At 34.1% G+C, this 144,179-nt stretch overlaps 2 protein-coding genes across 4 annotated transcripts; one reads left to right on the forward strand and one right to left on the reverse strand.

Moving 5' to 3' along the window:
- Positions 1–16,669: 16,669 nt before the first annotated feature.
- Positions 16,670–35,953, forward strand: frj (membrane bound O-acyltransferase domain containing farjavit). The gene is made up of 6 exons (XM_073968155.1): positions 16,670–17,086; positions 18,289–18,415; positions 18,483–18,642; positions 21,414–21,565; positions 21,713–22,089; positions 35,257–35,953. Exons 1-6 carry the CDS (start codon positions 16,875–16,877, stop codon positions 35,654–35,656), a joined length of 1,428 nt encoding a protein of 475 aa, XP_073824256.1. The 5' UTR covers positions 16,670–16,874; the 3' UTR covers positions 35,657–35,953.
- Positions 35,954–42,755: 6,802 nt separating this feature from the next.
- Positions 42,756–101,796, reverse strand: Rchy1 (Ring finger and CHY zinc finger domain containing 1). Of its 3 annotated transcripts, none has more exons than XM_073968153.1 (7): positions 100,848–101,796; positions 71,970–73,100; positions 48,052–48,213; positions 46,185–46,343; positions 45,839–46,117; positions 43,493–43,592; positions 42,756–43,418 (listed from the first exon to the last, which is right to left on the reverse strand). In XM_073968153.1, exons 2-7 carry the CDS (start codon positions 72,852–72,854, stop codon positions 43,399–43,401), a joined length of 1,605 nt encoding a protein of 534 aa, XP_073824254.1. In that variant the 5' UTR covers positions 72,855–73,100; positions 100,848–101,796; the 3' UTR covers positions 42,756–43,398. The 3 variants fall into 3 exon arrangements, with proteins under 3 accessions (XP_073824254.1, XP_073824255.1, XP_073824253.1); XM_073968154.1 differs by having other exon boundaries at positions 100,866–101,699; XM_073968152.1 differs by lacking the exon at positions 42,756–43,418 and having other exon boundaries at positions 43,446–43,592.
- Between the last annotated feature and the right edge of the window lie 42,383 nt (positions 101,797–144,179).

The following is a 144,179-nucleotide window of genomic DNA, read 5'->3' on the forward strand; positions in this document are numbered from 1 at the left end:
TGTCTTGTTTACTTTTCGTATGCTATTGAAATGTTGTTGAAAAATTAAATTTTGTTTTTCAAAATAGTCAGGCTTAATCCTATAGTCGTTGTTTTAATATTTTATTAAAACAACTTAAATTTATTAGTGGGAAAAAATTGGCAATATTTACCAAAGGGTAAGGCAGGGAAGACTATATATTCAAATCTCGCCTCAGATCTTCATCAGTTCCCTTGTTTCCTGTTTTTTAACAAGAAACTTTTTATACCCAAGTGTCAATTGGTAGCTCAAATACATAGATACGTGCTCATTGAAACACTCTGATTGGAAAAAACACATACATAACTAATTTGTTGGTATTGCATACTACAGCAATAAACAACATTTCGACGGTGCCCGGTCTCAGGATTAAGCCTCACTACTTTGAAAAACAAAATAGAAGTCGTCATTCCAAATAAAAAATGCCAACCCTGCGAAAAATTAAATTTTTAAAATTCGGTTCTTTATGTTTGCGTGATCTTGAGGTGGAGTTAGAAGAGATTTGTTCCATCCCAAGTTGACGAAATCATTTTGGGGAATAATATTGCATATTACATAATAGTTAATAGTTAAACATAGAGCAGCACTTTTAATTAATGCAAAACAAAAGTTAATCATGGGAATTAAATTGCCCGAAGTCATAAAGACTTTCTGCAGTATACTTCCATGCCTCTGTTCGGTATCATGAGTTCCGACTCCGCTGAACTTTATGGAATTGCGTATATCTTCCATTTATACATCTGGGGCTGATTCTTGTTCTATGAAAATTTGAAATGAAAAATATTTCCTTTATAATTTTTTTCATTTGACAGTTTTTTTCCTTTATAAAAGTTTTCATTTCACATTTTCATATAAACAGAATTGAGCCCCTTACTTGATTATGAAATTGTTGGCTGGTGCCAAAAGTAGTCCCAATTGACATTAGGCGAGTTTACTTGTGGCAATTGTCAGTTTGTTGGTGAGACAGGGTGTTGTGAGGCAAAGGGTTACCATATGCCTCACCTCTCCTCCATCAAACTGACAATTGCCGCAAGTAAACTCGCCTAATGTAAATTGGGACTTAGTTGGCGACATTCCCAAGCCATTGTTTGTGATCGGTCCGAAATAGGTGTTGCTGTTTGATTTTTGATCATCATCCAATTATTTACCACCGGTTTGATGCTGTTGCTTTGAATGAATTGTTGCAAGCCCAGATTTTGAAGGTGCCGTTATTGCCTTGTTCCACTTGATGGCCACCCGTAACGAGTTTCGTGCTTTGGATGAAGTCTTCTACTTGCATCTTTTTTCCGTTAAATTCAAATGTAACTTGGTAACTTCTCGATATTTGTGCTAATGTTGGTGGTGGCGGCACAGCTCGTTTCTACCCCACTCTAACCCCTATAGCCACCTGAAATTGTTGGTCACATCTAAACCGATCCAATCCACGCCATTCCCTTTAAGCTTGTAGAAAATTTTATGAAATCTTTTTATTCGTATAAACAAAAATGTTATAGAAACAATCGCGTAAATTTCGGTTATTGCTTCTACATCTTTTCTATGGTTGTCAAAATTTTCGATAATATCGATATAAAAAACTATTCGTCGATATTGGCTTAAAAAACAAAGTACCGATAATATCGATATTCCCATCGATGGTTTGCCAGCTCTAATTTAATGTCAAAAAGCCTCCATCATATGGTAGAACCTAAAGAATACTAATTATTATTGTTTAAAAATAAAAAATATATATATTGAACAGCTTCACCTAAAATTCACATGTCCTTTGAATGAAAAAGTGGAATTAATTATATCGTGATTTTTAATGCATTACACAGGTAACCCTGATCTCAAAAACAATTGTTTGCTGAAAACCTGGCTAAGCAGTTGAAACTTTGTTGCTTATTCTCTTTTCTGATATGTGTTGATCATAGCTCTGTTCCTTTACGCGCAAGAATCTTCAAGTTTTACCACTTTTTACTCGAAAAGCGTTCCTTTACTTCAGGCACCATACAATTCTTATGGGAACACTTTACAACTTTTACTACTTTTGCCGGTTTTACCATTTTCAAAAGTAGAGGAACAGGCTACATGTGTGCTGCAAAATATGAGTATGCGTGTCCGATGCTTTTTTATTAAAGCGACAATATCAAATAGCATCAGCATCGCTAGCAATATTTTTGTGAAATTTGTTGCTACATGTTGCCGTTGTTCATTGTTGCTAAACATATTTCGAAGAAATTTTAGCAGGCAAAGCTGCAAATATTCGGTGCTTTTGCTAATATGGCGTTAGCATTTTAAACTCTGGTTTTTTTCTGAATGATATATATTTTCCTCAAAAAAATATATATCGAAAATAGAAATAAGAATATAAAATGACGTATGGAATTTGAGACTAAAGGCCCCCACTCATTTATCAGTCTGTGCCGTCAGTCCGATGAACCCTTTCTGTATGTGTGACTGACAAGTGTGTAGCACGAACCATCAGTCAAGTCTAAAAATCTTAAATTTGTCCTCCAAAAATGAATGAATTCTACGTTTTTTGTGTTCCAACACCAACATTATTTTCTGTTTTTCAAAATTATTTATTGACAATTTGAAAATAAACACAATTCACCCAGACTGATGGGGGTTCATTTTGAAATCAAAACTATTTTGATTTTCATCAGTCTTGGAAAACTCACACATACATTCTCAAAATTTCGAAAATTTACACATACTACCATAAATGCTGGCAGTCAGACTGACTAATGAGTGGGGGCCTTAACATTACAGCCCAGTTCAATCAGCTGGGTATTTCTCTTACCTTATATTAGGTGTGTTCGTTTACTCAATAATTTGTACAAATTTGTACAAGTCCAGTAACTTCTTGTAAACGACTAAGGTCTTTCACATTGTACTGGAGAGTAAACGAACAACATCCAGTAACAATTTGTACAAATTTTGAGTAAACGAACACACATATTGTTCTACCATGCCTGTGTTTCCAATGCAAACGAAAATTGGCTGCGTGTTTGCGCGAAGCCGAGCCAAGAGAGAACCGGATACCCAGGGCGGCCGTATAAAATGTAAAAAAGTGATGCCATCACCAGGGATGATTTCCACCAAGACAGTAGTCAAACAGAGACAAGGCAGTAGTCAAACAATACACCCCTGATAGTATCATAGGGTTTAGCAAGGCAAATTTATATAAGGTATATGCATGAATTACAACAACTAACATATTTACAAAAACAACATTAGCTCTGTTCCTTTACGTGCAAGAATCTTCAAGTTTTACAACTTTTTACTCGAAAAGCGTTCCTTTACTTCAGACACCATACAATTCATATGGAAGCAGATTACAACTTTTGCTACTTTTGCCGGTTTTACCACTTTCAAAAGTAAAGGAACAGACCAATTGTTGTTATTGAAAATTAATTGTCATGGATGATGAAGCAAAATCAAGTGCGGTGGCATAAAATGTAGAGCAGAGGAAGTAAACTCAGTCACGATTAAATTTAATGGAGAATTTGTATAATTTGTGCTAATGTAATAAAGTTTATTATTTGTCCAAAACAAGAATATTTGTTTTGGACAAATAATAAATACATTTTATTTATTTTGGGATATTTTGCAATTTAAATTCATTCCAAAACACTGCATCAAATGCCGTGATTTGGATCGAAAATGGACTGCATCCTAGCTGTGTGCTGTGGAAGCAAACTTGAGTGCACTCTAACTGCGCGCTCTTGTGACAGCAGGAAGTTACAAGAAATTTCACTATAATTTTTTTTGATTTAGAGCTGTTGTTGGAATATTCCAAAATTATCTATACAAATATTATACTGAAAATTGTAACATTCATTTTCACATCGAAAAGTTAAACGTTGAAGACATTCCCAATTAAAATAGATAAATAAACAGAAATCGAATAGAAATGTTGAAAATTGTTATCCTTTTTTAACGGGGAATATTGAAGGAAACGCAGTAATTTCATGTAATAAGGATTTTTCAAAACGGGAAATATCGAAGGACACGCAGGAATATTGTGTAATAAGGATTTTATATTGGCTGCCGATTCCTTACAGAATCGTCGAATCCAAGATCTACTACATCTGATAATCGCGGAAAATACAATTTTGGGTGAGTTAAACATCCCTGAACACGCAAGAAGTGGCGAAAGAAAAAAACGCTAAAAAGCGATACTTGAGGTTCATCATCTGCCCATCCATCATAACGTAGAATTTGTTATTTTTTGTTATTAGTTGGCTCTGAAAAACTTTACGTACATACAACAGAGAATTTGTTTGGATATTGTTTGGCTCTGATTCTCTCTTTTTCTATCTCTCTACGTATCGTACGTTTTGTTGGAACGCCTGAGATGTGAAACACTTTTGTGAACATAAAGCGCGAGAAGCGTAGTGGGGTAGAGTTGTGGAACTATATGGAACTATCTCGTTCACTTCGCAGTTCCAATGGCCCACCTTTTTTCTTTGAACAAACTGCGTATACTTACTATAACACGTTATATTTAATGATGTTACTCATACGCTTTGGAACTAGTACCAGGAACTAGGAACTAGATGACCCAACTCTATAGTGGGGAGACAGAGACTTGTGTTTTAACAACATTAAATAATTCAATTAATATGCATATATAACAAAAATGTAACTAATTAAATTCATGGAGAAATATTTACTTAGCGTAAAAATGGTAATATTTCGGAGTTTAAATTTAGGTTTTTTTTTGTTTATGGGTGCTATTCAAAAGCGTGGGACTATGTTAACGACAGCTGATTCATATACCGCAGCTGATCGCCAGTATCACCAACTAAGGGCCATTATCAATGAATGGCAACTTCATTGTTGCCATAAATAAAAGAATGACAGACTGTCAACAGTGAAACTATTTTCGTTATTTCATTTTGTTAAATATTAGCAAATTATATTTGCAAATATCAAACAATATATAATTCGGTCGAAAAATGTATCTATGAACTCCAAAATACCAAAAATCAGGGTACCGTTATATGAGAGTTCTATCATAAAGTGGACCTATACCCACAATATTTTGTGTGCAAGTTTATTGACCACTAGGAACCCTAAATGCAAAATTGTAGCAACTTCGTTCCGAAAATGTATTTAAAAACCCTAAAATACCTGAAATCGGGCGGTACCCTTATATGGGGGCTACATCAAAACGTGGACCTATATAAACAATTTTCAGTAAGGAGATAGTTTACTCGTAGAAAACGTCATATTTAAATTTTTAGCTAGATCGATTGATTATTGTAGGTAAAATCCTCAAAACATGTAAGACCGGGTTGTAACGTTATAAAGGCCCTATTTTCCGGCGTCGCACTTGGTCGCAATTTCTCTATTGAAAAATTGATAGTTCGAGAGTTCCTCTATATTTGAGTACCATTACAACAGTGGAACCCCGTGGAACTTTTTAGTTATATCCTATTAAAAAAAAAAATTATTAAAAATATACACGTAAAAATGTTCAAAACAAATCAGGTTATTATACAGAACAGGAACGCAAATACATTTACTTCTAAGTTCACAGTTTAATATGTCAAGTTTCGTATTATCGGATAGCAAAAAGAACCATTGAAAAAATCCAAAAACTCGTGATAATATGGCCCTCACAAAATCGACGAATATCCTTGCGATTTTAGTATTTGTTTTAACGAAAATAAGATCATGTTATAGGTACCGTTACTTCAATTATAACGGTACAACCAACGAAATTTTTGTTTTTCTCTCTTAGCTAGCATGTTTTCTATCGCTGCATATACAATTTTTGGGAATTTTCGACAATTTGTTTTTTGCATTTTTGGCACAAAATATGGAATTTGGACACACTGTGAGCTGTTTGCCAAACAACAACAACTTGTTGGCTATTTTGTGTTGCCTCGAGGATGATAGTTTGCCATACAACAACAACGAACGTTATGCGTTGTCCCGTTTTGTTTCTCGATGTGGGTGCCCTCTCCACATCTACTCGAATAACGGCAAAAACCTTTTTTGGCGCCGATCGAGAGCTCCGAGTCAATTTCGGGAAGGTTGTCACAGAGATGAAGGACGAAGCTGTCGTAAAGTACGGGTTCCAGAAGTTAGAGTGGCACTTCATCCCCGCCGCAGCGCCTCACATGGGTGGACTCTGGGAGGCGGGGGTGAAAAGTTGTAAAACCCACGTAGAAAATATGTCGGTCAAGTACGCCACACGTTCGAAGAGTTTGCCACTATTCTTGCCAGCAACGAAAGTTGTCTCAATTCGCGGCCCCTTAGTCCCTTGTCTCACAACGTCGATGATCTCGGTGCGCTGACTCCGGGGCCCAGAATAGCCGTACAAAGTTCTCAATCCAGCCAAAGTTTTCCCATAAATCGCACTGCAAAGTTGTCTCGATAGCTGTCACCCCCTAACTGCTTACATATTCTTTATTGCAGATGGCCTATAACGAGGAGTACCTATGCCCCTTCTGTCACGCCCGCCACGGCTTGAGAAAGTGCCGTACATTCCTCCAAATGGTGCCGACCCAAAAGGCCCCATGCGTAACGGTCCAGAAGTTTGTGTTAACTGCCTGGGCATGTCCCACGAAGCTGCAGATTGTCCATTGCGTGAAGGGTGCAGAAAATGCCAACTGCACCATCACACTATGCTCTCGACAAGGACCGTCATGCCTGGCTCAAGATGACGGCGGAGATGCTAATCCATATTCTAGGCATCATTGATACCCCGACCAAGGTGCGTGCGTATATTAACCCCTTAAAACTCGGAGCACCATCCGGTACGGCGGCCTCTGGCCTGAGTATCGCCCGGAGTTCGGGGCCTCTGCCCGGGTAGTCAAGTCGTCGGTCCACAACCGGGTACTCACTTCACGGCCACCTTAAAGACATATCGGATAGAGCCAGGTACAATGCCTCGTCGTCCGCAGGATTCGCACTGCCTTAAGGTATTGTACCCGAATGCGGCCAACCCGAACCTATTCCGACGTGGGCCTATAAATATCATCTTAGGCAACGATGCCGCGGGAGGAATCTTCATGAGATTGCCGGTCTTCCGGCCTGATCTGCCGCACGCCCAGAAGACCATCTTCAGAGGGACGTTTTTCGGGGAGGTGCCCCTCAACCGCACTTAAATCAGCACATCAATATGTCTAACCCAGTTGGCCCGAAGATCCTAGTGTTATCGATGTTTTTTGGCCTCAACTTAACTTTGTCGCACAACATAGGCTGGAACGCGGGACGTTAAACCATACTGAATGAATTACCAGTATTTGATTTCTAGTTTGTCCTAAGCAATTAATAATCTTTTTTCCTTTTATATTACCTCTTATTTCTAACAATATGTGCATGTAAGTTTTTTAAGTCGGGAGAAAAGAAGTGGAGAAAAAAAAAACACTAAAAAGCGACACTTGCGGTTCATCTTCTGCCCATCCATCATAACATAGAATTTGTTATTTTTTGTTATTAGTTGGCTCTGAATATCTTTACCTACAAACAACAAATTTGTTTGGATATTGGTTGGCTCTGATTCCATCTTGTTGGAACGAACGCCTGAGAGGTGAACCACTTTTGTGAACATAGAGTGCGAGAGGCGTAGTGGGGATACAGAAAGAGAGAGAATTCAACCACCTGGAATAGGAGTTTGGCATTCCTTTTTGTTTTTAATTTTTTTTTTCTTGAATTCATTCGATGTTAACGTTTGCCAAAGCCAACATTTATAAAAAAATGGAAGTGTTTGAAAGAAAAATTAAAACAATATTGTAAAAGCTTTAATATTTGTTTCCTCAACAACTTTTGTCACCCACACTAGAATTGTTTCCTTTGAAAAACAGTATTAAAAAAGTGAATAAATAATTCGTTGAGAATACAGATTGTGATCGCTGTTTTTTGATTGATTGTGGGGAAGGCGCTGTTTGCCAAACAACAACAACTTGTTGGCTTTTTTGTGTTGCCTTTGAGGGCGAAAGTTTGCCAAACAACAACAACTTGTGGGCTCTTCTGTGCTGCCTCAAGGGCTAAAGTGCGTGATCTTGGTGGAGATTTGTGCAAGCTAACCAGGCTGACCAGCATGGTAGAACAAATATAAGGTAAAGTTAATACTACAACAAATACAACTCGAACAACAACCACAAAGGAATTTGTTTTTGTTTGTAACGTTACTGCCAGTTGTATTTGTAAACACAACAAGGAAATGTCTATAAATTATTGGAATTTAAAAAACTAATAATTTTTCACATTTGGTTGAATATTTTGGAAACATGAATGGAAATTCGTTACATTTTCAATTTTTATGTTTCCACATCATTCCACTAAATGCATAAATTCTCGCAGAAAGTAGAATTCTTGCAGAAAAGTTTGAGGTCGCTGGAAATTCATAGAATAAGGAGAAGCTGTTTCAATGTTTTGTTTTAGAAATCAAAGAAGCACATGTTTATTAGGGCATTATTTTTTTAAATTTTTACAAAATACCTCACATATTAACAAACGTTGTATCGCCTCTACAAGCGGGGATTTACTGCGCAGCTTGTCGTTCGAACTTGGAGGAGGTTACTTATCTTCGATATGAAGAAGTCTTTGTGGGAAATGGTTTTTTCGGACTGATATTTTTTTTCTCAAAAAATATATGTCCCTAATGTACATCGAAATAGAAATAAATGTATAAAATGTCATATGAAATTTGACACTAGCGTTACAACCCAGATCAGTCAGCTGTGTATTGCTGCTACCTTTTCTTATTCTACCATGGCTGACCAGGAAGGAAGATTCGTGGTGGCCAGTCTTCGTCTAGTTGGGTGAGTAGCTCAAACAACCCCTGACCCTAAAATTTTGAATTTTTGTCCTGAAAGCATCAACTAATCTAAAAAGGAAAAATCAGTTTTGAAATTAAATACACATAGCCCAGAAAGTCTGCGTTCACCTTACTACTTTTCAAAAACGATGCTAAAACTTTAATAAATAGGTAAATGAGATCAGTTTTTCTTTCATAAATATGTTATTGGCACTCTTTACTACCAGAATAAAAAGAAAAATTCCTGAAAACATATTATTATTACGAAGATAACGGTAAAAAAGTGTTACAACTGCTAAATTAGAGCCCCAAAAAGTCTGCGTTCACTTTGTATGATGCAATAATACCGTTAATTTTTTTGCAGTTTTATCCCATTTTTAATCAATATTGTCACAACTGGTCATTCTGTGAGGTCGTTTACACACTTAACTTAAAAAAGTAAAATATTTCAAGATTGGAAAACAAGGACAAAGAAATTGGCATCGATAAAAGGAAAATTCTAGCTAAATAATGGAAAAAGCTATCGAAATATTGGCGAAACTGTAGGTAGAACATATTAGTCTATACATAGAGTGATAATTAACTATAAAAAAATCGGAATTTTGAAGTCAATGCCCTGATCTGGACGGTCAAAGCTCGGTTTTGGACTGTCAAAAATATTATCAGAACGGGAGGAGCGTAACATAACTAATATAGTTAAAACAAACAGTCCGATAATTACCTCAAAAATTGTTGAAAATGGCATCCAAAAAAAGTATTTGTGCACAAACCGCCAGAAAAATACTGCATAAAGCTGGTTATCATGGTATAGTCGCACGGCGAAAGCCGTACATATCACTAGTGAACAGGCAGAAGCATATTGGATTTGCTAATGAATACATAAACAAGCCTTCAAGTATTCCGGAATCAAGTCATATTTTCGGCCGAAAGCATGTTCTATATGTTTGCAATGAAAGGACTTCAAGCTGTTTGGAGAAAGCTCGAACAGCGCTTGAAAAAACAAAATCTTGTTTTACACTGTAAAAACTGGCGAGGGTGCTGTTTTGGTTTAGGGTGTGTAGCAGCTTCTGGAGTGGGCCAACTTGTATTTATTTAATCGACAATGGACAAGCATGGTTACCTAAACATCATGAAGCGCAATTTGAACCAAAATGCAGAAGAACTTTGAAATTTTGGTTGCAACAACATAACGTTTCAAAGCATACTGCTGAGACTGTAAGGTTTTGGCTCCTATATAATGCCCAGATCTGGGTTTTGACGTAAAAAATCTGGTTTGTTTATAGTTAATTATCACTCTATGTATGGACTAATATGTTCTACCTACAGTTTTGCCAATATTTCGATAGCTTTTTCCATAATTTATCTAGAATTTTCCTTTTATCGATGCCAATTTCTTTGCCCTTGTTTTCCATTCTTGAAATAACTTACTTTTTTAAGTTAAGTATGCAAGCGACCTTACAGAATGACCAGTTGTGACAATATTGATTAAAAATGGGAGAAAACTTCAAAAAAAAAAAATCAAAAAAACTAACGGTATTATTGCAACATACAAAGTGAACGCAGACTTTTTGGGGCTTTAATTTAGCAGTTGTAACACTTTTCTACCATTATCTTCGCAATAATAATACATTTTCTGGAATTTTTCTTTTTATTCTGGTACTAAAGAGTGCCAATAACATATTTATGAAAGAAAAACTGATCTCATTTACCTATTTATTAAAGTTTTAGCATCATTTTTGAAAAGTAGTAAGGTGAACGCAGACTTTCTGGGCTATGTGTAGGTCCAATTATATTATCTGAAAATTTAGGTTTAGATTACAACCTTTTTGAACTGAATTTGTAAAATTTTTAACTAACCAGCCGCATCCATAGAAAGTAATCATTAATTAGAAATATTCAATCTAAGGATTGAGTAAAATCCCAGTCCTTAAGGAGGAGCTCCTTTGGAACCACCTTTATATAAATATGAACTAACCCCAATTGCCAGTTAAAGCAATCGCAACTTTATAACGCAAATCTGTTTGGGCCAAGGAATTCTAGTTTTTTGTTTCTATTTTTACATATTTGTTTTAATCATATTTAGTTAGTTTTGTGCTACACATAGTATTAGTTTAGTGTTACACATCCATATCAAGCTAAGCACACGTAATCTTAGGTCTGATGACATCGCCGGAGTTAACTGGTGGCGTTTGCATTAGTTCATGAATCTTCAATCATTAAAACATCCTTACACTACATCAGTATCGCAATATATAACATTAATTTGTTCTTTTGTCTTACAATCTACTTATTTATGCCGTTAATAATACATTTAATTAGATCTTATTTAATGCGAATCCATATTAATATAATATATAATGAATTCATAAGTTCAGTCAAGTATTATTTGGGAAAAGTAAAGTTCTGTAAGTAAGAGGATATTAAGGCCTGGGTACATAAGCTGCCTCGCCTGCTTGCCTTGCTTACTTCTGATAAAAGAATAAAAAGAAAAAGGCAACCTAGATCGAAACTTGCTCGGCCTTCTTTATTCTTTTATTTCTGTTATGTCAGAAATGAAGCAGGAAAGCATGGCAAACATGCAAGGTAGCTTATGTACCTAGGCCTTTAAGGCCTGCGTACATAAGCTGCTTTGCCTGATTGCCTTGCTTACCTGCTTCATTTCTGACGTAATAAAAATAATAGAATAAAGACGAAATTTCGAACTGGGTTGCCATCAGTTGGAAATTGGGTCGGCCTTCTTTGTTCTTTTATTTTTTTATTGAAGCAGCAAAGCAAGGCAATCAGGCAAAGAAGCTTATGTACGCAGGCCTTTAGGGCTGAAAATAAAATCAGCATGGAAGGGTGGGTATGCTGAGGCAGTAAAATACCATCTAAAACTGTCCCCCATATTAATATCATCATCCTTTATTTCCACTTCTTCATTCTATTTACCCTTTTCGTCTATTTTTCCATTTATATTCTATTTTCACAAAGAGCTAATTTACTTTAACTTTTGCGTATACGAAATCGTGTCTACATCCAAAGGGAAAGAACTGCCCCAAGACTGAGCACGGCCAGGACAAGGAGGTAGCCACTCCTGGAGGAAGTAGGGCCCGCGGAGTGGTTCGTTACACTCTCTTGTAAAATTCATAAGTGAATTCATAGAAAAATATGTACTCCAACGGCACTTGTACTGATTAAACTGCATCCACTGAAGCAAACTTTTTGCTGGGATGATAAATTAATGTCGGAATATTGTGGGAAAATTGCAGAAAAAGAGGGAAAATGGTAGGATAGCGTCTTTGACGGCAGTATTTATGTAAAGGAATTAAAGAAAAACGCCATTACTATTAAGTGGTGTGCTTCAAGGGGCAGTTAATTTTCGTCCCAAAATTTTTTTGAAATAAAAAAGACAAAGAAATTTCAAGTAATAAAGTCGTGTTTTACACGTGTACGATTTCTCGTATGATATATCGTCCCCTCTTTGCTCATATTCGTATATTTTACACGCAGGGATACATTTTTGTATCATGGTACTTTTTGTTAAAAAGTGTCTAATGTAAAAAAAAAATAATTTCATGATTTTCATGAGGAGGATTTAATTTTTGTATGGCAAATCTGGTCAGATTAAGTAAATAAATCCTCATCATGGCACAATAATACAGGTACAGCGTCAAAAACAGCTGGTTATCACACTAGTTGTCAAAATTCATTATTGTGAATAAAAACACATACAAAATGTAAACAAGTAATTCCCAATAATACATTATTGTGACCAAATTTGACGTTTGGTATGATTTGATGTAGCACCTTCTTATTTTACCTTGATTCTCATGAAGTGGGTTAACCCGACAAAAAGCTGTAGTGTAACCGTGCTATAACGTTATGTTAGACCCCCAGCCCCATCTACCGATTAATAGTAGCAAAGGAAATGTACCATCTTGTTATGTTATATGGCTTTGTCATTGCAAAGACATAGCAAAGACATAAAATATAACAAGATGGGACATTTCCATTGCTACTATACATCGGCAGATGGCGCTGGAGGTGTAACATAATGTTATGTTCCAATATGGTGACATGAATTTATGTTATACTTGTTTTTGTTGCCGTCGTGGTCTGTTAGTAGTCTGTTATACACAAACACCATCTATGGTTTAATGGTAAAATTGAACTGCATTATGCACTATGTCCAATCTTTACAGTTCTATGTCTTTGGACATAGAACTGTAAAGATTGGACATAGTGCATAATGCAGTTCAATTTTAGAGGAAGTTTGTGTATAACAGACAACTAACAAAACATGACGGCAACAAAAACAAGTATAACATAATTTTATGTCACCATATTGGAACATAACATTATGTTAGACCTCCAGCGCCATCTGCCGATTTATAGTAGCAATGTAAATGTCCCATCTTGTTATATTTTATGTCTTTGGTCATTGTTATTATACTTCGCTAGGTAGCGTTGCAATTTGACATAACGTTACGTGAAATCATTTACATTTGACGAGTTTTTAAGTTCTCAATTCCTTTGAATATCTGTCAATAAATTGCTTGTTTGCTCAAACCATGCTATTTGGATGCCAGTGTACGTAATCTTTCGTGAAATTATGCGTCCCTAGATCGAGTTTCATAGTAGAGTTATATCAAGAAGTTGCTGTAGTGGGGAACTCGTTCTAAGAACGCCTTATTTCATGAAATTATTTCATTGAAATCGCTCTAATGTGGACCGTGACATATAGTAAGGTTACACTACAGTTTTTTTGCCGGGTTAACCCACTTCGAGGGGATTTTTTTGATGTTTGCCATATGAAACTGACATTTGAAATCCAAACCCACTGGGTGTGAAAATTTTGTGGTAACACGTTTGTTGCTTTATTACTCATATATGTATCATGGTAGAACAAATATAAGGTAAAGTTAATACTACAACAAATACAACTCAACAACAACCACATTGAAATTTGTTTTTGTTTGTAAACCTTAGTGTCAACGTACATGTAAACAAAACAAGGAAATGTCTATAAATTATTGGAATTTAAAAAACTAATAATTTTTCACATTTGATTGAATATTTTGAAAAACATGAATGAAAACTCGTTAGATTTTCAATTTGAATGTTTCCATATCATTCCACTAAATGCATAATTTCTCGCAGAAAGTAGAATACTTGCGAACTTGTTTCGGGTCGCTGGTAATTCATTGAAAAAAGAGAAGCTGTTTCAATCGTTTGCACATGTTTATTATGGCTTTATTCTTTTCAAGTTTAACAAAATACCACACATATTAACAAATATTGTACCGCCTCTAAGAGCGGTGTTTTAGTGTGCGGCATGTCGTTCGGACCTGGAGGAGGTTACATGTCAATGATATGAAGGAGTCTTTATGGGAAATAGTTTTTTTTTCTGATGAATAAATTTGTTCTTCAAAAATATATATCCCTAATATACATCGAACATAGAAATAAATACATAAAATGCCGTATGGAATTTGACACTAACACTACAACCCAGTTCAGTCAGCTGGGTATTGCTGCTACCTTTTCTTGTTCTACCATGTATATGTATGTACAAATTTCAAATTAACCATTTTGCCTTGGTTTCTCTATAACGAATTTTCTCTATGACGTAGCATGGTAGAACAATAAAAGGTAACAGCAATACACAGCTGACTTAACCGGGTTGTAACGTTAGTGTCAAATTCCATACGACATTTTATATATTTATTTCTATTTCGATGTACATTAGGAATACATATTTTTTGAGGAAAAAATATATCATTCCGAAAAAAACAATTTCCCAGAAAGACTTTTTCATATCAATGATATGTAACCTCCTTCAAGTTCGAACGACGAGTCGCACAATAAAGCATCGCTTATAGAGGTGGTGCAACGTTTGTTAATATGTGAGGTAGTTTGTTAAATTTGAAAAAATAAAGCCCTAATAAACATGTGCTTCTTTGATTTCAAAAACAAAATATTGAATCAGCTTTTCCTTTTTCAAAGAATTTCCAGCGACCCCAAACATTTTTGCAAGAATTCTACTTTATGCATTTAGTGGAATGATGTGGAAACATGCAAATTGAAAATGTAACGAATTTTCATTCATGTTTTCCAAAATATTCAATCAAATGTGAAAAATTATTAGTTTTTTAAATTCAAATAATTTATAGACATTTCCTTATTTTGTTTACATAAAGTTTTGACACTAACATTACAAACAAAAACAAATTTCTATGTGGTTGTTGTTGAGTTGTATTTGTTGTATTATTTACTTTACCTTATATTTGTTCTACCATGATAACGTAGTCTGTGTTTAGACACACAAATTTCTTGGGAAAGTAAATTGAGTTTTTGGGAGAGAGCGGAGAGGAAAGAGCTACTCAATACTCTTCCCTACACCCCATTGCCTAAAAACTGAATTTACTTTCCCGAAAAATTTGTGTGTCTAAACACCGACGTAGTAATCCTTACTGCTAAACCTAAATAACGACGGGACGTACACAAATATTTCACCAACCTACCAAAACAATGCTCTCTGAGCGTCCGTATTACCTAAATACGTTGAGTCCCAAATCACATTTAAAACACAAAATCCGCGACCGAAACTTATATAAATGTTTTCATTCGTAAAACAAATAATTTTCCTTTGCAATGAATTGTATTTCATGTTTTGTTGGGCTTTTGTTCTTAAAATACAAAACACACACACATACAAACAATAACGTTCTGTCAAAGTAAAACTTTTTCAACTTACAAAAAGTATACGCTCGACGTATTTCGGTTGTTCTCATAAGAATACATGTGTTCTACTTTTTTCACCACACACGCCCTGGGTATACGTCCGTGTATATGTATGGGCCTTACTGCTAAACCTAAAGCGGTGTTTACAATAGCCATCAATGTCATATGACCTGAAATTTTCCATCGTTATACAGTCGCTAATGTGTGGAATATTGAGGATTTTCCTTATGTCATTTACTTTTTGCGTCCACACCAGCAAAAATGCAGTGAAATTACGTCTCCACATTGTCTGTGTGTTCAGATATGGAATGTTTTTATTTCGGGTCATATGACATTGATGGCTAGTGTAAACACCCCTTAAATAACGACGGGACACAAATATTTCAACTTTCTACCACAACAACGTTCCACCTGTATTATTGTTAGAGTTGTACAATCTAGTTCATTTGAAAGATTTAGTTCAATAGCTCAGTTCTTTTAGCTGAACTAGTTCAGTAATCTAGTTCATAGTTCCATCATTCGCATCAGAATGATGAAAACACATACATACACCGAATAGGAACAAACATTAGAATAGTATAATTAAACTATAAAAATATTAAATTAAGATATTTGTATTCCCTTCATAAAGAAAGATTTAGTTTGCATTGAGTTTAGAAAAAAACGTCCTATGGAAAAAATTGTAATCAGAATTTCATTTAAATGGCTGGCAAAAATGTCTTTTGCTGTGTGTGTAGAAATTATCACCGCGAAAAAAGCTTTGTGTATGTACGTTTCTATTTATTTTTCCTTTTTTCTATCCAAAACAAGGCACATTGAAGGTAATGGATTCGATATATTGGGATATGTTATGTCAAAAATGTTCTTTATGTAGAAATTACTTCTATTACAGTGGTGGTTGACACTTCACATAGATCCAAAACATAAACAAAACTCATTACATTACGAAGGCACCAATTATTAGCACACAAGACGGCGTCACTTTATTCATATGTGAATGACATGCTGAACTAGATTGTGAATCGTTCGTTCGTTGATCGTTCTTCGTGGATCATTCGGTCGGCGCTCAGTTAGCTATTGAATTATATCTACTGATCTAGTTCATATGCTCTTTTCAATGAATCGTTCAATTGAACTAGTTCGTTCATGAACTATACAACTCTAATTATTGTGCCATGCATTTTCCGATCTATAGATTCATTTTGCTATTTTGTCGATTTACCTGTCCCTATGTATTTTTCTGCATCTCGCATCTTCATTTCAAAAAATTGCACTTGACTTTGTTGGTAATAACAAATTATGAATTAATTAGTCTAAGCCGACCGACCGGTATTTGTTTTCTCCAAAACCGAGGAATATAACATTAAGCAAAATGAATATCGACGACGTTATTTATGTAATATGCCTTCTAGCCTGTATAGGAGCAGGAAATTATGTTCGGAAAATCCGTGGTAATACGCAAAAGAAGTACATTAGTACGGCATTGGGAATTTTGATGGTATTTATTGTATCGGGATGGAATTCTTTTCACTGCTTTGTATCAGCTATATTAGGCGCAGCAGCTGTAATCTACGTGCATCCGAGGTTAGTATATGAACGAAGGGCAAAGTTCGAAAATGAACATGTATGTAAATAAAGGGTTATCTATTTTGGGGTTTCAAAATATTTTTCATGGAATTTATTTTTACAGTGTTTTATTTAACTTGCTTTGGTTTATTATAAAGTTTGAACGTTGACATTATGTGTGAAACACTACATTTAAATGACCTCCACGCGAACTGTTGCAACCATTGATTCTTTTGAGGTAACTTGACGAATGTTGGCTTTTAAGTGCTCAAGAGTTGAAGGTATATCGGTATATCTACATAAACACGGTCTTTTGCGTAGCCCCATAAAACAAAGTCTACTGTTATCAAATCGCATGATCTCGGTGGCCAGTTGATATCGCCACGACGAGAAATTACGCGGCCAGGAAATGTCCCTTGCAATAAATGGTCTGTTCCTTTACTTTTGAAAATGGTAAAACTGGCAAAAGTAGCAAAAGTTGTAATCTACTTCCATATGAATTGTATGGTGTCTGAAGTAAAGGAACGCTTTTCGAGTAAAAAGTTGCAAAACTTGAAGAATCTTGCACGTAAAGGAACAGAGCTAAAGCCATCTTAGCTCGAGTTGTGTAGCATGTGGCACCATCTTGTTAAAACCACATATTCTCTAAGTCACATTCTTCAATATCAGGCAAAAAAGTCGGTTATATTGACTTTTTCTGGATGTAATGCCATCTCTTCAATTACTTGAGAATTCTCAGAACCTCAAATACAGCAATTGTTGTTTTGTTTGTGAGAAATGTGCTTCATCGCTGAAGAAAATTTGTTCAAAAATCACGTAAAATCAATCAAAACAAAATCACAATTTTTGTAGTAGTTTTTGATCATTTTTATGCGTTATGTGATAGTTAAGCGATCCATTTTCTTTAATGTCAGACTTTCAACTGAAAATAAAAAAAAAAATGGTTTAACAACTTAGTTTCACAGAGGTCGAATTCCAGTCCCATACTTTTGAAAGCACGAAATGGATAACTCTTTATTGTAGTAGGTTTTGGTCATTATCATGCGTTGTGTGATACTTAAGCGATCCATTTTCTTTAATGTCCGACTTTGAACTGAAAAGAAAAAAAAATTGGTTTAACAACATAGTTTAACAGATGTCGAATTCCAGTCCCATACTTTTGAAACCACGAAACCTTTATAAACTAATTGTCAAGATTTTCATTTATTGTCTTAAATTAGCAAATGTCATTTAGCTGCATTCACTGTGATGTTCGGATATTTGGCATTTTTCCGCTTGGCTAGTAAGTTTGGTCTTCCGGATCCACCTGGACACATAAATATGATTCAAATGATTATGACCTTAAAGGTATGTAATCACCACCATTGTATGTAAATTTTCATATGTAAGTTCCCGTTTATTAATTGTATTGCAGATTGCCGGAATAGGTTTCGAAAAAACCGGCTCTTGGAAAAAACTTAAAGAACGGGAAAAGAACGAAGATGTAGAAATATCCGAATATGATTCTGATATACAGTCTGTCAATATGATGGAGATTTTCCATTACTCATTTAATTATATTGGTATTTTAACTGGTAAGTACTATTACAATTATGTACAGTTACTCTACAACATTCTTGGCTATTTTGGAATTGATTTCTCTGCTGTATTGCATTATGCACGCACGGGTTATTTGGCCACAGTTTTTAATATTTATTTTCACACCCTACCGTCCGATTTTTTTTATTAATTTTTTTATTAAGTGGCCCAAATCAAAATGTAGATAAGTTTAACACTAGGACCCGAACATTAAAGAAGCGATCAATTATTCAATCATATAGTTTTGTGGGCTTAATAAGGGCATACAAATCTTCTATTTAAACAAAGGATTTTTTAAAATATTTTCGACCAATTTATGGCCAGAAAAAGACACATTTTCTTTTAAAATCGACTTGACGGTTCGTTCATACGTAATTTTTACAAAAATTAAATTTTTAAATTCCCAGTTTGAAGACAAGATTATTTTGTACTTAATAAGACCACACAAATATAAAAGCTATGTTTTTTACACGCAAGAATCCGAGTTACGACTTTTTACCCGTAGAGCGTTCCCTTCAGATAGTGTACAATTCATATGAGATCAGTTCACAACTTTTGCTACTTTTACCATTTTTAAAAGTAGCGTGACAGGCCAATATTGTACACGACCCCTTTATTTTCGAGCTGGAAGAGGTATTTATCCCAAAACTATCCAACAAATGTCAACACAAAATGCCGAGATTAGCTCAATATGTGCATTTTCTGATAAAAAAAAGTCCGACAAAAAGGATTCGTAGTTTTCATGACAAAAAAAAAAAAAAAAAAAAAAAAATCATGAAAAATTATGTTTTTGGACTGCAGAACTGCGGGAAAACATTTCATCTATTTGGCAAATAAATTTATTTAGAGAGGTGTCAAACTTTGGTTGGAGTAAGTGAATGTAAATAGATAGAACGTAATACTTAGTCAAGAGATAAGCAGTCAAATAAAATGATTAGTGAAAGACTTATCAATGTTGATAAAACTATTTCTATTTTAAACGAATATTGGTTATCACTGTCTAGAATTTAAGAAAATTAATTTGATTAGACCCTTTAGTAATAATGCCAAAGTTTTTATGATAAATTGGATGGACGAATTATTAACTACGATTTTAAACAAACAAATAGAAAATAAAAACCTGGTTCAACTCATTAAGTTGCGGTTTAAGTTTTGAGCAACTTTTGGTATATGTTTCCCCTATGTGCGGCGATCGGTTGTCGTTAGTACGTGCCTTCTGACCGATCTTTATTTCCATAGCTGAATTTTAACTAAATCGCTGTACAGATGGCATTTATTGTAAAATGGATAAACACATTTTAACAGTTCACTGTTGTGACTAAAAAACGAATCCTACAAAATTTTGTGAAAATCGGATCAGATTAAGTTGTTTTTGTTTTTGGGAAAATTAATTAGAATATTGGTGTAGCTCAGTTAATTTGTTATTGAATTTGGCAGAGGTTCTCTTAATATTTTGGTTAATAGGACTCATCGTGGAACAGTATTTAGGGAGCAAGTTGAATGTAGTGGCTGGATTCGGAACTTTTTCCACAGAAAGTTTTCAAAATATTAATTATTGTGGAAAATAGCCGTCCTTCGGACGCGATTTAAAACTTTCTCCTAGGGCCAGATGCTAAACAGGGCAGGGCTAAGGCGATCATAATTTTTTTCAACATTATTTTTTGTCGAAAATCATATGGGTTTTCGGAACTTCCGAAGTCTATATCATGGGAAATGCAGATTTCCCGCACATGATATATATATATATATATATATATATATATATATATATATATATATATATATATATATATTGGCGAAATATGATTTCAGCCACTACATTCATCTTATAGCGTATTTAGGATACTGGCCTTGCACACAGAAGTTTGGTGCAAACAATTTCTAGTCCGGATTTTATGAACGTACAGACCCAATCGAGGAAATCCCTATTTGGGCTTTTTGTTGTTAGATTTTATGGCCTCTTCTAAACATAGCTAAATATTGACTTTCAAGAGAAAATCGAGGCAATATCTTGAAAACAATTCGAATCTTGTTTGAACCTCTGAAAGAAATAATCACCTAGAAAAACTATATTTATTGCTTCAAAATGCAAAATATATCTAAAATTCCGTTACTTTGTATACTTCGCACAATATATCCAAACTGTTAACTTTTCTTTGAATAAATATCCGCTGGAATGTAGCTCACAACACTACAGAACATTCCATTCTTGTAAAATGACTCTATCACGCTATTTCTAGCACATTTTTCAAAGGAAATTTCATAAATATGTATATAAAAAAGCATTGAAATTCCAATCATGGAAATAAACAAGTATTCTGAACATTATTCAAGAGGTTACTTGGTTCAACTCCCAATAGTTTAGCTGCTACTGACCATAATTCCAGAAAATAATGTAAACTTTCCTATATTTTATCGATTTTAGATGCAGTTTTTCCTAATGCTTCAATATTGCTGAAAACGCGAAATAAAATTCTTATTAGTTTCTGAGATAAAGCCCCGATAAGTGGAAAAAGGGTAATTTTAGCCAGTTTCTTAGATGAGGCTATAAAATCCAAACCAGAGCAACAACACGGAACCTAATTAGGGTTTTTGTAGTCTCAGTATGTACTTTCAGAAAATGCCCATAAGATGTTGTTTGCATTTTCAGTGTTGCACAGTGTTATGCAAGGAAAAGAAAATGTTGACTACAAGATGTTTATATTCCTTTTTGAATTTTCTACAATTTATTTTTTTTATCTTTTTTATTTACATTTTAACATTTTAGGTCCATACTACCGTTATCGAACTTATCGTGATTATTTCGAAACTTCATACTCCGATTATGCACCGACTATAAAGACCACCTTGGATCGTTTAAAATGTGCTGGTCTCTATTGCAGTCTGTATTTATTGGGCAATTATTTTTGGCCATTGGAGGTAATTTTCTGAATATAGAAGTGTAGCATTATCCAATACAGGTCGGATGGGAAACCATTACATTCAAATTACAATAATGCATTTCCTCCGACATATATTGGAACATGAGTAACGCCAATAAAGCACTAACATATAAATAAATTTCAGTATGCCTTAACCGATGAATTTTATAATCAACGCTCGTATTTTTATCGCCTAATGTATGTTTGGCCAACATTTATAATATTCCGTATGCGCATATATACCGGCTTAACATTGAGTGAATGTGTTTGTACAATGGCTGGATTCGGCGCTTATCCTGTTGAAGCGGATGTAGTTAATGGCGGTGGTCCACGTAAACCATATAAACATTTGACACCCGATACCTATAAAGGTGATTACACATTTACCGCTATAGTCAATACCAATGTAATGGACGTAGAGAAGTGTCCAACATTCCGTGAAACAATGAAGCATTGGAATATTTGCGTGCAGTATTGGCTGGCTGTAAATATTTATAAATTGTTCCCAAGCAAAAAGTATAGGTAAGTTTCATTAATATGATATAAATACTGTGAGCGAACTTTGCAGGGTGCACAGGTTTTTATTGAATTCCAATTTTATTTCATTTCCCACATAAATCATATTATACGCAAGAAACGCATATTTCCGTCATACAGAAAAGAGTTATAAATATTTAAACATTGACCCTATAATGTACCACATTTGGAATAAAGAACAATAGCGGTTGTATTGTAGATCTAGTACATCTTGTAAATTTTATAGATATACAACTGTTTACAATACCACAAAAACAATATACATGAAAGTCGGTGGCAAATGGATCTGGCGAGGTTAATTGGCATAAACCAAAACTATATATAGTCTTCCCTGTCCCTCCGCCCGTAGCTAATAAAATTAATTTCCACTGTAAAACAAATTGTTATTCAAATGTTTGAATACATTTGGTGTAAAACTCTGCAGTCCAACAACTCTACATAAATATATTTTTTAATCCTGTGCTCTAAGGATAAGTGTTACATTCCACAGTCTATTAGATGACTAGTCTTAATTTTAAAGTCCCGTAATTTTGATCACTTACCTTATCGGGTCCGAAACATACACAAAAAATAATTGAAAATAATTACTAGTTATTAGACTTGTGTCGTTCATGAACGAACCGGTTCAAAGGAACGATTCCGTGAAAAGAACGAACGGATCCGTATCCATCACATTCTTTTATATCGTTCATACAAAGATTTAAGATTTAATTTATTTGGCCTTTCATTTACAAACGTTTATAATTAGATAGAGTTGATATGATATTATGTAAAACTAATGATTTTAATTAGTTTTACAAACAAACTCACGCAATCAGCTTACAAATTTGCACACACAAAACAATCAATGATTCAGTTAGCTACAATCGTTCAGTAAACCAATGGCTCATTTGGTTCATCTCGTTCTTTTAGCTCTGGTTCTTTTTTCTTCTTTCGTTCATATTCAAAACAGTCACCACCACCATTTTTTGCACACAGCCAAACTCACACAAGCTGCGTCAGCGCTAGCATCACAAATTTGCACACACACAAAGTGGCTCATATCGTTTCGTTTGAACGAAAAAGATCCAACGAACGAAGTGAACGACCTGGATCGTTTTGGTGAACGGAATGAAAAAGATCGATCCGCTCAATGAACGAGATTGCCCAACACTACTAGTTATACATGCTGGGTGGTATTATGCCAAAATATCCTTCTGGTGTGTATGTTCCTGGTGCGATTTTGACATGTTATATGTCCGGTTAGTTCTTGAATCTAATACCATTTTTTTTTCAAAAATTTCTGTAAAAAATTTCATATTTTACAGTTACTAGGTTTATTTTGGACTCCGTTTCACTCACAATTTAAAATAATCAAATCCATTTCGATCATAATTTTATTTTTTTCTTAAACGTCTTGCTTTCGGCATACTTGTCGTACTTACTAAATTTGCCTGTCTTCGTACTCGATAATTTGTAATAATATGCCTGTCTGCGTACTCGATAATTTGTAATAATTATTACTAATGTTTCTAAAATTGAGTTGTTCAATGGAAAAGTTGCTGAAAAAAGTGTTTCAGAAACATTTAGTAAGTACGAAGACAAGCCTAATTATTACTAATGTTTCTGATTTTGACAGTTATATAAAGGAAAAGTTGCTGAAAAAAGTGTTTCAGTAACATTTAGTAAGTACGAAGACAAGCCTAATGTTGCTGAAAAACTTTTTTCAGCAACTTCTTTATACAACTGTCAAAATTCGAAACATTTGTAAGCATTATTAGAAATTAGCTGTGGGTTTTTACGCGATAAATTGTAATAATTATTACTAATGTTGCATATTATCGAGTACACGGACAGGCATATTAGGTTTGTCCTCGTACTTACTAATGTTGCTGAAACACATTTTCATAACTTTTTCTTTATACAACTGTCAGAAACATTTGTAATAATTATTTGGTGTGTCTTTTTACTTACTAAATGTTGCCAAAACACTTTTTTCAGCAACTTTTCCTTTAAACAACTGTCAAAATTCGAAACATTTGTAATAATTATTACAAATTATCGAGTACGCAGACAGGCATATTAGGTTCGTCCTCGTACTTACTAAATGATGTCAGTTTTAAAAACAATAGTAATAATTATTACAAATTATCGAGTACACGGACAGGCATACTATTAACATTTTTAATCCACTTAGCGCCGAGAATTTTTTTTTCGAGAAAACTTAAAATTTTGATTTTTTGGTTATTTAATTCGACCTTTATTTTGATTATTTTAAATTTAGTAAATAAATCGAGCTCGAGGTCTTGGATGTTTGTTGTTTTTATTTATTCATTATTTTATTCGATATTTCGTCTTTCTTCGAAAGACATCATCAGGATCTGTAGAAAAACATTTACATTTTATTGTTTGCATATATTATGCCATTTAGATATGACACCATTAGCCGGATTTAGCGCATTATCAGGTTTTATTTGCTAAATCCAGCCAAAATCTACCAGATTTCCCATACAAAAATAAATCCTCCTATTGAGTGGATTTGTTTTAAATCTGGCATAAATCCTCGTATACAACTCTGTTTTTTGCAACATGTTGCTAGAAAATACAAAAAGTTGCAAGCTGGCACAAGAAACAAGGTAGATGCATCGGTGAATTGCTACACTAAAAATAATTTAAAATGTAAAAATTTGTAAACAAGGCGGAAAAATTAAATTTGTTTTGATGTACAAAGTTGATTTTAATCAACCAAGATTACGATGTCTAAACGATAAAATAATTCGTTTATTTATTTTAGGTGGGCAAACTGCGATAAAATAATTCTTTATTTGCTCTTTAGTTAGCATTAGTAGCATACTGTGCTAACATTTTCAGTATTAAACAATAAATTTGTAATTTGACGTATGTTTTTGAGACGAATTCAATTTACAAAAAATTCTTTTGACGTTTCACATTCGTTCAGATGGGCTGATGCATCTACCTTGGTAATTGTGCTATGAACAAAAATCAGCTGACTGCCATTTAAATCCTCCAAAATGTATATCTAAATGCAATGAGATTTGTACTGGATTTATTAAATCCAGTCGAGGATTTATGGCTAGTCTAAATGAGCTATATGATCATATTGTTGTTGTTACACTTACAAATAGTGATTAAAACTATTACAACAATAACAATAATTTCGCCAAGCACAAACGTCGACCTGTTGCTGCTGCCATCTGTTTCGTCACTGCATTAATTTCTTCTTATTGTATTCTATTTATTTTTCTAATTAGATGTCTGTAGCTGTGCGCCAAATTCTCCGTATCTGTTTTGTAGTTTATTCTTTGTGATGTTGGAGTATTCATAATGTGTAGAGTTTCCAACATAAGCCTCTTTTGGTAATTGTTTTCGCACTGCAGCACTCTCACTCTCTCCAGTTCTGGATGGTGTTGTTCAGTGGCACAGTGGGTTGAAAGTGCGGTTTTGGTTATTGTGGTAGATGATCTATTTTTGATATCAGATTTGTGTCCTGATAATCGCGTTTTTAGTTTGTTTTTTGTAGTCCCGATATAATATTTTTTACAATTTTCTTTTTCATTGCCATTGCATTTAATTTTGTATATTATATTTGATTTGTCCATTATATCTACTTTTGATTTTAAACGTGTGAATAATTTTTGCAAGGTGTTAGAAGTTTTTGGTGATATTGCATAGTTTATGTCTTCATAACATTTGGAGTTAGTGAAGCGTTCGGAAATGCCGGGAATATATGTCACCGATTTATAACATTTATTTTGTTTTTCTGTATTTTTTGGTTTTTTGTTGTGGTGTTGTTTGATTAAAATATTTATAGTATTTGGAGGGAAGCTATTTTGTTTCAATATTGATTTAATTTTCTTTATGTTTTCTGTGTGAAATTCTTTGTCGCTAATATTTAGAACTCGATTAATAAAGTTTGATGCGGTGTTCATTATTATTGTTTTTGGGTGTTTTGAGTGGAAATTAACTAGTCTCCCAGAAGCCGTGGGTTTCTGGTACCAGTTCGTCAGTATTTTATTGTTTTTTCTTGTGATTAATACATCCAAGTATGGAAGTCGGCCGTTATTTTCGTTCTCTAATGTAAATTTTATGCGGTGATCGTAGCTATTGAATGTTGTCAGTAAGTTGTTTATTGCACTTGATTTAATTATCCCAAAAAGGTCGTCAACGTATTTTGTCAGGAACTTAGGTCTAATATCACAGTTTTCAATGCATCGATCCAATAGCTCTTCCATCACAATATCGGCTACTATCGGAGATGCTGAAGATCCCATGGGCAGACCTTTCTTCTGTTCGTAAAAGTTATTCTTATATCTAAAATAACGATTATCACAGATGCAAAATTTTATTATTTTTATAAATAAGCTCTTTGAGATTTGACGACCTTTTTGGGATAATTAAATCAAGTGCAATAAACAACTTACTGACAACATTCAATAGCTACTATCACCGCATAAAATTTACATTAGAGAACGAAAATAACGGCCGACTTCCATACTTGGATGTATTAATCACAAGAAAAAACAATAAAATACTGACGAACTGGTACCAGAAACCCACGGCTTCTGGGAGACTAGTTAATTTCCACTCAAAACACCCAAAAACAATAATAATGAACACCGCATCAAACTTTATTAATCGAGTTCTAAATATTAGCGACAAAGAATTTCACACAGAAAACATAAAGAAAATTAAATCAATATTGAAACAAAATAGCTTCCCTCCAAATACTATAAATATTTTAATCAAACAACACCACAACAAAAAACCAAAAAATACAGAAAAACAAAATAAATGTTATAAATCGGTGACATATATTCCCGGCATTTCCGAACGCTTCACTAACTCCAAATGTTATGAAGACATAAACTATGCAATATCACCAAAAACTTCTAACACCTTGCAAAAATTATTCACACGTTTAAAATCAAAAGTAGATATAATGGACAAATCAAATATAATATACAAAATTAAATGCAATGGCAATGAAAAAGAAAATTGTAAAAAATATTATATCGGGACTACAAAAAACAAACTAAAAACGCGATTATCAGGACACAAATCTGATATCAAAAATAGATCATCTACCACAATAACCAAAACCGCACTTTCAACCCACTGTGCCACTGAACAACACCATCCAGAACTGGAGAGAGTGAGAGTGCTGCAGTGCGAAAACAATTACCAAAAGAGGCTTATGTTGGAAACTCTACACATTATGAATACTCCAACATCACAAAGAATAAACTACAAAACAGATACGGAGAATTTGGCGCACAGCTACAGACATCTAATTAGAAAAATAAATAGAATACAATAAGAAGAAATTAATGCAGTGACGAAACAGATGGCAGCAGCAACAGGTCGACGTTTGTGCTTGGCGAAATTATTGTTATTGTTGTAATAGTTTTAATCACTATTTGTAAGTGTAACAACAACAATATGATCATATATGCAAACAATAAAATGTAAATGTTTTTCTACAGATCCTGATGATGTCTTTCGAAGAAAGACGAAATATCGAATAAAATAATGAATAAATAAAAACAGAAAACTTAAAATTGTTTATGAAAAATATATTTTTGAGACTTTTTAAGCATTTTTTAAAAAATAATTTTTTTCTCTAAAACGTATAGTTTTCCTGCAATCGGGCCTTCTTTTGAAAGTGCCAAAAACTTTGGAGGGTAATATTGGTGTATCCTTACATGCCAATCCCTTGGTTTTTGATTGAGAAAATACTCTTACTTTATTCCTAACAAATCCCTGACTTTATATGATTCTAACATTTATGATTAAATTTGTATCGCATATTTAAATTTTTCATCAAAAGTCGAAAATCACAAAAAGTCGATTTTTTGAATAGCTTGGATTTTAGGCCAATTGCGTGGAATGCGTAGGTCAAATGAAGCGTTATAAGCGTGAAATGACAGATAACAGGAAATACTTTAAACAAATGCAAAAAACCCCACAAAAATATTCGAAACAACCAGAGTTTTATGTCAATTTTTACAACCAATTTTTGTGGCGTTTAAACGACCAGTGGCTTTATCTGGGTTAAGTAGGTAAATGTAGGTTGATTTTAAGTAAATGAGCGATATGATTGTAAATAACTTCTAAATTGCGTATAAAAGGTTGAACTCTGTTATGTTTGGTTTACATCCGGCATCGTTTTGTGATTTCGCGCGAAATCATGCAAAATTTACCATGATTTCGCACACAAAAACGAAATCATCTCACTTCGTGATTTCAGCGAAATTAACATCGAAATCACAGTACTTATGATATACAAACCTGTTTTTGTCTAAAAAAGTTGCAACTCTTTTCACGTATCACAATAAACAAGGTAGATGTGCGAATTGCTGCAACAAAAAAATTTTTAATATCAATATTTTGTAAACAAAGTGAAAAAATTGAATTAGTTTGTTACAATATTAATATTTAGATGAGTTCCTGTACTTTTTTCATGGTAAAATTACCAAAAAAGCAAAATGTCAAAAAAATACTGTACTATACAAATTTGTTCAAATAGCGTAGAAACGAAAAATGACAGAAATTGCAATTGCAGAAATAGCTGAAATGTAAAATCAACGTATCTGGCAATTAGATTCCACCAAACAACCTGCTAGTTTCTTCTCGGCAAAATTTGTATAGCAGAAAATGTTATTCTGCTCCATTTTTGTTTAAAGAGAAGTGCGATTTTAGTACAAGAAAGCATTTCTAGCACAAAACAAGAAAATATTGTGCAAGTCGTACTATTTTGCAAGTTCTGGAACACAACTTTTTCAATCAGAATTTCTAATTATGATTCTTCAACGATAAAACAAAAAATTATATGTACATTTGTTAGTATTATACACAGTAATTATGACATATCGCTCATTTACTCAAAGAGTGACACATCTCAAAAAAATCAAGTTTCGAGAAAAACGCGTTTTAAGTTGTCGATAAAAATTTGACATCCCAACATAAAAAATATTACACAAGAAATAAAATAACTAATTGGACCATCTTTTGTAAAGAGCTAGCCAGATATCAGTGCTAAATTTCTGTGCAAGATCAAACATGATTTGAAGCGCTTAAGTGCATCATAACCTCAAAAAATTTTTTTGATGATTTATGCCAAACTCCTAGCAAATAAGCTGTAACTCGTTGAGTTTTAGAGATATCAACTTGAAAATTTGACACAATATAAAGTAGAAGTCGTAGAAATAGAATAGAAATTGCTAACTCAAAAATCCCATTTTTTGAATTATGCCACTCTTTGATTAAATGAGTGATATGTTGATATACACAATTTTACGATTATTTTTAAAATAAAGCAGTACATTTGTAACGACAAATTATATTTGCAAAAACATGTTTTGAAAATTCATGTTCCATCAGCTGCCCACATATATGCATCTACCATTATTATTGGATATGTTTGAAACCAACAAAAATAAGTGTAAACAACGGGGTGTATTTCAGGATTTCGTAAAATCCAGTGGATTTCGGATCATAAGTGCAAACCAGCTATTACATATAACATCATGTTGTTTAATGAAATCATAAAATTTTTATTAATTTCTCGTTGGAGTTGAACTGGATGGTCGAAGATTTTTGCAAGTGAACTAGTGACTAAGATAATATATAAAGGAATAACATAATTATATTAACTTTCAACGCCACTATTTTTAATAGTTTAATGGACAGATAAAGGAGATAAGAATTCGTTCTCTACCCGTTCAGTGCTATGCATGGTGCATAAAATCGGCCGAAAATATATATGGGAGCTATATCCAAATCTGAACCGATTTCAATATAGTTTGGCAAATTTATTTCTAGACCAAATTCCGTTACTTATTCCAAATTTGGAGACTGTATCTGTAACCGGTCGTTAGATATCGGCATACAAAATATACATTTATTGGAGGCACCTCCGATCCTGAGGCTATATCTCCAGATCGACGCTGAATTTAAAAAATTCATATAGCCTATTTTACTTTCAGGAAGATCGGTTCAGCGGTTTTCGAGACCATAAATTACAAACAAACAAACGTACAAACATTTATATATATAACATTTTATATATAGATATAACATTATTTCATATATCCTAAAAAATTAAAAGTGGTTTGTGCTGGACCTTTTCCAATATTTATGTGAAATAAAAGTTCTTTTAGTCATTAATAGGCAAAAGGTCATTCATTCGTGCGACAGGAAATAATTTTTTGAGATTTTTGTTTCATTTCATAGTCAGCCCAATCATGAACGTATTCGTATTTCGACTTAAATTGATGTCGTTTCTTAACCAATCTCTAGTCCCTTGATTTGAGTGTTGGCAATATCTATCACTGGCATGACTTGTAATATTTTCTGTAGTTTTCACATTCTTTTCTTTATATGGCTGGGGAGCCAACATGTATTTTGAGATCATTTTTATTCTGTATTCAATGAATATGAATTTATTATTATATAAGTATCAGGCGTATTTTACCTTTGTAATATATTATTGGCCACCTAGGCTTCTTTATTACTGAATAAATAAATGAATATTCTTGCTGAATACCACTCTCGCGGAATAGATTTTTCTCGAGAGATCACTCCTCCTATCATGAATAATGTGAGAAAAATAATCATTGAATCTGGCAGCACTGAAGGGTCTTTTTCATGCCTTGTGTGCCCTAATTGTTGTGAAAACCAAAGATGTAAATACATTAAGATTGGAAAACTCAATTGTTGACATTTGTCAATAGATGGAGTTAAGCTCTGTTACGATATCATAACAACATTCTGTTAAGTAGTTAACAATTTCAGGCGTTTTTAAACGCTTAATTCATATTCAATGAACTGAAAACTGCTATTGAATACAAACCTGAGTCCAACTTTTTGCTTTCCTACAATTTGTATAAGTCGAATTGCGCTTTAATGGAGTTTTTAACATTAGGGGTGACTTTTTACTTACTAAATGTTGCTGAAACATTTTTGTCAGCAACTTTTCCTTTATACAACTGTCAAAATCTGCAACATTAGTAATAATTATTACAAATTATCACGTAAAAAGACACAGCTATTAACATAACCCTGTTATTAATAAAATGTTTATATACTTTGTTTCATAAACATATTTGCATTATGCGTATTTTCCAGTCTTTACAATTCTATGTCTTTGGTGAAAACAAAGAGAAAATGTTAAGTGTTTGTGTTTTTAGACAAAATCAACAAATTTAATAGAATAAATTACATTTTTATATATCAAAGACATTCAGAAGATGTTACTAATTATGAAAAACATCAGATGTTATTGGAAATTTCTAGGAAGACAGTGCAATTGACTCCATTGTGCTGTGGAACTGCCACTATCATAAATGTGTTAGAAACGAGTGTTTTTAATTGAATAATGGCAAAAATTGAAAAAAATTTGAATTCTGAAATAAAAATAATTGAAAATATGCTTTTATCCAGTGTTTTTTTTTTTTTTTTTTTTTTTTTTTTGTTTAATAAATGTTGTGCAACAATTTTGTATGTTTAAAATTCTCTCATCCCCCCGTCGATCGGTACAAAAAAGTGGGGAGTGACTGAGTTTGCAAAGTGATGTTATTTTGTAAAATTTGTTATTTTGTAAATTTGTTCAGTTTTGCAAGGGAGATTTTTTTGGAGGAAAACACATGTTTGAGAGCGTTCATGATACCTACTTTTTCTCCACCGGAATTTTTTCCGTGCGGATTTTTTGTTTGTGATAGCAAAGAAGGGAAAAGAGAGAAATTCCGCACGGAATTTTCATTCATGATTGGGCTGAGTATATTTTCAAAAAGAAAAGAAAAAAAAAAAACAAAGTGGTTTGTGAGGAACCTTTTTTATAATAAAATGGAATGAATGTTATTTTAGGCATTAGTAGGCAAAAGTTCATTCATTCTCACTACAGGAAATCATTTTTGAGAAAAAATGTCAAAAAGTCATAACACTAATACATATCCTTTCAATTTGCATGGCTTCCATGACAGACGCTTTTAGCGCAGCTTTTGGAAGTTAAGTGTTTGGCTTTGAACGCTAACACCTCGTGATAACATGGTATTAGTTTTTCTGTATTTATTTATTAATTATTAATATTATTATATTATGGATATTTAAGAAAGTAGTCGTATTATGTGCATTAATCACAAAAACATACGATTGTATACAAGTAAATGACTAAAAATTGACTTTTCATGTGAATGCTAAGCATTCACGTCCGCGAACGTGTTAAAATCATCTTCGCCCGCACAGGCAAAATTTCAAATAAAAAACCAACAGAACCCGGCTGGGATTTGAGCCCATGTCCTCCAAAAATGACTTTTCTTCTTCACTTGCAAAAAATCGTTGATCATACAACTAACTACAACGAGGCAATTTATAATAATTAACATTAAAATGATCTTCGCCCTAACAGGCAAAATTTCAAATAAAATCTATTATTTTTATCATGGTAGAACAAATATAAGGTAAAGTAAATACTACAACAAATACAACTCGAACAACAACCACAAAGGAATTTGTTTTTTTTTTTTTTTTTGTAACGTTACTGCCAGTTGTATTTGTAAACAAAACAAGGAAATGTCTATAAATTATTGGAATTTAAAAAACTATTAATTTTTCACATTTGGTTGAATATTTTGGAAAACAAGATTGAAAATTCGTTACATTTTCAATTTTTATGTTTCCACATCATTCCACTAAATGCATAAATTCTCGCAGAAAGTAGAATTCTTGCAGAAAAGTTTGGGGTCGCTGGAAATTCATAGAAAAAAGAGAAGCTGTTTCAATGTTTTGTTTTAGAAATCAAAGAAGCACATGTTTATTAGGGCTTTATTTTTTAAAATTTTAACAAAATACCTCACATATTAACAAACGTTGTATCGCCCCTACAAGCGGGGATTTACTGCGCGGCTTATCGTTCGAACTTGGAGGAGGTTACATATCATTGATATGAAGAATTCTTTCTGGGACACTAACGTTACAACCCAGTTCAGTCAGCTGTGTATTGCTGCTACCTTTTCTTATTCTACCATGGTTTTTATTGTTAAAAGTATGTGGTACAACTGGCCGATCGTTAACAGCTATTGAAATATATAATCAAAATTAAAAAAATATATACCTAAATATATATTTCGTTTCACCTCGTAATCGGCTTTATATGTATCATAAAAATAGTTTTTTTCGCAGATTTATTTGCTTGGTGTATAAAATCTGGAAATTGTAACGATAACACTGGTCAACACGACATTTGTTTCATCCGAATTTTTTTGTGTTTCTAACTGAAAACGACGAGTTATTTTCGCGGTTTTTCTCTATTAGCTTAAATTCGTTTTTTACGATTTTACGTGGAATTTTGTTATTCTCGAATATAAATAAATATTTCTTGTGTGTTTTTCGACACTAATATATCAAGGAGATGTTGTACGCTCGATAAAAAAGTTTCTGCAATAATTATATAATTTTTTGTCATTTTTGTACATAGCATAATGAAATAAGTATAAATGCCGCAAAAAAATGTTCAAAATCATGTAAAAATTTTAGAATTTTCCTATTTGAATTTTTTAAAAATATGCAAATTCCTAGAGATGGGAAATGGGTAAATATCCAAATGGTAAATACCCATTAAAATGGGTAAATTGGGTACAAATGGGTAAATACGCAGGTGTTTTCCCAATATATGGGTAGGGTATAAACTACAGAAACTAAAATCATACAATAGATGCAAAAACGCAGTGTTTTAGCAAAATTTTAGCTAACTATAAATAAAATTACCTTTTTTGGATACGGGGCAAGTTAAAATATGGCCAATTTTGGTCCATATTTTGGTATGTTAGGTTAGGTTAAAGGATGCGCAGCTGTCATGTTGACAGCCACTTCACTCGGAGACCTTGTGGTCCATTGTGTTCATCCTATTGAAGTACTGAGAGGAAGATAATGTTATATAATATAGAATAATAGATGTTATAGAGAAGATAGATAACGTGGACAGAAGGAGAAAGATGTGTACAGGGTTTTAAGAGAGATATTTGAGATGTATGTTAATTGTTCTCGCTGGAGCCATTTTAGACCTTTGGCGAGATGAAGCAGACTTGTTGGCTCGGTGTGGCAGAAGGTTGACAGGGACTGGATCGTGTGTTCACCCATGGTTCGCAGTCTCCACTAACAAATTTGTTGTTTTAAAATAATAAAACAACCACAATGGGATTAAGGCATATTTTGGTAAATCTTTCATATATTATGCAGCATAATTTTGATTTGATCAGATGGATTAGCCCACGATTTCAGTGGATAATCTTGAGATTTAAGTCCTCCTCGACCAAGCTATAATTTTTGCATTCATTGTTAAATTTTTCGGACAAGCAACTCCAACGGCCGATTTGACATATAAAAAGTCTTTCTGATTTTCAGAAAAATAAAGTTTTGATTTCAAAATAAAATTTTATTTACCCAAATAAACACACAATAAAGAAATTTATCGGGTATTTACCGATATTTTAGGTAAATACCGTGTAGAATCCCATCTATAAAAATTCCGATGTATACTTATGTTTGTGGTAATGGTGTCACTGGTAAATATCTCGTTAGAAGTCTTCATGACAATTTTTAGGTTATTATTTATATTTGTATACTGGACTATATAGTAGACACCCTAAGCATACCATACCGGTATGCATTTTGAAGATCCTACGATTTCCCCTGATGACGTAATTACTGCTTAAAGTGCCCTAAATACGCAATTTTTACAAAGTTGCGTTGTATGTCTTCTGTCTTTTTTGATATATAATCGCCCTATTTATTGCAAAATCTTTTTTATCGAGCGTACAATATCTTGATATATTTGTTTCGAAAAAGCCACAAAAAATATTTATTAGTAACCGAGAATAACGAAATTATACGTAAAAACCGCAAAAAACGATTTTAAGCTATATATCAAAAACAAGAGCTGGTGGTGAAAAACCGCGTTCAGATTCGAAAATAACTCGCCGTTTTTTGTTAGAAACACAAAAAGTTCGCATACAACATCCAACTTTTTTAATTTTGTTGAGCAGTGTTATTGGTTGCAACATGTCCTTAAATATTTTATGATACTTATTCACATACAATATAATAACTTGTGCCATTATTTATCTCACATTTCTATTTCTTTTTATCTTCTTCCAGGACTGTTGTCACATTATTGGTTTCAGCGTATTGGCATGGTTTCCGCCCGGGTCACTATTTCTGCCTGATGGGAGCTCCGTTCTATGTTCACAATGAAGATATGTGGGATAAATTGATCCGCAAGGAAGCAACGGGTACTAAACGCAAAATCCTTGATGTTCTCTTCTGGTTCTTCAAATTCTTCTGTGGAAGTTATTTGGGTACTGCCTTCCTTCTTGTTACGTTCGAAAAGATATGGAGATTCTACAGCTCGGTTTATCACACCTGTTATGTTGCCTGGATAATATTTTTGGTTGTGGGTACTATTTGGACTAAACAAAGGAAAGCCCAGGAGAAACGTAAAAAACGCCTGGAGGAAAATAAAACTGAAAGAACGGAACAAGATAAAAAATCACAGTAAAAAAGATTTTGAAAATAAGGGGAAATACTCTATTGGTTTTTCGATTGTAACATAGTTTTGAAACTATGTATATATTTTTTACATTATATTTAAAACATACGACAAGTCCAAAGCACACACACATTATTGTTCGACACTGTAGTTAGATTTGTTTTTTTGATATTATAAAGTGCTTCACATATGTACATAGTATTAAGTAAAAAAAGTATAAAACGGGTTCAAATTTTCAGTTTAAATACAATAATGTTTGCACAAGTTTACACCAAAATGTAATAAATCTTTTTTATTTCGTTGTAATTTATTTTGTTTATATTAGTCGTTGCATAAAACTATGCCAAATGTGTTAGGATTAAATACTTTTGGAAATAATATGGGTAGTAATTCGAATGAATTTTGTTTCGAATCTTAGAAAAACTGGCTTTTAGCGAACTTTTTCATTATTTGAACCAATGTTGTTATCTAAAACATATTTCGAATGTTGAATCTTTAACTTAACTCATACAACAACAAACATTGATGAGGCAGCAAATTGAATTCAATGAAAAAACCAAAGAGTTGTGCCGTTGGCAGTCCACTATTTTTTGGAATGAGTATTTGTTAAATGCCGTCGTTTAAAGATATGGCGATCGGTCCCTTTTAATAAAAAGAGCGTTTCGTAAATATAAATATCACCTTATTTGGGATTATGGTAATACCTCGGCCCCTTAAAGGATTTGCGGTGGGGGTAAGGCATGAAATGAGCTGAATTCACCATTAACTAACTTAGTACAAACAATTCTTGTATAAAAGTTTGCTTTAATTAGCGGTATAATTGATATTACTTCTAGGTCCATTTTTAGAAAAGTGGGATTTCGTTCCGCAACCTAAGGGGGGGAATGTATACATTAACTCGGTTAGCTACTGTTATATAAGGTCTATAAAATAACGTGACCAATTTGGACTGGTTCCAGGGCGGAACCGTTTTATGCGGGCTATTCGAAAACGTGAAGCTATGTATGTCCAAAACTTATGGGAACTTCCATAGTTGGTGGAGAAGTTATTTCTTGACTACTGAACCCTAAATATAATGTAGATAAAATCTTCAGACCACTAAAAACCCTCAATGTCTAATTACAGCTAATTCGGTGTGAAAAATGTAGCTAAAAACGTCAAAATACCTTAAATCGGGTGGTACCGTTCCGAAACATGCTCAATCTTTGGTGGAGTAGTTTTTTGGCCACTTCAAACCCCAAAATGCTAAAATGGTAGCTAAAAAGTTCAAAATACCTTAAATCGGGCGGTGCCGTTATATGGTGGACCGATATAGCACATCTTCGAATTTGACCTGCCTTCTGACAAAAGACGAATTTTCCCTTCTTTCAGCGTCTTATCTCATCTTTTCGAATGGGGATTCATAGATTGACTCAGAACTATTTTAAAGCGTTACAAAACGGAAATACAAACTTAATACTATGGTGGAGGGTATGCAATTTTAATTAAATACATATGTATTTTGTACTGAGTCAACGCCCAGAAACAATAACGTATTAACAAGCTTTTTGAACATAAGTAAAAAAAGTTGAAAAGACTAATGAAAGGCAAATTTAAATGTAAGAAATGAGAATGTTTCCTGAGTTCATAAATTATTTTATTATTTCATTTACTCATACAATGCCATATAAAAAGTCAATATGGCCAATATATTATAACAACAAAAGAGTCTTAACAAACAATGCAATACAGCAAACCTAAATGAAATATACCAATGCTCTACTGAAAGTCAACAATCAAAACTGATCCCCAAACAAATGTCCCAGACCACTGCTGTTCATTAAAAATAAACAAGTGAATAAGAATGAGAAGGAGGGGTAGTGTGAATCAAATCAGACTCTATCAAAATTACTCACTCTCCATAAACAAAGCTAAAATGGGGTCTGGAGTTATGCATATTTATAGGGTAGATTCATTGGAAATATTTTTTAGTCGAGGCCCAGGTTTCGGAAATATAAACAAACATTAAAAAAAAAATAATTTGTTATGCACCCTATACACTGTAGACATGCAGGAGTATGAGTAATTGAAGCAGGATGGAAATCAAAATAGGCTAAAACGTTAGTTGTTTTGTAAATGTCTTAAGCATCCCATTCCATATCGCAGTGATACAAAATTAATCCGAAGTATAGCACCCCCAAACCTCACTGTTGCGCACTTGAAATGCAGAATACACACAAAATTAGAATTAGGTAGAAAACTGCTGATGCATAAGGTAGATTTTGTAACGGTGTATATTTTAAATACTTTTACAATGCACGAGCAATATCTGAAACAACGCAGTTTTATGACGTTTCTAATCATTTATTTATTTTGAACTCGTTGGAATGTTGATTTTGAAAACGAAACATCAATCCAATGAATTTTGTTGGTGTTCCAAACATTAACAAACAATTTTTGAAAATAACAAACAATTCCTCTGTAGATGCTAACTTTACAGGAAGTTCTGTTCAATTGGGCGATAGTTCATGCATACTTATGTACCTCTGTATTACCAGAACGCCAAAATGTTCATCAGCTCTGAGCTGGACCTCGAGAAACAAAACACAAGGCGTGTTGCAGGATTGGAAACGATATTCCATTTTCCAACGGTCACACCCTCAATCGAAGGCAACATGTTTTAACCAACATTGCAGCATAGACTTTCTGAAATTAATTCACCCAATCTGTATCATCATCACCATCTTGGAGTTAATGTTCATGGGGCTTTCAATCCTTTAATATCCTTTCATGTATTCGCCACTGCTTAAGTTTTAGCAAAAAAGTTCACTGCAAAATAGGTTTAGATGAGATCCCTTTTTTAATCGCGCATCAAATGGTGGTTATGCTGATTAAACAGCAATTCAGTCCAAATAGGTAGTTCATTTTATAAAAACAACTAGCAGACCGCGTGCTGGCCCTTCGTATTGAGTTTAAATGACAACTTTTTATGGGCTTTATGCTTTACAATCCAAAATTAGGTATTTTATACCTCATTTTTTCGGTTCCATTGCCAAACCGAGTTATTCATTGAGGATTTTAAATTTATCAACAGATTTTGTTGTTGTTGTTGTAACAGTGTTTTTGTTATGTTTATTTGTTCGTTCCTCTGTTCAATCTAGCTCTGGGTCTATCTCCAGTTCCAGAAAAGTGGCTCCTTCGATGGGATGTAGCCACAGATCCACTGGAGTTAGATGGGTAGGTTTGGCGGGGCAGTTAAAAAGGTGTTGTGTGTCGTGCGGGCCCATGCCGCATACTGGGCATATGTCTTGCACGGCGCGATCGATTTCCGCCCAATACGAATTTAGGCGACTGCAATATCCCGAGCGTAGTTGAGCCAGAACTACTCTGGTTTGTCGTGGCAGCTGACGCTCCTCAGCTGCGATAGATGGAGGATGTAGTCCGAGTACTTTATTCACACTATAATTGCTTAAGGCCTTTGAAACTGCGTCCGTGTGAATGCTATTCAATCCTGCTTGATATGCTTGTTGATCTAGGGGTTCTCTCCTGTATCGTTGGACCTCTCCCTCTAGAGCATGGATATCCTTCCTGATCTCCCTGAATGGGCCGGGCCTACCCACAAGATGGTGATTGGGATGGCTCACACGATAACATCCAAGCAGGTACTGCAACGAAAGCATCTCATTGTGTTGCTTTACAGGAAGAATTTTTGCCTCCTCATGTAGATGGTCCACTGAAGATTTGAGGAGGCACCCTGTCGCTGTTCTCAGGGCGGCATTCTGGCAAGTTTGAGTCTTTTTCCAGTTCGAATCACACAATCTCGGGGACCAGACTGGAGCCGCATAGCTTACCACAAACCGACCTATCGCGTTATACGTGGCCAACAAGGTTTCTTTATCTGCACGCCAAGTGCTGCCGGCCAGGGACTTGAGGTCCTTGTTCCTACTTTTCAGTTTGTCGCAGATAGCTGTGGCGTGTGCGTACGACGTGAATGTAGTGTCGAATGTGACCCATAAAATTTTAGGGCAGTTTGTGGTCGGAATTCTGCTACCGTGGACCACGACATTCAACTCACGTCCAAACTGCGCTGTCCATGTGGTGAACAGAGTGGCTGTAGATTTTGTGGGGGAAATCTGCATATTCCTCGAATGGAAAAAGGTGGTAAGATCGGTTAAATAGTTGTTCAGTCTCTCACAGATGTCATCAGGATAGGTACCCGACGCCAGGATCGTGCAATCATCCGCATACGTCACGATCTCAATGCAGTCTGGAGGGGGTGGAATACAGGAGAGGTAGAGGTTAAACAGTTCCGGAGATATCACCACACCTTGGGGAACTCTCTGTTTCACTCTACGGGGTTTGGACTTCTTATTCCTGAATTCCACGTACGACTGGCGTCCACACATATAGTTGACTATCCAACGTTTCAAGCTTGGCCGGAGGGTTGTCTGCTCAATGTCCTCAAACAGCGTGGAGTGCCTGACTGTATCAAAGGCTTTTGATAAGTCAAGCGCCACCATCACTGTTCTATCGCACGGCCGTCTCTGGTTGAGTCCTTTACAGATATATGTGTTAATGGCGTGCAGCGCTGTTGTGCTGGGGCAGTTACGGAATCCATGTTGATGATCGGCAACTTGATAGCTATTTCTGATAATGGGGAGGAGCAAGGCCTCAACTGTCTTTACTACTGGCGACAAAAGCGAAATCGGTCTGTACGATTCACTTTTGCTGGCATCCTTGCCTGGCTTCCGTAGTGGGACCACCCTGCCCATTTTCCAGACTTCGGGAACAACGAGGGTGGCTAGCGACAAGTTGAAGACTTTGGTGAGATACTCGACTCCCGGCTCATCCAGCTGCTTCAACATTACCATGGAGATTCCATCAGGGCCCAACGCTTTGGATGATTTAGCGTTCCTGATGGCATTGGCAACATCATCCATTGTAAATACGTAATACTCTTCTCTTCGCCCTGCCACTCTCGGGATGCTCGACAAACTGTCGATTGAAATTACTTGCGCACCTCTTCGGGTCAGTCAACGTAACGTCGCCAAACGTGACTGAGGTCCTATCTTCCCTTCTTTCAGGGTTCGAGAGTGACTTAACCGTTGCCCACAATTCACCTATACCGGCTCCAATGTTGCAGCTCTTCAGATGATTTAACCATTTGTTCCGCTTATGCTCGCCGACCAGCCTGTTAACTTCCAGTGTCAGCTCCCTGACTCTGGGGTCATTGGGGTTGATATGACGAAGCTCATCACGCTTATTTGCTAATCCCGTCGCCTCTGCTGGGAAATTTAGTCTTACTTCGGGTATTCGACCAGCAGGGATATGGCGAGCGGCTGCAGCAGTGATGATGTCCCGGAACGTCCTTTCCGCTACCCGAACATCAGAAGGATTGGGCAATTCTCTGAAGCGGTGATTTGTGAACTCTCTGAAACTCGGCCAATCAGCTTTTTTATGATTGACGAACGTGCGGCGTTCAGAGGTGATGAAGTCGGGTGGTCTACTAATGGAGACAATTATGTGTACATGTGTGTACAGATTTTGTGTGTAAGCTTTCTTTTTCTCTTACAGACTTTGTTGAACTTTTTCGCCCATTGATGCTGTTTAGGATTTATTATCGTCCTTTATCCTATCGTATCTTTATCTTAAAAAGATCTTATTATAAATGTTGAAAAAATGGTTAAGTCGAATATTCCCGCTTATTGAGACCTATATGTTTTTAGTTTTTCGTGGCTGATGGACCTTTGAGCCTCACCATTTAGGGAAATTTGAAAATATATCGTTTTTCTTAATATGGGAGATACCGTGCCACCTCCGAAATTCATGCCTAGATGTAAAATGAAATTTGGTTTGTAAGTTTTCGAGATATAATTTATCAACAAATATATAGCATTTTGGGTCACGGGACATTCCTGAATATTAGGTTCAGTAGTTTTTGAAAAATAATGTATTGAAAAGAGTGGACGTGGTCATCCGTTTTCAAGATATAACATATTTAAAACAGTGGGCGGGGTCCGATATTTTGGCTCCAAATACATATGTACCTAGGGTCGGAGACACAACCCCATTGTCACCCAAAATGAATGCTGAAACGGATATAATCAGAAGTTTAGCATATATAGCGTTTAAAAGAAATATGTGGGGAAGGTACCTTCACCTTCGAAACTCATTAACACGGCAAACAATGAGCTTCAAATGTCATGGAAATCGGTTCAGTAGCTTTGGGGATATAACACATTTAAAAAAGTGGGCGTGTTCGAGTCCTTCGGCTCCAAAGAAGTTCCTAGATTAATTCGTACATTTTCAAACCGATACATTCGTTATTATTGCAAATGCAGCGTTTTTTATATTCAACATAATATGCAACCTATTTTAACAGGGAGCCATCCGTGTACAATTTTCAGAATCGGTTCAGTAGTTTTGTAGATACAACATATTTAAAAAAGTGGGCGTGGCCAATTTTTCTTTCTTTCCATATTCTAATCGGTCCAGCCGTTCTCAGCTGATGCAATTACCAACGCAAGACGTTTTAAAAAATATGGTATAGGGAAAGTTCCCCGCCCCTCTGAAATTCAACAAAATATATGTATATTCCCTGACAATTTCAGGAAAATCGGTTCAGTAGTTTTTGTAGAAATTGAAAAAAGTGGGCGTCGTAAAATTTTCTTTCCTAACTTCAGTTGGGTTATGACGAACATTTCAAAACAAAAAAATATGTATATATGTACATATATCCAAATCGGTCAGCCGTTCTCAACTGATGCAATTAGCAACAAACTTCATTTGATTTTTATTTATCAAGATATTATTTTCTTTTATTAGAAGCAACCATGAAAAGCGGTGACCGTCCCAGTTTCTGCAACTGAAATTTGCTAGCTTCAGTTGAAAGTTGCCGATCGGCAATTCAATTTTGGCAACTCGTTACGCAACTGAACCATCAATCGTTGCATAATCGATCAAATAATTTTTTTAACCATATCTCTGATTTTTCTGGCGATCATAAGAATAATACATAATCTAAGAAAATTCCAATTTGATTTGTCTCTTTTTCGTTTTTTTATTTAATGGAAGTCTTCCAGATAATTGGTTCACATTTTAGTCCCATTGCAATTAATATTTTGGTATGTTTATTTTCACTTAAAAATAAATATTTATTGAGGAAATTAAATACTTTTTAAATTATAAATACTTTGTGAGTTAGAAATTTAGATTGAACAAAATATTATTATAGAGAGAACATTTATAAATTGAAATGCAATTACACTACACTTATTTTAATATTCGCTATAGTAATACAATAAATTTAACAAATTATATTATGTAAGATAAATTCATAAAATTGTATGTCATTAAATACTTTTTGTTGGTCTTTTTGCTGTGTTATTTTTTGAACACATCAATTTTACCTTTCGATAAAAAGTAAAAAAAAAAAATATTCGATGCCAGCTCGAATTAAGAGTTTATAATTCAAATTAAATGCAAATGTAGAAGAAAAAAAGGAAATACTTTAAAGTAAGATAATAATTAAATTCTATACCAAATAATAGAAATAAAATAATAAGAAAAGAAATAATTCCATTACAAAATGACAAGCCTTATAAAGATATCTGCACGAATACCACCTAACTTTGTTGCTGTTAGGCACTCCATTGCAATCTATCAAAAAAGTGCATTGAACTGTCGTAAAATGTTCTTATAATAAATTGGCAGCAAGCAGTACATTAAACGCATATTTCAAGCATTTAAATGAGAAGGCTTTTTATCCAGTGTCATGCTGATGTAGGTTCATCTAAAAAAGAGAACAAGTAAAATTTGTTTAATCTTGGATGTAAGTTAAAAAAATAAATAAATTGTTACCGTTACCTGTCACCAAAGACATGCGTCTCTTGACATTCTGTGTTGTATTATATGCCCCACAATGTACACACTTTAAACCAATGTAATGAAATTTTGTCTTCGAAGTCTATAAAGAAAGAATAAAACATAAATTACGTACAATAAATGTTTAGTATTTACATTTATACAGTTAAATGTGTGTTTTATTTTATTTCATATAATTAGGAAAGTTATATATATGTAGATGCCTAGCTATTAATATAGTAGACTAGATTCTTAAATTTGAACTAATGTAGCAATAAACACGTGAGAAAAGGCTATAGTCGGTTACGGGGCCGACTATGTGATACCCTACACCACTACCTCTTTGCATTATCTTTTCACTCGAAAACATTTCTTTTAGGGAGATACGAAAGTTTTCACCTATTACCAACATCACCATCATCAATATGCTTCTATCCATATCTGCGAGAAAATTTCGTGATGATCCGATCAAAATTCCGACCTGTAGTGTGATTGCAGAAAAAGTGAAAAAAAAATGGATGTATTACCGACAATTGCGATATCTCTATTATTTGACCACCTACGCCAACCTACTTTGCATACTTTTAAAGATGGGATTTTCTACTTTCTAAGTCAGGCTTTTCTTTTAGATGGTCCCCAACCAAAGGTGTGATATCCGTCATTATTATTAAAATCGCAAAAATGAAAAGTTGGGTTTTATTTGCGACTATTGTGACATCTTCGTTGTTTGATCACCTACGAAACCTACTTTACATCATTAGAAAGGTGATATTTTCTACTTTCATTTGGTATACCCCACACAGAAGCCGAGATATTCGCTTTGGAACCGTTAGTCAAAAAAAAAAACTGAAAATATACTGAAATATTTTGCTGAAAAGCAGCATCAACACACAGCAAAAAATGAAGGAAATCAAAAATCCGTTTTAGCAAAAGGGCCCGATTTTACTAAGAATTCCCAATGTTACTGTTTAAGTGATGTTCACATACAAAGTTGAATTTTTTTGCCTTTTCCTCAAACAGTGTCATAACTTAAAAAATTATGTGTTAAAATTTCTTGTCAATATATTGAAAATTCAAGGAGTTGCAGATGTTTTATTTCAAGTTTTTCAGTCCGTAAGTCTGTTCAAATCAAGATACAGCTCGCAATACTTAAGATATAGCTTTATAATTTGGTACATAAGTTTCCATTACTCCTAGGATGTTTGGTATTGAAAAAGGGTTATATCGGTACCCGTTTTGATATAGCTCCCATAGACCGGTACTTTCCGAGTTTCGGTATTTTGGCGATTTTAGCCAGATTATCTTAAAAAAATTTGATATTTATCCTTCCTTGGGGTTACAAAACCTTCCCCTAGATATTTGTCAGTATATATCCACATATCGATATAGCCCCCACAGAACGGCATCTTCTGATTTTCGGAATTGTTACGGTTCTAGCCAGATAATCGTATCAAACTGGCTGAACTTTGGTCTGTAGTCTTCTTTGGGCATACAAAACTTTCCCCCAGAAGTTTGTTAGTTTGGTCCAAGTGTTCATATAACCCTCAAAGAACGGCACAACCCGATTTTCGGTATTTTGAACGTTTTAGTTTCTTTATCGCACCGAAATGGCTGAAATTTAGTATTTAGTTTTTGATATATATAGAAATGGTTAAAATTCCGTATATAGTCTTCTTTGGGAATATACAACATTCCTGTTGAAAATTTGTCGATAAGGCCACCTTTTGATACAGCCCCAGATTTGCTATATTTTGAAAAAATTAGCCACGTTTTTTTATAGCCCCCATAGAAAGTACCTCCCGTCTTTCGGTAATATGAAGGTTTTATTTAGCCACTGAAATGGCTGAAATTTCATGTTTAATTTTTGATAGCGGGTTCTCAGATTGTAAGGTAAACGATACTTTCATAGAATATAGAAAACTAAGTATTCCATTTTACTTCAATATGCTCGTGGTGGAGGATATAAAAAGTTCGGTCCGGCCGAACTTAAAGCCCTTGTTACTTGTTTTTTAATGTGAATGAAACTTGATATTGATGAGTGTTAAATATACTTCGAATATGCGATCTTCAGAAAAAACTGCCTGAATTATAAATATGTTGTGAAAACTGCTATGCTATGTTTCTCAATTAAACGGGTTGGAGAAATGAGTAATCGAAACTCTTGAGAGAGTAAAAAAAATTAAAAATCTTTTTCGAGGAATTATGATTGTTTTTTAGATTGAAATGTTCATCAATATTTAATATTAATTGCTTAATTAATTAATGCTTTGAGTTTTGCATTCATTTCAGAAGCTTCTTGTGTTAATTAAAAAAAAAAACATCAACATATTTCACAGTAATATTACTTACCTTATGGCAATCATTGCAGAATATATGAATTTTTTGGTTTTCATATTTTTTCGGTATTGGCATCAATTCAGCCTGAGCATCTAAATATTCCCATAATGCTGTCATGTCAATTAGTGACGTCTGGCACGTGGGACATGTATAATGACCCGAAGCCAGCAATTGATCGAAGCACAATTTATGCAATAAATGACCACAATCGGGAATATGACAAGGAATACGTGAGGTATGTATGTCTCCCAGACAAACGGGGCAATGCGATCGTGAAATATTTTCCACACACTGAAACATAAAAATTAACCATAATAGTTGTATAATAAATTATTGGCATAGAATTTTATATACATACCCTATGACCTGCAATTTTCAATTGTATTGGTAAACACATATCACACACCTCGCAGTGAAAGAAGTTATCTCTGCCTCCAATTCGACAAATACCACACTGCCTGCAGTGGTATTGTCGTTTATCCGAATCATCAAATAAGTTACAAATCAGACATGTATACTAAAAATAATAATGAAAGTATTTTATTATAATTCGTTTAAAATAAATATAACAAAAATTAATACACTTAATACAGGTTTTTGCGGATGTTCAATATTGTTTTACAAATAAACTGACAATTGTTATTTTGTTGTTACACTGCGAAATTATAAATATAAGGAAATCGTAAAAAGGTTTCATTTAAAACAAAAATTGAATATAAAAACGTATGCAAATATCCTTCTTCTGCTAAAAGCGCAATTCCGATACGCAATGTCATGTAAGTTGTTACTCTTTGGCTAAAAGTCGTAACTACTTATTATTAAATTTTTAGTGACTAAAAATAACTATTATAACTGATTTTTGGTAAACGAATTTGGTTTCGAATCGTCTTGAAGAATCAGGCCATAAATGAAAGTTAATTTGGAAAATATGCTGAAGCGGCTTAAGAAGATCAGCTTAGTCAGTGAAAAGAACGTACACCAAGACCTCGTTTTGCGTCGTTGATACGTTCCGAAAAAACACGACTCAAAGTGAAACGACGCAAAGCGAATTAAGATTTTCTATGGAAAGCCATGTAAAGTTCGGAGATAGGTTCCAGGGTAAAAAACACTATTTTTCTTGTTGGAGAAATTACTTGAACAACTAGGAACGCTAAGTGCAAAATTATAGCTATTTTGGCCAAAAATGTAGTTAAAACCATCAAAATACATGAAATCGGACTGTACCAAAACGTGGGCCTATATTAATTATTATTGGCAAAGAAGTTACTGGGAACACTAAATGGTAAATTATAGCCAACTCGGTCTGAAAATGTAGCTAAAAAGGTCAAAATATCTGAAATAGGGAGGTACCGTTATATGAGGGCTATACTGAAACGTTGACCGATGTAGGCCATCTTCGAACTTGATCTAAGTTCAGACCAAATACACATATGTAAACTATTTCAGCCCTCTATCTCAGCTCATTCGGAAGATAGCGTTATTACAACAAACTGACGGACGGACATACCTACATCAACTTAGAATTTTACGCTGATCTAGAATGTATGTACTTTATAGGGTCGTAAATGATTATTTCAATGCGTTTCAAATGGAAAAACAAACACACTACACACACTGGTGGAGGGTATAACAAAATTAGGCACTCAAACTCAAAACAACGCAACATCGAAAATCGAACGATGCATAGTGAAAATTAGTATTAACGACGCAACTTCGAAAACAACTCAAATCGAGGTCTTGGTGTATATGATCTAACAGATTGACCTATTATTCTCTAAAAATAGTTATTTAAATTAATTCGCCTTTGGTCCCCATACAAATTCCTATGGGAATAAAGATGGGGCAGGAAGCACGGGTTGACGTTAACCGATCGTAATAAATTTTTGTAGAAATCGTTTTTTAGCCACAACAATGAACTGGTAAAGTTTTTTCGTCGATTGACCTATAAATAAGGCCTTTAGAGAGTTTTCGTGAAAATTCACCTTTGGTCCCATACAAATTACTATGGAAATTACTATGGTTAACCGATCGCGATAAAATTTAATATATACGGTTTTTGGATGAAATCGAAAAAATAGGGGGTAGGCCTAAAATAACCGTTTTTTGGTCCGACCTAGTATACATATAATATAGGATTAAGTTTCAACACGAGAAAAAAACTCATGTAAAAGTACATATTATTTTATGTAGTATTTATTATAGCAATTGAAACATGCTGAACTTACTTTTCCAAATCGTATTCCACAATTTTGACATCGATCTTGAACCTTTTGTCGTGTATTGCATTCCGTGCATATCAGTTCTGTGAGGGTTTTTCGATCGAAATGATGAGATTCATTTTCATCGTGACAAAAGCGACATTTGTAGAATTTATTGCAACATGGAGTCTGGAAGTAAAAAATGGGAATATTAGATTTTAAAGAAAAAAAAGACTTTAGTGAAGGGGATATTAGGGAAAAATTTACCATCAACAAACTCTAGCCTAGCGATTGTCTAAATCAGCCAAAGAGATGACAAAAAACATGCAATGCCTTTACTTTGAACATAATTATTATGAAGAACATTAGATGCAAATGACTTCGTACTCTGCCTAGTTATTAGGGTGGGGCGATGTGAATACCATTTTGGGTCCTTCGCGTTTCTGATTCCTGGGATTGTACTAAGCAATAAAGGCCACTGCCTCAAAGAGCGTTCCAATGCTTTTGCGATGTACTAGAGAGTTCTTAATTATTGTCTTGGCTACAATTCTTGTCTTAGTTTTGGAGCGAAATGATTTGGCTGTTATATGCAAAAATATCCAAAAAATTGGATAAAATTCAAAATCAGGAGGCACAATTTTCACCGTAGACATATGGTCTGGGGATTTTTTTTTGCTCAGTACAATCCCAGAAATCAGAAATGCCAAGGTCCCAATAAGGTGTTTTTTCTTCCATACAAATCGCCCCGGCCTACTAGTTATACTATATTTTTTGTTCATTTCTTTCCATTTTTTCAACAAATTATTTTGTTTAAATATATATGTGCATATGTATATGAGTTCAAGCTATAATAGTAATACGTATATACAATTTCATAATACACCCTGCCAGCAAAAACTATCGCGGAAGTGACTTAGGCGTGTCGCCCAGGGCGATGAAAACAGTCGCGGCGATAGTCGCAGAAGTCACCCTGAAGTGACCTCCGTTGTGAAGAAATTAACCACGCCGGCGTGTTGTCTTGGAAGTCACTCCAGCGACACTTCTAGAAGAACAATTTCCGCGATAGTTTTAGAAATTAAAAAAAAAAAATCTATTTATTTTTATTTAAATTTTTTTATTTAATTTTTTTATTTTTATTTATTTTTTTATATTTTTACTTATTTTTTATTTTCCTTCTCTTTTAGAGAAATTATTCTTTGCAATTTCTGCCTACATTATTTTGTCATTTTAAAAATGTGATGTTTTGTTGCCTGACTTGGGAAGCGAACCCGGGCCTTCAGAGTGCAAAGCGAGTATGCTTACCACTGCACCACCGCCTCATATAATCATCAGATAGAAAATGTTCTATATTTGTTCAAATGTGTTGAATCATGAAATAAATGTAAACAATCGCCTTGGAAGTCACTCAGAAGTCACTCCGAAGTGTCGGCATACGCGATAAAACGTAATCACAATAAGACTATAGAAGTTGTTTGTGTAATTCACCAACGATCTTCCTTGGCGTGCTTTCGGAGTGACCTCTTAGGCGAGGGAGTGCAAAACTCACTTCCAATTGCTGGCAGGGCATATACATATTACCTTAATTTGTTGTTGAGTTCAGTAGAATTTGTTTTCTTTGCTGACTGACATATTTGTACCATATTTGACATATTTGTACCAATTATATTATCTACTAATATATTGGGAATACAGAACAATGTTTGCCAATGCAATGTATAAATATTAAACTCGGTTCACCGTGCCCATACCGATTAATAGGAGAAGTAACAATGGAAGAGTTTAATTTGATATAGCCGTAATGGTTTATATTGACATGAGTGATTAAATAATTGTATGCATTTTTTAATATTCAGGCATAGAAATACAACCCCTAAATAAATAGCTAATAATAAATTAATAAAGTCGTTGTTTTCTACAAAAAGGGAAACACGTTTCCATGTTAGAAACGTCTTGTATTTCAAAGACGTTGACCCAAATGGTGATTTGAATAGATACTATTTGATTACTGTACAGGACGTATTATGTATGTACATTGAAATTAATTTTTAGTGAACTTGTGCTTACTTAGTCCAAAACTCAACATGTTGTTCGTTTGAAGGGCTTTGAACACCAAAAAAGTGTCAAAGAATTCGACTTTAAAATTTTATAACAAAATCATACAGGTAATTATATATAAAAGTAACGTTTACTGATATAGTTCTTAATTATATGGCCAGTAGTGCGATTCTCTAACTCATTTTTTGAGTTATGTCCAATTTACATTAGCAACTTTTTCGTCATTTGGAGCTGTTTCGTCATTTATTTGCTAAAACAGGCAACAACAACAGGCACCGACAAAAATCGGTAACATTAAAACGCAAAATTATGAATGAAAATTTCAAATAAAAGTTGACAACACTGTTGCTATTGGTAGAACTTAACGACTGCTTTTTACTGGTCGCTAACTTACCCAATAATATCGTTAATTGCTGAAATTATATGCATATTAATTTTACCGATTTTTGTCGGTAAATCAAAAAATGAGTTAGAGAATCGCACTACAGGTCGATTTAGAACTACAAAAGAGTAGCATCTTTCTATGAGAGCTGTATGAAGTCGTGGACCTATACTGATAATTCTCTTCCACAATATTTTATACCACTATGGAAAACTAAATACCAAACCATAACCTTCAAAATACCGAAAATCGGGAGGTACCGTTCTATGGGGACTATAAGAAGACGTGGACCTATGCCGAAAAATTTCAGGCGAAAAGTTTTATACCCTCAACAAAGACTAAATACCAAATTTCAGTCATTTCGGTGTGACAATAAGCCTCAAACATTCAAAATGCAGAAATTCGAGAGGAACCGTTCTATGGGGGCTATATGAGACGTTTTATACACCCAACAAAAGACTAAATACCACAAACAAACATACGTACACACAAACTGCCCCCAAAAATCAAGTGGTCACATTTGACCCTACGCTCAAGTCGTGCGCCCATGCCACAGTTATCAGCGACAAACATAAAGCAGGAACAATGTTCTCAAGTTCCTAGATGGTGCAGGTAAGGAAACCTTGTTGACCACATATAACACGATAGGTCGGTCTGTGGTGAGCTATGCGGCTCCACTTTGGTCCCTGAGATTATGTGGTATGCATTGGAAAAAGATTCAAACCTGTCAGAATGTCGCCCTGAGAACTGCAACAGGGTACCTCATGTCTTTAGTGGACCACCTACATGAGGAGACAAAGATTTTTCCAGCACAGCAACACAATGAGATGCTTTCGTTGCAGTACTTGTTTGGGTGTTACCGTGAGAGCCACCCAAATCACCCAATCAGGAAGGATATCCACGCTCTAGAGGAAGAGGTCCAACGTTACAGGAGATAACCCCTAGATCAACAGGCATATCAGCCAGGTTTAAATAGCATTCACACGGACTCAGTTGCAAAGGCCATGAGCAGATATAGTGTGAATGAAATCCTCGGAGTATATCCCCATCTATCGCAGCTGAGGAGCGCCGCTGCCATGACAAAGCAGAGTAGTTTTGACTCAAATACGCTCGGGATATTGCAGTCGCCTAAATTCTTATAGGGCAAAGATCGATCGCACTGTGCAAAACATCTGCCCAGCATGCGGCATGGCCCCCCACGATACACTGCACTTTTTCAACTGCCCTGCCAAACCGACTCATCTAACTCCAGTGGATCTGTAATTACATCCCGTCGAAGCAGCCACTTTCCTGAAACTGGAGATGGACCTAGAACCAGATTGAGCAGAAGAACGAACACACAAACATACAATAATAAACACAGTTACAACAACTAATTACAAAATTTCAGCCGTTTCGGTGGGGTATTGAGGGCACAACCTTCAAAATACCGAAAATCGGGAGGTTCGCTCTGTGGGGCCTATTTGAAATGGTGGAGGGTATAAAAACTGAATTTGACCATGTTTGGGCACACCATGTTATGAGGTAGTGAAACCGTTATACATGGTTTTCTGTGTTTGCGATGTTGCCTTTTCCTATTATTCGTTTCAAGAAAATCGCTAGTGTGACCAAGGACTTAGGAATAAAGTTTGAGATATTCTACTTGAGGTACAACTCTTTTAAGCAACACTAAATACTTCAATTCAGGATGATTCCTTATGTGGGAACCACGCGAATTCTTAGACCTAGGACTGCCATATTTGTGTTAGACTATTTTAGGGTCTCTGATTTTAGTTCGATATATTAACTAGAAGTATTTTAGTCACAACTTCCCATGTACAGTGGTTGCCAATACATTTGCAATTAAAACTTAGTTTAAGTTTGAAGATGGTCCATATCGGTCCACTCCCTCGGCTGCCTCCCCCACAAAAGTTCAAAAATTTTCTGTAAAATGGTGTGAACGATAACTCTCGAAGGGAGCAATTGATTTGGTCCAAACTTTGCTCATCGTATTATTCCTTACAGGTATAGACCGGGTTAGAATATGGACTATATCGATCCACTCCTTCGGGTACCTCCCACACCAAATTCGGATAAAGTGAAGTTTAAAAGCTCCTATCTGATCGTGTTGAATTTTTTACAGTAGGTTGTCCTTGCGGCTCCCTTTACGACGGTACAATTTTTTTCCATATTTCCTGAGATATTGACCTAAAAGCTCCAAGAAACCCGAACGGTCCCAAGTAAAATGAAAAATCCACATGATAACTCTGGCAGGGAGTTTCTGATTGGTGCAGACTTTGCACATCGTATTACTTCATTCACTCATGTATCAGGTTGGAATATCCCGTCCTTAGAGTACCTCCCACACAAAATTTGGGAAAAGTGCCGTACGACCCGCCGCTCCCCGAAGAAGTACGTATGACTGATATCAGTTTCGAAATTGTATTAACTTTTAATCTTCCCAAAACAAATTGTTGATTGTTTGAAACAAACAAAATAAAGACTCCTTTTATAATTTATTACAATCATATTATCAGGTTTGTTTTTGGTTAGAAAAATTAACCATACGAATCAGAGCAAAATGAAATCCCCGCTTAAAAAATCAATTTAAACAACCAATAAAATTAAACAATATAACCGGTAAGTGGACAGCAATTCATTTATAACGGCCATAAGGTGTGTGTGTGCTATGTTCCGATCGGTATACAGGTTGTATGTAGCAAATGAACTTCTCAAGTCAACTCTGTTTCTGCTTTGCTAATTAACTCCCGCAACTGCTCGTGGTTTACTGACGTAGTTGCAATTTTGTTTTCAAGATCAGATTCGTGTGTGAATATGATTTTCATGTGGGGGATTATTATAACTGTTAATTGGGAATTTGTAAATTAATTACACTGTGATACAAAAGTAGACAAAAAAAATTTTGCATGGGTTCTGATGCATATATTCGGTTTTGTGGGAGCCCATGGAAGAGGAAAATACCTTTGGTTTCTTTGGTTCACTTCGGTTTTTGATTTTATAACAGTAAATGTAGTGAAAAACGGGTTTTCATGGATTTTCAACTTTAAACGGGCATAACTTATTTTTTCCACAACGGATTTCTGCAGCTTATTTTTTCCTTGAAAGGGAAGAATAATGTCTTTCGAACAAGCCATCGATTTTTAAAATCGGTTACCAAAGAAAAATTTAAATTTAGTTAGCTTTCCAAAATGCGAAAAAACCAATAAAATCGGTTGAAAAATAGATGAGTTATGCCATACTTTGTGTTTTAACTTTTTCTTTTTATACCCTCCACCATATATTAAGTTTGTCATTCCGTTTGTAACTACTCGAAATAATCATTGTAGACCCGACAAACTATATATATTCTTGATCAGCGAGCAATTCTACATCGATATAGCCATGTCCGTCCGTCTGTCTGTCCGTCTGTGGAAATCACTCTAGCGTCCGAACGAATTGAAGTAGGTGGATGAAATTTGGTATATTATGTTTGTCATTCCGTTTGTAACTACTCGAAATAATCATTGTAGACCCCACAAACTATATATATTCTTGATCAGCGTGCAATTCTACACCGATATAGCCATGTCCGTCCGTCAGTCTGTCTGTTCGTCTGTGGAAATCACTCTAGCGTCCGAACGGATTGAAGTAGGTGGATGAAATTTTGGTAAAATCTATTATATGTACGTAGGACTTTTGGTATTGAAAGCAGGCTTTGTAGGTCCACGTTTTCGTATAGCCCCCATACAAAGTGACGCGTCGTCGTTTTAAGGAGTTTTTAAGATATTTGCCCCATTTGACCACCGAATCTGTTGTATTTTGGTATTATGTGTTTTCAGAGGCTAAAAAATATTTCTACCAAAGTTTGTTTATATAGGTCCACGTTTTGGTATAGCCCCCATATAACACCCCGTATATAGTACGCGTCACTTTACGATATTTTGAATGTATTAGTCTCATTTGACCACAGAATCGGTTGTAACTTTGTATTTTGTGTTTCCAGAGGCTAAAAAACATTTTTACCATAAAATGTTTACATAGGTCCACGTTTTGATATAGCCCCCCCATAGGACGATATCTCCCAATTTTCGGAATTCACTTCAATACAGTTCGTGGTGGAGGGTATACAAAGTTCGGCCCGGCCGATCTGAACGCTTTTCTTACTTGTTTTGTATACTTTCGTTTATAAAAGATGGCTTGTTCGAAAGGTATTATTCTCCCCTTTCAAGAAAAGAAATGTAGAAATCCGTTGCGGAAAACATAAGTTATGTCCGTTTAAAGTTGAAAATCCAAGAAAACCCGTTTTCACTACATTTGCCGTTATAAAATCAAAAAACGAAGTGACCCAAAGAACCCAAAGGTAATTTCCTCTTCCATGGGCTCCCACAAAACCGAATTTATGCATCAGAACCCCTGCAAATTTTTCGTGTGGTACAGTGTTATGGTAGATACTGTAATTTAATATAGGAAAATTTACCCAGCTATATGTAGGTATATGAGTATATTAATTAAATACAGTCAATCAATTTTAAACCGAATGTAATTTGGTGAGATCCAATGATTTTAGTAATAGACTTACAAATATTTAGAAATTTGTTAAAAAATAATAATAATAATAATATTTGTATTAACTCATACATACATAGACCTACATTTGAAATTATTGTGCAAACAAGGAGATTTCAAGCAAACGAGAAAAATATTTGTCGCCATAACAACTTTTAAACAATTAGGTGTGTCATTGTACATCCTAAAAGTTAAATTTTTATGGACTTTATTAAGTTGTTTTCTTCTCCTATAAAGTACTATAAATTTAAGATACGGCCTTTCAATATGCAACCATCGATATGCATGTTGCTATGTTATGTACGAGTAAGTAAGCCGTAGAAAAGGCCGATTGACTCTTTTTTAGGTTTTTTCATTACAAGATGTCTTCCTTTTTGGTTTCATTAAATAAAAAAATCATCTTATAATCCTATTGTATATTAATCATAATTAATATTTGACGAGCATAGCTGGTTGATTGATTGTTTTTGTCATAATTAAACATGTCAATGCATTCAAATTTATTTTATTGCTGTAGCAATGAATTGAAGCATCTTTAGTGCAAATGTGTTCTTCTTTGACACAGCGGTGCCGAAGTTTTTCGGCAATTTACACACATACGACCCGAATGCATAGAAAGAGCGTACGAAAAAGAGATAATGTTTTGATTTGTTTTTGTTTTGTAGCATGCGTGCATAAAAACACACTAACACACAGTCATAAGTTGCCAATAGTTTGAATACATTCACATTTTGGGCTGTTCTCTTTTTGGTCACGTCTGCTTTAGTGTTAACATCTTGTTGATCAATACAACTACTGAAACGTGTTTATTCAACTTTACTCAAAATTTATGTACATTTATACAGTGACTGTCACTGAAAATGATGAAACATGAAATATAAAATGTAATCGTTGATAACTTCGAAGCGAGTAGAGATTTTTTAACAATTCAAAGAACAACTTTGTAGTTGCGTTTAAGATGGCATAGAAAAATATTTCATTTACAGTATCATTATACTACAATTTTACCGGAAAACAAAAAATGAGAATTTTTAAATTGAGCATTGAAAATGATGCACCACAATAATCGATTAATAATTTCGAAAATGTTGATTTTTATGCCATTTTAGTGATCAGAACGGTCGAATAATTGGTTCCCTATCGTTTTCAGTAGTTTTGTCATTGATTTCGACAGAATGAATGATGTGCCTGACGCAATTTTCGCATGATTGTAATTAATGCCCCTTGGTAAATGTCTAGATTTTGAATTTATTTTCCAACAAATGACTATGAAAAATTATTAACGGTTACGTCTAGAACAGGGTCGCCCATCTTTATACTGAGGTCGCCCACTGAGTTGTTTTGCATTTACTATTCTCTCCCATTCACAGTGTACTTGCGCAAACGCGCATGATAAAGATCAGTTGGTTGTTGTTTATTCACCTATACATAAATCCTTGCTTTAGTTTGATGTAATTCTCTTGGGCGACGCTGGTCTAGAGTAAGTACAAACAATTTAATGATATATGGAAAGAGTCCTGTTTTAGCCAGACTTGCCCCATATTAGTATAGTCTTTAACGGCATTGCCCTGATAGAGGAAAAAATCAGGGCATAGAACGAAAGTTTTTGCACTTTGCTTTGAAAATAGTTTTTAGAAACATTGTTAACAATGTCTTGACCATGTTTGCCTTTATAAAAACAAAAATTTCAACATCCTTTGTTGTCATTCAAGCCCAAACAATAATACTCTTTACGAATCGTTTTGTTACCGACAGTTTATTTAAACGCAGGTGTGTGTTGGCTCCTTCCACAAGTAAAATATCGATTTTCCGCCAGATATACTGATTTTCACGCTACCTAAGAATTTTACCCCACGCAATGCCCGCAAAAATACGTCCGTCACAGCTTGAAAAAAACCCAGTAGGAAAAAAAATTAGAGTGACTCTACAAAACTCGTCGAAGGGAGTAGTAAGTTTGGGCTTGAATGGCAACAATGGGTGTTGACATTTTTGTTCTTATAAAAGCAAACATGATCATGACATTATTAACAATGTTTCTAAAAACTTTTTTGTTTTTCAAAATAGTCAGGCTTAATCCCATAGTCGTTGTTTCAATATTTAATTAAAACAACTTTAATTATTAGTGGGAAAAAAATTGGCGATGTTTACCAAGGGATAAGGCAGGGAAGACTATAGTTTCAGATCTCGCCACAGATCTTCATCAGTTACCTTGTTTCTTGCTTTTCAACAAGAAACTTTTTAAACCCAAGTGTCAATTGCTCGCTCAAATAGATACGTGTGCAAAGAACACTCTGATCGAGAATTTCTTTGGCACTACCTAAACTCGAGCAACTTCACTTGCAAACAAAACCAAATCTTTCCCACTGCTATGCGTTCGTTGATTCTCAACGAAAAAACACATAACTAATTTGTTGGTATTGCAAACTACAGCAATAAACAAAATTTCGACTGTGTGCGGTCTCACAGTTAGGAGGGTTGGCTTTTTTTATTTGGGATGACGACTTCTATTTTGTTATTCAAAATAGTCAGGCTTAATCCCATAGTCGTTGTTTTAATATTTTATTTCTAAAAACTATTTTCAAAGAAATGTGCAAAAACTTTTGTTCTATGCCCTGATTTTTTCCTCTATCAGGAGAATGCCTGTTAAGACTAGCCTAATATGGAACTAAAACCTTTTGTTCGTGTATTTTGAGGGATCACTGTTAATATGGCGATTATTTACAGATATTTAAATTGTTAACCCTTGCTATGGGAAAATATATATGTACTGACAAATGAACATTCAATAAAGTTTTTATAATTGCTAATTTATAACGCCACATTTGTCATCTTTCGTACAATTGTATAAATAGTTTACTACTTTGTAAATATACAAGCATACATCGATAAGTACACATTTCTGTTTGAAATATATGTATGTACATACAAACATATCGCTCATTTACTCAAAGAATGGTATAACTCAAAAAATGTGTGTTTCTGAGTTAGTGTTTTCTATTTTTACTACGACTTCTGCTCTATCTTGTGCCACATTTTCATGTTGATGTCTCGAAAACTTAACTCGTTAAATTTACTAGGAGTTTCAACAAATGTTTTTAGAGTTTATGAAGTACTAAAACACTTCAAATAATTCTTGATCTTGCAAATTCAGTAGTCACACGTACAAAATTTTCGGTAAAGTAAATTGAGTTTTTAGGAGAGAGTGGAGAGGAAACAGGTCCTCTATACTCTTTCCTAACCCCTATTGCTAACAAAAACTCAATTTACTTTACGGCAAACTTTGTTCGTGTGACTACTGACATAGAAATTAAGCACTGACATTTGACTAGCTTTTTGCAAAAAATGATCCATGTAGTTATTTTATGTTTTGTGTAATACTGCTTTTAAGTTGGGAAGTCAAATTTCAATCGGCAACTTAAACCGCGTTTTAACCGCGAAACTATTTTTTTTAGATGTGACACTCTTTGAGTAAATGAGCGATATGTACTTCTAATATGATAAACATTCAAAGTGTCAATTATTGAAATTAACCGGTTTCGCGCATATATTTGTGTACACAATGACGAAAAAAGCTGATCAAAATACAATTAAAATATATCCAGCTATTCCATAGATCCAGGCAGCTATCCAACATTAAGTATAATTTAATGTGATCCACTCGTGTATATGAAGTATGTGTTTGCTGAGACAGACGACGGGCGCACGTTTTTCATAATGCCGATCAACAATATGTGCGATAATGGTCATTCAAAACAATAATTACACATAAATACCCCCTTCCCCAGAAAAATAGCCATTGTCATTCATCTGTGCATATATTGGTACTTTTATAGTAAGTGATAGATGAATACTTATATGGGCGGACAGACATATTAATAGCTATGCTTTATCACTTCAGAATAAGAAAAAACAACATGACAGACATATATGTACACATATATAAATAGCTGCAATAATACAAACAAATTTAGAAAATAATTTTCTCAATAAGAAATAATTAAAAAGTATTTAACAGTAATTGTTATTAAACAATCCCCCCTTTTGTTTAATTACGTTTTTTTGGGCAAAATATTTATTGTCGTTATGTCGTAAAATGAAATTCCTGATTTCTTTGGCATAAAAAAATCCAGATGCGGGTCACGAATATTCTTATCATTCTTTTGAGTGTTTACAAATTTCTCACAACTAACACGATAAGACCTTGATAGATATGACGACATTCCAACATCTGTCCTTAATTGATTATGCCCCAAGTAATAAATGTATACTGCATATATGTACCTACTTTAATTAGTAGACGCATTTGTTTAATTAGATGCATTTTGTGTCAATAATCAATAGATATTGAACTATTGTTTTCAAATTAGCAGTACAAATGACAATATTTATGAAGTGCAGTCGACATACTATATTAACGATATCATTTGTATTGAAAGAAATGTAAAGAGGTTTGTAATAGGTACTCAAGCATATGTACGAGTACATGCATGTAAATATATTAATAATTAACATTGCAAGCACTATTATACAATTGACTTATGTTAACCTTAAGGCACCTCGAAGATGTACACTTTGAGTTTTTGGGAAAACGACTCAACTTCACAGCAGGGATCAATTTTGCGATGTTTCAAATTCGAGGATAAAATAGAGAGACACTCCTTACGGCTACTTTACACGATATGTTTTTTACATACATATGTAGTTGTCACTTTTGGTACACAAATGGTCTGTTCCTTTACTTTTGAAAGTGGTAAAACCGGCAAAAGTAGCAAAAGTTGTAATCTGTTTCCATATGAATTGTATGGTGTCTGAAGTAAAGGAACGCTTTTCGAGTAAAAAGTAGTAAAACTTGAAGATTCTTGCACGTAAAGGAACAGAGTTAAAATATACACACAAAGTGACAAAATATATGTAAAAACATATCGTATAATGTAGTCCTTAGTTTATAAAGGCATATAAAATTTAAATATATTATGAGTGATTCTATTTACATAATGTCTGTCTATTTTTTACAAAAAACTATTTTACTCCAATGATATTGAAATATTTTATTCTAATTGTTCATTTTCAATGAACTTGAAATTCTAACAATATATTTGAGGGTATTATACACATTAAATCGTTTAGCAAATAGGCAAGCGTATGCTAATAAATGTCAAGGAAATTTATACCAACTTAACAGGTTTACTACCTAAATTTCCTTGAAGATAAACGATGTAAACTTAAAAAGATAATAGGTTTCACCATTGTAATTTTACAACTGACCTTGCGCATTGAAGTATATGTATGTGTACGTATGTATAATCGTATGTATGTATATAATAGATATTGATATTAACACTTCATATTTTCAATATTCAAATTCTTCAATTTGTTAATTATTGTCCACCATCAATTACTAATTATGGCATCACGACATCCTGCCACACTTATTAAAAAAATATTTCATTATACACTTTTTTGAAGATGTTAATTTATAACCCAAACAACTGATAGTGACAGTAACTGATTTAGTGATTAAGACCATTCCCTATTCGTTATTATGGAAGCGGTTAAAATAAAGCGTATTTACTGATTAAGTAAAAAAATTAGTTTGTTCTTGTTATTTAATGAGAGCAACAATGAAACAGTAACTATTTTATACAATTTTATAAGCAACATAAATAAAAATATTATCAAAATAACAACAAAAATATTAACACAAAACTGCTACTTTGCATACATATGGACATGGACGTAAGAAAAACGGTAGATATGCATATTTTTCGAAAAAAGGCGAGAATTGAACAAAAAACATTTGTTTCCATGTATAAGTATCTGTGGGTCAATGTAAATGGACTATACCATGTCTACGACTGCACTTCCCGCCCAAAAACGCGCACATCTACTCTGTGTCTAAGGAGGGGATCACAGTATAAGATTACTTCATACACATAACAATCATGAAATACCTGAAATCGGGCGGTACGTTATATGGGGGCTATGAGAAAAGGTGGACCTATGTCCATAATTTCTGGTGGAGAAGTTTCTTGTCAAATTATAGCTAATTCGGTCTGAAAATGTGGCTAAAACGTCAATATAGCTGAAATCGGGCGGTAGCGCTTTATGGGGGCTGTACCAAACCGTAGACCTATGACCTTCTTTTTTGTGGAGAAGTTTCTTGATCACTAAGAACCCTAAATGCCAAATTGTAGCTAATGCGGCCAAAACGTGTAGATAAAAATGTCATAATACTGGAAATCGGGCGGTACCGTTATATTGGGGCTATAAGAAAACGTGGACCTATGTCCATAATTTTTGCTGGAGAAGTTTCTTGGTCACTGGGAACCCTAAACGTCAAATTATAGCTAATTTGGTCTGAAAATGTGGCTAAAAACGCCAAAATATCTAAAATCGGGCAGTACCGTTATATGGGGCTATACCAAAACGTTCACCGATATAGCCCATCTTCGAACTTGATCTAAGTTCAGACCAAAAACACATGTGTACAAAATTTCAGCCTTGTAGCTCGACTCGTTCGGAAGATCGCTAAATCGACTTAGAATTTTACGCTGATCAAGAATATATATACTTTATGGGGTCGCAAATGATTATTTCGATGAGTTACAAACGGAATGACAAACTTAATATACCCTCCATGTTATGGTGAAGGGAAGCAAACGAAACTGTCATACAAAAACACGCATTAAACAATGCAGTTTTATTTTTTGTTTATAACATAAACATACTATGGTGGAGGGTATAAAAATATATGGGTTTTCAACGATTTTTTACTTAAATTCTAATCTTAGGTAATGACATAAAAGTGTACCTCCCTGCATGCTTTGCTTCCTTGAATTTAAACATTTCATAAGTTTTGGGCATCAATTAAGGTTATAGCGAAATAATGCTAAAGAGAGATTTAAGGGTTAACAAGTAAGAAAAGCGTTAAGTTCGGTCGGGCCGAACTTTTTATACCCTCCACCACAAATTTCAGCCATTTCGGTGGATTAATGTGGCCACAACCTTCAAAGTACCGAAATTCGGAAGGTACCGTTCTATGGGGGCTATATGATGGCGTGGACCTATACCTACAAATTTCTGGGGGAAAGTTGTATACGCCTAAAGAAGACTAAATACCAAATTTCAGCCATATCGTTGTGATAATGAGGCTAAAACGTTCAAAATATGGAAAATCGGGAGATATTGTATTATGGGGGCTATATCAACACGTGGACCTATATAAACATTTTATGGTAGAAATATTTCTTAGCCTCTGGAAACACAAAATACAAAGTTACAACCGATTCTTTGGTCAAATGGGTCTAATACATTCAAAATATATTAAAATGACGCGTACTTTATAAGGGGTCTTATGTGGGGACTATACCAAAACGTGGACCTATATAACCCAACTTTGGTAGGAATATTTTCTGGTCTCTGAAGACACAAAATACCAAATTACAACCAATTCTGTGGTCAAATGGGTCTAATACATTCAAAATATATTAAAATGACGCGTACTTTATATGGGACCCTATATGGGGGCTATACCAAAACGTGGACCTATATAACCCAACTTTGGTAGGAATATTTTTTGGCCTCTGGAGACACAAAGTACCAAATTACAACCAATTCGGTGGTAAAATGGGCCAAATATCTTAAAAATTCCTTAAAACGACGACGCGTCACGCGTCATTTTGTATGGGGGCTATACGAAAGCGTGGACCTACATAGCCCGCTTTCAATACCAAAAGTCCTACGTAAATATAACATATTTTCCCAAAATTTCATCAACCTACGTCAATCCGTTCGGACGCTAGAGTGATTTCCACAGACGGACAGACGGACAGACGGACAGACAGACAGACAGACGGACAGACGGACGGACATGGCTATATCGATGTAGAATTGCACGCTGATCAAGAATATATATACTTTGTGGGGTCTACAATGATTATTTCGAGTAGTTACAAACGTAGTGACAAACTTAATATACCCCCATCCTATGGTGGAGGGTATAAAAAATTGCTAATAATAACAGGGGCTAATTGTATTACATAATGAAGTGGTTTACGATTTGCTGCTTGTGGAATTTTCAATGGACATACTCATTACATAATTGGAGCAGTCCTGTTTATTGAGCTGTTTGTTACTATGCTCAATCACGTCAACGATATTAAAATCTATTGTCTGATCGCGTAGTACCACTCTGGTACACAATTTTATTTTTGAAAATACCTTTACTATTGGGTTCAACATTGCTGAATATGGCATTCAAAATTTCAACTTACTCGGGGTTAATTCTATCATTATGTGTATTCGTTTACTTATTAAGGTATTGCATCAAAATTATCCTAAAAAAACTTTCAAAAATAAAAATGTGTGCCAAAGTGGTACTACGCGATCGGACAATAGATCGTAATACGGTTGACGTGATTGGGCATAGTATCGAACGGCTCAATCAACACGACTACTCCATTTATATAAGGAGCATTATCATTGAGAATTCCCCAAGCAGCAAATCGTGAACCACTTCATTAGGTACTACAATTAGCCCCTCTTATTACACTGTGAACCGAAATCTTGAGGCAGAGATAATTCCTTTTGGTGATGAAAGCTCTTGTTAAGTATATTAATAATCGTGAAGGACAGATTCGAGTTATGGCGTGATTAAGTTTTTGGCGAAGACCTTAAAACAACTGTTAAGAAAGATATAACGTTAATTTCAGATGCCTTACATGGTCTTCAGCAGAAATTTAATCAGGCCATAACTCGGAACTTCGACTCACGGCTGATCTGTCCTTCGGGATTCTTAATATATTCAAAAAGGGTTTTCATTCCCATAAGGAATTATCTCTGCCCCAGATGTTCGCCTTCATTTTGTGTCACAGTGTTATTAGGAATTTTTTAAAAATAAATTCTCTCTTTAGGATTATTTCGCTATAACTTTAAAAATTATGAAATGTTTAAGTTCAAGGAAGTAAAACGTGCAGGGAGGTACACTTTTATGTCATTACTTAAGATTAGAATTTAAGTAGAAAAGTCGGTGAAAACGCCTATAATTTTTTATTTCTTTCTCTTTTCAATATATTGAGGCTTTTTTCTTTTAATAAAAATAAAGGTTTCATTCAATTTGGAAAAGGTTTCATTTCATCTGGAAAAGGTTTCACTTCCGTTGAAAAAGGTTTCAATGTTTTGGAAAAGGTTTCATTTGATTTGGAAAAAGTTTCATTCAATTTGGAAAAGGTTTCATTTAATTTGGAAATGCTATATATTAGCAATTTTTTAAACCTTAATTCTCTCTTTAGCATTATTTCGCTATAACATTAATTAATCATTACGTAAGATTAGAATTTAAGTAAAAAATTGTTGAAAACCCATATAATTTTTATATCTTTCTCTTTTCAAAATATTCTGGCTTTTTTCTTTCAATAAAAATAAAGGTTTCATTCAATTTGGAAAAAGTTTCATTTGATTTGGAAAAGGTTTCATTTGAATTGGAAAAGGTTTCATTTAATTTGGAAAAAGTTTCATTTAATTTGGAAAAGGTTTCATTCAATTTGGAAAAGGTTTCATTCAATTTGGAAAAGGTTTCATTTACCCCCTGTTTTTGTAAAAGTTTTTATTCTTCTCACACGAACTGTCAAACTTTGTAGATCGATTTACTCGCCTCAGCGCAAATGTAGAGCTCTGATTTTTAAAAGAGGATTTCTTAACAATATATGGAACGCGTCTACAAAAAATTAGGTTCGTATGTCATCTGGGGCCTAAGCTATATATGTCTAAATTATTACGAATATAGACGAACGAACAAAAAATAGTTACAAAAACTGGGGGTTAATTTGGAAATGCTATATAATAAAAATGATTTAAAAATAAAAAAAAACATATTTCTAATTTATTTAGGTACAACCTAAATTATTTGTTGAAAATAGCAGTGATTTTATTTTATTTTATTTTATTTTATTTTATTTTATTTTATTTTATTTTATTTTATTTTATTTTATTTTATTTTATTTTATTTTTTGAAATTTTGCCTGTTAGGGCGAAGATCATTTTTTTTTAATGATTTTATTAATTTTCTCGTTTAGAGTTAAGCTTAATGATCTGAAATTATTTGCAAGTGAAAAAGGAAAGCCATGGACTCGAACCCACATAGTCACCAAATTACGTTACCTGGTTTCATTGGTGGTAAAGCAAATCTTCGGACGTATCGACTATGTAATGGCTTCTCTGTCCTAGAACTTATCGTTTTTCAAATGCAAATGTGTTTTTATACATTAACGGATATTTGGCCGTTGAAATGTATTTTCTTCACAACAACCGCTTTTTGCGATGCCTTTGAAGTTATGAGTTTTGGCTTTGAACGCTAACACGCCGTGACAACATTTTTTTGATATGTTTTCAAGGACGTGGGTTCAAATCCCAGCCGGGCTCAGCCTATTTTTTATTTTTTGAAATTTTGCCTGTTAGGGCGAAGATCATTTTTTTTAATGATTTTATTAATTTTCTCGTTTAGAGTTAAGCTTAATGATCTGAAATTATTTGCAAGTGAAAAAGGAAAGCCATGGACTCGAACCCACATAGTCACCAAATTACGTTACCTGGTTTCATTGGTGGTAAAGCAAATCTTCGGACGTATCGACTATGTAATGGCTTCTCTGTCCTAGAACTTATCGTTTTTCAAATGCAAATGTGTTTTTATACATTAACGGATATTTGGCCGTTGAAATGTATTTTCTTCACAACAACCGCTTTTTGCGATGCCTTTGAAGTTATGAGTTTTGGCTTTGAACGCTAACACGCCGTGACAACATTTTTTTGATATGTTTTCAAGGACGTGGGTTCAAATCCCAGCCGGGCTCAGCCTATTTTTTATTTTTTGAAATTTTGCCTGTTTATTTTATTTTATTTTATAAGCGTTACGTTATAATTAAAAAATTATAGTGCAATTTTGGAAATGTTTTGGTGTCCGTTTACTTCAAATCTAGTAACTCATTTTTAACACAGTTGCAGTTGGCCAGTCGAACTGAAACTATGCACACTTTTTTATTTATAAAGTATGAAATTTTCCATTCTACATTTTCTAAAATTAACCCATTATTTTTCAGGTGCTAATTATGCTGAATGAAGCTTGTTTACGTTATTTTGTAATGAGTTATTATTGGCTCACTTGAAATTCATATTTTTGCTGTTTTTTTCTGTTTACATTGCTTCTAGGCTGTGGAAATTTTCGATATTAATGCATTTGCAATTTTCCATTCTACATTTTCAAAACTTAACCCATTATTTTTCAGCTTCTAGTTATGCTGAATGAAGCTTGTTTACATTATTTTGTAATGTTTTATTGGCTCAGTTGAAATTCAAATTTTTGCTGGATTTTTTCTGTTTACATTGCTTCTAGGCTGTGGAAATTTTCGATATTAATGCATTCGTATTGCGTTGTGTATTCATAAAAGTATTTTTATTATTTAATTCTTGTTATTTTCTATTCGTTACTGTAATTACAAAAATAAATTGTTTTTGCCCAAGGTGTGAGAGAATGTTTGGAATTTGTTTAGCACTTAATTTGTGCAAAAAAAAAGTTTATAAATATTTTTTATTAGCAAAAAACACTTGTTAGAGCTATTACAAATTACTAACGAATCAATTAGAAACGCATTAAGAATTTTTTTAAGGCAACACCAAGACATGATAATTTCCTGAAAACAGAAACAACACGTTTTAAAAATATTTAAAAAGTCGAGTTTTTTTGTAATAATATTTTAATATTAAAATGAGTGAATACATTCTAACTTTATTACAAAGACACAACAAGTTTGACAAAGTCTTAGGTCTTCTGATTTGGGTTAAAAAATTGGTAAAATTTCTTTTGTTTTCGTAATAACTTCAAAAGAAAGAAATTAAATTGTTGTAAAATAAACAATGAGTGAAGTTGTTAAAAACTGAATAGGGCCCCTGTACAGAAGTATGTACAGGGGGCCTATAGAGTTGTAATCGAAGAAATGCCAATGAGGAATATTGTCATGATAAAAACGTATCTTTGTTCAATTCGGAGAACAAAATTGCCGCACAGAAATCGGTTTCTACAGATCTATTGTAATTTTTTCTTATAAAAAATTGGATTTTAAATAAACGTGATTTGTTAAAAAAGTGGGCTTGGACTTATGAAAATGGCTTGGAATTGAAGATTTAAATGAGAAACAAATAATTAACAAAAAACATATGGATATGTCTTTTTAACAGGATAATAAAATACGTACATAACAAAACTTGAATGCATTCGTTGGGAGAATATCTATCACCGTACAGAAAAAATTAAAGAGCGTGCATTCCTTTATGTTTGCTCATGGGTTACATGATGGTGGTAAGCACGTCCGCCGTCAAATCCCCTTCACGGTAATGCTTGCTTACATTTCCTGAGTATTTCAGCCATGAAAAACTTCTCTACAAGTGGTGTCGTAAGACAAGCCGTTCGGCTTCGGCGATAAAAAGTATAATTGAGCCGATATGTATAAGATATAGGAATGCCTGTAGATCGCGACATAGAACAGCAAAATAAACAAGTAAAGTTCTTCAAGATCGGCGGGCCGAACTTTTTACACCCTATCGGCGTATCGGCGTGCACTCATTCTTAAGATATAGGGATGACGGTAGATCGCGACTTACAACAGAAAAATAAACAAGTTAAAAATCGTTAAGTTCGTCCTGCCGAACTTTTTTACCCTCCAACATAAAATATTCCGAATTAAACTAAAATAATTAATTTCCTTTTCTGTCAACAATTTTAGGTGGAGAAGTTTTTCGACCACGTATACCGCTAAGCCTAAATTAGGTCAGAAAATGTATCTAAACATACATCAAAGTGTGTTGACAATTTTTAGTGGAGAAGTTTTGTAAAATGTCAAATTACAGATATTTCGGTTAAAAATTATAGCTAAAATCCTCAAAATGCCGAATCGAGAGGTACCGTTATATGGGCGTTATACCAAAATATGAACACATGTTGACAAATTTTAGTGGAGAACTTTTTTGAACACTAGGTCACGACATATTTAGCTAAACCCCTGAAAATGCCGAAAATCGGGATATGGGTACGATGACCAACCGTACTCTATTATAGAGTACAGTACTCTATTTTTAGCGTCCGTACTCTATTTTGTTAACGTACTCTATTTTCATTAGACGTACTCTATGACCTCTATTTTCGAATGGTTTTACGAATACATGTGAATGCATACATACGTAATACAATGAAATCAAGCAGACATTTTTCTGATTTTTCTGTTGATTTTAAAACTTTGGACGGTAAGTTTTTAATAAAAGAAGCATTTAAAGCACCAAAAAAGCAATTGTTCATGATTTTTACAAAAATTCTACGAAACTTTCTAGAAAGATGTTTTTTCATCTGAAAGGTCACACCTTGAACTACCTTCGGATTTTTTTCTGTTGCATAGTTTTCTGACAAATGCCCGCACACGAAACACTGTTTTTACTGATGCAGTTTGCGGTCCTAGTGGGTATAGTTGCAATGGAGCAAAAGCCGAAAAATAGGATTAAAATTTGGATTAAGTTTGTCCAGGCCTCTTTCATTTTATTTTGCATTTTAAACTGGGTTACAATAAAGCTATGGACTTGGGATTCCAGATAGCTTCATGAAATTGTCTTACCTTTCCAACGAAAGAAACAGGAAGTCAAAAAATTGGATATTTCTCTACATTATTTGAAAAATCAATACCCTTTTATGAAATTTGTCGCATTTCACCCTACCATGTCTTCAAAATTGCACATAAAAAGATCGCAAAAGTAGGAGATGGGTTTCAGTGAAGGTACCACAACCTAAAAAAAGTCCTTGCAAATAGGACAAATAAAACCCATTGCAAAAATAAAACCCATTACAAAGCCTTTATGCTCTTTTTCTGGGGTGGAATGGTTCAAATATAGGATTCTCCATATGAATTAGAAGAAAATCCTTGGGATATATGCCTTCATTTACCTATTGATATTGTCGTTACTGCACTGCAATAAGCTGTAAAGTTATAAAATATACACTATTCGTTCTGAATAATACCCCAACATAAAATATAGTGCATCAAAATTATATATAAATAGGATTCTCGAGCATAGAGACAAGAAAAATACGAACTTTTACTTTATAGGCATATGTCAGTTTTTACTGACTTGATAAAATTAATTAAATTTTGTGTTTTCGGCATGTTTTTTGACAAATAAGGATTATTTAGGTAAGATTAGGACCCTTTAAACATATTCTACAACTTTTTATACGAAAATGTTAATTAAGTTTACTAAAAAATATAAATAATTATATGGGTCTGTCCAGACTCATGTGTTACGAATGTGACAAACAATAAAGGTGCCCAACGAAGCGTTAACCATTTGCTAAAAGAACCATTTCTACAGAGTTCGTATGTTCTAGATAGTTTTTTTATTGAGATTTGAGGTACATTTTTGTAGTTGGTTGTTTAATTCAATTTTGATCGGTTTGGTATCTAAGGACCAAAATCCGAGAAAAAATTATGAAGTAAATTAGACCTTAACGATTTTGACCTTGAAGATGAGGTTGAATGGTTTTTATGTGCTCACAGCTTTTATTCATTAAAACGAGAGCAGTTTAGAAGATATGAGCCTGACAAAATGATCCCTTTGTCATCAAGGCCTCAAGATTTTTGGGGCCAATACCGGGAAAGTCGAAGTGACCGGGAAAACGCCGGGACACATGTCCTTTTATTTATCGTCTTCTATCACGCTGCGGTGTCAGAATATGGTTATTTTTTTTTTCGTGTCGCACAGCGTAATCAAACAGAGTAGGTTCTTATCTTTGAATACGTGTTCTTACTTTTGAACACGTGTTCTTACTTTTGAACACTCATATCCCATACAATTATTGTCCGATCGACTTGGAATTTATGGCAACATATTCCATTCCACCTGTGCTTTAAAACGAGCCAATACAAAATTCGATTTTTTAAACTTGCAATTAGTTGAACTTTTTGTTAAAGTATTACAAAATTCTTTTCGGCCTGTAACTTTTCATCAATATGTATATTGGGGTTAAAACTTTTCTGCATTTTTTGCAAATATCAAAAATACCACCACATAGCCGTATAGAAAAATATATTTTCCCCTACCGTTAAAAATGTTTCCGCGCCGATTGCACATAAATTTTTCATTGAGGTTTTTCTTACATATTTTCCATTATAATAGTATATCGTTATTAAATAAGCTATTTATTATTGAAATTTAATATAATATTCAACATCGGAAAATTCTACATACGTCCAATACATAAATTTCGGCAAATCGCGATATTTTAAGCGTTTATCTCTATTATATATTTGAGTTTGGTGATAAGTGACAGACTGACTGACTGACTCATCATCAACGCCCAGCTAAAACGGCTAAAGCTAGGAGGTTGAAATTTTACCAGTAGGTCACTGTTGGTGCAAATGTGCGAGATAAGGCCGGGATTTGCAAAATTCGTCCTGGAACCACAAAAAATAACAGTAACAAAAATCCTTATTATTCACTGTTATTAGTTACTTATGTACTTATTTGGCAACACATTTGTCAAATTAAATGCTATAATTTCTGAATACCGTAAAATATCACAAACAATTTAAAATTTTGTAGTTTACTTCTAGGCGCATTTATTTTACCGTAAACCAATAAATAGGTCTGTCTGGTTACTCAAAAGTTTGCAACAATTTGTACCAATTGTTACTGAAAGTTGTCTGTTAACTCTCTGTTATTCATTGAGAACTTGCAAGTTTTTGCTGGAGAAATTTCTTCTAGCAAGAACTTGTAAGTAACCAGACACACATTATATTGGAATGACAATGAGGGTTGTTATTTTCCATTGCAACAGATGTCGCAGTTGGTGATAATGGTATAAACTTCATTCTGATTTAGAATGATTACGTCTCTTTAATAATTTTGTTTTCACCTAACAGGTGTCGCACAAAAGATTTTCTTTCTTTAAAATCCAGTTAGACAAAAAATGATTACAAACGATGAATTTGTAAAAATTTTGATTTTCAATTTCAAATTAAAACAAAAATTCTTTCAATAATGTTTGGTTTGTTGAACATATGAGATGCTGTTGAAGACAAAATTAGGGTATTAAATTCAGAAATCGATCAGAAATAACAAAAATAATTTCTATTAAAAAATAGTTTTAATGTTGAGATTTTCTTTATAATTGTGTCACTTCCGCTAACGAAGTAGCGGACATGCTAGTTTTAACATAAATAAAGCATATGTATACAAAATAATGTTTCTTCAAAAATCTAAAATCAATTTTTTTCTTTATAAAAATGTTATAGCGCTAATGTACACGTACTCTACTTTCATCCAAAAATATTGGTCACCGTAGATATGGGGGATATACCAAAACATGGACCTATGATGCAAATTTTTGTTGTAGAAGTTTTGTGACTACTCAAATGTCAAATATAGATAAAATCCCCAAAATACGAAAAATCGGGAGGTACAGTTATATGAGCGCTATACCAAACCATGGGTCTATGTTGAAAAATTTTGATGGAGAATTTTTGTGACCACTTGCAATCTCAAATTAAAGGTACTACGGTCAAAAGACCAAGCCAAAGTCCTCAAAATAACGAAAATCGGAAGGTACCGTTATGTGTGGGCTATAGAAGTTTCGTGACTGCAGGGAATCTTATATGTCAAATTACGGCTCGTTCAGTCAAATAATGCAGCTAAAACCATCAAAATACCGAAAATCGGGAGGTATCCTAACCTAAATGTTTTTGTTGGAGAAGTTTCGTGCCTGCAAGGAAACTCAAACCCCCAAACTTGCGGCAATTGTCAGTGAGAGATGTTAAGGGGTTTTCATATGGCTCACCTATCTTTCCCCATCAAACAGACAATGGCAAGGCAATGGCCTAATATAATTTGGAACTTATTTAAATTATTTTAAACAAATTAACAATTAACTTACCACAAACATGCAAGAACGTTTATAATGGGCACAGCCCGAACGTTCTGTTGGTAATGATGATGTAGATGAGGTTGTTGATGATTGTGCAGACGTAACTTTGGTTTCTGTTGTTGTAGACTCGCTGGTTTGGATTGAACTATTATTATTCGCCGATATAATGTGATTCGAATGTTGTTGGTTTGTATTCATTGAATGTTGTTGTTGTGTTAAAGTGTGATTCGTAATGATTGTAACATCGCTTTTCAAAGGATTCTGAATGTCCATAATATTACATGCAGGCGTTGAGAGGGCTTTACGTAAAATTGGTTTGTACTCATCTAAATCATTCATACTGTAGTCCATTTTATGGGACGTATTTTCGAGCAGCGATAAATGTTGTTGATTCATGATTAAAGCTTGAGGCAAAGCGGTGTGACGCCTTCTATTAAGTGGAGATTGAGCCATTGAATATTCTAGCGCATCCATGGCTATGGACAGTGGGGTATTGGAGGTGTTGAGATGACTGTTGCTAGTTGCCTTATTCATAATAGGACAGTAATTCGAGTTTTTTGTTGCTATATTCGAATTTATGGTATTTAAATTGATTTGATTGAAGTCTTCGATTTCATGTTGAACAGCCTCCATGTCGTCTTCTACGACCACCAATTGTGACGATTGTACAATCGATGATAATGAAGAACAGCTTGATGATGATAATGATGTCGATGACGTCGAACTAGTAATAAGGTGAAGTGAGGAAGGTCTATCAGATGTCGAACAGTGACAATTGTTATGATGTTTTCTTTTTAAATGTGTTGAGTAATTTTCATTTGGAGAATATTCTCGTTGGCATGGCAGATGAACTCGGATGTTGGTGGTTTGATTTTGTGTTGCAGGTGTATCCATATTTTAAATTATTTTTTGAAGTTATTTTTGTTATTTTATTTATTTGTTTCAGTCTCTGGTTTTATGAGCCACTTGCATCAGTTTTAATGTTTATGTGTGTGTTCGGCATTCATAATTGCAAATATTTATTGCACGTCTCCTGGATTGTTGACATTGGTTATTTGTATTTACTTAATTGTCACCTGAATTAAATATTCGGCATTAACTTCGACACAACTCCAATGATACTTTGGGCGTCAATGAAATCTGTTTAAGAAAAGAAAGATATTAAATGTGATTGCTCAATGTTTGCGGAACACTTAAAATATAACACAATTTTTGTGGTTTTTAGGTTGCCGTGTCTCTTAGCACTTCAACGTCACGATCAGGTTTTTATTTTGATTATATGTATTATACGTTGGAGAGCGTTCTTTTAGTAAGCGTTGCCATGTGTGAAATGATGAAAATAAAATATGTATAAATATGAACATTAACACAAACTGAACATTTCTTTCACTTTGAGCCCTATATTTCTCCCACAATCTAATTCAAGAAATGCAATTAAAATTAGGCCTAATACTCATTACATACTTCATTTTCATACTTAAATTTAGGATTAATATTCTTAAAATGTAAATTATATATAAAACCACAGGGAAAACATTAATAATAAATTCTCCTAATAAGTAATAAAATATTCATATGCTTATTACGAATTTTAAGGCAATGAGTAATAATTTATTACAATAAAAATGTTTGTGTTAACAATATTTACATATGCCTGAGAATGTCATTAAACAAATTGTTAAACTGTTGAAGACTAAGGGAAAAATATTTTAAACAGTTAAAAACAATATATGATTAAGAGACATACAAAAATAGCCCGAACCCAGTAAAAAATCACAATATCAAATAATGTAATAATGTGGAAATTTTTGTTAGCCCGAACAACTTATAAACCAACCTACCAGCCTATTATTTTATGAAATTTAAAATGAGAGGTAGCGTTTCAAAAGATGTGACATTGCTTATCTATCAACAAGTTGTTAGACTTGTGATTTGATTATAAGAGTGTAGGAAAGACGTATACTCCTCCCTAGCTATAATGGTGATAAATAACTTAAAAAAAAAAACTATATGGTCTATTTAAAAAAAATTGAGTTGAATCTGTATCAACACACTCCACATTTTTATTATACCCTTTCTATGTAACATGTAAAAGGAATCGAGATAGACCCATAGTTCATTTTAGGGATATAAATAGCATCACTTTCGGAGTCGATTTATGCATGTCCGTCCGTCTGTCCATGTATTTTTGTGATCAAATCACAGGTCGCATTTATTGTCCGGTTCAAATAAGAATTGGGTAATATCATTTGGTTCAGATTTTGACATAGTTCCCACATATATTTTTGGTCAATTTAGCGCATTTAATGCATCAATCACGCTACGTTCATATATCCAATTTTGTTGAAATTTGAAATGAGTGATGGAATTGGGTTTAGAAAAAAGTTTGCCGATTTCATGTATTTGGTGCACCTAACACGCTATGAGTGTCCAATTTTGATGAAATTTGAAATGTGTGACAAAGTTCGATCTAAAAAAAAGTTTGAAAATTATATCGATTTGGATATAGCTCAAATATGTATTTGGATATAGCTCAAATATATATTTTCGACCGGTAGTTTTAGGTATTTTGTGCACCAACCTCGCTATGTATGTCAAATTTTGAAGGAAAAACTGTATTGACAAATTTTAAAAAATTAAGAAAAAATAGTAATCATTGAAATCCCACTACCAAATAGGTCTTAAAATTTGTGTAATTAATCGTAGTTTAATACAAAAAAAAAATTACAGGAAAATCGAAGAGTACAATCATTGATAAAAATTGATTTTAAATTTTAAATCGCAAAAATTCAATCCAAGCCCACTTTGCATTTTTTTATATTTTTTATTAGACAGCTGATAAAACGACAAAATATACAAAAAAGATTTTTTCTATTTGGATCAATATTAAAGAAGTTATGAATATTTCTTTGCACATAGTTTCTACAGAACTTGACATTTTCAAGGCGCGATGTCTCTGGAAAAAGCTGAAAAAATACTAAAATGTTTTGTCGATGATCAGCATCACCACAGCAAAAAATAAAGGAGATCAAAATCCTCATCTTGAAAAGTGTCCGATTTCACTCAGAAATCCCCATATATCTTAAAAAGTACTTAATTTTTTCAAAAATATTTTCGCCTGCATCGCTTTTCGTTTTTCAGAAAGTATTTGAATATTTTTACAAAAACTTTTTATTTTCTTAAATTGTGAAAATATTTTTGTAAAAAATCGCGCTATTTTTTCAAAAATATTTTCGTTTTTCAGAAATTATTTGAATATTTGTACAAACACTTTTTATCTTCTTAAATTATGAACATATTTTTGTAAAAAATCGCGCGATTTTTTTTTCAAAAATATTTTTGACTTTTTATCTCCTTAAATAGTGAAAATATTTTTGAATACTTTTATAAAAAATTTTTATTTTCTTAAATTGTGAAAGTATTTTTTTATTTTTACAAAAACTTTTTATCTTCTTAAATTGTGAAAATATTTTTGTAAAAAATCGCGCGATTTTTTCAAAAATATTTTCGCCTGCATTGCTTTTCGTTTTTCAGAAAGTATTTGAATATCTTTTACAAAAACTTTTTATCTTCTTAAATTGTGAAAATATTTTTGTAAAAAATCGCGCGATTTTTTCAAGAATATTTTCGACTGCGGCGCTTTTTGTTTTTCAGAATGTATTTGAATATTTTTATAAAAACTTTTTATCTTCTAAAATTGTGAAAATATATTTGTAAAAAATCGCGCTTTTCATTTTTCAGAAAGTATTTCAATATTTTTGCAAAAACTTTTTATCTTCTTAAATTATGAAAATATTTTTGTAACAAATCGCACGATTTTTTTTCAGAAAGTATTTGCGAATTTTAACAAAAACGTTTTTCGTTTAAAATAGGTTTAAAAGCAAATTTTGAATATAGTTCGATTTGAGATGGCTACTACTTATTTTGTACTTAATTTTCTTAAAAATTTTAAATCAATTATAAATTATTTTGTGAAATGAAAAATGCATATGAACTTAAAGTTAATTTTTAATTTTTTTCTTATACATTTGAAATAAAAATTGTTTTAAAAAAATCAATTAAATTTTTAAAAACGGACATAACTCCCATTGGGACTTATATATATAAGCCCCCATACAACGATACCTCCCGATTTTCGGTATTTTGAAGGTTGAGGCTGTGGTTATACATTTCTCTATTTTATTGACTTGTCTGAAAAAATTTTAAACAAAAAAATTTTAAATACAAACATTTTTGTAGTATTATTGAAATATTTGTTGCATAATTTTGCATATGTCATATGTTTGGATTGCAATTTAATCAGAAGCCAAAAATATGCCCAGTCCCAAAATTTGACATGAATCGGACCAAAAATAGGGGTTGCATAAAATTTCGCTTTCTATTCATCAGTTAGTTCCATATTTACTTGTATCCGGGCATTCTGATTCCAATACAGATTTTGTATGCACCTTATTTCTTTTTTTCAATACCAATGTCTCTCAGAATATTCATTAATTTGTCGTGCTGGACGTTGTCAAAAGCCTTTTCAATAGTCAATAAAACATATGAAAACGCCCTTCTGCACATCTCTGAACAAGTACTTGAATGCAGGGAAGGGCTTCACGTGTACCTATACCCTCTTTGAAACCGAATTGAGAGTTTTCCATAGCAGCTTCACATTTGGCATATATCCGCTTATGGATAATTTTAAGAAACAATTTTAGAATGTGGCACATCAAGCTGATAAGACTTTAGTCACAACACATTTTTGCATTTGATTCCTTAGGTATTGCAATAAATGTAGAAATTAGGCAATCATATGGATATTGGCCTGTATTATATATGTGATTAAATAATTCCACTATCAATTGTCTCTAATAGATGGAAACCACTATTAGTTTCAGTATTTCTGAGGGAATTTCGTCCGCCCTGTTGCTTTCTTGTATTTTAGAGACATGAGAGCTTGTTCCACCTCATATCTGGTAATTGGGGTTCCGGTGCCGTCAGCATTAACGTCGGTTATATTTTCTGGTCGATTTTAATTTGTGAATATTTGTCCAATATATCTTTTCCATAATCTATTTCAGTTGCTTCGAAGATCGGCTGATTATTTTCACCTACGAGAATTGCTGGAGTTTTTTTCCTGTAAATTTCTGCAGCTTCTTTCAACTTTTTTTGTAGGTTGAAGTTGTCATGCATGTACTGAAAATGTTCAATTTTTCGTCATTTTTGATGAAGCAATGCATTTTTGCAGCCCGTGTCGCAGAGCGGATTTCCTCATTAATTTCTCAATATTTTTCGTAGTTTAGGTTTTTATACTTGCTTCGTTCTTCTCGAAGTTTTATGATTTCATCAGTCATCCATTCCTCCTGATTTGTTCTTGTATTTTTTCCTAGGGTGTTTTTTGCTACAGTTTAAATTGTCCCTTTGACTTTATGCCCTATATTCTACATATCGTTCACATGAATATCTTCAAGTTTATGGTTTAGTTGGTGCTTGATTTCATTTTTTGTTGTTGCATTGTTGAGCTTCTCTGTGTTCAATTTACGGGATTTTTCCTTTTTTCTGATCACTGCCAATTTTATTCGGACATTCATCATAAAAAGGTTGTGATCTGAGGGTACGTCCGCTCCTGGATAGGTTGATCATGTTATCCATTATCCATTTCTATGTGTAAAGCCTTCTGGGATGTAATCGGAAAAGTGTGTTTGTAATAGTCACGTTATTTTCTTGACAGAACTCTACTAGCCTATCTCCTCTCTCATTTTTCCACCCAAGCCATATTTCCTGTTATGTCATATACCTTCTCACTCCCTATTTAGGCATTAAAGTCACCTTGAATAATCGTTATTACATGTGATTTCGTCGTTTTTATCTGTTCGTTGATGTCATTGTCACATGTTGGGGCATAAACTTGAATTATGTTTAAATTTAATGGTTTTCCTGTGATTTTTATCTATCTGACATTGCTATGAAGCCAGCTACACTATTGGCTATGTCTGCTCTGACTATAATAGCTATACCTTTCCTGTGTATTTCATCCATATTTCCTGAGTGATACACCACAGCATTTTGGGATTTAACTCGCCTCTATCTGTGCACCATGTTTCACTGTGCTTATTCATTTCATTAATGGTGTTGTTCAATTTTCCAACTTCGTATAAACTTCAGACATTCCTGTTTCCAATCCTCAGCTTTTTGTTGTTTTTACCTCCGGGGATTCTTAGCACCCACGTTTGGCCAGAGACTGAGGGCCGTGTATTTTGATTATCGTTTTGCATATTGTATGATTTTCATGGGAATAATTACTTCAGTGGTTTTCCGTTGCCTTCTGATGGTTTTAAAGTTTTCCTTCTATATTACAAGCCGCTCCTCTGGAGTTCAGACGCTGCTCAATTAAGTGGCTTGTTACAAAGTGTTCTCTCCCTGATGTTTGGTCCGCGGGAGGTATTTGATTTCCCTCCTACCACCCAATATCTGGAAAGCATTCGCAAGCAAAATGAAGAAAAAATGGTAATTGTTCGAATTCCACTACCAAGTGGCTCACAAAATGTTTATAATTGATTGTAGTTTAATACAAAAAAAAAATCAAGAAATTCAAACAGCACGATCATTGATGAAAATGAAAATTCCAGATAATATTAAGATGTTAAACACAACATTTTGTTAGTGTCAAAGGCGAAACACTTATCACTAGACCTCTAACCTGACGACATCCAATTCGCTGTGTGGACTTTTTTTTCAAAAAATTAACAGTAGAAGTTGTTTGCAATCGATTACCATAAACATAATTTTAAAAATTGTAGGCTATATATGTGAAACTGTTGCGAGTTAAACAAGGTAATCTTCCTTTTAATGCATTTAACATTGTTTTAATAACAGTTTTCCTTCCTGTTGTTTCAGCTGTATTCTAATCAAACATTTGACAACCAACTGTTGTTGTCAAATGTTTGATAATACCTGAAATTTATTCATACCGTGGCGTTTTACTACTGTGTTGATTTATATCACTATGTTTCTGTAGAGACAATGTAATTGAAATTTTCAGATGCACAGTTATACGAGTACGTTATTCAAATAAGACAGATATTGGAAACCATAAGCGTTTAATCAATATTGATGTAGTGATGTAGATGTATATATCACGAACATTTTCTAAAAGTGTCTTCTCCATTTTACTGTTTACAAAATTGTTACCCAATGCGAAGAAAATATGAAGAAAAAAATAAAAATCATATTATTCTAATTATACCCTACACCTCTATGTATGTGGAAAGGGTATTATAAGTTTGTTTTGGTAAAAATTCATGTAACACCGCGAAATATTCGTCGGAGACCCCTAATGTGGTATACCTATATTTATATCTCGACAAGATAAAGCGATTTTGAGATGTGTGTCCGTCCATCCGTCTGTCCATTATAAATTGTAATCAAACTCCAGGCCGCAATTGTGGACCGATCCTCACGAAATTTTGTATGTAGGCCGGGTTCAGACCTGAATAGATCCCTATTTTTACTGGTGATGATCGTGAATTATTTAGCGGGTGAAATGGGCCAAAAACATATTATTTATCCAATTTTGTAGCTGCTCTGTAGGTCGCAAAAATAGTCCGATCAACGCGAAATATTATGTAAGGTAAGAGTATATGACAAAGAAGAAGCTTGCAATTTGAGGTGGCGATCAGATAATATTTAGAAGGTTCAATGGACCACAACTTTTGTGTGAAAATTGTGAAAATTTTTAATATACAGCTTATATCTTAATTCTTGGAATATACATTCCGAGCAACTAAGCTATACTTGGACGCTTGAACTACTGACCTCTCCCCCTGATGAAAATTGCAATAACGTGTTCGCTAGATAACGGGCCTACTGCCTAATATATAATGAGTTTTGTATAGAGAACCGCATTTTCCCATTCCCAGTTTTTGCATTATTGCAAATTACATTGTGCCCAATTGTCCACCTTTTTTCAAAACGATTCCCCAGCCATGCAACATCAAACGGTGGAAAATACCCTTCAGTAATGTTGGCGACATTTTCTGAGTATTTCAGCCATGTAAAACTTCTCTACAAGTGGTGTCTTAGGACACGCCGTTCGGACTCGGAGATATGCTGTGGGTCCCATATAATTGAGCGAATAAGAATCGGGGTACACTCACTCATTGAAGAGAAGAAGTGTAATACGGTGCCAGAATCCACAAAGTTATTTCTCACAATAAGTTTATTTGTTCCAGAAATTTTGATTTGTGGAAAGCTAATTCCCAGGGGTAGTGGTGTAGGGTACCACATTGTCGGCACCGTCCGACTATAGCCTTGGCTTACTTTTTTTTAATACTTAAGTAAAATAAACATTATTTTAGTCATTAATAAAGTTTATTCATTCTCCCTACAATCAATCCCTTTTATTTAATATACGCGTTGTGAAATTCCATTTGGCGAACAGGCATAAGTTGCATGTTAGGGTGCAAAAAACAGTAAAATGCCCATAATTACCACGAAGTACATTTGCATTTTATGCGCATCCGATTTCAATGATCACCATTAAAAAATAAATCATTCAAAGACATTTCAGTAGCATCCATCAAGAACCGTGGAAGTAGCATCGCTCTCAGTTCTTAGAAAAAATCTATTATATCTCCGGATTCGCGAACATTTTCAAATATCTGTTTTCGCACATTTTAAACAGGCGTTTTCGGGTTTCCACTGAAATCGAATGGCATTTGTAAATTTGGAACCAATTAACAGGTTTTTTAGAAAAATTTACGCACAAAAATTTCAACTTGTGTGCAGATTGCCGTGATCCTTTGAAGGTTACACGCCCAAGTTATACATTAATTAAAAAATGCGAAATTGCGAGTAGTACAATCACGTAATAAGCTATTAGATAAATTTGATTAGAGCAAAAATGCCAAAAAAACTCAATTTTCAGTCCTCAGAATGTCAGCATCCGTTTGAGATAGATAGAGTGGACATATTAAAAAAATCATACGTTAGAAACCTCATCTCTGAAGTGTGTTCTTTAACTTCTTCTTTGAGCATTAAGTTCTATATTGCCACTATTTGGAAATTAACACAAAAAAAATCGATTCCTTCAACGCTTTTTTCCTATTTTTTACATTAATACGAACACTGCTTCCTCTCATATTATTATTTTAAGAAACCCATCGGTGAATAGGGCTAAAACAGTTTTTTTTTACCGAAATGCGTTCAAAAGCTACGGTATAGTATAACTGTTCACGAGTTACAATACCCCATACCTCAGTTTCAAGATAAGTTAATTTTCTACAAAAAGTTCGATATGTATACGATTCAAGAAGATTGCTTGTACTTATTTTCTCAAAGGGGTTTGAGATTTAACCCCAATTTTTTTAAAACGGCTTGATGGATTTTGGATTTTTGAATCTGTAAACAACTTTCTGATAGTCTTTATATTTTTCTTTAAAGAATCTTCAGTAAAAATTGTTGCACAGTGTAATTTATATTAAGCTTTTAAAAACATTTTGACACATTTCATCTTATATGTAGAACATTAATCATGTGTAGGCCTTCTGGCACTTACTTTCATTCACAATTGTATGAAATTCATATAAAATTCCTTGGTTGATAATACTGTCACATTATACACATTTGTTTGATAAAATAAATCTCATTGAAGGGCATTTAGAAAATGGTTCACCTTAATAAATGTGAAATTGATTTTTTTATTTAATGTTATCTGAAGAAAAGGTACGATTTGGACGTTATCACACTATGACGAACTGTATGCAACTGACGAAATCAAATTTAAAATTTTCCAACATAAGGGGTACGTACATACATGTACAATAAGTACAAATACGGAAGAAATTTGAAAGATTACTCCAATTTTTGTGTGGTGTTTACCTGCTAAAAACAAACAGAGCCCTTTAAGACACTACAACCAACACACAGAACAAAGACTAGATTGATTGGACGCATCAGATACGAACTAATCTTATAGCAAATATGTATGTATATAGGTATGTCCGTCACTGACGAAATGCATCCAAAAACCATCACTGAGAATTAGTTGGTATTAGTGGTATTGGTATCAGGATTATAAGATATACGTAGATATTTTTTATGCTACATTTAACACTGAAGTGATAATTGGAACACATGATAATTATGTTTAAGTTTTTAGTTTTCGATAAAACTAAGCGATTCATCATTATAAATGTTGTTGTTAGGTGAGTATTTTAGTCGATGTCGGAACTAAGACAACATATTCAGTTCAAATGTCCATTGAATAAAAAAGATTTCTTATTGTTTTCTTTTGTTGAAATAAAAGATATGCATATCAAAGATAAGAAGACATACTAAATAAAAGAAAATGACAAGGTAAACGCAATTGTAACACTGCTTAGGTATGTTGTAAAATAGTAATCTATGTATATTGTGTATATTTAGCCAGCCACATAAAGATACGTACATATGTGTCACCTTGTTGCAATGGAAAATTTTAAAATTATACAAAATGCTTAAAGCCTCGAAAACGTTTGAAAGACTTCAACCGATTTTTTGGTGGCATCAACTCTTTCAGATCAATGAAAAAATTGACACAATAAGGAACGTTTATTCTTTTACACAATCACCTAATTTTTGGATATTAAAATTTATGTGCATTAGGGTTATGATTTTTGCACATTTTATACCCTCCACCACGAGTTATATTGAAGTCAAATGGAAAACGTTTCCTATCGTTTATTAGAGTACTAAGCTTTTTTGTCACACCAAGGCTAATTTATAGGAGAAGTGGAATATCTAACTGAAAAATATAAATTTCTTTTAAACAAGGTTTAATTCGAATGAGACATCAATGTTTTCTATCCATTCAAAATCCGAAATACGATGTTACAGCTATTTAGACAAAGTGTGTTCAACCCATTGTGAAGAATGCTTTAAAAGACTTCACAACGTTTATCTTCCAATACGAGAACCCGCTGTACGAAATTACAGTAACATCGGTTGGGAGGAACCGTTATATGGGTTTACACCAAAGTGTGGATCTTAGGGTTATGACTTTTTTCCTTTTTTCTCAAAATTGATTTTCGTAGCAGGAATGAATGAAGTTTTGCCTAGTAATGACTAAAATAAAGTTTTTCCAGTTAAGTATTAAAAAGATCTCATACAAATCACTTTAATGACAACTTTTTTTGCCTTTTATACTTTACAATTCAAAAATATGAAACTATTTTCTACCTCACATCTTCGGCTCCATTGTCGAACCGTTATTCATTGAGGATTTCAAATTTATCAACAGATTTTATCTGTAATCTTTCCTAACGGGCTTGTCGGACAGATCTACGCTTTTTGTACCGTTTAAGGTAATTTGTAGATATGTATTAGTTTTTCTTGATATGGGAGGTATCGTGCCACCTCCGAAATTCATGCCCACTTGTACCACCGCACATTCCCGAAAATTTCACCAAAAACGATTAGTTTTCCAGATATAGCATATTTAAAAAATGGCCGTGGTCGGGGCTTCGGGCCCCAAATAAGAACATTTGATAATCAATAAACATATAGCCTATTTTATCACGGGACATTCCTGAACTTACTCTGAAAATTTCATGAAATCAGGTTCGGTAGATTTGGAAGACAATGTATTGGTGACCGCGGTTATCAGTTTTCAGGATATAACATATTTAAAACAGTTGTCGTTTTCGGTTATTTTGGATCTAAATACGTAGGATACACAACCCCATTATTATTATATTAATTAGTACTCAAACCGATATGGTTATAAATTTTGCATATCGACGTTTAACCAGTAAGGAATGCATCAAATCGGGCGGGTCGACATACTGATACTGATACTGTGGATATTTAAAATATATATGGGAGCTACATAAAAATCTCTACCGATTTTAATATAATTTGGCAATTTTTGTTTCAAGACCAAATTCAGTCAGAAATTCAAAATTGCACGAAATAGGGCAGATATAGCGTGTTTGGTGCATCAACTACAAATATACCATCGGCCAAAAATATATATGGGAGCTATATCCAAATCTGAACCAATTTCGACATAATTTGGCACATTAATTTCTAGATCCAATTCCGTCACACGTTCCAAATTTCATCAAAATTTTACCTAGGCGAGTTTGGTGTACCAAATACCTCAAATCGGGCGAACATATATGGGAGTTGTATATAGCATAACCGATTTCAATATAATTCTATTCTGAATTCGGTGAAGTTTTCCAAACTTCATCGAAATTGGACAGAATTAGCGTGTTTGGTGCATCAAATACCTCAAATCGGGAGAAAATATATATGGGAGCTATATCCAAATCTGAATCGATTTTCGCCAAAGGCAATAACGTTCTTCCTTTGGCTAAATAATGATCTTCTAAAATTTTTAGCCGAATCGGATATGAAGTGCGATCTGTACGTTGCGAACAAAAATACATGGACAGACGGACGGACATGCATAAATCTACTCAAAAAGGGATGTTACTTATATTCCTTAAAGGAAGTATGTGTCTATCTCGTTTACTTTTGATGTTACATATAAATGCACAAAGACATAATACCCCTTATCACAATGTGGCGTAGGAAATAATAAATTTTTCTGTTGAGATTCCCTTTAGATTTTGGGTAAACCAACCAGTTTTTTTTCCTGAATTCCTCAGCATAATTTTATTTTGAATTCTTCACAAGTAAAACCCTAACAAAAATCCTATGAATGAACCATGGCACAATTGCCAAGGCAGTGGTGTCGTAAAGTTGTCAATATGTTATGTAAAAATGTTCTTTATGTTGTTGGGAAAATTACAACAAAAATATTTGTTTTATAAAGGGATTTGACTTTTCATATTCAAACAGCTGGTCTAACACCACTACCTTGGTAATTGTGCCATGGAATGAACTTAACAAAATTTTAAGACTGTAAACTGTTTTCTTCATGTTGTTTCAACTGGATTTTATATCAAATATTTGACAATAGGTAAGTCTTTATACATGCTACATAGAAGCTATTGGAAATTTTTCTCCAGCATCCACAAAAAAAGTTTTCATAAATGCAACTGTCAATATTTGTGTACAAAGACAGCATGCATGTGTAACAATTGTTACATAATATACATAATATAGTGTTAAGAAGTAAAAAAGCGTTAAATTAGGCATCGCCGAACTTTTATACTGGAGGGAGAGTATGAAATATTCTGAACCAGAATGAAATACATATTTATTTGTTTATTATAGTCAATGGAATTCAGTTTCCTTACAGAATAAGATAACAATTCACAGTTTCTTAAATATATTAAAATTTTATGAAAATGGAAGGGCTAAAAACAATGCATGGCTTCAACTCTTTTTGAAAATTAGCATTTATATGATTTAAAAATAAGAAAGTTCTATTTAAAGGACTGTTGCGAGCATAACTTGTGCGATGATAAGTAATATAAAATAGATCTGTTATTCTTAAAGTTCTAGGCGGAACAAAGAATGATACCAAAGCCAATAAATCCGGAGAATCAATATGATTATTTATTAAATCAAAAACAAATTAAGCTGATAGCATTTTTCTTCGGCACCGCAAGTCCAATAACAGGTCCAATAACTGGATTTGTATGACGTAAGTTCTAAAAAGAATAATGGCTTAAGTGCAAAGCGAGTAAAACGTCTTTGTATTACAATAGGGATCCCAAATAATATATATATTCGACCTTTGATCGCTTTTCTTTTTGTTACGAAAGTACAAATGTCCATAATTTGTGATTACCACTTTGAATCCTAATCAACCTAAGGCATATTATGGATATATTGAAATCCAATTAATGTATACAAAATAAATGTTTTAAATTCTTTTCACGGCGTAGTAAAAAACGAAATGTAAAGTGGGGCAAACATTCGTCCATTAATACTCTCCCCTGTACATACATATTTACATAACATATATCAAATATAAGGTTCTTGTTTCAATATAAAGTTGATCATGAAAAGTTAAAAATAATAAATTTCCCTTAGTAGATAACCCTTAGAAGCCCAATGTCAAGTGTCGTGATGATTCAACATAACTATCGACAATTCTTAAGACTTATTAGGTATTATAGGTTTTATGTGCAGATGTACATATATTTTAAACTTGTTTTATTGAAGTCATACCTGATCACTGCATTTCGTTCATAAGAAAAATAAAGAAAATTTCAAAATTCACATTTAGTTGCACGAAATATTATTCAAATATTTCATAGGTTTTCAAAAGTGTTACGTATTTTCAAAAAGAAATGTTTGGTAACTATCTCATAAAATTATCAGACTGCCTATGAATTGTGAGATTTTGTGACATGAATTCGCAATAAGTCTAAACAGCCATCAAATGCTATGTCATATTTATGTAATTGATTTTTTTCTTCATAATTTTAATCCATTATACATAAACAAATTTCAATTATTATAATAGATTTGTGCATACACATGTGCCTTTATCGCTGTGCCCTCGAATTGAAAAAAATATTTTTGAGTGTCATTTTTGGTTAGGGATTTTTCGTAAACATGTCATTGTTGGTAACTTTATATACTTTCTATTTTTTCGAAACAAATATTTATTTTTGCATTCATTTACTATGGGTAAGGTTCATGTACAATACATACATATAAGGGTTATAAAAATTATGTAAGTGCACATACTATATTCATTACCATAAAGTACATAGAAACAAAAATGGTTTAACGGCTCCATAAATGGATTATAGTTGATGTATTGTCTGGAGAAATTTATTTGAGTGTTTCTATATGAAAAATGTAACTTCGAAGGACAATTTTAATTTTTGGTTAGACCAGTTGGCCCAATTCTATTCTTTTTTCTAATTTATGTATTGAAATCACATAGAATAACTTTAATTATCCATTACGTCACCTTGTTTAATTTTGGATTAGATCCGGAAACATGAAATTAAAAGATCGATGCTTTACAAAATTTGGACAAAACAAATATATCAATATCTGCATTAATAGAGATTAAAATTCATAGAATTAACATTGTATTGGCTAATTTAATGCTTTATCACACTTAGGCAATATAGCTTTTACAAATTTTGACGTCATTAATCCCATCAACAACAATGATAGACAGATAGAAATAAAAACAATAGATTTCGATGTGATCTTAATTGTACTATGTAAGTATCATAATTTGCAAATTAATTATATTGACCCTGGTCGTTCAAAACTTTAAAAGAAAACACATTATAACAAAGTCGTTCTGCAATGATTAAATTAAGACAGGTCGAATTTATTCTATTCAGTTTGGGAAAAGATTTTAATGTTTGTAGAAAATAACACTGTGCAACATTTTTAAGGTGATCTTGTGAAAACACTTCGAACTGAGGCTTTTTTGAAAGCACAGACCCAAACGACAAGAAACCCTAGTTGGGTTTTGTTCGGATTTTATGGCCCCATCTAAACATGGCTAAATATTGAGTTTTTAAAGATATTCGGGGCTATATCTCTGAAACCAATGCGAATCTTCTTCTTCTTCTGACCTCTGAAGCAAATTTGTAGATAAGGACAAGAATTAAATATTTGGAGAAATAATGAACTCGAAAAACTACATTTATTGCCTCAAATTTCAAAATATATGCAAAAAGTCCAAAATTTTTATACACTTCGCACCGTATCTCCAAAACCGTTAATTTTTTCTGAATATTTTCTTTTGGCAAAATATTCCCTGGAATGTAATACACAACTCTTCAGAACATGTCATTGTTGTAAAATGCCTCTATCCCGTTCTTTTCAGTAAATTTTTCAACGACGATTTAATAAAAATGTCAATAATGTAGCGAAATCCTTAATGCGAGAATAAACTGTTGGTGTGAACTGTGTTTGAAATACGTGTTGTAAAAGATATGATGCAAAATACCACTGAAACAACATGAAGTAAGCATTTTAGAGTTTCAGAATGTTCTAAAGAATTGTTGAGAACTTTATTCGGAAGGTTTTTGCAAAAGTTTACTTGGTTCAATTCCCAATAGTTTAGCCGATACTGACCAGAATTTCAGCAATTATGTAAAATTTTCTATATTTTATAGATTTTGATGCCCTAGATGGAGTTTTTCTTATGTGGTTTCTTCAAGACAGCAAGGCCAAATTCCTATTCGTTTCTAAGATAAAGGCCTGATAAATGCAAAAAAGTGAAGATTTAGCCCGGTTTAGATGAGGCCATAAAATCCGAACTGGATCTGACAGGACAAAACCCAACTAGGATTTTTGTAGTCTAAATATGTACTTTCAAAAAATCCATGCTAGAAGTTGTTTGCTTTTTTTAATTCAAGTTTAATTCAAGTCCAAACGTCTACGATTCTATTGTTAGGAACTGTTGAAGAATATTTACGCTGAAACATTAGAACCAACTAGTGATATTCATCAATTGAATGCACATCACCAGGAACGTTTCTACGATTAATTGGATACAGTATAGAAAACAATTTCCACCTTCAAAAAAAGCTATATTATAGTTGATAGTATTGACAATGTTTTAACGAAAAATCATATTCATAGTCCGTTTTCTAAATTCCCTAAAAATAATTCTTTGTAAATGACTTTTTCTGGTATTTTTTAAATCATTACTATTAAATTATGTAAAGTTTTACTAACACTGTGCAACACGAAAATTATTAACTATATTCTGACACCGCAGCGTGATAGAAGACCAAAAAATAGAAGACAAGTGTCCCGCCGTTTTTCCCTTTCTCATCAACTTTCGCGGTTGTAGGCCTCCAAAAGTTTGAGGGTTTGATGTAAAAAGGGGTAATTTTTCAAGACTATATCTTCCAAACCGTTAGGAATTTTGAATTTATCTCATAGGCAAAGTTGTAGATCTTGTCTTAAGGAACAAAAATTGTGAACACATATAGTCCATCAAACTTCATATGCAAAGTCAAAATCGCCAAGGTCAAATTTCTTTTAAAAACTTTTCTCGGGTTTTGGTCTGCAGCTATCAAACCGATCAAATTTGAAGCAAACAACCAACTACAAAAATGTACCTAAGATCTCAATAAACATCTATCTAGAACATATGAACTCAGTATAGACTGTTCTTAAAGGTCAAAATAACAAAGCAAATGGGATTTTTATCCTGTTTTCTCTGGTTCTGATCCACAGATACTAAACCGTTCAATATTCAAGAAAACAACCAACTGCAATAATGTAGCAAAGACATCAATGAACAACTTTCTGGAACATGCGAAATGTCTATGAACGGTGCTTAAAGGTGAAAATAGCAAAAAACATTTGAAAATATTCACCGCCCAAAAATTAGGGATACCGTCAACTACAAAAATGTACCTAAGATTTCAATAAACAACTTTCTAGAACATATAAGAATTCTAGGAATGATTCTCAGGGCTGAAATTCAAGAACAATTTAATTATTTTTAACATTCCCCCTGCTCAGGTTTGGAAATAACAAACTGTTAAAAACTCAAGTAAATTTGAAAGGTTTGGTATTTACGGACCTGAACAGGAAAGAAAGATCTAAAATAATCGAATTTTGAGATTGAAGAATCATTCCTAGAATCCTTATATGTTCTAGAAAGTTGTTCATTGATGTCTTTGCTAAATTATTGCAGTTGGTTGTTTTCTTGAATATTGAACGGTTTAGTATCTGTGGATCAGAACCAGAGAAAACAGGATAAAAATCCCATTTGCTTTGTTATTTTGACCTTTAAGAACCGTCTAAACAGAGTTCATATGTTCTAGATAGATGTTTATTGAGATCTTAGGTACATTTTTGTAGTTGGTTGTTTGCTTCAAATTTGATCGGTTTGATAGCTGCAGACCAAAACCTGCGAAAAATTTTTAAAAGAAATTTGAACTTGGCGATTTTGACCTTGCAGATGAAGTTTGATGGATTATATGGGTTTACAATTTTGTTCCTTAAGACAAGATCTACAACTTTGCCTCTGAGATAAATTCAAAATTCCTAACGGTTTGAAAGATATAGTCTTGGAAAATGACCCCTTTTTACATCAAAGCCTCAAACCTTTGGAGGGCTATAACCGCTAAAGTTGAGATGGGGAAAAACGGCGAGACACGAGACAGAATATGGTTAATAAAACATGACTCAAAAAATTACACACAGTGTAATGTTGTGAGTATTTGTGAGTTTCGATATTTTTTAAATACAGGAGAAAGTCTCTAGTTTACGATCCCATCCACCACCTGGCAAGTCATCCCCTTATACCACGCCTGTAAAATCATCAAATTCCTAAAATCGGGAGGTACGTTTATATGGGAGCTATATCTAAACTTGGACCCTTGCGGAACATTTTTTACAAGAAGGTATTTTGTTCAATGAGAACTCAAAATGCAAAATTACACCCAAATCGGTTGGAAAATTTGGGGAAAATAGTTCAAAATATCGAAAATCGGGCGGTATTTTTATGTGGGAGCTATATCTAAACGTGAACCTATATTGAACATTTTTTGCAAGGAGGTACTTTGTTCACTAAAAACTCACAATGGAAAATTTCAACCAAATTGGTACATACAAGTGTTACCACTGTACACTGTTGCTAGTGATTTGGAGTACAAGGCGGAAATTAAAGTACCACTATTCCACGGTGGGATATTTGAAAAAACTCACAATGGAACATTTCGACCAAATCGGTACATACAAGTGTTACCAGCAGAGTTCGAAAATAAACAGTACACTAACATAGTGTACCGCTCCGAGAACAGTATCACTAAAATATTTTTAGCGTTAGTGTTCCGGAACACAAACACTAAAAAAAATTTTTGTGATACTGTTCCGGAGCACAACGAAAAACGTAGTGTACCACATTTTGGTACACTAAAAACGTTGGGTACCGCAGTCGGAACACTAAAAATCGTAGTGCTCCGCAGTCGGAACACTAAAAATCGTAGTGCTCCGCAGTCGGAACACTAAAAATCGTAGTGCTCCGTAGTCGGAACACTAAAAATCGTAGTGCTCCGCAGTCGGAACACTAAAAATCGTAGTGTTCCGCAGTCGGAGCACTAAAAAATCGTTGTGTACCACATGTCGGAACACTAAAAAATAACGTAATGATAATGTACCACACACGAGTTTATTATGATTTGCGAGGAAAATTAAATATTTATAATTTTTGAGATAAGTAGAAATTAAGACATAAAAACTCACATACACCTCTTAAATCCTTGTATGTATACATATTAATTAATAACGTTGGGAACTTAAGTAGAAAATATGAAAAACATTGATTCGGTTGTTGTACAATGGCGCACTACAAATTGTAGTGTTCTGACTGTGGATACATGAGTTTATTATGATTTTTGAGGAAAATTAAATATGTTATATTTTTGTTAATTTTCTCGTTTAGAGTTAAGCTTGATGATCTGAATTTATTTGCAAGTGAAAAAGGAAAGCCAAGGACTCGAACCCACATAGTCACCAAATTACGTTACCTGGTTTCATTGGTGGTAAAGCAAATCTTCGGACGTATGGACTATGTAATGGCTTCTCTGTCCTAGAACTTATCGTTTTTCAAATGCAAATGTGTTTTTGTACATTAACGCGGATACTTGGCCACAGAAATATATTTTCTTCATGACAAGCGCTTTTTGCGCTGACTTTGAAGTTATGAGTTGGCTTTGAACGCTAACACGCCATGACAACATTTTTTGATATGTTATAATTTTTTTTAATAAATACAAATTAAAAAATAAAATTTAATAGAACACGTGAAAAACGCCTGATTTGATTTTTGGACATGGATCAATAAAAATCGTAGTGTTCGGTTGCGGAGCACTAAAAATCGTAGTGTTCCGACTGCCGGATCACTAAAAATCGTAGTGTTCCGACTGCCGGATCTCTAAAAATCGAAACAATGGAACAAAAAAATCGTAGTGTTCAGCTGCGGAGCACTAAAAATCGTAGTGTTCCGACTGCCGGATCACTAAAAATCGTAGTGTTCCGACTGCCGGATAACTAAAAAACGAAACAATGAAACAAAAAAGTCGTAGTGTTTGGCTGCGGAGCACTAAAAATCGCGGGATTCCGACTGCCGGATCACTAAAAATTTTAGTGTTCCGACTGCCGGATCTCTAAAAATCGAAACAATGGAACAATAAAAATCGTAGTGTTCGGCTGCGGAGCACTAAAAATTGTTGTGTTCCGACTGCCGGATCTCTAAAAATCGAAAAGCTGCTAATTATAATTTCTGAGGAAAATTAAATATTTTATGGGCTGTGGGACGAGTAAAAATTAAAAATAAAAATTAATAAATAAAATGCACGTGTTTTAAATTAGTTACAAATGTTGAGAGCTTTAGTAGAAAATTAGAAAAAAAATCATCATCATTAATTTATGAATATTGTTTCTTGTACAAATGGCAACAGGTACAATTTCCCCAAAATAAGAAGTGTGTGGTTGTATATATCCCGAAATCATAAAGTCGACTTTAAATGTACAATCATACTTGCGGAAAATCAGCACATTCTCATTGAGTGATATTGTTTGTTGTGCAAATATCAACATGTACAATTTCCCCAAAACAATAAGTGTCTTCAAACGTGCAAGTCTACTTGGGAAAATCCACATACTTTCTTCAACTGCATTCACTGAGCAATTTTGTTTTTGATACAAAAAGATACAGGTACAATTTCCGCAAACATTGTGTTGTTATCAATATTTTCCGTTCCTTATTTCTTTTGTTCACATTAAAAAATTAAGTATATACTGAGCGTCTAAATGTGCAACCACAGTAACGTGTAATATTTTAGATTATATGTAACAAAAAATTTAATAAATAGTGTTTTATAAAAATTTGTACCGCTCAAATTTTGTAACTAATTTTAAGTACATGGATATAACATTCTCATCTTAATTTGTATTTGTTAATTTTTACTTGACCCGAAAGCCATCAAATATTTAATTTTCCTCATAAATCATAATAAACAGATGATTACCTAAACGTCGAACAGTAACATTTTTACTGCTCCAATGTCCAAAAATCAGTCAGATGTTTTTCACATTTCCTACTAATTTTTATTTCTTAATATGTATTTATTAAAAAAACATAAAATATTAAATTTTCCTCACGAATCATAATAAACTCATGTGTGGTACATTACCATATTGTATTGCACGTGGTACACTACGATTTTTAGTTATCCGGCAGTCGGCACACACGATTTTTAGTGATCCGGCAGTAGGAACACTACGATTTTTAGTTTTTCACAACCGAACACCACGATTTTTATTTATTTATTTATAATTAGGCTTATAGTAAATATAAGACTAATATACAAGATACAGCATTAGCGACAAAGGCCATCAGCTCACCACGATTTTTATTGTTCCATTGTTTCGATTTTTAGATATCCGGCAGTCGGAACACTACAATTTTTAGTGATCCAGCAGTCGGAACACTACGATTTTTAGTGCTCCAATGTCGTATACTACGATTTAGTGCTCCATTGTCCAAAAATCAAATCAGATATTTTACACATTTACTCCTAATTTTTATTTATTAATATGTATTTATTTATCCTAAAAACATAAAATATTTAATTTCCCTCATAAATCATAATAAACAGACGATTACCTTAACGTTACGTTTTTAGCGTTTCGGCTCGTGGTACGCTACGATTTTTAGTGTTCCGACAGTCGGAACATTACGATGTTTAATGTTCTGCAGTTGAACACTACGATTTTTAGTGCTCCATTGTCCAAAAACCAAATCAAACATACATACATGTATGTAACATTTTATCTTAATTTTTATTAATCAAATTTAACAAAATATTTCATTTTCCTAAGAAAACATAATTCCTTTATTATTTTTTAGTGTTCCAACACGTGGTGCACTACGATTTTTAGTGATCCGGCAGTCGGTACACTACGATTTTTAGTGCTCCGACAGTCGGAACACTACGATTTTTAGTGCTTCATTGTCCAAAAACCAAATCAGATGTTTTTCACATTTTTTTTTTTAATTTTTATTTATTAAAAAAATATACATATATATAATATTTAATTTCCTCAGAAATCATAATAAATTAATGTATGGTTCATTAGCTTATAGTTTCAAAACGTGGTACAAAACGATTTTTAGTGCTCCGGCACGATGATCTTTGTGCTTCATTCCACAAAAACTAAATATAGTTTTTTCACAATTTTGACCAAATTTCGCAATGTGTTTAACTAATTTAAACATACATGGATGTAACAGTTTATCTTAATTGTTATTTGATCAAATTTACCCAAATATTTAATTTTCCTAAAAAACATAATACCATTATTATTTTTTAGTGTTCCAACACGTGGTGCACTATGATTTTTAGTGATCCGGCATTCGGAACACTAAAATTTTTAGTCCTCGCAGTCGGAGCACTAAAATTTTTAATGTTCCGCAGTCGGAGCACTACGATTTTTAGTGCTCCGGCGCTCGGAACACTAAAATTTTTAGTGCTCCGCAGTCGGAACACTACGATTTTTAGTCCTCCGCAGTCGGAGCACTACGATTTTTAGTGCTCCGGCATGCGGTACACTACGATTATCGTTGTGTTCCGGTACAGTATCACTAAAATATTTTTTAGTGTTTGTGTTCCGGAGCGGTACACTATCGTAGTGTACCTATCCATCTTGGTACGGTACAGAACGGTACGGTACGATATCATAGTGTTTATTTTCGAACACTGGTTACCAGTGTACACTGTTGCTAATGATTTGGAGTGCAAGGCGGAAATCAAAGTACCACTATTCCACGGTGGGATATTTGACGACAATTTTAAATAATTCTTAAGGAAACTACACCAGCAATGTGCAACAACACACATCCGCACATATATACTTTCCTATGCTCATGAGCATAGGGAAGACGAAAAGTCGCACACGTACACTATGGGCAACATCGTGTGCCTTCGTTCGATTGAGGTATTTGTTGTTTAATACAATGCAAGCGCAATGTTTATCTTTTTAATTGTGATGATGCCCGATGCAGGACTAAACCAATACTCTGTCAAATGAAGCTCATCTTTAACTTTTCAAATCTACTAGTTTACCCGAGAATGGCATCCTATTTGCATTCTGTTTGATGAAGCGTTAATATATGAGACACAGAACATATAATAGACGCACAGTGGTTCAGAATCGTTATTTCTCGAAAGAGAAAAAAAAACAAATCTCAGTAGCTTTTAAACGGATAGATAATAAATATTTTTTTTTCGACAGATAACACAATCATCTTTCCGATACATCAAAAACGATCAAATTCGGTCTAGTATTTACTGAAGAATTCAAGGTCAAAGTTAAAATTAGGTCAAACACTAATAAACAAACTATTAAAATACAAACAGTTTTTTTTGTAAATCATTCTTTTACAAATATTGTAAAATTAAAACAATTTTTTTGTGAAACATTTTTTTTAAATATTTAAAAAAATTAAAATTTTTTCAAAAATTAAAAAAAATACTCCTTGGATTTTCATAAAACTCATATACGAGGGTTGCTCGATAACTTTTTGGCCTAGCCAGAAAAGCGTGTTATCAGGTGCTATTTGACACTACCATTGGAAAGTTTGACAGTTTTTAGCCTAAACGTACTCAGGACAGTTTAACATACGACCATGTGTTGTATTATTTACAGCGACTTGAAAAAAATCACTCTGCAAAATTATGGAATTTACTTGTGAGCTTTTTCTTCCGATCATTTTTCACAACTTTCGATCTGAATAATCACGACAAGAGCGCATCAATCAAATTAAATCTTTGAATGTCGATAAAGGACCATCCTATAGTACTAGAATGTATTCAGTCGTGGCCGACACTAGCTAAAAACGAAAATGATGAGGGCTGCCCAAAAACGCCCGTTGTGCCAGAAAAAAATTAAGTTGTGCGTGAACGGATAATGCAAGATCGCCATATTATATACAGTGTGATAGAAGCATCCTTGGGCATGTCTTCCACTAACATTTGATATTGCATGAACACCTGGCCGCAAACATGAGTTTTTCTCGTTAGATTCAGCACATTTTGACAATCGATCAAAAAAAGGCTCTTGTGGATTGGTGTAAATAAATTGTGAATAAATACAATCGCGGTACTTCAAACGACGTTTATAAGATCGTCTGATATGTATGAGCCCGAAACAAAACAGCAATCGACCATTTGGGTCATCGAAAGCGAGCCAAGTCCAAAGAAAGTTTTTCATGGGAGAAGCACTTCGAAGCTTCTGTTCCTTCGGCAAAACTGAGCGTTACACTACAATTTGTTTGCCTGAAGTCTCCTGATGAATTTGAAAACGAACAAGAGAAGACGAACCATTGTGCACCATGACAATGCGAGCTGTCACACATCGATTCAAACCAGCGCCTGTTTGAGCGGACAACACGTGGATCAATTCCATCCGCCGTACAGCCTTGACTGGGGATCCAGTGACTTCATTTTATTCCCGCACATCAAGAGAAAAAGGTGTGGCCAACGATTTTCGTCGCCAGAATATGCTTTAAAGGCGTTCAAAAACCATGTTTTGGAGGTGTCTCAATTGGAGTGGAATAAGTGGTCTGAGCGCATTAAAGTGTGTTAAATCATGCTGAATATTACTTAAGAAAACAATAAATCTATTTTTAAAGGTAAATATTTGCGTTAGAGTTCTTAACACTGTTTAAACTTGGTTCCATTGACTTAATCAACAGCAAACCACAAAATCATGGGTGGATCTACATTAATAAAGATGTGGAAAAATCGACGCTTTCTGGAATAATACTGCAATCAATTGAAGTACTCATAGAAATTATATAATTCTTCACTATATTTCATTGTTCATGGCTGGGATTTTTCTGGGAATTCAAAAATTGGCGAAAAGGATAAAAAATACTGGCAACACAGCCTGTGCCACCTCCGAAAAATGATATGTTCTTGCCAGAATGTACAAAGGTGCACCAACGCGGTGGTATGAACTTCTAAAAGATTACTTTCCAGAAATAAAATTGTCTATTAAATGTCGCCTAAAGAACTTTGTGAGAGATACAAAAAAACTGCATGTATGTATAAAGCACTGTGCCACAAATTGGAACTCAAGGTCTGTGCGGTGGAAAATTCCTTTTGAAGGTGAAAGACCTTAGTGAATATATTAAGAACCCAAAAGGAAATTTTCCACATAGGTCAAGTTCCTGAGATATCGCGCGATGAATTTTTTGAATTTTCGCCTATGATGCTTGAGAAAATAGCTTTATATCTCTGTTTGCCGTTATTGTAGCTTCGTTTTGAGATTACATGTCTTCAGTCAAATCGAATGGCGAATCTTTTTGTAGAACATTTCATTCTTCTAACTCAATTCCTTTCATGTCCTTTTCGTCCTTTCTTTCTTGAACCGTAGTAAAAGTACCACAAGCTGAGATTTTACAGCATCCAAATATTCCACAAAAATGTTGCTCAGAGAATTTTAGGTAAGGTTCTCATTGACAACTAATCGATATTGTCACGTTTACATTGTCTTTTTTGACATTTACCCGGTTTTTGTTCAGAAAAAAACCTATGTTTTGTTTTTCTGTATATTCGTTATTTGGTATGTATTGGTAGGTAGATATACCCATTGGTTATCGCTTATATTGACATCTGGGATGTATCTGAAATATTTACCATATATAGCTCCCGATATGCTAAACACGTTAATGACAAATTTTCTTGGAGAATAGATCCGGTTATCTAATATTTGAACCGGATATAGCGATATAAAACCCGGATTTTGTACCGATTTTAAGTAACCTATTAAGCTTATATGTATACCATTAGAAAGCTAATAAAATTGCCAATCTGGAAAAATAAATTTTTTGACAGCATCTTACCTGAGTTCGGTGCTAAAACAAAAGACCCGTATTCTTGAACCGTTTTTAAGGAAAAATATCAATGCGCGTAAATATGAAGATAAAAGCTTGGTGGGTGAAATATTCTTTTTGCCGATGTAAGTCGATGAAGTTAATATTATGAACCCGGAAGGACAGTTATGCCATAGGTCAAACTTCTGAGTTATAGCGAAATGGAATTTATGTTACGGGTTTATTGTCGTGCTCTTAAAGTTCATCAAGAATGTATGCATCGCGCCATAACTCAGAAGTTTGACCTATGGCATAACTGTCCTTCCGGGTTCATAATATTAACTTCATCGACTTACATCGGCAAAAAGAATATTTCACCCACCAAGCTTTTATCTTCATATTTACGCGCATTGATATTTTTCCTTAAAAACGGTTCAAGAATACGGGTCTTTTGTTTTAGCACCGAACTCAGGTAAGATGCTGTCAAAAAATTTATTTTTCCAGATTGGCAATTTTATTAGCTTTCTAATGGTATACATATAAGCTTAATCGGTTACTTAAAATCGGTACAAAATCCGGGTTTTATATCGCTATATCCGGTTCAAAATATTAGATAACCGGATCTATTCTCCAAGAGAATTTGTCATTAACGTGTTTAGCATATCGGGAGCTATATATGGTAAATATTTCAGATACATCCCAGATGTCAATATAAGCGATAACCAATGGGTATGTCTACCTACCAATACATACCAAATAACGAATATACAGAAAAACAAAACATAGGTTTTTTTCTGAACAAAAACCGGGTAAATGTCAAAAAAGACAATGAAAACGTGACAATATCGATTAGTTGTCAATGAGAACCTTACCTAAAATTCTCTGAGCAACATTTTTGTGGAATATTTGGATGCTGTAAAATCTCAGCTTGTGGTACCTTTACTACGGTTCAAGAAAGAAAGGACGAAAAGGACATGAAAGGAATTGAGTTAGAAGAATGAAATGTTCTACAAAAAGATTCGCCATTCGATTTGACTGAAGACATGTAATCTCAAAACGAAGCTACAATAACGGCAAAAAGAGATATAAAGCTATTTTCTCAAGCATCATAGGCGAAAATTCAAAAAATTCATCGCGCGATATCTCTGAAACTTGACCTATGGGGAAAATTTCCTTTTGGGTTCTTAATATACTCACTAAGGGCTTTCATCTCCAAAAGGAATTTTCCACCGCACAGAAACCTTGTTGCACAGTGTAATACATGAAGTTTTTTTGTATCTCGGAGACACAACGGATATTTCTGATATTTTCACAGTATATTGCGTAATCCTCAAAATGTTCTATAGTCTACATACATTTTGAAAATGTATTATAAGAACGACAACAGATTCCGTTTCTAAATTTTAGGATCCCTTGATATGGTAATATCGTAGCATCGTATGTATGTATATTTTATTTTTAACTAGCAGACCCCGGTCGCGTTGCTTACCCCTCGTAATGAGTTTTAATGACAACTTTTTATGGACTTTGTGCTTGACAATTCAAAAATAGGTATTTTCTACCTGACTTCATCGATCCATTGTCAAAACGAGGAGGATTTTAAATTTACCAACAGACTTTGTCTGCAACTTTTCTTTTCTTCTTTCTTTTTTTTCTTACGGACTGTCCGATTTTTTCGCCCACTGACGCTGTTTAGGATTTATTGTCGTCCATGTGCCCTGTCTTTATCCTTAATCGATCTAATTATTAAATTTAAAGAAATGGTTAAGTCGAATTCTGAAAATTGCGTGAAATTAGGTTCAGTAGTTTTCAAAAAATAATGTATTGAAAAGAGTGGGCGTGGTCATTAGTTTTCAATATATAACATATTTAAAAATTGGGCGTGGTCCGGCATTTTGGCTCCAAATATGTTCCTTGGGTACACACAACCCCATTGCCTGCCAAAATTTATGCTGAAACGGATATAATCATACGTTTGGCTTATACATTTAGCGTTTAGAAGAAAATCTTGGGTCAGGTGCCCCACCTCCTCCGAAATTCATAAAATATACATAACAACGGCAAGCATTGAGCGTTTTGCTGCAAAGTTGATGAAATCGGTTCAGTAGTATTGGAGATATAACATTTAAAAAACAGATTGTAGATTAATTCGTAAATTTTTAAACCGATACATGCGTAATTTTTGCAAATATAGGGTTTTTAATAATTTTGCATAATGGAGGTACCCCACCCCCTCTGGAATTCAATATAAATTCCCTGCCAATTTTGGGAAAATCGGTTTAGCAGTTTTTGCAGAAAAACTTTAAATTGAAAATTTAAAATGAAATGAAAATTGAAAAAAGTTGGAGCGGTAAATTTAAATTTAAAATTAAATTTTCTTTCCATAAAAACCTAAGTTGGGTTATGACGGCAAAGTGAAGTACCCCACCCCCTTCGAGATTCAAGAAAATATGCATCCCATTTCCACCTCGCTCCATCCCTGTACATTCCCTGACAATTTCAGAAAAACTGGTTCAGTAATTTTGTAGATGTAACATATTTTAAAAGTGGGAGTGGTCAAGTTATTGGGCCCTAAAAAGTAGGTAAGGTCGAAGACACAACCACAATTGTCTCGCAAATTAATTTCCAAACGGATACATAGGTAATTTTTTTAAATATAGCATTTTAAAAAATTTCCAAATTCAACAAAATTTGTAGCCCATTTTAACCGGGTTCTTTGCATAAAAACCTAAGTCGGGTTATGACCAACATTTCACAAAAAGAATTATCCAAATCGGTCCAGCCGTTCTAAACTGATGCCATTTCCAACGAACGACATTTGATTTTTATTTATAAAGAATTGCCCACATATGAAATGCATATTTAACTCCATATACTGTGTATTGCATAACTACCTCGCTCGGAGAATTCCCTGAACTTTTTCAAAGGTACTTATGCACGGTGCGTAGCCAATGATTTAAACCCAAACTTCATAAAAACATTAGTAAACCGATCAAAGAAATTCTATAAATTTAGGCGACAGCGTAATCAAAGACACAGACAAAAACTCCCCCGAAATGAATAAAATGAAACGAATTGAGTGAATAACAATCAAAACAAGTGTCAAGCTTATGGTTAGTTACCTTTCGTTCGAAACGTGCCTCGAATTAACATCCAAATGATACTGGACACGGGCTATACAGCTATACACACATCCATTAAAATATGGTTTATTTTATATATATTTTTTAAATTTACAAATACAACGAAATTATAAAAACAAACACAGTGGAAACATGCTCAGAATTAGATATTTCTGGTTTTTTTCACAAACTCTGCAAGACTAAATAACCGAAAAATCAAAAATTTTATTTCTTTTAATTAATCAATCGAAATTAATTAATGCAGATTAATTTTCAAATGGTTGGATGTACGAGTATGTAGTAGTTTGTTGATATCGAACACAAAAGTAGCGTTTACGTTTGTCGCGTTTCTAAAATTAATGCAGAACCTTCCACTAGTGGAAACGATTGATAGCAAATGCCGGTTGTTAGAGGTCAGCTTCGTGGACCATATGTCTTCATTGAGCGAAGAAAGTGTTTGTTCGTTTTTTTTTTTTGTATTCTGTGTATATTTTTATTCTTACATACATTCATTTATTCATTTAATCATTTTATCAATCAATTGATTGAACAGTTATTGATTGCACTTTTCTTTAATTGATTTTGTATAACAATATATTTCTTTGTTCTTTTGATTTTCCATATTAACATTCAATTTTGTATTCAACTGTAAGCTTTTGTTTTGTATCAGCATAGCTTCTTGTTTTTCATAAATTGTTATTATTATTATTTTCTTTTGATTATCAATTAACAAAAAGTTCAAAACATTTAACAACGAAGAATATAAACAAGCGTTTAACGCGTACGACAAACGCCTGTTAGTCTTGCGGTGCGGTAGCGCGTACTGTTTCATATAAACGCCCCAAAACGACTGAATGAATTTTCAATACGGGATTGAGTTTGTGTTTTGAAAACTCATAAACATTGCTGTGGGTCGTGCTGACACGATCGTTTGTTGCTCATTGTTTTCAAATGTGCTCACATCGCTTGCGACCGTACGTTCTTTACCGGCAACAGCAGCACAATCATTGTGGCAGCGAATTGCTATAATTATGAAGTCACATCTAGTCGTCACTACTGCTGAATGCAAAAGCAAGACTTATCAGCTGTCGCTCAATCAACCGGCTTTCTCTGTTTCTCTTTCTTTTGATTTTCTTATCAAATTCAGTTAAATGTTTGCGCTCCGTAAACAGTGGGACAGAAGTTGTGTTGTAACACTTAAACATTGGTGCTAGCAAATAAGACCATCGATAATGATACAATTACTTGGTATCTGAAAGAATTCTTAAGAAATATTGGTGGATAAATACATACATACATACATATAATGTATGTATATATTTTAATTGTTTTCATTAACTTTCAAACGGATTGGGTTCAAATTTTGGATCACGTAATATTTTTTTCAAACTTAGTTTAAATTCGAGGATAGGCCATATCGGTCCATTTCGATGTGAACTGAAATCAAGGGTTAAACCATCACAAATATGACGAAATTTGAATCTGGATCCTGCATTTATGTTTTTCTGCAAGGATTTTTGTTGAACTTAAATATTTTTTAAAACAAAACTGGGTCACCTTGTTATTGCATCATGGTCGAACTGTTGGGGACAATATTGGATGCTTTAATAATAAATCACAATCTTAGTACAAACAAGTAAGAAAAGCGTTAAGTTCAGTCGGGCCGAACTTTTTATACCCTCCACCACAAATTTCAGCCATTTCGGTGGATTAATGTGGCCACAACCTTCAAAATACCGAAATTCGGAAGGTACCGTACTATGGGGGCTATATGATGGTGTGGACCTATACCTACAAATTTCTGGGGGAAAGTTTTATACGCCTAAAGAAGACTAAAAACCAAATTTCAGCCATCTCGGTGTGATAATGAGGCTAAAACGTTCAAAACATCGAAAATCGGGAGATATCGTCCTATGGGGGCTATATCAAAACGTGGACCTATATAAACACTTTATGGTAGAAATGTTTCTTAGCCTCTGGAAACACAAAATACAGAGTTACAACCGATTCTTTGGTCAAATGGGTCTAATACATTCAAAATATATTAAAATGACGCGTACTTTATAATGGGCCTTATGTGGGGGCTATACCAAAACGTAGACCTATATAACCCAACTTTGGTAGGAATGTTTTCTGGCCTCTGAAGACACAAAATACCAAATTACAACCACTTCTGTGGTCAAATGGGTCTAATACATTCAAAATATATTAAAATGACGCGTACTTTATATGGGGCCTTATATGGGGGCTATACCAAAACGTGGACCTATATAACCCAACTTTGGTAGGAATATTTTTTGGCCTCTGGAGACACAAAGTACCAAATTACAACCAATTCGGTGGTAAAATGGGCTAAATATCTTAAAAATTCCTTAAAACGACGACGCGTCACGCGTCATTTTGTATGGGGGCTATACGAAAGCGTGGACCTACATAGCCCGCTTTCAATACCAAAAGTCCTACGTAAATATAACATATTTTCCCAAAATTTCATCAACCTACGTCAATCCGTTCGGACGCTAGAGTGATTTCCACAGACGGACAGACGGACAGACGGACAGACGGACGGACATGGCTATATCGATGTAGAATTGCACGCTGATCAAGAATATATATACTTTGTGGGGTCTACAATGATTATTTCGAGTAGTTACAAACGTAGTGACAAACTTAATATACCCCCATCCTATGGTGGAGGGTATAAAAAAAAAATATTAACCAAACCCAATAATTACATGTAACTCAAAGTATCAAACAAATGTTTTCGAAACGCAATACCCGAGTTCTCGGTAAATATTTAAAAATCTTGACATTTTATGAATTATTTCCCTAACTAGGTCTTGTGCCAGACTATGACAATTTTCATGAAAATGTTTTGAGCTTATGGGTAAGAAGGGGAAAAAGGGAGCTCCTTGACCTCCGCTCTCTCCTAAAAGCTAAAATATTTTCATGTGTTATTTTCAGTGTCTGGCACTAGAGTAACAGAACCCGGTCTGTGTTTCTGGCCCGTCGTAATGAGTTTTAATGACAACGTTTTATGGACTTTATGCTTGACAATTCAAAAATAGGTATTTTCTACCTCAATTCTGCGGTCCATTGTCAAACCTTTCTTTTCTCTTACGGACTTTTTCGATTTTTTTCGCACATTGATGTTGTTTAGGATTTATTATCGTCCATGCCCCCTGTCTTTTTTTCTAAAGCGATCTAATTATAAAAGTTAAAAAATGGTAAACCCATTTCGTACCAGATTTTCGATTTTTCGAACAGTAAACTTTGTAAGGAAGTAAAACATTTTGATGCATTTTGACATGTAGGATAAGCGCCAGTGTTCGGAATTTGGAACAACATTTCCAGGAAAACGAAAAATCGGAAAAAAATTTTGGGCAGATTTTGACATCGGTGGGTCATCTCAATTAACCCAAAAAAGTATTTTTTAAATAAATAAAAAATTGTTTCAGGACGAAATGGATTAAGTCGAATTCTCCCGCTTATTGTGACTTATATGTTTTAGGTTTTCATGGCTGATGGACAGTTGAACCTCACCATTTAAGGAAATAAATATATCGTTTTTCCTGATCGGAGGCGCCACCAAGCTTGTCTCGAAAATTAATTTGCAAGCCGATGCACTCGTAAGATTAACAAATATAGCGACTATAAAACAATAAGGCCCCGAAATTCGTCTACAAATATATAGCATTTTGAACCACGGGACATTCCTGAACATTTTCTGAAAATTGCATGAAATTAGGTACAGTAGTTTTCAAAATAATAATGTAGTGAAAAGAGTGGGCGTGGACATTAATTTTCAATATATAACCTCCGGTAATTTGGCTCCAAATATGTACACAACCCCATTGCCTCCCAAAATTGATGTTGATACCGATATAATCATAGGTTTGGCTTATGCATCGAGCGTTTAAAAGAAAGGCGTTGGGAAGGTACCCCACCTCCTCCGAAATTCATAAAATATACATAACAACGATATATAACATATTTAAAAACCAGTAAGGAAAGGATCATAGTCGGACGGGGCCGACTATATGATACCCTAAACCACTGTGAATATGTAAAATATAAAATTCTATGTCGATTTAACCATGTCCGTCTGTCCGTCCGTCCTTCCGTCTGTCTCTCTGTTGAAATAAAGATACAGCTCGCAATTTTACAGATAGAGAGTCAATATTTGGTACAGACGTTTTTATTACTTGCAGGATGGTTGGTATTGAAAATGGGCTATATCGGTCCACGTTTTGATATAGCCCCCATAGAACGGTACCATCCGATTTTCGGTATTTTGAAGGTATTAGCTTTATTATCACACCGAAATGACTGAAATTCGGCACTAAGTCTTCTTTTAGGGTATAAAACTTTCCCCCAGAATTTTGTCGGTATCGGTCCACGCCTTCATATAGCCCCCATAGAACGGTACCTCCCGATTTTCGGTATTTTGAATGTTTTAGCTTCATTATCACACCGATATGGCTCAAATTTGGTACTTAGTCTACGTGGGGGGTATACAACTTTCCCCCCCGAATTTTGTCGGTATCGGTCCATGCCTTCATATAGCCCCCATAGAACGGTATTTTGAATTTTCGGTGTTTTGAACGTTGTGGCCTCAATATTGCACCGAAATGGCTGAAGTTTGGTGTTCTCAACTTTCCTCCGAAATGGCTGAAATTTGGTATTTAGACATCGTTGGGGGTTCTTAACTTTTCTCTTTAAATTTGTCGTATAGGTCCACGCCTTCATATAGTCCCCATAGAACGATACCTCCCGATTTTCGGTATTTTGAAGATTGTGGCCTCAATTTTCCTCCGAAATGGCTGAAATTTGGTATTTAGACTTGGTTGGGGATATTCAAAATTTGTCGGTATAGGTCCACGCCTTCATATAGCCCCCATGGAAAGGTACCTCCGGATTTTCGGTATTTTTAACATTGTGGCTTCAATATTCCACCAAAATGGCTGAAATTTGGTATTGAATTTTCTTTGCGTCTAAAATTGAATTGAAACTAATTTTTCCATTTTACTTCAATACATTTCGTGGTGGAGGGTATACAAGTTAGGCCCGGCCGAACTTAACGCCGTTCTTACTTGTTTCTTTATAATATGGTACACTTATTTCTAGACAAAATTCCGTCACACATTCCAAATTTCATCAAAATTGGACAGATATAGGGTGTTTGGTGCAGCAAATACGTGAAATCGTCGAAAATATATATGGGAGCTATATTCAAATCTGAACCGATTTTCACCAAAAGCAACAGCGTTCTTCCTATGGCTAAAAAAATTATATTCCCCAATTTTCAGCTGAATCGGACAAAAATCGGACGGACATGCATAAATCGACTCAGAAAGTGATTATATGTATATCCCCAAAGGAACTATGGGTCCATTTCGTTTTCTTTTGCATGCTACATAAAGGGTGTTTTTTTAAGCGCGATAGAACTTGAAATTGTAAAAAATAACACAAAAAATTAAATTGTAATCAATTTTTTTTTATTCGAAAGATCAATACGTGACATTAACATTTGAAAATGATTTCGGGCATATGAGCACCGCGGCTGTTCTTGACGAAGTGCATTCTGGACGTCCAATTTTTGGCCACTTTTTCGAGCACTGCTGGCCGTATGTCACGAATAACACGAACAATGCTGGCCTCCAAGGCATCAATTGTTGCTGGTTTATCAGCATAAACCAGTGACTTCACGTAGCCCCACAGGAAATAATCGAGAGGTGTCAAATCGCACGACCTTGGAGGCCAATTGACAGGTCCACTTCTCTAAATCAACTTATCGCCAAATTTTGATTTCAATAAGTCGATGGTTGCGTTCGCCGTATGGCACGTAGCGCCATCCTGTTGAAATCACATCTCCTCCGGATCAATGTCATCCATATTTTCAAACAAAAAATCATTGATCATGGTGCGGTAACGATCTCCATTGACCGTAACGCGAGCTCCGGCCTCATTTTTGAAGAAATAAGGTCCGATGATGCCACCAGCGTGAAAACCGCACCATACGGTGCATTTTTCTGGATGTAATGGAGTCTGTAGGGTCTCTTGTGGATTGGTCTCACTCCATATGCGGCAATTTTGCTTATTAACAAACCCGTTAAGCCAAAAATGCGCCTCATCGCTGAACACGATTTTGCGATAAAACAACGTCTATAAGTTGTGCGAATCGACGACTGATTTTCAAAGTAAATTTGGATAATTTCGTAGCGTTGTTCAAGCGTGAGTCTATTCATGATGATTTGTCAGAGTATACTGAAACAAATAAAAAAAAAGTTTCATCAAAATTTAATTTTTTGTGTTACTTTTTACAATTTAAAGTTCTATCTAGCTTAAAAAACACCCTGTACAAATACACAAAGACATAATACCCCTTACGACAGTGTGGTGTAGGGTATAAAAAGCAGGCGTGGCCTGGTCTTTAGGCCACAAAGAAGTTCCAAGGTTGTAGATTAATTCGTAAATGTTTAAACCGATACATTCGTAATATTTGCAAATATATCGTTTTTTTGTAAACACCGCATAGGGAGGTACCACGTCCTTTCTAGAATTCAATAAAATATGTAGCATGTTTCGGGGGCCATCCTTGCACATTCCCTGACAATTTCAGGAAAATCAGTTCAGTAGTTTTTGTAGAAAATATTAAAATTGAAAAAAGTTAGCGTAAAAGTGGGCGTTGTCAAATCTTCTTTGCATAAGAACCTAAGTTGGGTTATGACCAGGGCTTCGGAGTCGAGCCATTTTCATTTCCAGAGCCATTTCGGCTCTGGCTCTGGATTCGACCTTTTTTACGACTCCAGATTCCGGAGTCGACTCCGGGGGTAATTTCCAATACTACTAAAAATTAATAAATTTTGTACAAGTTTCCAATTTTTGTATCCGACTCCAGCAAAATTGCTCGACTCCGACTCCGAAACCCTGGTTATGGCAAACATTTCAAAAAAAGAATTATTCAAATCGGTCCAGCCGTTCTCAATTGATGTCATTACCAACGAACGACATTTGATTTTTATTTATATAGATGAGGATTAACTACCAACAAGTATCAACGATATTAGGTATAGAATATCACCTGTACTAGGTCACACTAGAACTCTCAAACCGGAAATATCTGGTAAAACAAAAAACGTTTTGTGAGGTTTTTAGATTACTAGGATCGAATGCCATCATTTATAATAAATATTACCTACAGAAGAATTCAATCAGGATGGTTGCCAGATAATCTAAAAAGCGTTATTCTATTTTAATGATTTGTGTGTAAAGAACTTCAGCACGTGTCACTATCACAATAAAAGTTTTCGGTCAAGTTTTAGTAATAAGTTATCCAATACTTCGAAATATTGGCCTTAATGTACATATATCGATATATCTCAAAAATGCTAATAATTATAAATTATTCATAAAGATTCGCATGGCTACATTACACCACATGTCATTTACATATGGTATAACGTAGCCATAAGCTAACAGCAAAAATGACATTTTTTATAAGTACTAACAATGTTCCGAAACGCGGATCGGAATAGCTAGGCTTCGATATATAAACAACTGAAATTTGTTGCATATTTTACGAGCAACACACGAATGCATGTGTACATGTTTGATTAATGCACTTTCTATATAGCATGTATTTTAAATAAATGTTATATCGTTGGCGCCACTGTAAAGGCCAGTAAGTAAATGTTAATATTTACTTAAATCAATTTAATTATTACACGCAACAACCAAATGCGTTTTTACGATTTTCTGACTGAATACATATCTCAAACGAAAATCAATTTGAGTTTGCATTTTGCATGTACAATTTCAATTTGCCTTCATTTTAGCGAAGGTCACAATCGACACAGAAACGAATGTAATAATATTCGGTATAGCATTATGTCGATAAGTATCTCATTAACAAATAAAATGAAACACATTAAATAGATTTCGTACAGTTGATATGATCAGTTGAAATGTTCATACATAAGTATTTGGTTGACTTGATGACAATGATATTAATTCAGATAAGATGAAGAGGATTTTGCAACGTATACCTATACATTTTAGGTAAAAATTTATAGTCCCAATTGACAAATTGGGATTATCTTTAATCAGTGCATAAATCTGAGCTATTTTCCGGCAATTACGAAACCAATTAACCTTCTATCAGCTTTGTGGAAAGTATATAAGAACTGTATACTTTCTGAAAATAGCTTTAATATTTTGACCGAGTATTTGGTAAAATGCAATCATATAGAATATAAGAAACTAGGCTTCGAATTTAATATTGCATGTTTTCTTCTAATTTCCCGGCTGGTAGAGCATTTAATGTTATTTGTAAAGGGTCTTTATCAGAAACGGCAGTGAAGGCTGAGGTTGCACAAGCTTCTCCCTTTTGGACCTGTCATTTCCATCATACCAAATTTAAATACATACTTGGACTAACTCCCTGAATGCCTCCCAGCAAAAATACTCCTTACAAATCGACTCATTATCTTGAGCATGCCACCAAAAATCTTACTTACTTACTTAGCTGGCCCATTACAGAACATTTGTTCCATAGGCCGAACTAAGAAAAGATCTCCATTTCTCTCTATTTGTTGCTTCGCACTCTGGAATACCGCGCCTTTTCATCTCATCATCCACTTGTTTGCGCCATCTATTCTTTGGCCTGCCAATTCTGCGTGCACCGCCAAGCGGTCCGTATTTATACGCCTTTTTAGTGGTTTCATCATCGCTCATTCTTATGATATGGTCTAGTCAACGCAATCGCTGCATCTCGATACGTTTAACAATATTGATGTCGTTGTATAGCAGATACAGCTCGTGGTTCACGCGACGTCGATATTCACCGTCAACGCAGATTGGTCTGTAGATCTTTCGAAGAATTTTTCTCTCAAACACACCAAGCACTGCCATGTCTGCTTGCGCAAGTACCCAGGCTACGGAGCCATCAGCACGGGTAGTATCAGTGTTTTGTAGAGCGTTATTTTTGTTTGACGATATGTGGCCAACCAAACCAAAGTAGCATCTGTTGGCCAATACAATTCTTCTTTTTATTTCACAACTGATATCGTTTGTTGTGTTTACGGAGGTGCCGAGGTAGACGAAGTCTTTTACTACCTCAATAGTATAGTAACCAAATTGCACAGTCGGTCCGAGCTAAAGGACACATTGCGCGTCGACACCATCAACTTGGTCTTCTCACCGTTTATCGCCAGACCCACTTTGGCAGATTCTCCTTCGACCTTCATAAAGGTATCAGTTACTTTTTTTACTGATGTCTATATCATCAGAATAAGCAAGTAACATGTGACTATTGGTGTAGATTGTGCCACTTTCTTTGACGTTTGCCTCTCGTATAACCTTTTCCAGCAGGATGTTGAAGAGATCACACGAAAGGCTGTCTCCTTGTCTGAAACCTCTTTTGGTACCAAACTCTTCGGAGAGGTTCTTTCCTATTTTAACTGAGGACTTCGTGCCAGTTAAAGTCATTTTACAAAGCCGGATGAGCTTTGCGGAGATACCAAATTCAGACATGGCTTGGAATACCTTTGTACCAATGAAAGCAATGACATGTTTTGGTCATATGGACCAATTAAGGTATGTCATAGGGCAAATACCGCCTTGGACCCTAAACACACAAGTTCAACAGTAAAGCACAGAGGAGACTCTGTTGTGGTACGGCGTTGTATGAGTGCTTCCGGTGTAGGAAATCGTGTCTTTATCGAAGGAATTAAGGATAAGGTGTATTATATAAACATTCTTAAAGGATAATTTGAAATTTAGGCGCTGAAAAAATGGGATTTGGGACAAAATTTCAATTTTATCAATATATGATTCCGAGCACAAATCACATATTTTTCCAAAATGGATGCTATTTAACTGTCCAAAAGTGATTCAAACACCTCCCCGATCCCCGGGTTTGAATCCTATAGATAATTTATGGAGTATTTTGGAGACAAATATAAAAAATCGTAACATCTAAAGTATAGGAACCCTGAAATATGCCTTGCAAGAAGAATGGGGAAAATTCCGATATCTTGCCCCGAAAACTTAGTTAAATCTTTGCCAAAAAGACTAAAAGCTGTAAAGGATAACAAAGGATGTCATACCAAGGGCTGAAACCCTAAAAACCCTTTTTGTTTCATGAAACTTTTAGAGTGCATACTTTTCACCGTGAGGTAGAAATCGATGTTGTTTAACCATTTTTATTTTTTTATCTAAATTTACCTGAATTTCGCTAATTTTATTTTATTATATTTAAGTTAAGACACTAATGTAAAAATATAAAAAGGAATGAAATCGCTATCATTAGCCAATTCTTAGCAATCGCAGTTTTAATGAAAGAAACTGAAGAGGATACTTTTGACTTGATTCACTGTAAATAGTTTTTCCAGTGGTTATAGAATAACAAGTTATTCAGAGCGACATGTTCTTGTTAAAACAATTGGTTAGTAGGGAGTTTTTTAAGTTTCATGGAAATCGGTTTGTTAGTTAAAAAAAAAACACATTTAAACAGTGGTCGTGGTAGGGCCCGTCTAACTAAGAATATTTTATTGTAAAACAAAAATATATACTCTATTTTTACCTATTCCTGAAAATTTCATGAAATTACGTTCAGTAGTTTTAGAAGTATAATGTATTGAACAGAGTGGGCGTGGTCATCAGATTCCAAGATATTACGTATTTAAAAAAGTGGGCGTGGTCGGAGACACAACCACAATTGTCTTCCAAAACTAATGCTCAAACAGATTGGTTTAAATAGTAGGACGTGGGAAAGGTACTTCGCTGCCTCCTTTGAAATTTATAAAAATAAATATTATATTTATTTAAAATAAACATTCTCTAAACATTTCAGGAAAATCGGTTAAGTAGTTAGGCAGACGTAACGTATTTGAAAAAGTTGGTGTGGTGGGGTCCCCAAATAAATATGCAAGGTCGGACAGACAGCCACCAATGTTTCGCAAATAATTTTCAAACCGATAAATTCGCCCCTCCGAAATTCAAAGAATTGCGTAGCCTGTTTTCATCCGGAGCGATATACATTCTTCGAAAATTTCAGCGTTCGGCCGTTTATGAGTCTACACGGAATATACAAGCATTTTTATACCCTATACCACACTGTGGTAAAGGATATTATGTATTTGTGCATTTGTACAATATCGGACAAAACATTTGCAACTGACACATTAAACTTAGTTTTAGCGCTATAATATTTGTAAAAACGAACTTATTGTTCGGATTTTCAGAATAAAAATGTTCTTCATACTCCGAAGAAAACACGGACAATTGGATTTGTACCTTATAACGGAGTTCCACTTTAATAGCGCACTTAAAATAAATTCCCCTATATTTGAGCAAGACCAAACAATTGAATCTCACTCCGTCTATATATAAATAAGGCTCAAAATGATTACTTTTTACATTATTTTTGTTTCATATCCATATTTTTATTAGTTAACGGCCCAGCAAAATAAGTCCTCCCAAAATCATGGGTTTTGTAAGGGATTTTTGGCAGCCGTAACTACTCGCAAACCCCCTTTCTTCCCCATTATTTTTACAAGGGCATGTCGCACTCAGTTTGTAGTTATTTTATGACCACTAGAATAACTAGTTATTCTGTGGCCACTAGAAGTTGAAAAGTAAGTTGAAAAAATTCTATTTTTAGAACAGTTGATGTCGAGATTTGTTTTTAATTTCATCACACTTCTTACTTTTATTTCGCTCTCTGGGCGAGTTGAACACACGAACCCTCTGATTTCTAGCCAAAGACACTACATACTATGCCACGCACACGAACATTAAGGGTTGCTTAAGAACTTAAATGTGCAGTACACATATACACCACGAACTGTTATTTTTTAACTAAAAAAAACTCGCGTGCCGACAGTGAGCGTTGAACACACAACCCTAGGATTTATAGTAGGACACATACTCACTGTGCCACCGTCCTCAATACTTAGTGAGGAGCAAAGTAAGTAGGTTTGCCTTGCAATTTTTTTAAGAAGTATCCCATTACTTTTCAGATTACTTGTAATGGGAAAAGAAGCTTGTTTACATTACTTTGTAATGGGTTACGTAATGACTAATGGATCCGAATTTTTGCTGGGAATTGATTAAACTCTACTTTTGCATGGTCCATATTTTGGAGTAGGGCCCGTTTACAAATTTCGAGGGTCTGTGCCACATTTTGCAATCGATTTGGCTGAAAATTTGTACTTTTCCTTTTGGGGTAGAGAACCTTCCTGCAGAAGATTTTCAATTTAGGTATATATGTATTTTGGTATAGCTCCCCTATAACGGCACCTCCCAAGTCCACGTTCCCAACCGATATTGTCTGGGGGTTGAAATATTCCAAATGTAGTTAATGCCAGAAATAACGACAGCTACCAAGAACACGTTCCCAATCGATATTATCTGAGTGGTGAAAAATTTGGAGTGGTGAATGGAGCTGATGGTATTAAGTCAGATGAGCTAAACCCCAAAATTGTTTTGGGTTCTTAGGCCAAACCTTTTTGGAGCCCTTTATATCAGGGGTGCTCAGAATAGTTTGTTGTATAAGTAGTGGTAAGACACTCTCCCCATTGCTAAGCAATGGCAAATAAGAAATAAAAAGAGAATACGTGTGCTTTGTTTTTACGCTACCGTAAGGAAGCGAGCACCAATGCTTTATATAACTTTAACCAAAGGCAAAAGGTCGCCAATATATATCGCTATACTTTTGAATTTCATATGGAGTCATTCGAGAGTCTTAGTCATATTTTCCAATTTTAGGCTGTACTTGGCATCTTTGTTTCTCAGTGGGCGCTTTGTGAGAGCAAGGGAGCGTAAATGTCAATGTGAAACACATTGAAATGTATGCTCACTTGCTCTCAGCAAGCGGTCACTGGCTATTTCTAACATATATATACATTTATAAATTGTGGTGTTTTTTATTGAAGAGCATAGAAAAAAAGGCGAAACAACCAAGACACATAGGTACATACAAAATTCCAAAGAAATACATAACACATTTTAATAAAAGAAACACTGAATGAAATAACTTATAGAAAGTCGCACTTTTAAAAAGAAAAAATTATATAGAAACATCGTTGAACGCTTCTCCTTAATTGTGAAATAAAACACATTTTCTTCAAAGTTGAAATCATCAGCGGGAAATCGGCATCTGGAATCAAATGATTATATAATATAATAAATAGGTACATCCATATTTCAAATATACATATATGTATGTACCAATATTAAATGGGATTTCTTCCTTGCCCAATAAAATATTTCCATTCACCTTTTTGATTCAATTATAAAATGTATTGGGCATTTAATTTACTAAAATTAATTTACAATTTCTTTAAGAAAAGACAAGAAAAGCTGCGAGAGCCCTGTTGTTACTCTCATTGACAAAAATCCTCTCCACCCATAAAAAATATGTTCTAACATAAGAAATATGTTGGTTCCCAAACATATAAAATTGAGATATGTTACAAAATTTTGCAAACATATATTTGTTTGGAAACATATATTTGTTTTCTTATAACTGAAGAAGCAGTAGCTAAAGTCATCAAAGCAGCCAAAGGTTCTACTGCTATTGGCCCCGTATGGACTAGCTACCAATATGCTAATAAACATAGGGCCACATGGCATCTGGCATAAGGACCCTAGATATTCCAGACATATGGAAAACAGGGAAAATTATTCCCCTCCCGAAACCTGGGAAACCTGCCCACTTAGGCCCATCTTATCGTCCAATCACTCTTTTATCCTCCACCGTTAAAATTCTAGAGGCAATACTACTCCCTTCCTTCGCAGAACACTTAAAACTCGCCGAACACCAACACGGTTTCCGCCCAGGGAGAAGTACCACTACAGCCCTCTGCGAAATCGCAGAAGGGCTAAATAGTAAACGCCCTCACAAACACTCCATACTCGTTGCCTTAGACCTATCAAAGGCGTTCGACACGGTTTGCCACACAACACTATTTAACGACGTCATAGAGACCACCCTCCCCAATACCCTAAAAAGATGGCTGGCTACATGGCTGGAAAACAGTCTTATGTCGAATTTAGAGGCACAATCCTAATACAGAAGGAACAAACTAGAGGTACCCCAAGGCGGAGTACTGTCCCCACTCCTTTTCAGTTTCTATGTAACCAAGGCCCCAACCCCGCCCCCCACGTACACCTCATCACATACGCCGACGACTGCAGCATCATCTCTTCTGACAGATTCGTAAAAACCATAGAGGACAACTTAAACCAATACCGCCCAGACCTATCCAATTTCTTCAAGAGTGAAGCAACACTCTTCACTACTTGGACCAAAGAGGTCAATACATGTCTCAACATTCATATAAACGAGGAGAGCATCCCCACAGTCAAGAACCCTAAAATTCTAGGTGTCACCTTTGACAACACATACCAGTTTAACAAACACTCGGAGCTAACAATAAATAAAACCCGAGGATGAAACAAAATCCTCAAGGCCCTCTCAGGCAGCACATGGGGTAAGGACTAAGAAACCATGATCGCAACTTACAAAGCCATAGGACGCCCACATGGCTTTCGCAAAAACAAGGACAAATTTGTACTTTTCCTTTTGGGGTAGAGAACCTTCCTGCAGAAGATTTTCAATTTAGGTATATATGTATTTTGGTATAGCTCCCCTATAACGGCACCTCCCAAGTCCACGTTCCCAACCGATATTGTCTGGGGGTTGAAATATTCCAAATGTAGTTAATGCCAGAAATAACGACAGCTACCAAGAACACGTTCCCAATCGATATTATCTGAGTGGTGAAAAATTTGGAGTGGTGAATGGAGCTGATGGTATTAAGTCAGATGAGCTAAACCCCAAAATTGTTTTGGGTTCTTAGGCCAAACCTTTTTGGAGCCCTTTATATCAGGGGTGCTCAGAATAGTTTGTTGTATAAGTAGTGGTAAGACACTCTCCCCATTGCTAAGCAATGGCAAATAAGAAATAAAAAGAGAATACGTGTGCTTTGTTTTTACGCTACCGTAAGGAAGCGAGCACCAATGCTTTATATAACTTTAACCAAAGGCAAAAGGTCGCCAATATATATCGCTATACTTTTGAATTTCATATGGAGTCATTCGAGAGTCTTAGTCATATTTTCCAATTTTAGGCTGTACTTGGCATCTTTGTTTCTCAGTGGGCGCTTTGTGAGAGCAAGGGAGCGTAAATGTCAATGTGAAACACATTGAAATGTATGCTCACTTGCTCTCAGCAAGCGGTCACTGGCTATTTCTAACATATATATACATTTATAAATTGTGGTGTTTTTTATTGAAGAGCATAGAAAAAAAGGCGAAACAACCAAGACACATAGGTACATACAAAATTCCAAAGAAATACATAACACATTTTAATAAAAGAAACACTGAATGAAATAACTTATAGAAAGTCGCACTTTTAAAAAGAAAAAATTATATAGAAACATCGTTGAACGCTTCTCCTTAATTGTGAAATAAAACACATTTTCTTCAAAGTTGAAATCATCAGCGGGAAATCGGCATCTGGAATCAAATGATTATATAATATAATAAATAGGTACATCCATATTTCAAATATACATATATGTATGTACCAATATTAAATGGGATTTCTTCCTTGCCCAATAAAATATTTCCATTCACCTTTTTGATTCAATTATAAAATGTATTGGGCATTTAATTTACTAAAATTAATTTACAATTTCTTTAAGAAAAGACAAGAAAAGCTGCGAGAGCCCTGTTGTTACTCTCATTGACAAAAATCCTCTCCACCCATAAAAAATATGTTCTAACATAAGAAATATGTTGGTTCCCAAACATATAAAATTGAGATATGTTACAAAATTTTGCAAACATATATTTGTTTGGAAACATATATTTGTTTTCTTATAACTGAAGAAGCAGTAGCTAAAGTCATCAAAGCAGCCAAAGGTTCTACTGCTATTGGCCCCGTATGGACTAGCTACCAATATGCTAATAAACATAGGGCCACATGGCATCTGGCATAAGGACCCTAGATATTCCAGACATATGGAAAACAGGGAAAATTATTCCCCTCCCGAAACCTGGGAAACCTGCCCACTTAGGCCCATCTTATCGTCCAATCACTCTTTTATCCTCCACCGTTAAAATTCTAGAGGCAATACTACTCCCTTCCTTCGCAGAACACTTAAAACTCGCCGAACACCAACACGGTTTCCGCCCAGGGAGAAGTACCACTACAGCCCTCTGCGAAATCGCAGAAGGGCTAAATAGTAAACGCCCTCACAAACACTCCATACTCGTTGCCTTAGACCTATCAAAGGCGTTCGACACGGTTTGCCACACAACACTATTTAACGACGTCATAGAGACCACCCTCCCCAATACCCTAAAAAGATGGCTGGCTACATGGCTGGAAAACAGTCTTATGTCGAATTTAGAGGCACAATCCTAATACAGAAGGAACAAACTAGAGGTACCCCAAGGCGGAGTACTGTCCCCACTCCTTTTCAGTTTCTATGTAACCAAGGCCCCAACCCCGCCCCCCACGTACACCTCATCACATACGCCGACGACTGCAGCATCATCTCTTCTGACAGATTCGTAAAAACCATAGAGGACAACTTAAACCAATACCGCCCAGACCTATCCAATTTCTTCAAGAGTGAAGCAACACTCTTCACTACTTGGACCAAAGAGGTCAATACATGTCTCAACATTCATATAAACGAGGAGAGCATCCCCACAGTCAAGAACCCTAAAATTCTAGGTGTCACCTTTGACAACACATACCAGTTTAACAAACACTCGGAGCTAACAATAAATAAAACCCGAGGATGAAACAAAATCCTCAAGGCCCTCTCAGGCAGCACATGGGGTAAGGACTAAGAAACCATGATCGCAACTTACAAAGCCATAGGACGCCCACATGGCTTTCGCAAAAACAAGGACATTCTCCCGCAACTGGACCCAATAAGCGATAGAACAATATTAGAAACCTCCAAACAACTCCACACCGACACCGTCCAGTAGTGGGATTCTGTAACTCATTTTTGCTGTTATCGATAATTGTCGCTAAAATTTCGATAATTAACGAAATTTTTCGGTAAGTTAACGATGAATAAAAAGTAGTCGCTAGCCTCTACCGACACAAACAGCGATGCCAACTTTTCCACTACAGGACGCCATAAACTCGTACTCTCACAGTGTTGTACTTGGAGGGAGAACCTCACCCCTCAATGGTGAAGAGAGGGAATTGCCTAGGGATACGAGATGCACCCTATCGCAGCTTAGGTAGGGAATATCTCGGTACCTAAAAGCTACCTAAGTAGAATAAATACCGAAATTTTACACTAATGTCCCAAACGCAACAGCCCCCTCCACACGACCAGGCATCTCTTCGCTTGCCCGCAAAACCAACAGATCTGACACCTGAGGCGCTATGGACACATCCAATCCAGGCTGCAATCTTCCTTGGATTGAATGTGGAATCGTAAAATGTCACTATCACTAATTTTTCAAAATCTTTCTCTTTCTTTTCTTTATTTTCTTTCTCCCAACCACATACATACGTGGAAACTTTGGAGGGGCTACAACAACCACAGTGACATCGAGGTGTATTGTTGTACCGTCCAAACTGAAAACCCACAATACCTTTTTATAGTGGCTATATCAAAACGTAGACCTATACCGACAATTCTCCTCAGGAATATTGTGTATCCCCAACAAGGGCTATATACCGATACTGGTAATTCTCTTCTGGAATGTTTTCGGTTTGATAATGACGCTTAAAACTAAACAGGGTTTCGGAGTCGGAGTCGGAGTCTACGAGTCGGAGTCGAGCAATTTTGCTGGAGTCGGAGTCTGAGTCGAAAAAAATAACTCGACTCCGACTCCGGGCAAAATTTTTTCCACGTTATAGAAATTAACATTAAATTTGGAACAAGAAATTTTTTTAAAAATCATTATTTATTTTAAAAGAAAGGTATAAGAAAAAATATATGCAAACGGTATATTATACTAAGTTAAAGGATAATTCACAGGATTTTTACTACCCTCTGAAGTGTAGTCTATTCATCCCTATTTTGTATATTCAATTGACTCTTTACATTTTACATTTTTACAAAAGTAAAGTTCGATGATAATAGAATTAAGATTGGAACTTTAACCTCTTTCGTTAGAAGTCTTACTGGTTTTCTCACAAAGGTCTATTGGTATTCTCATCTTGTTTTTTTGAGAAGTCATCCTTGTCTTCTATTAAAGACATTCTGGTCTCTATGGGAAATCTTACTGAATACCCTGTGACACAAAATGGAAGTTAAGATCTGGGGGAGGAAAAAAATCCTTTTCGGAAGGAAAGAGCCAATTGAAAACCTCATAAAATCCCATAGCTAAAATTTCTGAGTTATGTCATAATGAATTTTTTGATTGACCCCCATCAATCATCTGTTTGGAGATATAGTTTCATCATTTTTCGATGACATGTTTTCAGTTAAATAGAATGAGGAACCTTTCTGTAGAATATGCTGCCCTTCTAGCTCAGTTCCTTTCATGTCCTTTTTGTTATTGAACTCAAAAAGTAAAACAAAATGAAATTTTCTACAAAAACGTTCCACCGAAAATTATATGTAGGTTTCCCACATCCAAGAAATCGATATTGTCACGCTTTCATTGTCCTTTATCAGTTTTACCCGTTACTTTCTCGAAAAAACTTTATATGAAATTCGGATGCTTACGCTTCTGAATTAGGGCATCATAAATTCGTTGTTGGTCAACGACAAATTCATCCCGCCATAACTCAGTTCTATGTCTTTGAATTTCAGAAAAATGTAGAAAGTATAAATAGCATAGAATATGTGGTCAAATTTTTAAGTCGATCGGAACAATATTGCCTTAGTATGAGCTTTGGATGGGAACAATTTATTTTATTTAGTACGCAGCATATAAACTGTGTTTTTCTCGAAATCGGCCACAAAAATATATGATAATTATTAGTTTTCGATCTGGATTTGGCACCGCAAAATGCTTTAAAAAAAACTGGGTTTCGAAGATGGTCTCAAAACCTCGTAATATTTTTCTCTTTCAGATAAAAGAAAAAAATCTGACAAAAAGTTACTTAATTTTCTGGGAAAAAATCATGAAAAATGGATTTTATTGAGCTTTACATCTGGGGGTCCTTTTAAAACTAAGCACATGGTCAAGAATTCCTTATAATTTTTATTGCATGTATACGGACGATTTGTGTTGTTCTTTCTAATGCCCCTTTCTAATATAGGTCAAAATATAGGAAAAAGTTAAAAAATTGTGCACATTTTATTCATTTTTAGTGGTATAGGAATTCACTCTCGGAGTCGACTCGGAGTCGGAGTCGGAGTCGTGAAAAAAACTCGTCTGGAGTCGGAGTCGAGCCAAAAATACCTCGACTCCGAAACCCTGAAACTAAATACCTCAAATCAGGAGGGATTGTCATATTGTGGCTATATGAAGATGTGGACCAATACCGAAAATGTTCTGTTGAAAAGTTTTATATCTCTAACGAAGACTAAAAACCAAATTTCAGGCATTTCGGTGCGATATGAGGCCACGACCTTCAAAATACCAAAAATAAGGGTACCGTTCTATGGGGGTTATATCAAAACGTAGCCCATTTTCAATACCAAATATCCTAGGAGTAATAGAAATTTCTGTACTAAATTATAGAGCTTTATATTAAACATTTTTATTTCAACGGACAGACAGACGCACGGACTGACGGACATGGTAATGTCGATATTACCATTTCCGCCAGTCCGTCCGTCAGTCTGTCCGTTGAAATAAAAATGTTCAAGATGTTACAAACGGAATAACAAATATAATACCCTCCATATTCTGGCGAAGGGTATAAAAACCGAACAAAAAATTAAATATTTGGACTTTTCAATTGGAATTCTGAAATTACTATTAAAATGTTTCGAATTATAGCTGAATTTAATCGAATAACGTGTGAAAATGGTGTAGAATTGTTATAACATTTAAAAGTGATGATAGCTCTATTCTTCTACCTGCAACAATCCCCAAGATATGCTATTTAATTCCAAACGCGTTTACGTATACCAAAATGCAGCAAAATTTTAATAAGCAGCTCACTATATATTATGTGATTTTTATCAGATAAAACAATAAAGGAAATTAAAGAGATTATAAAAACGGAATTGATACATACAGCCGCTATATAAAAATATATCACGAATATTTTCAATTATTTCATATTTTCAGAAAAAAAGGATACATTTTTTCACGCTACATCAACGATTTTTGATATGTAGGTTAAGGAAAAAATTTCCAGTACGAATCTGGTCTCGAGACAATTTTTGGTTGTTGTGGACAAAAGTTATGGCGCTTTTATTTCGCTTTTTAAAAAAGAAAATATAAAAACGCTAATTATTTTAATGAGTACAATTGTTAAAAAAAATTCTCTCGAAGTGACTTCAGCGAGTAGATTGCATAATACCTGCAAAATGTTACACAGAATTCGCAGAATGTACATAAAATTGATAAATTATTGAATATAAGTCAACTTTTTGTTAAAATTAAGGCCCATTTAGTGGTCATAAAATTACATAAAAATTTGTTGTGGATCAAAACTTCACGGCGAATCAAATGTGACTACAATCATACAGATTGGTGTTATAGTTTCGATGTTACAGCCAAAATAAGCACATATTTTGGTCAAAAAAATAATTTTTTGTTTGAAAAAATATTTTTTCACATACATTATGTAGTAGAAAATATTGTAAAAATCTATAGGAATACTTCCTTCATTTTTCTGAAATCTGCCAAAAAATAGACGGATTTTGTTTTATTGACATTCATATTAAAGCTTTCACAGTAGGGAAGGTAACTGGGTTGATGAGGATATATCTCATAGCTTCTGAAATGGAAATAGAGGTCAAATAATCCATTTTAAGTTATATGCATTTTAAAATACATGTAAATCGCGTAATTATCAAAATCATTTTGTCCGCATGTGATTTTCATGTACATCAAGACCATATCTATTAAGTTGTATATATTTTTCGAAATATAATTTGGACTCTAAGATGTAGCATCGGCTGCATCTTAGCATTAAAAAACCTATAAAATATCGCTAATTTGCACAAATTGAATACAATTTTTGTCCGCATCCGATGTCAGTGTCCCCCCTGAAAATCTACTTTGAAGGCGATCAATCAAGAACCGTGGATATAGCATCACACACTATTTTTTGGGATAAAATGAATGTAGCTTCCTTATCAGTGAAGTTTTCAAATCTCTGTCTAAAACGAAGATGCTGCGGTAGTTTTTTCATTGCAGTGCAAACGATCCGCAGAAAAAGCAATAAAATAGCAATTGGATCCGGAACGTAAAAAACTAAAATGTGCAATGGAGTACGAGGTATTCTGGAGACAATTGCAAATATTAGACCCGAAAAATATGATTTTAAAAAAAAAATGTTCGCACAAAATTTCCCTATTTGGATGCAGATTTCTATGAAGCTGTGTAAACTACATTCACAACACATATATCAAATAACTCAGATTCGCAAGTACTACAATCCTATATATGATTCTTTGAAAGCCCTGTTTGCGGAATGAAATTAGAAGAAAATTTCAAAACACACTGTAAATCTGGCTTCAAAATGTCAGCAGAAGCAGATGAAATATTGAAAAGTAACACATAAGTGAGATGATCCTTATTTAGTTTTCTCCTGCTTTTACTTTGACAGGAAAATCGTGGTAAGTGTGTTTTAATCACAAACCGACAGAAAACAAAACAAGTAAGAAAAGTCTATAGTCGGACGGAGCCGACCATGGGATACCCTATACCACTATCCCTGGACAATCGCTCTCCACGGAACTTCTTTTCAATGATTGTGAAAATTTAATTATCAAATATCAGAGATGTAATATATAATACTTATGACCAAAACCAAAAAGTTATCTAGCATGACAAAGACATTTTTGTAGCAGGAAAGGAAATTTTAGTTCACACAAACTAAAATGTAATGAAACCCACTTATGTAGTACTACTACTTCCGTTGTTTAACCGCTACGTTATTGAAATTTTTACCAATTTCACACAAAAGTTTCAGTCCATTTAACCCGCTAAGTATTATCTGATCTTAACGTTGGTTTGTACGCTTCTTCCTCGTCATAAACTCAAACTTTGTTTAATATTTTGCGGGTTATTATTTTGACCTACAGAGCCGCTACAAAATTGGTTAAAAAATTTTTTTTTGGTCCATTTCATCCCCTGAACATTTAACGATCATCACCAAAAACTAATCATTTCTATTCTGGCCCGAACCCAACCTCCTTAAAAAATTCGTTACAATCGGTCCATAATTGCAGCCTTAAGGTTGTTTACAATTTTTAATGAACGGACACACTTCGCTAAATCGCTTTATCTCGTCGGGATTTTGGCATACCAAATAAGGGGTCTTGGACGAATATTTCGTGGTGTTACATAAACTTTTGGAGAGACAATATGTAGCATGGGATAAAAATGTGGTTCTCTACACAGAACCCATTATATATTAGGCAGTAGGCCCGTTACCTAGCAAACACTTTATTGCAATTTACATCAGAGGAAAGGCCAGTAGTTTTTTTTTTCATATGTAGGCTACTTTGCGAAATATATGTATATGTCCTCAAGCAATTAAAATATCGACCAAAAATAAAATTTTTATATTTTTCATACAAAAGTAACGGTCCATTTCACCAGCTAAAGATTATCAGATCATCATTCAAAATTGAAGGCATCTCTTACCCGGTGCAAAATTTCTTGACTATTGATGTATAATTGCGACTTCTAGCGAGTTTATTATTACACTACAAACAAATAACGGAATATATTAGGCTGTAACTCTGTTATCACGGTGCTCTTGAAACAATTTTAAATGGAAGGTGCTTACACCTGGAAAGTTTTTGCGGATTCTGAAACTACAAAGTTCATAGATGAGAAAAATCAAAAAACAAAAAAAAAGCTGGAGCGCTCTCTAAATAAATCGCGATTTAAGTTGCCATTTTTAGATGTTGTTTAGGTTTTCACGATTTTGCTTGGAAACTGCAAGTCCAATCAAAAATGTTGTAGCTATGAAAATTCTCTACAAGATCGACCTTTATGGTATTTTCGTAGTTTTTACCATTTTTGAGATATAGAAGTTCAAATTGGGACAATGCACAGACTGCATCGCCCCCTTATACAACAATGTCATGGAGGGTGCGCTTTAACTAACTTTTGATGAAAACCGCTTACACAAGGAAAGTTTTTGTGAGTTCTGAAAGAGCAGTGTTCATAGATGAGAAAAATCCAAAAACAAGAAACGATACAGAATTGAATTGAATTTGAATTGTCCCAATTTGAACTTCTATATCTCAAAAACGTTAGAACCGACGAGAATACCATACAGGTCAATCTTGTAGAGAATTTTCATAGCTACAAAATTTGCTTTAGTAACATTTTGATAGGACTTGCGGTTTCCAAGCAAAATCGTGAAAACCTAAACAACATCTAAAAATGTCAACTTAAATCGCGATTTATTTAAAAAGCGCTCCGGCGATTTTTTTTGTTTTTTGATTTTTCTCATATATAAACATTGTAGTTTCAGAATCCGCAAAAACTTCCGAGGTGTAAGCACCTTTCATTTAAAATTGTTTCAAGAGCACCGTGTTATCTGATCATGCACACCAACATAATTGGCATCAATTGAAAGGTCAAGCGTTCCACTTTCAAGTATATGTCACTTGTCCAGAATGTCACTTCCAGGAATAAAGATATAAGCTGTATATTAAAAATTTTCACAATTTTCACACAAAAGTTTTGGTCCATTTAACCCTCTAAATATTATCCGATCGCCTTCTCAAATTGCAACCTTCTCCTTTGTGATATACTCTTACCTTATTTAAAATTACGCATTGATCGGACTATTATTGAGACCTACAGAGCCGCTAGAAAATTGGATAAATATTATGTTTTTGGTCCATTTCACCCGCAAAATATTTCACGATCATCGCCAATAAGAATAGGGATCTATTCTGATCTGATCCCGACCTCCATTCAAAATTTCGTGACGATCGGTCCATAATTGTGGCCTGGAGCGTGTTTACAATTTATAATGGACAGACGGACGGACACACATCTCAAAATCGCTTTATCTCGTCGAGATATGAAGATTTGTATACCACATTGGGGGTCTCCGACGAATATTTCGCGGTGTCACATGAATTTTTACCAAAACAAACTTATAATACCCTTTTCCACATTGTGGTATAAAAAGACAAGTTAGCTTCAACCCATTTTTACCAATTTTTAACATAAACTAGCGGACCCGGCGAACTTCGTCTCGCTATTAATGAATAAATTTTCATACAAAAACTCAATTTTCGATTTTTCCAATTTTCCGACTTTTCCAGAGAGATTTTCCAAAATTTTCTTCCGTAAAAACCTTCTCCTCAAAAATACGAATAACTGACAAAAAATTTTACAGAAATCGGCCTAGCCGTTCTCATTTTATGAATTACTATACATTTTTTACACCATTTTTATATATATAGATATAGCCACAGCTTTAACGCAAATTATCTTTTAAGGCCAATATTTTTTGCCACATCCAAAAACATTTCATTTTATCAAAATATATTTAAATTGCATAATATATAATCACAAGTCGCGTTTTCTATAAGGGTATGTTAAATTTTCAAAAATATTGGTGATATACAATAGAATCGTAAAGATTCGAACTCCGATATATAATTAAAAGATAATTTAAAAATTAGGCTACAATGATTTATTTATAAATGCACTAAACGCTAGAAAATAATTTTTAGCTTAGCATCAAGTGGTATTCTTCTTCATGATGAAATCTCTCAAATAAAACGCTTGCCGTTTAATTTTGTCACCATTTCTAATTTAAATGCAAGCGTTTTATTTTATTATTTTTTTATTTTATTTTTTGTGTAATAATCTTTTTAAGATAAAAAGTCGAATTTAAATCGCCAACTTTTTGAGATGTGTCACTCTTTGAGTAAATGAGCGATATTGTCGGTGTCATGCTTAATTGTTCCATACGCCATTTGTCTGATTCGAGAAAAACTCAAGTTAATGTTTGATTCCATACAGGCTAGATGTGGTGGAAAAATCCAATTCTTTAATAGCTCAGTTCTATTTAACTAAACTCAAAGAATATATCAGGAGTTTATTTTAGGTAGATATCTGTTATAGTCTAAAAGTTATGGCCAATTTTTATAAATGCAAAAGGTTGCTGATTTGTTCCATAGGATCTTGTGTTCATGTTATTGTGTTCATGTCACAATATGTGACATTTTAACAGACAAACTTTTGATCAATTGTGTTCCACCTTCGTTATGAGAAGTGCTGCTGTGAGCTGAAATTTCAGGGGCTTAAATGAAACAGTTGCAGTAGAAAATAAATGCTTTAGGGACCATTGTAATATGTTTCCTTTAAATGTATTTAAGGATTGAACTTCCCCACTTGTTACTTTCGAATAATATAATTTGTATTACCTTATTTTTATTGTCTTATTTCATCGTTTGAAGACATAATTAGTAAGTATATGATCGATCCATACGTTTCGCAAGTCATTTGTCACAAAACTATTCAATATTTTTCAACAAAAATATAACCGAAATTAGCTCAAAATTATTAGGAGTTTTCTTGGAAAAATTCATTAAAATTGGGTTTTTAGGTCTTGCATTAAGTCCTTAATGCAAAATAAACAAATTAGGAGGCTTTAAAATATCTGATAGACAAATCCAATAATCGTTCTCTGAACTAATGGTAGTGGCTATGGAATTGTATTTTAAATAATTTTCTGACATTTTTATTACCTTACATATCATTTATTAAGCCTCCCGTTAATCTTAGGCAAAAATAAATTTTAGTTTCATATAACAATACAACATTTAAAAATATTTAGATTTAAAAACTATCCTTCTCCAATTTTTAAACCTAGTCCTTTAAAACAGTTTGTTTCATACGCCAAATTGTTCGTAACTCGAAAAAATGGCCAATTTTTTGTTCCAAACGCCATCATTTTTCATGAGGAACAATTCGTTTTTGTCTATTTTTGTTCCATACGCCAAACGGTATTGATATGGAACAAAAAAGTTCAAAGTTATTTTGTTCCATACGCCAGGCTTTATGGATATGGAACAAAAAAAGCAGATTTTTTGTATCGAATGTGGATATGGAACATATTGACATTTGAGTATCTCGAAAACTATAAGAGATAGAAGAAAACCGACTAGAAATTCGGAAAGAGCAGGGTTGCAAACCTTAAAAGGTGCCTTTAACTCAAAATGTCAAAAATGGCGTATGGAACACTTAAGCATAACACCGACGATATGTATTTAAAAATGTAATATGGATTTTTTTACATTTCCATGTCATCGCAAAGTTGATGAAAAATAAAAATTTTACTGAAAAACAATTATCTCTTGGTGCTTATTTACCTTACGTCAACAAGTCATTCTTTATCACATTTTGGCCCACACTATCAACATCTGTATCTGCCTAACTATTTATAACACTAGTTGGTTTCGCTCGGTCGTCGTCTCAATATGTTTTATCTGTGCAAGCGTAGATCCCCCATTTCTCACACGAGATACTGATGTTTGTGATAAAAACTCAATGCAATCTTTCGATACACTTTAATAATTTGTGTGTATATTTTTTCAAGAAGAAAAAAAATCACTTGCTAACTAAACCACACAATTACGCGATTTATTTTATTTCAGGGTTTTATGCGTTTTTAGTCAACAACTGTCGCCGCCGGTTCTGTTGCCGCAAGCTATAGCGGCTGTTTTTATTTCGTGTAAAGTTGGCGTTCAACATACAGCGTTGTTATATAAACGACTTTTGTATTTACTTTTTGTTTGAAAATGTGCCAAAACAGCAAAAGTTGTTCTAGTTTTGATCCATTGCTTTGCACTACTGCTACTGAGATCTCTAATACCATACAACTACGGTTGACAGAACGATGACGATGGAGATATGATGGCGACGGTAAAAAATTGTTTGTAAACACAATTTCGGTAGGTAGGTAACCTTAAAGAAACGTTCGTTCAATCGATGACGATTGTAATGTGTGCGTTAAACGTTACGCGGTCAGTGTCATACAAATAATAGCCGGCTTATGATTTAAGGACCGTTTCTAATATGCTTTAACTTTTTGTAAAAAGCGTTCATAACTTCGCGTTACTTGCAGGTTTAACTTTCGATTTAAACTTGTGGTACTTGTTGTATAATTTTACAACCGTACTATTTTCTGATAAAACAAAGTTCTAAGGTCTAATTATATCAAATAACCAATCACACACGTACACAAGGCTTAATCTGCAGCAATAGAATAATGAACATATCGTATTAGAGTGTTGTTTTTATCTTAATGAAAATTAAAGATTATCCACAAAAACTGTCGCTCAACTAGGCTTTCAATGACATATGAATGTATGTATGCCGTTTTATAAACTGCAAAAATTAGTTCGAATTGAAAACGAGATCAATAGCAATGTACGATTTAGTGAAAACTGACATCAGTTGACAATGAAAATGCGAAATGAGTAAACAACGCAATTTAACGCACTATTCAACATTGACATTAACAGGTAGCATAGATTGTTGTTATTTCAAACTAAAGAAATATTTGTTTCACAAATTATTTTATAAAATCAAAACAAATGTACATACAGTTTGCCAACTTAATGTTTTCGAAAACAAACGTTGTAAAGTCCGGGCCGAACTTTCTATACCCTCCACCACGAGCTGTATGCAAGTAAAATGGAAAGTATGTACTAAACGCTTTCGGCACGTCACGGCTTATTCCTACACAAAAACTTAATTGATAATAATAATTAATAATTTTGTATGTAATAGTACGTTTATATATAATCGGATTTAACAAACCCACTGGTTTTCAAATATCAATTCCATAGCTTATATTTTGAATAAATCCTCATAAAGAAGGTTAACCCTGCAAAAAGCTATAATATAAACAGGCTATAACATAGACCGTGTGTCTGCTATAGCTTGAAAACGGCTGTACCGATCATCGCATATTTTTGTGGGCTTATTACATCGAAAATTATTTTTTTAATTTCTCGGCCGTTTTATGGTCAAAAAACCGCCAATTTTATTTTTTTTTTGTGAAAACTTTAATTTTTACTTTGATAAAATATATATTTTTAAAATCACCACGTTTAAAGACAAGATTATTAGGCACTTAATAAGACCACATAAATATATGATAATTGGTCCATTCCTTTTTGAGATAGTTTTCTTTAAAAAAATCATTATAAATTTGATTTTTGGGTTGCACGGCTGACAGTAACCCCTTGAACAAGATTTAATTCGAATGAGACATAGATGTTTTCTACCCATTAAAAATAGGAATACAAGTTACAGTCATTCCATTTGGACGATGTGTGTACAGTCTTTAAAATACATAAAATCGGGAAGGTATGTTCATATGGGGTATATGGTAAAATTCAAATTTCCTTTACAATTCCATCGAGAAAAAAATTAAAAAAATGTTGACAAGCACATTCACTATTTTTGTTACATGGGTTAAGAAAAAAATCGTGGTTTCAAATATGTTCGCGTTCACAAAATTGGATGCTGCGCCCAAAAGTTATGGGGGGTTTTATTCCCTTATAAAGAAAAAATATTTAAAAATTCCCTTTGTGTTGCAATACCAAAATGTATATATAAATCGGTAACAACATTTAATATCTATCCGTAGACGCCTAAATATTAGCTAAATTTACTTTTATTTTCGCGGAAAATCAAAAAATAATGAAGGAATTTTGGAGTAAATTTTATTTATTCTTACTCAGAGTCCATAAAAATCTCTAAAAAATAAACTAAAAATACGTACAGAATCTTGACAATGTCCAGAAAAATGTGAGACCAAAATTTTATTGATTAGGATTTTAAATTGCATATTGCAGCTACAACAAAAGACAAAAGTTTATTGTTGGAACATTATTTCAAGAATATATTTTTTGGTTTAATACGAAAAATTTGAAAAAATTTTTTGGAGTTATTCTACTATTTCGCTAAATTTCCTAACAAAACCTGAATTATTTTGCTAAAACCTCTTCAAGGAAAATAGTTTATCATCGTGAAAGTATATTTGCATAGTGTGATAAGCAATAGAATTAGGAAATAAAGAGTGATATTGATATTACAAAGAAAAAACATAAAAGTTTAAAACCGTATAACGCGCGAAATAGTTAAAATCAGTTGAGGCGCATGTGCTTTTCGCATAGAGCGAGTGCATCTCTGTCAATATGTTTGCATTTTTCCATGTTTCATTTAACCGCAAAAGTGTGCCATCAGTTGCATCTTACTACACCAAAATGCTTCATGTGGGTAAAAATAACGCGATGTTCATTTGATTATAAGGCGCATCCGATTTCAGTGACCCCCTGTTAAAAATACGTCAATAAGACAAATTTTATACAGATTCGTCAAGAACCGCGGATGTGCTACCTGATTCTATTTTTGGTTAAATACGAATACTACTCCCGAATCTCTGAAATTCAAGACACACCTTTTTGACAAATATTATAATCGTGTATAAAGGATTCCATTTATGTAAAAAAATTTAAGGGCAATCGCGGTTAAGTATGCGGATTAGTCAAAAAAAAATTTTGCTTATTTTCCTATTTTCAGGGTATCTATATCAGCGGTTTTAGTGGATGGATTCGATCGCGGTAGGGCTCAGTGAATCCGGCGCGGAAAAAAACTAAAATCACGCGGGGTTCAAAGGTACCTGAGTCATAGTTGTAAATTTTGAAGCCAAAAAATAGGTTTTTAAAGAAAAATTACACACCAAAAATTCGACTTTGGACTCCTATTACTAGGAAGCTGTGGGGAGCACACTCATGAGATATACATCAAACGACGTGGAATCACGAGTTCTACAATCCAATAAATAGATTAGGTCGTTATCTGGTTGCGACCTCCAATTATAAGAAAAATTCAAAAAACCCCGATTTCAAAACTTCAAAATGTCAGCATCGATTTAAGAGGGATGCACTGTATATATCGAGAAGTCACACATTAGCATCATGTTGCCCAAGGGGTATTCTTCAATCCTATCTTTGAGCTCAGGTCTGAATTTTCCCTCGTTTGACCAGAAATCAAGAAAAAACACAAAAAAGCTTGCTAACTTCAACACATTTTTACCCATTTTTTTATATTACCACCAACGCAGCTTCCACGAAAATTATTTGTTATGGTCCATATTATAAGATCGTGGCTAAAACACTTCAGTTTATGTAAATATATTCATATTTTATAAAATATATTAACAGTTCGCGATTTATTAAATGGTGAACCTCAACTTCAACGATTGTAAAACATTTTTGAATATTACCATATACCAACAAATTAACCTGTATTGGTTCTACCCATTTAGAATTGGAAATACCAGGTTACAGCTACTTCAGTAGAAAAATCCTTTAAAAGACTTTACATCGGGCGGTATCGTTTACTTTCCACTGCACTATTGGTCGGAAGTAACCGTTATATATGAACCTACGTAGGCCTAAAATTTTTGTGGATACATTTTTTAATCACCAGAAACTTAAATTACAAATTATAGCTGTTTTGGTCAGAAAATGAAGCTAAAGTTCTTAATGTAGTTAAAATCTTGAGGTACCCTGAGAGTAAAACTAAAATGTGGACATATAACGCTAATTTTTCGTACATATTTTTTCTGACCCCCTGGAACTTTAAATGGCGAATTCTGCTATTTTTGTATGAAAAATAAGCTAAAATCCCGAAAATAGCTAAATTCATAAAACATATGGGGCTATATTAAAACTTGCTTCAATAACCACAATTCTCTGTAGGAATGTTGTATTACCCAGGGCTGCGGAGTCGAGCCATTTTTCCTTCGACTCCGAGTTTTTTTTTCACGACTCCGACTCCGGAGTCGACTCCGGGGGTGGTATATGAATACCACTGAAAACTAATAAAACATGTACCATTTTTAACTTTTTCCTATACTTGGACCATATATGCTTAAATGTTATTTTCACTAAGGTATTTGTAATGCATTTTCCATATTCATTCTGCTGTATCTTACATCGAAAAATAGCAACAGGAACAAGCTAGAAAGTTTTAGTCGGTTTTGCCGAAATATATGTAAGGGTATATACCCTCAGATCATAATTTTAAAATTCGGTTGGATAAAAATTCCGTTTAAATTTTAATAATCTACCTTAAAACTCTATACTAATTTCACACATAGATGCTGGACGGCGAATGAAGGCAATGCCGATAATTTGACGTGCAAGAAGAGATCACCATGATGTAATAGCATTTCTCTGCATACGTATTTCATCAAAATTTTATCGCTTGTATAAGAGGTTCTGAAGTCGAAAAGCTTTGTTCAAGAATGTGGGATATGACAACAAAATCTTCTTCGGATTGTTTAATGCAAATGACAAAACTTTTTAAATTTATGTAAGTAAGTGTAATCCGGATCATAAGTACTACATGGGGGTAAGCAATTGAAGACTAGCCTTTAAACTGGACCCAATCCAAATGTTTGTAGTACTTAACATAAGCCCACACATTTTGAAAATTTGTGAAATCATACCCGAAGGAGTGAAATGAAAAATGTTATTAAAATATTCCAGATTTATCGTGAACACCAGCCAAAACATAGGCAGACCAATAGGTCTTTTCATAGAAATTGTTCTAATCACTTCTTTGTATGTTTCCTCTTAGAAGATCTTAGGACTTATGTAGAAAACATGTTGGTCTTTGTATAATTTCAAACCTGATTTAATTTTTTTTTTTTTTGAGTTATGAAGCGACCTCTTCACATCGAAGAGAGAATACAATGGCGATCCTCAGGATACAAAATGCCAGGTTCAACTCCAAACTGTAGATTTCAAGTAGATTGTAGATACGATAAAAGGTAGTCCAAAGTAAGGTTGCAGGTAAAATTCCAAAACTGTTGAGTAGTAAAAGACAAAAACGACAGCTGTTATCAAAACAAAACATTATCAACAGTGATCACATAAAATGTTAATAACAGATAAAATAACAACTCACGAACACCCGATTGAGATGCAGCGACACCTAACGAGTAACTTTTTCTAAGCCCCGCTTTGTGACATCTTAGCTTTTCTAATTTGTTAGACTCACTCGCTCTTTGGATTTCGTCCACAAAGCACACACCATTTACACTCTGTAAAAAAGGTAAATGAGTGATTGTTCCACGAACAATTTATAATAAAACATTTGTGTTTTATTTGTTTTTCTTTAATTTCATTGCTACGCAAACAGTCTTCATATTGATGATCAGTAGGATTTCTCATAGAAGACCACAAGATGGAAAAACCAGTGGACTTCTAGCAGAAGACTTGCAGGACTTCTATAAAAAAGAAACAAGTCAAAACAAGTATGAGTACTAGTAGGAAGGGGATGATCATGTGATATACTACACCACTACTCCTGGACACTTGCTTTCCGCGAAAAGTTTTGAATTTAAATTATAATAAAAAGTATATTTTAAATGTTGTATACTCTGAGTTAGATCTGTAAGGACAACACTTTGATCTCAAAATATTGTTCACATAATGTCAATGTTATGTTGGAGGACATATAACGAAATCTAATAAAGGACACACAGTCAATCTGAAACAACAACAACAAAATCTGTTGCATATTAGAGGCGCTTGTTATACTATACATGTTACAGGTCCTTATTGAAAGGCTTAATTTTTGGAATTCCAATAAGGTGCCTGAAAACTTTACATATCGTCTGCTCCGTCGGAAAAGGTCGTAAGTCCACTTTTTTTGGAAATCGCGTTTTTGTTACAGGATGATAGTACAAGTCAAAACACGTCGTATGATACAAAGAAAATGGTAGTATGTCGCGTTTTTCTATATGTTTTGCCCTTGTCGGTAAAGGTCGTAAGTCCACAAAACATACAAATTTGAGTACGAAAAGGTCGTAAGTCCACAGGAAAATTTATACTTTAAAAGAATACTACAGCTAATGTAGTTCAGATATAATGTTTAACGTCATCCATGGTTGGGGTACAATGTAAAGAACTATCCTACACCTTTGTATGATAATCGGATGATATTTGGCGGAGCCTGTGGATCAAACTTTTGAACAAAAATGTGATAATTTCTATATTGCAACGAAAATTTACATTTGAAATCCATTTTCCCTATAAGCGAACTGATTATGAAAGATGGACTTCTGGCCTTTTCTTTGATACAAATTGGGATGCTGTATGTGTTCAAATACCTCATATATTGAAAAATTTGTAAAAAAAATCAACATTTTTACTGTTTTTGCTGTCGTATATCTTACTTAACTTTATCAACTGGTAATTTGTGGTTTCTCTAGGGACATTTATTCACATAACGAGATTAGTTTGTATTCTGAATTCAATAAAGTAATACCTTCTAACGGACGGGTAAGTTCATTGATTGAAATGATATTAAACTAAGAAGGCATCATGATTTTTGCTAACAAAGAGCAGTATGAATTTGGAATGGAATTAGACGATGGTGTCATGGGTCTAGTTCCCTATGGTTTTCACGGTGATTCTGAAAGCTCTGATGATAAACGTCCTAAACGCAGGAAGACGTTACATGCTGAAGATTCTACATGGTTTGCAGACAAAAACAAAAGATGCAGTGAGTTGGGGCAGAAATACTTGGGAAGACAAAAAAGGACACTATTTGGGACTACAATGTATGTTTTATATTAAATATTGTATTGAATTTTACTTCAATTAGTTTCCTTTCGTTTATGAAGTAGACTAAATACCAAATTTCAGCAATTTTGGTTAAACAATGTGGCTAACCTTCAAAATACCGAAATTTGGGAGGCACCGTTCTATATGCCATATGAAGGCGTGGACCTATATAGACAAATTTATGGGAGAAAGTTTTGTACCCGAAACGAAGAATAAATACCAAATTTCAGCCATTTCGGAGGAATTTTATATACCGGAAATCGGGGGTACCGTTCTATGGGGTCTGTATGAAGGTGTCAATACCAAACATCCTAGAAGTAATAGAAACTTCTTTACCAAATCACGAAGATCTATCTTAAAAATTGGGAGCTGTATCTTAATTTCAAAAGACGGACAGACGGTCATTTTTATATCGACTTAGAATTTTACTCTGATCAAGAATTTATATAAATTATAGGGTCTCCGCTGAATATATCGATATGTTACAGACTGAATTACAAATTTAATTATACCCTCCATATTATGGTGGAGGGTATAAAATTCTTCAGAAATGTTGGTGTCGATATGCAATTTTAACATACCGCCAAATAACTGATGACTTGAGGCATGTCGACTGTGTCCACCTTCTTATAACGTATCTTATATACCTGATGAAACTAAAGCTATCGATATGTTGCCTTTTAATCTAAATACTTGCATTCCAATAAGACCAAAGCTTCGTTATGCATAACATCTGGTATTTCCATTGATTTGTAGCATATTCAAGAAAGTGTGAGTGGTCGGGTCTTATTGCTAAAATATATACCCACGATTGGGGAAACGGAATCGTTCGTAAGTTTTATATACATATATAGCGCATTTAAAAAATAGGGCACAGGTGTAACCCGCTTCTCCGACCCGCCCCGAAATTCAAAAACTATAATGCCTATTTTCACCTCGGTTGTTCCTTGTATATTATCTGAAATTTTACAAAAAAATCGGTTCAGCCGTTTTTGAGTCTATGCGGAACATACACATATTGTCTTTTATATATAAGATTTCACACAAAAGTTTTGGTCCATTAAATGCGCTAATAATTATCTCATCACCATGTTAAATTGCAAGCTTATTCTTTGTCTTAAACTCAAATCATTCTTAAAATTTCGCTCCGATCGGAATATTACTGCGATCTACAGGACAGCTACAAAGTCGGGTAAAAAATGTGGGTTTGGTCCATTTCACACCTTTCGATCATAACCAACATCTAATGGGGTCACTTCTGGTCGGAACCCGACCTCTACACAAAATTTCGTGACGATCGGTCCAAAATTGAGGCCTGGAGTTTTATTACTGGATAGACGGACACATATAGCTAGATCGCTTTATCTCGTCAAGATATGAAAAATGGAGGGGGTCTACGATGAATACATCGCGATGTTACACGAATATTGGACAAAACAAACTTATAATACCCTTTTCACATTGTTTTGTAAAGTATAAATATTTTATTTAAAAACGTCCGTAAATTGTAGGAAAAGGTCGTAAGTCCCTACAAAAATACAAAACTGTACAAGGAAAATGTCGTAAGTTCAAAGACATCAAATTATCTCCCAAACGCGACGGAATTTTATCAAACAAAGTACAGGTATTGAAGCGGAATAAATAAACGAAAATACTGCCTTTACCACCATAATAAAATCTTTAATACAGACAGCGCTGGAAGGTTTTTTCTTTCTCCTGAAAAATTTATTGAAAGGGACTTACGACCTTTTCCGACGGAGCAGACGATATACATATTATGTAAAGTTTTCAGGCACATGCCCTAGCAAGGTTTTTGATTTTTATACCACTACGGAAATCATCGGATCCTCATCTACCAATCGTTTGCAGCATTTCCTAACCAAATCTTATATAGTTGGCTTTATCTATTAAGAATTCTCAGTCATGTGGCTAAAATATTATGTAACGTTTTCAAGCACCTAACTTCAGTAAAGATCCAAGAATTAGGCCGATAGTGTTTTCTTCTTTCAATAAAAGCCTTTCACGACTATAGCAAGAATATTGGCACGCTGTAAATTATAAAATGGTCCAGCTTCAGTGCGAGTTACTGTATGTTTTTGTATTCATATCTAAACCCGACCTCCATACAAAATGACGTGACGATCGGTCTTTAATTTTGCCTGCATTTAATGGCATAATAAAAAGTGGTCTAGGACGACTATTTCGTGTTACATGGATTTTGGTCAAAACATATTTCTAATACACTTTCCACATTATAGTGAAGTTCTAACTAAGTGGGATCTAAAACCAGTGTATATAAGTTTTGCCATAAATGTGGCGGTATGTTAAAAATCGACTTGAACACTTACCCAAAAGGTGGAATTATAATTATATTTTCATGGAACTTAACATTAATTTGACCAATTGGACCAAAAAATAATTATAATAAAGCCTTTGCTTACACGTTTTCTCATAGTTTTCTAATAAAATTAATAAACGATTTCCAAAATTTATTAATGTTCATCTCTGTAGCATATAAACATAAAATAAAAATTCTTTTGATAAATTTAGAAAGAAAAGAATTTTGCCCGTAGTCGGAGTCGAGCTTTTTTTCACGACTCCGACTCCAGCAAAACTCCGACTCCGCAACCCTGGTATTACCATAGTGAAGACTAACAGCCAGTTTCTGTATGTCGAAAGAAGAATGTGTGCGATAGAAACACGTCCAAACTCTTGTGTGTTTCTCAAATTTATTTTTTGTTTTGAGGCAAAAGCAAAGGTAAAATTATTTCGAAAACTAAAGTTCGGGCGTGTTTCATTCGCACACATTCTTCTTTCGACATACAGAAACTGGCTGTAAGAGCCTGTTTCACTATGTTGAAAGAAAATGAATGCGAACGAAAAACACCTAAACTTAGCTTTTCATGGCTTTGACTTTGTTTCTGGTTACAAAATTTAAAAATCATACACGAGTTTAGTAGTTTTTCTTTCGTTTTCATTTTCGTTCGACATAGTGATTGATATAGGCTGTAAATATCAAAGAACAATTAATACTAAATTGCAGCCATTTCTGTATGATACTGCGGCTAAAACCCTGAAAATACCAAAAATCTGACGATGCTCTATGTGGCCTATGTCACTAAGTGGTTTAAAATTCGTTATAATTTTAGAGTACAATTCTAAAATTCATTTACACCAATAATTATGGAAAGTCGTAATGTTGCCAGAGCAGAACTGAATTTTTAAGTCAGTAATGAAATAGAGTAACTTTTCCAATAATTCCACAATAAAGATTTTTTTATTTGAAAAGTAGCTCATTTGATAGAGAAAATTAAAGAAAATGTCATTACTGTTCATTTCTTGAACAATATTTCTTAATTTTGTAGACAATTTGTAATATTTTTAATCAATTTTTACAACATTTCTAACCTTTTCTTTACTCAGTTTTGTATTTTTGAACGTCAGCGACCTCCGTAGGGATATTCAAGTACACAACAGTCATACTTTACCAAGAAAAGTCCTTTAAAAACGGCAAAAATGTAGTGCCTGAAGCTGTTCGAATTTTCATTTTGCATCGACTCTGAACACCATCTACCCTTAAATGATGGAATGAGTTAAAATAAATATTTGTTTCATGTAAATTATTCTTAAATATTCTCTATCCAAATAATTAATGCAGTAGTTTCTGCCACATCTGCTATAAATAACGATTTTTCTCATTTTTGAGGGATGTTCGAATATGAGTTTTGTATACTGTATTAATTATTCAAATTTCTGAATATAGACATGTAGATATGTATATATTTTTTTATACCCTACACCACTATGTGGAAAGGGTATTATAAGAGTGTTTTGACAAAAATTCATGTAACACCGCGAAATATTGGTCCTAGACCCCCAATGGGGTATACCAATCTTCATATCTCGACGAGATAAAGCGATTTTGAGACGTGTGTCGGTCCGTCCGTCTGTCCATTATAAATTGTAATCAAACTGCAGCCTGCTTTTACGGAATGATCGTCACGAAATTTTACATGGAGGTCGGGTTCAGAGAAGAAATAAAACTAATTGTTTGTTGTTTTGAATAAGTTATAGTGCTAATACATTTTGATTTCAATACTGCATACTAACTTTTGCGACACACAATTTATATCTATATATGTACATATATAAAAGGAAATGGTGTTAGTTACTACGATTATAACTCAAGAACCGCTGAACTGATTTTGACAACTAGCACCAATTCGGAATGGTCTCATGGCAGAAAAGGATAAAACCTAAAAAAATCGCGAAAATCTCCGAAAATTTTGCAAAAATATTTTTTGACACATTCGTGTTAGGAGTATACCGTGATACTTTTTTGACAGTTTTTGGTGAAAATTGTATATGCACCAACTGTCAGGGTACACAGTACTACTCTGTTTTGTCAATTTCTAAAATTTGTATAGACATTTAACGTTTAGCATAATATTTGACTTCAAATTTTAGTGTGGTATATCTATAACATAAACAATATAAGTTAATGCCGACAAATTTCTCAAATTAACCCATCCCACCCCATCCTGGCATAGGCGCTCCACCCCCAACCTGTTTCATAATATGAATAATGTTGGCATTTATAATTGATTTTTAATACAAATTATTTGGATTTCTATTCTTTAGGAGTTATCTTTTAACGGTATAAAATGTATTTTGGATATCACCAAAGGAAAACCAGATGTAACAAAATATACCTACCATGAACTTTTTTCGCAATACCCTGAAAAACACAAAACTGCTTGCATCCTCAATCATATATTTGATACAAATGTCAGCTTTTGGGATATGTTAGATCTTCGCTAAACTCCATTTCCTTTTAATGGGTTTTTTTTGTAGCATTTGTAGTTTTCAAGAAAATCTGCGGTGGCAAAGCCGCCCCGGTGGCACAGCCGCCCCATGTTACCATACATATGTATACTTTTAAACCGTAAGTAAAAACATCTTCGAAAGATCAACTTCCGATTTATGTCGTATACAATTTGAGCAGTATATATTGATACTGTCTAGGTCCTGTCATGTTACTAACAAATGATATCCCCACCGAAAATCAGTTTAGTTCCCGCAGAGCTGGAACGCAATTGCAAATGGTCAAATACATACAAATGTATGTATATCGAAAAAGTATGATATTCAAAATTGGAAAGAAACAAGTAAGAAAGTATCAGTCAGCTGTACCCTCAGCCTTTGACCAAAAACAAAAAAGAAGCAAACACAAGTTTAAACAGCGAGTTTAAACCAAGTTTGGAAAAAATTGTTGAAAATTTTGAGAGTTATCCTTCATACTAGCAGTTTAAGCATGTGCCGGCAGGGTGTCATGGACTTACTCCGGAAAAAATTGTACCGTTGTAATAGGAATCGTGAAAACAAGAGAGAGTCCTCAATGTCCACTTTTCCCAAATTTTGTGTGGGAGGTACCCGAAGGACTGGACCGACTGGACTGGGTGAAATAATACGATGTGCAAAGTTTGGACCAATCAGAAACTCCCTGCGAGAGTTATCTTCAGGATTTGGCATTTTAGATGATGCAGTCAGGATTTCTTGGAGTTTTTAGGCCAGTATCACAGGAAGTATAAACTGCTGAAAAAAATTTCAAAACTATCTGGGAGAAGCTCCTAAACTTCATTTATGGTGTGTGGTAGGTACACGAAGCAGTAGATTGTTATGGTCCATATTCAAACCCGATCTTTATCCGGAAGGAGTAATACGATTTGAATGTTTGGACCAAATCGATTGCGACCTTTTGTGGGGAGGTACCCGAAGGAATGGACCAATATGGGTCAACTTCGAACTTAAACTAAGTTTGGGCAAGGTTTTACGAAAATTTACAAAATTCAGATCGGTTGATCCGTTTGAGAGTTATCGTGCACACCAGCCAGACAGACGGCCACACGGGCGGACAGGGCTAAATCGACTCCAAATTGTCTGAAAGAACGATTTACAGTTGCCCAATTGTCAGTTTATGGGACAGAGATTCGAGTCAAATAGAAAAAAAATTGTCTCTCAGTAGCCTCTTTCTTCGACAAACTGACAATTATCGAAAGTACAATTGTCTAATGGGCATCTGCGTCAAAGATCGTCCTAAATAGTTCAAAACAAAGAAATATTTTTAATTGAACTCGACAACAAAGCCATCGACTTCAGTTATACGACTTCTAACAGACTGCGAGACGAAGTTCGCCGGGTCCCCTAGTCGTATATAACTTTATTTCATATATCATATCAATTGAAAGTTATTGCATCTAATATGCCTGATGATGTAAACCTAACCAGTAAACGAAAAGATCGTCGCATAGTGGTTGATGTTTAGGACTTCGCTAGGTATATTTTTTTCAGTATAATCTCCTTAGGTGATATAGCTCGATTAATTAAATTAATTAAAAAATCTCACAAATAATGGCCTTCGCCCTAAAAAGGCAAAAGCTTAAAAATAAAAGCTATTGTACTTATTAAAAGGCAAAAGGTCATTCATTCATTCGTGCAACAGGAAATAATTTTGTGAGATTCTCTCTTTTTAATTTTTCTAAAAAAATTAAACTGGTTTGTGCGTGACTTTTTTAAAAATTACCCACGTTATAAGCGATTTCTATTGTATAAAATGAATAATGCACATTGTTCAAAGACCAATTTCTCCGTTTCCATATAAGATATCGCCACGAATAGCACCGCAATGGAAAGATTGCAGTTTAGACTGCAAACTACATGATAAATTCTTACTACTTCAGTAGAATAAACATTATTTTAGTCATTAATAAAGTTCATTCATTCTCCCTACAGGAAATCATTTTTGAGAAAAAAAGGTAAAAAAAAGACATAACCCTAATGTACATACATATGTATATTTCTACAAATATCAATAATGTTTTAGCATAATTATTTCAGTCATTCATGGATTTACATATTTGAAAAGTCATAATTTTAATGACAGTTCCATGAAGCTGTAGCTTTATGTTTATTTTACAAATCTGATTAAGTTTTTACATATCAAATAATACAGAAATAATACGCAAAATGTCTCAAAACTAACAACAAAAACAAGTTTCGGTCAAAATATTTTTCTTAAATGTGCAAACAGAATATGTAGCAAATAGTAATTTAAAAGTTATTTTAAATAAATACATACATAAGTGTTTAACGAGCGCTAATCAATTTTGAGTTGATTTGAAATGAATTGAAAAATTAAACGACTTTGACTTGAATTAAAAAACGTAAACAAAATTCAAAGAAAATTGGCGAATATTGAAGGTAAGAAAACAATTACTTTTCTGATGGAGCAGAGACAACACATGTCGGTGACAAACAAAAAAATCCGATTCGAACGAATGATACGCAAAGCATCGACGCGTTTTTAGTTGGTAAGTTTTACGCCTAACCCTCTCCATCCAAAACGTACATACGTCCAACTTTGAAACGGTAGACTTTCTGGCAAAACTACAAATACAGTGGGACTAAATTGTTGAAACGTGTTGATTGAATCAAATGATTAGAATTCATGTGAAAATGGTTATGTAAAACAAGTAAAAAGGCAGTAAATTCGGCCTGAACGAACTTTTGATACCCTTCACCATGAAGCAAACTTACAACTTTAATACACGTAGATATATCGAATGGTAGCGCCTGCATGAAACCCAAACCAGATCGAATAATTGACAATTATCACCACTATACATATTTCGTATTCATTTAAAACCCAGATTTCTAGCTCAAAACACTTCCAATAGAAGCAGAGATAACCATCCATCATAAACAAATTACACAAATTATAAAGCTGTTTGTAAATGCATGTTTTTCTAAATTTTTAAGTGAAGAGCAGGTTGTACATAAATCACATTTTCTATTCCAACTTTTGGTTTAAATCACAGAGTGTGTAGCAATCAAAAATACATTGTCATAATAAGGAAACCATTATCCATCGTTTGGGGGATTTTTAACTCAATCCTATGTTTAAGTGTAAACGGAAGTCGGCCAAATATACTAAGACCACTGTATAAACGCGTCTAACTACGGCCAGAGGTATTTAGTCGTCATTAAATGTTCTACACTCACTAATACTAAATTTGTCATAATTTTCAAATTTTTATAGCGGCATGTTAAAATGTATTCATTCAGTGTGATAATGTCGCACCACCACTACGCCTCCCGGATTACACAAAATTTAGTTGGTCACGGCCAAACTGACGCAATCGAAGAGACGACGTCTTAAAATCGGTACGCAATAAATTCTATAGTTACCCCCATAACATGTAACGATTTATTAACTGCTACTCAAAACGCATTGAATGAATCAAGTTCAAAAGCATTCACAAAACTCAGAAAAAAACTACTTAGAACTTTTGACAGACTATGATCGATTAGTAAGTATTTAAATTCTTGACGTTACATTTATTAAAAAAAATAATACTTAAACAAAAAATTAACAACAAAAAATATGTATGTACTTATTATTGACAATAACATTAAATACCTGAATAAAACGAAACAATTTCTAATGTATTAAAAATTATGTTAATCACATTTTAAAGAAATATGACTGTGCGCCATGGTATGACAAATATAAGGTAAAGTAAATACTACAACAAATACAACTCAACAACAACCACATAGAAATTTGTTTTTGTTTGTAATGTTACTGTCAAAGGTATAAGTAAACAAAATTAGGAAATGTGTATAAATTATTTGAATTTAATAATTGTTCACATTTGATTGAATATTTTGGAAAACATGAATGAAAATTCGTTACATTTTCAATTTGAATGTTTCCACATCATTCCACTAAATGCATAATTTCTCGCAGAAAGTAGAATTCTTGCAAAAATGTTTGGGGTCGCAGGAAATTCATTTAAAAAAGGAGAAGCTGGTTCAATCTTTTGTTTTTGAAATCAAAGAAGCACATGTTTATTAGGGCTTTATTTTTTTTTTCAAATTTAACAAAATACCTCACATATTAACAAACGTTGTACCGCCTCTATAAGCGATGCTTTATTGTGCGACTCGTCGTTCGGACTTGGAGGAGGTTACATATTATTGATATGAAAAAGTCTTTCTGGGAAATTGTTGTTTTCGGAATGATATATTTTTTCCTCAAAAAATATATATCCCTGATGTACATCGGAATAGAAATAAATATATAAAATGTCGTATGGAATTTGACACTAACGTTAAACCCCAGTTCAGTCAGCTGTGTATTGCTGTTACCTTTTATTGTTCTACCATGAATATGAAAGTGCTTACACCTGGGAAGTTTTTGCGGATTCTGAAACTACAATGTACATAGATGAGATAAATAAAACAAGTAAAAAAGCATTAAGTTCGGCCGGGCCGAACTTTTCATACCCTCCACCATAAAATATTCATTCCTGTCCCCAACTTAAAGTGAGTACGTTAAAATGTCAGATAATGTACATAAAATGCTTCATTCGGGAGGTCCTTTTTTATGGTGCCTATATCTAACTGTTGACAATTTTTGGTGGACTAGAAATTGGGAGGTACTGTTATATAGGGGTTATAATAAAACATGGGCCTATGTTGACAGTTTTTGATGGGAGCCTTTAATGTC

The sequence above is a fragment of the Musca autumnalis genome, unplaced genomic scaffold, assembly GCF_047663935.1.
Source record: "Musca autumnalis isolate F117 unplaced genomic scaffold, ASM4766393v1 scaffold_2, whole genome shotgun sequence".
In the NCBI taxonomy this organism is placed as follows: Eukaryota; Metazoa; Arthropoda; class Insecta; order Diptera; family Muscidae; genus Musca; species Musca autumnalis.

Excerpts from the sequence above, each read along its gene's own strand:
- frj (XM_073968155.1), top strand. The coding sequence starts at position 16,875 with ATGAATATCGACGACGTTATTTATGTAATATGCCTTCTAGCCTGTATA. Across the intron at positions 21,566-21,712 it reads ATTATTTTTGGCCATTGGAG|TATGCCTTAACCGATGAATT; the intron begins GTAATTTTCTGA and ends AATAAATTTCAG. Across the intron at positions 22,090-35,256 it reads TTCCCAAGCAAAAAGTATAG|GACTGTTGTCACATTATTGG; the intron begins GTAAGTTTCATT and ends ATCTTCTTCCAG.
- Rchy1 (XM_073968152.1), bottom strand. The coding sequence starts at position 72,854 with ATGGATACACCTGCAACACAAAATCAAACCACCAACATCCGAGTTCAT. Across the intron at positions 46,118-46,184 it reads TGAAAATTGCAGGTCATAGG|TGTGTGGAAAATATTTCACG; the intron begins GTATGTATATAA and ends TTTATGTTTCAG. Across the intron at positions 43,593-45,838 it reads TCTGCAATGATTGCCATAAG|ACTTCGAAGACAAAATTTCA; the intron begins GTAAGTAATATT and ends CTTTCTTTATAG.